The 144,179-nt window shown below is 33.6% G+C and overlaps 1 non-coding gene across 1 annotated transcript; it reads right to left on the bottom strand.

The window, feature by feature from the left end:
• Positions 1–82,871: 82,871 nt before the first annotated feature.
• Positions 82,872–82,978, bottom strand: LOC115934374 (U6 spliceosomal RNA). The gene has a single exon (XR_004070187.1). It is a non-coding gene; the product is annotated as a U6 spliceosomal RNA (small nuclear RNA).
• Positions 82,979–144,179: the final 61,201 nt, after the last annotated feature.

The following is a 144,179-nucleotide window of genomic DNA, read 5'->3' as shown; positions in this document are numbered from 1 at the left end:
GATAGTTGTAGATATGTGGCGTTATTTCTGAGGGCTCTGTTATGTTCCATTGATCTATGTCTCTGTTTTGGTACCAGTACCATACTGTTTTGGGTACTGTAGCCTTGTAGTATAGTTTGAAGTCAGGTAGTGTGATGCCTCCAGCTTTGTTCTTTTGGCTTAGGATTGACTTGGCAATGCGGGCTCTTTTTTGGTTCCACATGAACTTTCAAGTAGTTTTTTCCAATTCTGTGAAGAGTCATTGGTAGCTTGATGGGGATGGCACTGAATCTGTAAATTACCTTGGGAAGTATGGCCATTTTCACGATATTGATTCTTCCTACCCATGAGCATGGAATGTTCTTCCATTTGTTTGTATCCTCTTTTATTGAACATATCAATGTTCATCAAGGATATTGGTCTAAAATTCTCTTTTTTGGTTGTGTCTCTGCCCGGCTTTGGTATCAGGATGATGCTGGCCTCATAAAATGAGTTAGGGAGGATTCCCTCTTTTTCTATTGATTGGAATAGTTTCAGAAGGAATGGTACCAGTTCCTCCTTGTACCTCTGGTAGAATTTGGCTGTGAATCCATCTGGTTCTGGACTCTTTTTGGTTGGTAAGCTATTGATTATTGCCACAATTTCAGCTCCTGTTATTGGTCTATTCAGAGATTCAACTTCTTCCTGGTTTAGTCTTGGGAGAGTGTATGTGTCGAGGAATTTATCCATTTCTTCTGGATTTTCTAGTTTATTTGCATAGAGGTGTTTGTAGTATTCTCTGATGGTAGTTTGTATTTCTGTGGGATCGGTGGTGATATCCCCTTTATCATTTTTTATTGCGTCTATTTGATTCTTCTCTCTTTTTTTCTTTGTTAGTCTTGTTAGCAGTCTATCAATTTTGTTGATCCTTTCAAAAAACCAGCTCCTGGATTCATTAATTTTTTGAAGTGTTTTTTGTGTCTCGATTTCCTTCAGTTCTGCTCTGATTTTAGTTGTTTCTTGCCTTCTGCTAGCTTTTGAATGTGTTTGCTCTTGCTTTTCTAGTTCTTTTAATTGTGATGTTAGGGTGTCAATTTTGGATCTTTCCTGCTTTCTCTTGTGGGCATTTAGTGCTATAAATGTCCATTTACACACTGCTTTGAATGCGTCCCAGAGATTCTGGTATGTTGTGTCTTTGTTCTTGTTGGTTTCAAAGAACATCTTTATTTCTGCCTTCATTTCGTTATGTACCCAGTAGTCATTCAGGAGCAGGTTGTTCAGTTTCCATGTAGTTGAGCGGTTTTGAGTGAGATTCTTAATCCTGAGTTCTAGTTTGATTGCACTGTGGTCTGAGAGATAGTTTGTTATAATTTCTGTTCTTTTACATTTGCTGAGGAGAGCTTTACTTCCAACTATGTGGTCAATTTTGAAATAGGTGTGGTGTGGTGCTGAAAAAAAGGTATATTCTGTTGATTTGGGGTGGAGAGTTCTGTAGATGTCTATTAGGTCTGCATGGTGCAGAGCTGAGTTCAATTCCTGGGTGTCCTTGTTGACTTTCTGTCTCATTGATCTGTCCAATGTTGACAGTGGGGTGTTGAAGTCTCCCATTATTAATGTGTGGAAGTCTAAGTCTCTTTGTAGGTCACTCAGGACTTGCTTTATGAATCTGGGTGCTCCTGTATTGGATGCATATATATTTAGCATAGTTAGCTCTTCTTGTTGAATTGATCCCTTTACCATTATGTAATGGCCTTGTTTGTCTCTTTTGATCTTTGTTGGTTTAAAGTCTGTTTTATCAGAGACTAGGATTGCAACCCCTGCCTTTTTTTGTTTTCCATTTGCTTGGTAGATCTTCCTCCATCCTTTTATTTTGAGCCTATATGTGTCTCTGCACGTGAGATGGGTTTCCTGAATACAGCACACTGATGGGTCTTGACTCCTTATCCAATTTGCCAGTCTGTGTCTTTTAATTGGAGCATTCAGTCCATTTACATTTTAAGTTAATATTGTTATGTGTGAATTTGATCCTGTCATTATGATGTTAGCTGGTTATTTTGCTCGTTAGTTGATGCAGTTTCTCCCTAGTCTCGATGATCTTTACATTTTGGCATGATTTTGCAGCAGCTGGTATCGGTTGTTCCTTTCCATGTTTAGCGCTTCCTTCAGGAGCTCTTTTAGGGCGGGCCTGGTGGTGCAAAATCTCTCAGCATTTGCTTGTAAAGGATTTTATTTCTCCTTCACTTATGAAGCTTAGTGTGGCTGGATATGAAATTCTGAGTTGAAAATTCTTTTCTTTAAGAATGTTGAATATTGGCCCCCACTCTCTTCTGGCTTGTAGAGTTTCTGCCGAGAGATCCGCTGTTAGTCTGATGGGCTTCCCTTTGTGGGTAACCTGACCTTTCTCTCTGGCTGCCCTTAACATTTTTTCCTTCATTTCAGCTTTGGTGAATCTGACAATTATGTGTCTTGGAGTTGCTCTTCTCGAGGAGTATCTTTGTGGCGTTCTCTGTATTTCCTGAATCTGAATGTTGGCCTGCCTTGCTAGACTGGGGAAGTTCTCCTGGATAATATCCTTCAGAGTGTTTTCCAACTTGGTTCCATTCTCCCCGTCACTTTCAGGTACACCAATCAGACGTAGATTTGGTCTTTTCACATAGTCCCATATTTCTTGGATGCTTTGCTCATTTCTTTTTATTCTTTTTTCTCTAAACTTCCCTTCTCAGTTCATTTCATTCACTTCATCTTCCATCGCTGATACCCTTTTTTCCAGTTGATCACATTGGCTCCTGAGTCTTCTGCATTCTTCACGTAGTTCTCGAGCCTTGGTTTTCAGCTCCATCAGCTCCTTTAAGCACTTTTCTGTATTGGTTATTCTAGTTATACATTCTTCTAAGCTTTTTTCAAAGTTTTCAACTTCTTTGCCTTTGGTTTGAATTTCCTCCCGTAGCCCGGAGTAATTTGATCGCCTGAAGCCTTCTTCTCTAATCTCATCAAAGTCATTCTCCGTCCAGCTTTGTTCCATTGCTGGTGAGGAACTGCATTCCTTTGGAGGAGGAGAGGTGCTCTGCTTTTTAGAGTTTTCAGTTTTTCTGCTCTTTTTTTCCCCCATCTTTGTGGTTTTATCTACTTTTGGTCTTTGATGATGGTGATGTACAGATGGGTTTTTGGTGTGGATGTCCTGTTTGTTAGTTTTCCTTCTAACAGACAGGACCCTCAGCTGCAGGTCTGTTGGAGTACCTGGCCGTGTGAGGTGTCAGTCTGCCGCTGCTGGGGGGTGCCTCCCAGTTAGGCTGCTCGGGGGTCAGGGGTCAGGGACCCACTTGAGGAGGCAGTCTGCCCATTCTCAGATCTCCAGCTGCGTGCTGGGAGAACCACTGCTCTCTTCAAAGCTGTCAGACAGGGACATTTAAGTCTGCAGAGGTTACTGCTGTCTTGTTGTTTGTCTGTGCCCTGCCCCCAGATGTGGAGCCTACAGAGGCATGCAGGCCTCCTTGAGCTGTGGTGGGCTCCACCCAGTTGGAGCTTCTCCGCTGCTTTGTTTACCTAAGCAAGCCTGGGCAATGGCGGGCGCCACTCCTCCAGCCTCACTGCCACCTTGCAGTTTGATCTCAGACTGCTGTGCTAGCAATCAGCGAGTCTCCATGGGCGTAGGACCCTCCGAGCCATGTGCGGGATATAATCTCCTGGTGTGCCGATTTTTAAGCCCGTCGGAAAAGCGCGGTATTCGGGTGGGAGTGACCTGATTTTCCAGGTGCCGTCTGTCACCCCTTTCTTTGACTAGGAAAGGGAACTCCCTGACCCCTTGACGCTTCCCATATGAGGCAATGCCTTGCCCTGCTTCGGCTCATGCACGGTGTGCGCACCCACTGACCTGCGCCCACTGTCTGGCACTCCCTAGTGAGATGAACCCGGTACCTCAGATGGAAATGCAAAAATCACCCGTCTTCTGCGTCGCTCATGCTGGGAGCTGTAGACCAGAGCTGTTCCTATTCGGCCCTCTTGGCTCCCTCTTACCTAGAGTTTCTTAGAAATGCAGATTTTATGCTTCATGCTAGGACTACTAAATCAAATTTTCAAATTAAGAAGAACTCAGGTGTTTTATATGCACAATAAATTTTGAATAGAACTGCTCTGTAAGGCTAAGATAATAAAGATGATCCAGACTGTGCTTATATAATTTAAATTGTTTTTCAAATAAAATTTCAACAACTGACAATACCTCTAAAGAATTCAAGCATATATTCATTTAAGAAACATGACCCCCAAATTTATACCGTTACTATTGCCTACAGACTGAAATAAAGCTGCTTTAAATTCTAGCAACTGGGCCGCTTTCTCTCTGCTTCAGAAAACAGTGATCTTCCTTTGGTTAGGTAGTTTAAACTTTTTGGTGGGGGCATAGTAAATTTCAGTTTTTATTTCTTAGTTAGTACTCTTTATTCATTTATAAAAACATTCTAGCTATATAAGAATTCTTGAAAATTATTCACTTTGTAAGTGGCCATTAAAGGAGTTGTGTTGTTTAGTTTTTGTTTTTGTTTTATCTGAACACTTAAGCTTCTAGGCCTTTATAGTGAAGATTAATTTGTGAAAAAGAGGTTTAAGAGAAGCTGGGAGACACCAAATAGATTGACATAAACAAAAAAGGAGATCTACATAGAAGAGAAAATATATGAACTATGGAAGTTGGAGGAAAAGAGAAGCAGCGGAGGAAAATGAGAGAGAGCTAGCACTGGGAGTACAGTTAACAATGAGCAAAGGGGTTTGGAGGTAAGGTTGCTGGAGAAATGGGACTTAGAGATAGTCCCATATCTGAAACACTTTTATGAGAAATGTTGCTCTGTGTTGTGTGAAAATAGTTCATTTCCACCTAATCTCCTTTGCAGGCATTCCATTTTTAAAAATTGATTTTTTTCCAAATTTTTAATTTAGATTTGTTTTTTCTTAATAAAAAATTAGTAAGAAAAAAAAATCCAGTATGTAATGGTCAACAAAACAGGAAGATATGGATAATTAACAATCTTCACAGAAACTCTTCAAAATAAGCTTTAATAACCTCATTTTACAGAGAAAGGATCTGATATTTTAAAAAAGTTAAATAGCAGCATGATCCACACCTGTGTTTAATGAGCAAAAGCCCAGGTTTTTCAGCCCCAAAACTAGCGTGAGTTTCACCATTGGGTTTCAACCATGGCAGCATTTTAGCCTCTCATGGGACGCTTATACAAATAGCAGTGTCTGGGCTCTAACCAAGTAATTGAAGCACAATCTCCGGAGGTGATGCCAGGGTTACGAATCTTCACGCTATGCTGCTGAAAAGCGGCATTTGGCATTAATCTACTGTCTATCAGTTAAAATCAAATTAATATTACCCAAAATTAAGATTTCCAAAGTAATACTTTTCCTAGTGCCCAAAACTCAGAAAAAAAAACAACGTTCATTTATTAGCCTCAATCATACAATGCTCAAAACTTTCTTTAGAACTGTGTAAATATAATCTTGCAGCAAAATATGTAAAGAGGTCAGTGAAAATATGAATCTTTTTTTATTTTCTCTATGGCTACCCCGACCACATCCTATAACCCACTCCAACAACCAACCTTAACAAAGATTTTTTTAAGGAGGTAAATTAAGATCCTCAAATGATAGTAATCAGCCAACCAAATCAAAAAAGGTCTTTGGGAAACATATCTTCACCAGTTATATTTGTGTAGAAATTAAAAATCAGCAAACCCAGTATTTTAGAACTGGGAGAAATAAAACAAAAATGTGTGCTTTACTTTGGGCATCTGTGCTAGAATAAAATATATTGTACAAGCAGTATGGTTTAAAGTTTTGAAGTATATATGTATGGTATGGTTTCTGGTTTTACTTTACCAATAGTGTAACAAAGGTCAAGTCACTGAGCTTTTATTATTATTTATTTTAAAATGGAAATAAGAAAATTTGCAGTCTATCTTACAGAGTGTTTGGAGAAAAGAATATTTATAATACTCAAAATATTTTCTAAGCCATAATATGTGACCTATTATATTTAATCCACCACTATAAGAAAATAAAGCAAATATATATCATAATGTGTTCTACACTACAGTTTTCTAATGTGACCTTAAAGAATAGGCATCATTTCTGAACTTTTTGTAAATAATATCTTCAGAAAGGTTTTTGAGTGGTATTCACACTGAAAACTTTAAATATATGAATTATGTAATTGGGTTTTATATCACATTGCATATTTTAATAAGTTAGTGATCTCAAAATTATACAAACATAAAGAAAATAGAATATGGTAAATCTGAATAATATTAGGTACATACTAATAAAATGTAATTTACACCACTTAATCAGAATTTAACCAATAATAGTCATACCTAGAGGCCAATTAAAATTTCCTGTCTTTAATTTTGCTCTTGCAAGTATCTGCAACTTCTTTCTCTGCTTTCCACCTGGTTGGAAATCCATTGCCGAAAGACAATCTAACCTTTAACTTGTTACCAAGAGAATTTACTGAGCATGTTTATGTTGAATTCAAATGCGACTAGAGAGAAGGGTAAATTATCTGAGGTGGGCTTGAAGGTAAACAGCTGTCAGTGAACTGTGAATCATCTCAAAGGCACATTAGCTAAACTCATTTATAAAAGGAAAATTGTTTTGCATGTTGAAAGAAATAACCACAAGGACCCTGCGCTTGCTCTTAATTTTCTGTCTATAAGTCAAAACTTCCTTGGGGAATCAATATGATGAGCTGTTTTAGTTTTAGTGTATTTTTTTTAAAAAGAATTTTTTCCAGTTCCTGAAATGAATATGAAGAGGAAAATCAAAATGCCCTTCTTTCACAGAAAGGTAGTAAAACGTGTGCACTACTATTCTGGGCTGAAGTCTGACCTGGATTTAATTGCTTAAAACTGCTCTACTGGTACTCAATTTGGCTTTTTGTTTGTTTGTTTTCAAAATAAAACTTTTCAGTAAATTCTGATCAAAATAAATGATGCTTTATTTTATACTTAAACAATTAATATTATAATGTTTATTTTAATGTGAACATTGAATCAGGTTTCTCTTTCTTTAAATTCATAAACTATGAAATAATCTTGATTCACTCAGATGAATGGTTCAAAATATAAATTTTTTTTTAACATTATGCCTTCTACTTTAAAAGATGCAATTGATTTAAACAGAAATGGCAGGAGAAACTTTATCCTGATGTCTGAAACAAAAATAAAAATAAAAATAAACAGGGCCAGGTGCAGTGGCTCACACCTGTAATCCAAGCACTCTGGGAGGCCAAGACGGGCAGATCACGAGGTCAGGAGATCGAGACCATCCAGGCTAACACGGTGAAACCCCGTCTCTACTAAAAATACAAAAAATTAGCTGGTCATGGTGGTGGGTGCCTGTAGTCCCAGCTACGAGGGAGGCTGAGGCAGGAGAACAGCGTGAACCCGGGAGGTGGAGCTTACAGTGAGCCCAGATAGTGCCACTGCACTCCAGCCTGGGTGACAGAGTGAGACTCTGTCTCAAAATAAATAAATAAATAAAAATAAACAGTTAATCCAGCAGCTAAGATCACAATGGGTTACAGACTTCTACATAATATTTTTGAGCATTTGTGTTTTTTATTGATGTTTTAAAATATTTAAAATTAAATTGAATTAGAATTAAACACTATACCTGTTAAATTATGTTTGGCCTAAAGCTGCCTCCTTTACTTAAGTTTGGCCTGAAGGTTTCTTCATACATAATGAACTGTAACTCAACTTGATGTGTAAATGGACTAACCTATGCTTGTAACAAGTAGCTGAGTCTCAGGCAATAACAGCAGCCAAACTTTAGTCAACTATAGGCAGCTAAGTGTGTAAAGCAGGTTCAAATAAGGCAAATGCTGAGCTGCAACCAATCTGGGTGTTTCTGTATCTCACTTCTATTTTCTGTTTGCATCACTTTTCACTTTCTGTCCTTAAATGTTATCTGACCATGTGGCAGCCCTGTAGTTGCTCTGAAATTATTCTGGTCTGGGGGCTGCTCAATTTGCAAATCACTCTTTGCTCAATTAAAATTTTCTACATTTAATTTGTCTAAAGATTTATTTTAACAGAGCATTGAGGCATTTCTGGGGAAACCTGAATTTTCACAATATACAATTTACAAATGCTGCTTTAAAGATTTTCTAGTTAGGCAATTTGAAAAACTGTGAAAAGAGGGTAATTAGATCATTCATTTATAAAAACCCAGTGTGAAATTCTACTAAAATGCATTGTTTAATTAAAAATACATGTTAAGAGCAATGTGCTTTGACTGATAACTTAGAACTTACTAATTACCTTTCCATCTTTCTCATAGTCCTTGGTTACTCTTTTACTTTCTCTTCGGTATCTGCATATTGACTTCTTTCATAATCTTTGCTTTCTTTGACACTGTTTCTACTATTGTACTTCTCTTTGTAGTTTATCACCATCTACTCATTTATTCTCAACCTATATTTTCTTACACCTCCCTCTTTTCTGATTTCTCTTGTCATTTATCTTATCTAATGTTTACTTTTCCTAAAATATAGCAGTAAATCATAAACATATTGCTCACGTATTACATGCATATTTAACTAACATAATTTTAAATAATTGAGTTCACATCCATATTTAATTTTGCATAGTTGGGGCACAAAGAATGATACTAAAGTATGATGCTTTGGCATGCTGAGCACTTTTGAGTGAAAGAAAATCGGAAGGTTTTAGAAGTTCAGAACCAAGGACTTTCTAATCTTCTCTTGCCCCTCTCCCAAAAGTAGGAAGGGGTCTTTCTGGGAGTTCCTTTACCTGACTGAGGAAAAGTTCCTCCCCGCCGCCAAAAAAAAAAAAATGTAGCTTGGGAAACTTGAATTTCCACAAAATGCAATTTGCTGAATACTGCTATAAAGATTTACAAGTCAGGCAATTTGAAGAATTGCAAAGAGATTAGATTAGATAATTGAATTAAATAATTCATTTACAATCATTCATTCTTCCAAAAGAAATGCAATTGTCTTAAAAACTTCTCCACAGGAATCTTATCAAATGAGCATGTTGGACTGACCACCAGAGAAAAGAAGAGACTAAAAGTTGTCATCATGCCCAGACAGACTTTTAATCTATTCTTCTGAGAGAAGCCCAGAGATACTAAAAGACTTTATCCGCATATCAAGACAACCTTTGTTTAAATTGCAGTTTTACCTCTCACCTTCCATAATTTGATCACATTCAGTGTCCAAAGAGAATCATTTACAAACTATTGTCTGTTGTTTAGATCCATTCAATGTCTCTAAAAACTATTTACAACCTCTAAAAATTACTTACATTTTCCCCATCTCCCTTTCCCCTGTGAAGCTCCCCTATAAACTTCAACCATCTGTTGTTTGTTTCTCATATTTTGTATGGCTCTCATGACTATGCGCATCAATGACTTTGTATGTCTTTTCTCCTGTTTATCCATCTATTGTCAGTTTATTTCAGTAGACTCAAACCTTTGAGGGTTGGGAGAAGAATTCTCCCCATCCCTAGAGTTTTGCAAATCAATATTCTATTTCAAGAAATGAATTACAGAATTGAAGGCTTGGTTTTCAGTTGCCAAAGTGAATCAGTGCTTCACAGATGCATTTTATTTAAAATCTTAAAGAGGTCCACAGCCTGTTCAATTTGTAGGAAGTGCTATTAACAGGTTGTGCCTGGGACTTAGGCAGGTAGATGTGATCTAGGGATACACTGCTGCCAGTCAGCAAACATCAGAAGCAAAGACATATGAATAGTATGAGACCTTTAGGTCCTATTGTCAGAGTTCCTCACTGAAAGGAAAGAAACAAAAGTTTAGAGCTCAGTTTATCAAGCTTTGGTAAGTGACATTTGCATTAATAAATATTGATAATAAGAAATAGGCAGAAAACAGACAGGGCTACCCTCTAGAACTTCTCTGAAGACTTTTATGAAAAGAAGTATCAGTGCCTGATTTGAATTACCTTTACTTACAAAGTTGTGGTAGCATTATACCTCTCTTAAACTCAATTTATCTTTCTCTTTTTATACAAACATTGATACCATTAGTAATTAAAACAGTCGATACTCTCTATATAAGCTTTGCTTCATGGGTTGAGCTGTAGCCACATACTTGTAAAAATTTGGGATTAGTGGATGTTTAAGAAAAAATTAATTATTTGTGGGGTTTCGTTGCTTTCTGTTGTGTGTGTGTGTGTGTGTGTGTGTGTGTGTGTTGTGGCGGGATGAAAAAGTGGAATGGAACACAGTATTTTATATCTTATTAGGGCATTTGGTTTGTAAATTTTTAAATGTAAAGCTTAAGCATAAAAATAAACCTTTGGTGTATCTGTTTTTGAAATATTTTCAGTGTCCCTAAGTGATGACTCAAACTTTGGAGACATTTTTGTTTAAACAAAAGAAAAGCTTATAAAGATTTGTTTGAAAATCATTGAATGTAAAGAGATGAGGATGATTTAAGTTTCAAGACATATGATAACCTCAGTAGCAAAAATAAACCTGTTGTTTTGTCAGACTGTTAACATGAGTAGACTATATACTGATTCTAATATTTCAGACAATGAAGAAACCATTGGTAGGTTTTTCTTATTATTATGCCAATCATTTTATGAGTAACACAAGGGAAATTATAATAAAAATTCTGGGAGTGAATGACAGTAATTTTTTCTCTTTTTCCAAATTAAGTCTGTTTTTGGGTATGAAAATATGTCACCAGGATAAATGAGGTTCAAAGTTACTATGACTGTGTATCTTCTTTGCTTCCTATTTTTCTCTATTGCAGACAGTGCTGCAGTGAGAAAATCAATACACACGTAGCTGGTAGCATTTTTTAAAGTATGGATTATTAAAGTGCTCAAATTGCTAGGATTACATATGAAGGTGTTTTTCTTTTATAGTCAGTGTTCTCAACTGTGCAATGTTGAATCATCCCTATTATCATGAGCTTACTGATATCATGAGCATATCTTTTGTTTATTTTTTTTTAGCTAGCAATAATTAGTACATCCTAACTTAAAAATGTTAAGCTAATGCAAAGCTATTTTCCAAATACATGCTAGAGATACGTTGGGACCAAAAAGGTCAGTGTGTTCATGTGTACATACAGACAATCCCTGTCCAGGTTCCAACTCCTCTGGGGTTACTGAAGAAAAGTAGAATAGGGACTAATAAAAAAGGATAACTATGTTTTACCTAACTGAACTGAATTATAATTCTATTTTTATTGAGATATGAATAAGGACAAGCTGCCTGCCCTTATACTTTTTATGTAAATAGACTCTATTGTGGAAAACACATATTGATTTTTCAGAGACTCTGGTGCTTCTCCACCCTATAGTCCTCTTATGTGGGACATCAAGCTCTTTTTAAACCTCATTCTCCTCTCCTCTACTCCTGACACTGGCAGAACACTGTCTTCTTTCAAGTTAAATGGCATTAATTCAGCCACCTGCAGAGGTGGCGGATCCATTCTGCCTGGGATAAATTTGCATATTCTCAATGAACATGCACATCTTTCAAAAGCTATTTACCCTGTTGACTTTACCATCTTGTTCCATTTTACTCCCAACTGTAGAAGGTAGAAAGGAAGGTTGGCAAATTATCAAACCATGAAAATTATTCAGATAAAAATGCCTCTTTTAGGAAGCACTTCATATTCTCTTTACAATTGAATTATTTAGAATTTTGGTTTCATATTGGAGACTTATTTAAATTTCTGACAAGTAGTATGTTTTGTTCAACACCATATTGTATGCATTTAAACTACAAATATACAAAAATTGCTGTTTAGAAAATACTTACCAATTTACACTATTCTACAGGGTATTGTAGTGCTTGAATTTTCCTCATTGCCAACACTGATAAATTTTAATTCTTAAAAATCTTATAGATGACAATATTTTATTATTTGATTTGCATTTTTCCTCTTGAAAACCCATTTCATATACTTATAGGCCACTTACATATTTTTGTAATAAGATATTAGTTTGGGGTTTCATGATTTTTTTAAAAAAATGCTGTGTAAAATCTCTTTGTATATTAAGAAAGCTGAAGTTTTTATCTCAAAGATATTCCATTCTTTTATATCCCAGCTTGTCATATGTATTTTGGCTTTTTCCTTTTGAGTTTCTTTGTATTTGTTTCATCAAGCTGTTATCAAATAAAGGCTTTTTTTCCTGTAATGCTTATGAATTTTAGTATTACTTAGAAAGCCATTGGATTAGTGCTGTAACTACTATTTCTGAATTTCAGTGTTCATATCTGTAATATAACACATAAGATTTCTGTTGTTAAATTTAAACTAATCTTTAAAAAAGCACTTGATACATAAGAAAAGTTTAATAACTCTTAGTCCTTTTATTTTTGCCATAGGGCTATATGTTAAGTCTCTACATCAGCCTCTTCAAAAAACAGTATGTATTTAGTCATTATACTTTATCTCAAAGTCCTTTAACATTTGCTCAAATTTTGATATTTTGCCCATTCGTCAAGCTGCTTATTTCTAGATCGTGATAATATTTTCTTCATTGATGTGGAACCAAATTTTTCCTTAAAATTTTTTGTTGCTTTGGAAAAGGCATCCAGTGAGCTAAACTATGATGCATTCAGGAAATTGAATTAGAAGAACTTAGAGGTCTATTTGTTGCAGATAAGCTATACTGGTAAATTATACAACAAGATTAATAATACCTGAATTCATTTTCAAAAAGTGAATTACATCTCTCAAAGTTCTGTATCTCAGCTTGTTTGCCAAAAGTAGCTGTCTTCTCGTATTCACACCTGGATTAGTTATATATTACTATGTAACGAATTATCCCAAACCATAGCAGCTTAAAGCAACACACATTATGTCAAATGTTTCCTGAGCTTCTGCAGTCTGTGAAAAGCTTAATTGTATAAATCTGGCTCATGGCGTCTCACAAGATTGCAGTTGAAATATCAGCCAGAGCTGCCATTGCTGAATACTTGACTTGGTTGAGAATCTTCTTCTGAGCACTGTTGGCAGTACAACTCATTTCCTCACCACATCTGACTCCGAGCAAATAATCAGAGAGAGAGGGCAAGGCAATAGCTAGACCATCTTTTAAGATTTAGTCTCCAAAGTAACATATCATCACTTTTGCCATATGCCATTTGTCCTAGAGACTAACTCTGATACAATGTAGGAGAATAGATAAAGTCATATATACCAAGCGATGGAGTTAATGGAAGCTGATTGCTACAGTGCTTTTTTTTACAACATGTCTTTCAGCTTCTTGTATTAAGAAGTAGAGTTTATTTTTTTTAACCCTTTATTTATCAGTTCTGGTTTTACTTTGGTAGACCAAGACTATGTAGAGAAAGGGATTATTTGCCAGTGTCAAGCCTAATCATCATAAAATCATGAATGATTTGGTTCACTCACTTAGAAATAAACCACCACCATTTCTTGCCTGTTCTAGCTAGATAAACATTCATAGACTATGTGGAAGAAAGCCCAGTTTTCCCAGTGGCTCTAGATATGAGACCGAGCCAATATATTTAGAGCTACCTACCCAATCTGCAGTTCATCAAAAACAGGTAAGTCAGTCCAACTGAAGCTTAGAAACAAGCATAGCTTATCCATAAGCAATGATTTTACGCTATTAAATTTTGAGTAGTATGTTACCTATCAATTAATACCTAATATATTCTGCAAGAATGGTGCAAGAAAGTTGTTTGGATGCAAATATTTAAATATATAAAAATAAATTGTTTCTCAGTTATATAATTAAGGTTTATGCTATTAATTTCTCATTATGACAGAAATAGCTAGTTGCTTAGCATTGCTGGTTATGTTTTTATTGTATCTCCGTCCCTAGCCTATCTATCTATGTGCTGCTCTGTAAATCTGGAGCTGGGTGTATGCAAATTGGGTTTCTGAAGCTCCTTGGCAACCTACCCTGGCTGTTAATTTTTGCCAGTGGAAGGCAGTACAAGGAGGTTAGAAGATAGAAAAAGAGATACTTTTCTTCTTCCCTCCTCACTTTTCCTCCTTTGGACTTTGACTAATATGTGGCATCATTTTCTTTAACCTATTATCAGCTATATTTAAATAAACCCATGGTCATTTTTTGAGATGACTGTGTGTAGAGGAAAGAGAAAATATTATTGTATTTCAAGAATTTACACTAAATCCTAGGTTCCAAAACTCCACTGCGATCCGAGATTATGATGTGATCCTCTGGAGGTCAAATGATATATGGAGTTTTACTGTGAGCTGTCTCACATCAAGTTCAGAGGGCCTACAAATATATTTTTGGGTTATTTTCCCAGTACCTAATTGTATAACTACCACAGGCCTGCTCAACAAATGGTGAAATCTCTGCATCATCCCCTTTACCCATGGAGTGATACTATTATTTGAGGAAGGGTCAATGTAAATTCCAGGAATTTCTCCCTACCAGAATAATGAGCTATTCATAATATATTATCTTCGTGGAATTTCAGAGATGATTGGCACAATCAAAGACTTGGAAATGTAAGGATGGCATCTCTCCTTTCCTGTTTTCTGCCTCTTTGGCTTGGACAAAAGTTTGCTGAATCATAGATAAGGATTATTAATTGTAATGAACTTAATTAGATGGTGACTTCAGTTGCAGGTGAAATGTATTATAGCACCGAACACCGGGACACATTTCTATGTAACTATTGCAAAGAACAGCAGAAACATTTTCTTTTTACTAGCTGAGACAAAAGTGCAACTTCACTCACTTTTGGGGCTGTGTCAATATTCTTGCTTCTTGCCATATTATAGTCAGGCTGACATTACATTAAACTATTATTCTGGTCCACTTTACTGAGGACATAAGTTGACCGAATTTGATGATAAGAAAGTAACAAGCTCAAAGATGCCTCTCTAAGATGTGTACACAGTAAGCTGAGTTAAACTCAGGAAGTTGCCAAAACCTGTAATGCCAATTAAGTTTCTCAGGTTCCAGTGGTGTCTGGCATGCCAGAATAATTACTCTAAAGTAAATATATACATATATATGTTTCTGAATCTTGTAATCCTTACAATCAAGAAATAGGCCAAATGTGTTGAGCATATTGAAAATTGAGATACCATATGCAACTTTTGTGTGTATTTGTCTGTCCTATTTACTGAAAAGCTCATAAGATTTCCAGTTTTCAGTGAGGCCTAAAGCAAGAAAATGCTCTGAAGGATATTTAGACAACTCTTCCTATTAGTTTTTATAATTAAGTACATCCAGTGGTACTTGAAGCATTTATGGTAAAACAGGATACTCTACAGAGTGACTACCAAGCCACGTTCAGAATATCATGGTGCAAGTGCTTAGGGTTTTAGGGTAAAGCCATGTTCCCTTCTGTGGATAATTACTCTTTTCTGAGAAAAGCTTCCTGTCCCTCTATCTTTCCCACTTGTCAGAATCCTGAATTCCATCTAGTAAAACATTATTTGTGGTTATCATTGATTGGTGTAGAGTTCAGGGTTACCAAAAAGGGAATGTTTTTAATAGAGGAAATAATGGTTCCATTGAATGGGAACACAACACTAGAACTTTGCAGTTTGAAGCTACACATGCCACTGAATATTTAGTCAAAAGAGTAAATATCTGTACTGGCTGGGATGACAACTGATCACAATGGCCAGAGGGAACTTTTTGGGTTGCTGACACACAGTGAGAACAGGGAGAACAATATCTGAAACTTGGAAGTATTTTTAGGGATTTTATTAGTTGATGATCAACCACATAAGTTAATTAAAAAAAATACTGTAACCTTACAAAGGCAGAGGTACTTGGGAATGTAGAGTATTGGGGAATAAAGTTTTGATTACCTTATCAGATATAGAACCCTGACCAGCTGAGGTACTAGATGAGAATAAAGACAATATGGAATAACTGGTGGAAGAATAAAGTTATTATAACAAACTGTAGCTTTATTACCATGGACACAAACAAAACGGTATTACTATGTGTATTTTCTCCCTCTCTTGATGATCTGTCAATTTATCTATCTGTCTATCTATCTATCTATCTAATTTACCTACCATCTATTATCTGTCCATCTACTACATATTTACCTTCTTTTTTATTTCTCTGTTTTCAGATTAGTAGTGGTGGTTAATTTCAAATGTTAGTCTTCAAATTATGGAATATACAAGAGTGGGATTGTATTAAAAATCAGATTTAATAAAAACTGGAAATGGATATAGTAGCTATTGTTTCTCTTATTTTTGGAAAGAGAATAAGGTAGTTTTTGCCTTCAGAATATGCTAGTCAGAATCAGCCCACTCTTCAGTAATATACTGTAGGATTCTGCATTCCAAAGTTCTTTTGCAATTGTTTTCTTATTAGGAGGACAGGAGAAATTGTATTATTTTCCTTTTGCATTCCAGCTGTCTTCCTACTTCTTCCTATTTCTCTAAGCTAATGGTGCTTCAAGCTTCTAGCTCTATCCTAAATGATCTCTTCTCCAATAGTCACAGTCTGTTCTCCAAAGTGTGAATTCTTCAAGTGGACACATCTCCTGGGTAGGAGGCCCTTCAACAATGCTCCTAGATTTTAGAAACTGCACCTCTTCTGTTTTTGTTCCCTCAGTTATAAAAATGATAGCTGCTTGCTAAAATTTCTATTCTTTACATCTCTGTCTCTCATACCTTTTTAGATCACTGATGCCTATCAATTTTTTATTAAACTATATTAATATGTAACACCTAATGTAGCTTATGTAGCATTTTTGTTTGTTTTTGACAGGTGATAGGATTGTTATAACCTCAATTACCATGATAATAAGCATTGTAATTTTTACTGTTACTTATTCTTACTCAAAATAAAGTTCTCAAACCTCAGCCCTCTTAAAGCTATGTTTAATTATTCTGGTCAAATGGAGCTGAGTCTAAGTGATATGGTGTCCTTAAAAAGAGAATGGAGACCCTTTTCTTCTCACTTCCCTCTTCACTTAAACTGGAATATAAACATGAGTTTAAGCTATTCTGCACCTCACACAGAAAGTGAAACATCTTATGAATATGAATATGAAGGTGATATGAAGAAGGAAACAGGGTTACCTCATGGAGTAGAACTGCACTGCACGTGTGTACTTTTATGAGAGAGTGAAATACATTTCACCTTGCTTAAGCCAATGTTATTTTAGCAATTATATTATTTATATTATCACAGACTTAGTTAAAATTTGCATTATTGTTAATAGTATAGGAGAACTAAAATATAAGGTGTAAATGTATTTGTTGGTTATTCACTTGGATGTTTGTGGCGATCTCAGCTCACTGCAACCTCTGCCTCCTGGGTTCAACCAGTTCTCCTGCCTCAGCCCTCCCAGTAGCTGGGATTACAGACAGGCACCACCATGCCCAGCTAATTTTTAATATTTTTAGTAGGGATGGAATTTCACCATCTTGGCCAGGCTGATCTTGAACTCCTAGCCTCAGGTGATCCACAAGCCTCGGCTTCCCAAAATGCTGAGATTACAGGCATGAGCCACTGTGCCCAGCCATGCAGTATTTTTTTCTGTACCTTTTCTATGGTTAGATATGTTTAGATAGACAAATACTTACCACTCTGTTATAATTGCCTGTAGTATTCAGTGCCCGAACATGCTGTAACAGGTTTGTAGTCTAGGAGCAATATGCTATGCCATATAGCCTACCTGTGTAGTGGGCTGCACTATCTAGGTTTGTGTCAGTACATTTATTCTGTGATGTTCACACAAGAATGCAATCACCTAAGAATGCATTTCTCAGAAAGTTTTCCCATCATTAAGTGACACATGGCTGTATTTAAAAATTTCTAAATTACAGCAAGTATATTTCAAATATAACTTTGGTGCTATATGCCCATTTTACTATGTGTGCACTGTTAAAACACATTAAAGGGTGAAGCAGTTATCTCCTAGACTTGTTTAAAGGGAGGTATAATCAGATCTTTTGTGGCAATTCTTTGAGTAAGGCTGTATTAGTTCGTTCTCACACTGCTATGAAGAAATACCTGAGACTGGGTAATTTATAAAAGAAAGAGGTTTAATTAATTCAGTTCTGCATTTCTGGGGAGGCCTCAGAAAACTTACAATCATGGCAGAAGGCAAAGGAGAAGCAGGCACCTTCTTCCCAGGGCGGCAGGACAGAGTGAGTGCAAGTAGGGGAAATGCCAGATACTTATAAAACCATCAGATATCATGAGACTCGTTCATTATCATGAGAACAGCATGAGGGAAAACGCCCCCATGATCCAATTACCTCCATCTGTTCCCGCCCTTGACATGTGGAAATTATGGGGATTACAATTCAAGGTGAGATTTGGGTGGAGACACAGCTAAACCATATCAAAGACACAACATGAAATTAATATGCCTGTGGACAAAGAAACCATGTAGTGACTGCTTATGTGAATCCAAAACAAGATGAATCAAAGATTTAATATTCTATATTCCTGGCATTGTTTTACCAGAAAAAAATGTACCTCATTAGAAGACATCAAAATGTAACTAGTAGCAGAGATGTGTTTTTTTCTTTTTCATTGTAACAGTTCTGCTAAGCAACATTGAAGAGGTCACTTAGTAAGTAGTTTAAAACACACTCCTGCTAAGATACTTGGTTTTATGTTTCTGCTTTTGTTATTTTTTTTAAGTTTCAAGAGCTCAATAGTTTTGTGAAAGAGAAAATCCTGGTTTTTGCTTTTATGTTACTTTATAATATTTCTTAATGTGCATTTAAACTAAAAGTACAAATCATTGAAACAAATTTGAGTTATTATTGTGTGAAAGATTTTGAGAGATTTGAACAAAATTTATCATTTTTAGCAACATTTTTTGAGCAAAGATGTCTATTTCTCTGAAGGTACATCCTGCTGTTAAATGCCATATCAGTCAGGAAAACATATATCCCATATGAAAGTACAATTTCTTTGATTTACAAAATATTTTTTCTCTGGTCTTTAACTCTGTTGAATATTACTGCTAAATATATAATTATTTTTCCAAGCATTTCTTTTTGTAGGACATAGTAATCATTACTAACCATTAAGAAATTCTGTTTTCCTTACAAAGTTGAAATGATTTGCTAATAAGAACTCAGAACTAAACTATATTTTTAGCATCTACAAAGAAGAAATAAGCATAGGTAGGCAAAAAAAGATCTCAGAGTATTACAAAATTCTTACAAATGAACTTTATAACTCTACTGCATCAAGAAATATTGTTTTCATTGGCCAGAGGTATGCAACAAACCCAGAATTCACAAATTCTCCATTCTTAAACGAAAAAAAATTCTTTTTTTGTTGTTTTTTGTTTTGTTTTGTTTTGACAGAGTCTCGCTCTGTCACCCAGGCTGGAGTGCAGTGGCATAATCTTGGCTCACTGAAATAGCCACCTGCTGGGTTTAAACAATTCTCTGCCTCAGCCTCCCGAAGAGCTGGGATTACAGGCAGATGCCACCACACCTGGCTAATTTTTGTATTTTTAGTAGAGATGGGGTTTCACCATCTTGGCCAGGTTGGTCTTGAACTCCTGACCTTGTGGTCCACCCGCCTCAGCCTCCCAAAGTGCTGGGATTATAGGCATGAGCCACCATGCCCAGCCAAAATCCTCAATTTTAACATCCGATTTAGTTCATAGCTATACATTTGATCCACAATAACTGTTTGGTTTTCAGATTACTACTAACTATGGTAAGATATTATGATAAGCCAAAGACTATGAAATATCTCTTCAGTTATTCTAGCTGGTTCTAAATATTTCAGATTGTATAAATTTTTAACATATCTTCATATATGAATCCAAAGAGAGTAGACACTCAAATAAATACATTTCCAACACAAAATTTTATTTAAATATCAAATTTCTGTATACACACATATACCTCCCACATAAATAGTACCAAATTGTTCAACTTCTTCAAATCCAAAACTTGATAAATTGGCAGCAATCCATGTCAAAATACTTTTTTCCCAAATATAGGTCAAACTAAGCTTTTATTATACAATACATCATATATAATCTATATATGAAGTATTTAAAAATGTTTGTGGCCATTGGGTAAAGTATACTTATGATAATTAGTTGACTCAGCCTGATTCTCTAAACTTAGTATTTATCTTTGTAATTTTAATTTTCATTGAATTATTTATATTTTTCAAATATAATCATAAATGAAATGGTACCTATTCCACTAATGTCATGTTGGGTAGATCTATTACTAGATTTGATGAATACAACATCCTTTTCCTCAGTCAAGAGTAATTCAGTTCTTCAAAATAAATATTAATACAAAAATTTTTAAAAGAATGAACCATGCTACTTTAATTCACTACCATAAAATGAAATCTAAGCCAAATCTTAAGTTTCTGAAATGATATTAATTTATATTTAAATTTTTCTTTCTATAAAATAAATTTTCTTCAAAACCATTAGATGCTGATGCACACTCTCTAATCTTAGGAATATAACTTATACCAAAATTTTCTTCATAGGGAGAAAGAATGTTATCAATTACTGAACATCTTAGATCCAACATTGTGTTGATGAAATATTTGTCTCCATGATACGTGTGTCAATGAAAGTTTGGAACCTAATTGTTCTATAGAATGAAAAATTGTATAATTAAAATGAAACACTATTTTTGAGTGTCAAAATACTTAAATATTACAAGCTTTATATATGTTTTTATATATTTTTGCAAGATTATGAGCAAAGTTTCCAGGACAACAAAATTCTGAAGAATTTTGAGAATATATCAGTCACTATCACAATTATTAACCTGGACAGACTATTTAAAAACATAAAGACTTAACGTGTATTTTTTTTCTAAACATAAATGGTATTTTTCTATTTTGTTTCATCTTGTTGTCATATATGTAGTCACTTGTAGTTGAAAAATAGTTTTTCTTCCAGTATAGCATAGATGACAAACGTAAACCCTCGCGGAGAGCAGTAAGTGACAGCTGAAATCTTGAAGCACTTAATTTTTTAATCTGGGCCCAGGTATTAAAAAATGTATATTACCGTTTATATCTCTTTATCTAAAGTCATATTGGAAATTGATTTCATGTCTGATTTCCATAAGAGGAGAAGCGTTTTAAAAGATCAAAAATACATACACACACATTTATAATTTGATATCATCAGTTTCTATTATATTTTCCATATTCAGTCAACAAAAGGCTTATGTTTACATGGATATTTTTTCAAATATTATTTTGTTTGCCACATTGAAAAAAGGTCAGCTTTCACTTAAAATATTTATGATACATAACTCTTTCAATTTAATGTTAAATCATAGAGAAATGTCAAATAAATTTAAAAGCAAACTATGTATTAAGCAAGATGACAGTTTTTATATCTTTTATTTATTTCAGAAATACATTAGGTCCAAAGTAATAAAGCTCCTTTTTTACAGGAACTTGATAATACTCTGATATGTTTTTGCCTACATATGGCTATTTCTTCTTAGTGTACTATAATTTCAGGTTTTATTAACAATGTTGACGAAAATTCTAACACACTAGTTTCCATTTGTTTTATTATACAATTGACAAAGTTTTTTTATGCATGTGAGATAATTTGACCTATACCACATGAAGAGAAATGCTGATTATTCTTGTTCCCTGAAATTTCATGGTGGAAGATACAGACTCAAAATGATAAATAATGTGTCTAAAATATTTCTTTCTGACTCCAAGTCAGATGATAATATAAATAAACTAGATTTCCGATTTTTGGTTAGTCTATAATGGTGGCTGCATGACAACTTTCTACCAAGAAGTGTCATCATGTTATCTAGCAACTATGACAGACCCACTCTGACCTGAGTCCCCATTTCTAGATTAGGTAAAGATCCCCACTTCAAAGTTGGTTTACAAATCCAAGTCAACTAGAAAATGACTTACAAAACTACTGTGCTAGCATGGGAAGTAGCTATCATTCATTAAGCAAATATAAATGTTGTTAATCAAATGTTTGAACCAAAGCAAGACTGTCAAAACAGAAAATGAAAAAGCCGCAGAAGGATAAGTAAGAATTATTTAATGTCACGTGCAAGATTGAACAGAAATTTTTTAAGGTGTAATTTAATGTTGATGAATACCTATATATTACTGTTCAGATCTCTTTATCTAAAGTTGGGAATCAATCTATAAATGTTAATTGAATTGTCTGTGGCCACTGAACTGTTATAAGGAAAAAATATCAGGAAATGAACTCATGTTCATGAGATTCCAGCAACTATGTTCTTTCTACTACAACACAGATGCAACTCATTCAATTCTCATTTAAATAACATAATATACATAAACATAATATTGAACATGTCCAGATTTCTGGTAAACACAAACTGGGTACAACACCTATGCAACTCTAAGCAACTGTTCATTTAATACACATGTAGTATGAATGGACTATAGAGAAAAAATGGACAATCCCAAAGATAACAGCTCTTTTTAAGGGTATATGCAGTTTGAAATATATGTGATAAATAAGGGTAGATAGCACTGATAAGTTCTATATTCAGGCAGCAGAATGAGACTTAGTGGATTAGAAACCTGGCCCATTCAATTAATAACTGTGCAGTCTTGTGCATTTTACCTAAAGCTAGTGAAATTAACTTTCCTCATTTTAACATGAAGATTAAAATAATATCCTTTTCATGGAAATGTGGTTGAAATTGAGGAGAATTTATAAAGCACATGGCATACAGACTTACTACACTGTGACAATTGTAATTGGCAGTTATTAGCAAAAGGCAGTAATCTCCATGGGGGCAATGACCATGTCAATTTTGCTGTTTAGTATATTATATCCTCAGTTTCTAGTAGAGAGCTTTGCTCATAATAGACACTCAGAAATGTTTTATTGTATGGACTACTTAATGTAAGTTAACCATATAGTTTTCTAAGGGTTTAATAGCACTAATAGCACTGATGATTTGAGGAAATCGAAGCCTATCACTGGCTCCAAAGATGAACTCTGATTATGTTGCAGGTTTTTCACTCCTGTTGTGCCGAGTGGGAGGGAGTGTTACAGCTTTTTTACTGCCACTGCTGGTGAGCCCGGGGGTTCTCGTTCCACGACCAAGAAGAATAAGGCATGTGGACACCAGATAGTGAGTCAGGCAGAGTCAGATTTCTTAAGTGAGAGAAAAGTTTTCAGCAAGGAGAGGGGACCAGAATGAGGGCTGCTGCTGTGGGGCCAAGTGCCCAAGGTTTAGTGGTCTGGGGAGTGGGAGGAATGTGCTTACTGGTCTCTATGCCATCTTGGAAAAAACACCACTCAGAAAAAGACATGATAGTGAAAAGAACCAGTTGGAGGCAGAGGTGAAGGCTTGGCCTGGAACGTTGGCCCTGGACCTTGGCCCAGGACCAATCACAGGAAGAGAGGTATTAAATATATACAAAATCAATGAAAAGTAAGGACCAATCGGGAGGAAGCACATGAAGCAAGACAAAGGCTGGCCAAAGAGAGAAAAATGTGTCCAAAAGAGAAGTGGCATTTGTTCATCTAGGTTCACAGAATAGGCGTTGCAATTCAAGGACATGGGCTCTTTCTTATCTGGGGACTGCAGCTTGATTTTCAGGCCGCTTGTGTTGAAGTTGTACTGACGACTCACCCTGCCTGCCTGCTTGACGAGTTTCTTCCTTGTTCCTCCCTCAATTATTTTAAACTAATCATGATAATCCTACCATTCCTGCCATGTGATCTAAGAACGCTGGTTAAGTAAAACAGCTCAAAGCTGTGTGGAGACACCCCCTGTCCCCACCACAGACACACACACAAGGGTATTAACCTAAGTTGGCACAACAATATTGATGGGTGAACTTATATTCAAGATTAACAATGAAAGAATGTGCCACTGGCCATGAGCAAAGACAATGACTACACTGATTTGGTCAACTAATGTTAAACACATACCACCTCTGTATTTTGTAATACATATGATAATGTTAATTTATTATTTTAAATAATCTTAGTTGTAAATTTTGTTATTGCAGCTAAATGTATCTTAACCTTGATCACCAGCTGTTTAACAAATTAGAAAAATTAAGCCAACTTCTGGCAAATAGATGAAAGAATTAGCTTTTTAGTACACCACATAAATGTTTTATTGAAACTCATTGAGTTTTGATTCAGCATATTATGAAAAAGATGATTATGGAACAGGATTTTCCCAATATCTGTTAACTGTACATAGAAAGCAACATCATAGCCACCAGAGAAATATGCCTCTGTTTAGTAGCTCTATGTATAAGGTTTAAAGCACAATTCTAAATGTACTTGTAAAATCTGTTTTAAAATCATACTGGCCGGGCGCGATGGCTCACGCCTGTAATCCCAGCACTTTGGGAGGCCGAGGCGGGCGGATCACGAGGTCAGGAGATCGAGACCATCCTGGCTAACATGGTGAAACCCCGTCTCTACTAAAAATACAAAAAATTAGCCGGGCGTGGTGGCGGGCGCCTGTAGTCCCAGCTACTCGGGAGGCTGAGGCAGGAGAATGGCGTGAACCCGGGAAGGCGGAGCTTGCAGTGAGCTGAGATTGCGCCACTGCACTCCAGCCTGGGCGACAGAGCCAGACTCCGTCTCAAAAAAAAAAAAAATCATACTGATGCTCACAGGCTATATAAATTTGTATAAAGTTATACAATTCCTTTAGCTCTATTCCTTGATATGTAAAATGATAATAAGAGTAATGGAGTCTTAGATTTACTGTAAAGATGAAATACAATAACACACATAGCGTGTTTTCTTTGTCCTCAGTAATTTAGGTGTTTCCACTTTCTCAACATTTCACAAGGAACATTTGCTTATTATAGCAATCAGACAGTAGTTTTGTCTTAACATCACACTCTATTTATATTTTTTAAATAAATGCAATTCTTGGACATTCTAATTACACTCTATATACATAAATAATACACTTAAAATAGCTAGGAAGTAAATTTCAGCTATTTATTATAAACTTTACTTTTTAACACTGATTTTTAGATTTGAAACATACATCTTTTATGAATTATCAGGTACCATGAGTTTATATATCATATACTTTAAAAAATAGCATGGGGATGAACTATGTACAGGGAACATAATCTTGCTCTCTGAAAACAATAACTTTGTGGAAGAGAAAAGCTTTATATGAGAAGATTTGGATACTGCATTATATCAGTATAGCTAGGATATAGTGTCCTAATAAATTCTAAATTCTCAGTGGTTTTAAATACAAGGACTTTTTTTTTATTCATGCTATGTATTTATCTTTTGGCATAAATAAACTGTAGCCACTTAGACATTCAGTGGAGTGGGGAGTGGAAGTTCCACCATATTGTGATGCTGCCACATAAGTACAAGGTTTTACCATGTACTTATGTTACCATAATAGAGGACAACAAGGATAGAACATCAAGATCCAACAATGAGAGACTTTGGACCAAAAGTGAAAAATTTCCTTGGCTAAAGCCTATCACATGGTCACAGAATACTTTAATATTGGGTGGAGAATAATCCATCACTTAGCTGGAAGGAGACAAGAACCAAATATTAGTAAAAATTAGTAATGTCAACCACAGATACGATTTCTAGCTCTAAAAGCTAGTAGCTGTGTAACAGGTGAATGGCTTAATTTTTGAGCTCTAATGTTTTAAGCTATAAAATAATTATACTTTTTAAACTTTTTTTAACACTAAATTAGAAAAAATATATATGTTAGATAGAAGGCACATAACACATACAAATATTTCCTGATCACAACACATTGACCAGGCCAAGTAGCAACAACATAGATGAGATAATATTCTAAAATGTTCTGATTGATATTTCCATACTGAATCCTAAGTTTAAAATGTAATATATAATTTAAATGTATTTAACATTCTTTTCCCCATGTGCTAGGTTCTAGACTTGAAACAGAAATTTTTTAAAACATTGAATTAGGCTGGCTAGAAAAAAAATGTCCTACAGCAACGTACGATCCCCAAATCTTTGTGATTTAGCACAATAAGTGTACATTTCATGTTCACATAAGACACTTATGAGCTTGAGGCACCTCTCCAGGCTAAAATTCTTCCACGGTAGGACTCAATTTAATTTTTTGATCTTACAATCTCAACACTTGGCCTCTTACATGACAGATAGAATTATCAGTAGTATCTGTAACTGAGCAAGTCTGAAAAAACTAACCAGTCTGAGATAGTAAAAAAAAAAATTCACAATTACTCTGTTGTAGGAAATGCTAACAAATATAATACAAAATGTATTTGAACTAGAAATAAAATCTTACAACTATGATGTTGTAAAATATAAGATTAAAAATCTGGAAATCAGAATTGCACTTCTTGCTATATAGCATTAAAAGCATATGATGTGACTGTTGTGAATATTAATCTGCTCATCTGAAAAAGGAGAAGACTATTCTGTTTTTTAAGTGATTCATAGGGTTTAAAATCTATAATTCAATAAAATGTTGATTTATGTTGCTTGAAGTAGTAAAGTTTGTAAGATATTTGCAAGACATCATCAAAATGAATGGAAATCTCAAATTGAAGAATTTAACTCAAAGATGAATTGTCTTTAAATTAAAGTCTGTTTTTTTTTATTCTAACATATGAAGCACCAGGAAAAATTAGCCCATCATACCTTGTAGGGTCTACTATTTTTTCCTGTCTGATTTACTTATATAATGAAACATTAACAAATATAAGCCATCAACACCATTTAATTAACAGCTAAATTAAATGTTGTAAGAATTTATATATAATTGGCCACCTGCTATTAATTATGCATGCATTTTATAGAAAATATTGAACTCTGTGAAATGATTAAATCTTAACATATTAATGATATCTGTAATTACATGATTTACAACCAAGAGAAAAAATTTAAAATATCTACCGGCAATCTAGATATTGTATTGATCAGACAAAGGCTTTAAAAGATCAAGAAACTGATGAAAATACATACAGAATAGATTAAAAGTTGTTCAATTTACAAAGAATTTGAAAGAATTTTCCAAGAATTTGTCCCGGAATGCAAAATATAAAATATGCAATTAACACACAATCAATAGATGGAATTGGCTGCAGAATAGAATAAAAATTGGAGAACTATAAGGTAAATCAATAGAAATATCCAAATTAAAGTACACAGAGTACACAATGCAACAAGAGCAACACATGAGCATTAAAAACATGGAAGACACATTCAGGAAGATATTTGAAGAGTTAATGGCTGGTATTTTTTCAAAAATGGATGAAATATAACACCAAACAGATAAATAACATCAGAGGACCCAAAATAGAATTAATATATAGGCTTCTCAATAAAAATCAATCAAAGTAAAAAAATACACTTTTAGACAAATGTAACGAAAAGACATGTCATCATCAAGCCTGCATTAAAATTATGATAGTTGGAAAAACATGCAGGAGTAAATCTTAGAAATATAAATAATTAGATCCAGAAATATACATCATATATTTAATAATTTAATGTATTATATATGATGAACTCCTGTACACTATATTAGACCTGTTCAGTGTTAAGAAAAAAAGCTTTTGGAGAACACAATATCGAAGGCAGATTGTTATGCAAAAGACAGTTTGGGAGGTCCCTGTATTTTTCTCTGTACATTTGGAAATAAATGGACCTTGTCTTAAAATTGCAATATTAGTTATTTCCTCCTTAGTGCAGGCAGGGAATTCAAAGATGGAACTTTGGCAATAATTATTTTATAATATAACTGAAACTGTTAATACTTCAAATGATTCAATTTTTAAGGAGACTATATAGCACTTTTTTACTTACATGTCCAACATCTAAATGTGCAAATTTGGCAGTAGTTGTTAGTGATAAATTCAAACTGTTTTAATGTAGTTTTCTATATATTTCAATCTTTTCAATCTCAGGACAATTATCTTCTATAAAAGAAAAGCTTTGAAATTTGTTTTTCCAAAGATCATGCTATAGCATATACTAACTTAAAAATGGAGAATGTTACTTTCAGTGGCATTTATGGCCCTAATTAAAACAAAATGAAAACATTTGCACTAATATTAATGTAATTAACAGTTAATATATGTCAAATATATATAACTTACAGTAGACAATTTTGACAAAAAATTTCAATTGACTATGAGAATGTTTTTAAATATGAAAATATTTGAAATTCTACTTGCATGCTCTTTAAACATTGATTTTTTTAAAACTCTGATTGCACATTTTTTTCTAAATTATCAAGTGTCAAAACGTTTGTTCATATGTCATCATTAATAACATCTAGGAAATGTAATTTTTGTTTCACAGATAAAAAATAGCTGAAAGGATGCTAATATGTAAAGGATAAAATGAAAGATACTCAGGAGTAATAAAACGAATGATTTATTAATACATGAACCGCTATACTGTTCTGCTTTTTTTCATGTATTTCTAAGAGTAAATATAAGATATAATCAAATATAATTTGTTTACTAGGCTAATCATAAATGATGCTGATTTAGCTGTTCAAATGAGAATTATAAGCCTTTGTTGATTAGGTCATTGAATTAAGTCTCCTCGGTATCGTTACAACTCATTCATTGTATGCAGATTAATAGATTACGGATTTTTATATTTTTATTTTTATAGAGTAGAGTTTCTAATTGAGAATGGAGCTACTTTTACTTTACATACTTTAATTCAATTTTCCCCTCTGTTAACCTACAACGACAAAAAATATACAGTGAAATTTAATATAATTTAGTAAGAAAAGTAGAGAAAGCCTGAGATATGTAAACCCAGCATTAAATGATCAACTTTAAACAATGGCCACGTAGGTGAATATGACAGGATTCTGACTAATTTGTGTAAGAAAAAAAGTCAGTGTTCATAAATGTGAAAAAGAGAATATATTAAAGGAATCCATTTGCATCTGCATGTTAGGATTCAAAATATAAAATCTTGATATGAAATACTAGGTTATAGGTAAAAAATTTGAAGATAGCTAAGCAAAAATCAGAGGAGAGGTCTCAAGTCAGAATGATAGCCTTCCTAAAGAAGCAGATGCACACAGGTCAAACAGTGGCAGTGTGCTAACAGCCAACTGGCGCCCTCATACTTTTTCTTCGTTTAGCAGTATTCTCACTAATAACCCAGATAATTTTTTCAGTTGGCTAGTTAAACATCATGCAAATATTTTAGTCTCCAGAGAAAACATTGCAAGGCAGAAACTCAGAAAAGTGAAGGGAAGAGCACACTAAAAGCCATACATACCTGGAGATTAAGTTAATTCACTCCTACATTTAAAAAAAAGACCTTCCAAAAATTAAAATGTGTGTTTGATATTCTAATAATTCTCATATTTTCCTAAGCCGTTCTTTACGTCTATGACCCAAAAGGTTTGTACACTAAACACTTTGAGTAATGGATAAGAGATTTTTCTCTCTTACATTGTCTTTTCAATTAAGTAATCATTTTCTAATTGTACAATCTCAAATCAAAAACTTAAACTTAGTTGTTTAATAACATAGTTTATTTCAAACATGCAATTGCTCATACCTTTATTGAAGCATTATTATATAATAGGTAGCCTACTAATCTACCTCTTCTGTATTCTGATAAATATCTTTTTAGAAAATGAGCATCTATTATTTCAGGTACTATGAATAAAGGTGTGGTTTATAATTTTCAACTAACTGTAACAGGCTTGAGGACCATCATGTAAGAACAATTGCTTTTGTCTTTGTTAAGCATGAGTTGTTTTTTTTGTGGGGGAATTTACTTTAAAATGTACATTTGGTACACAAAATTAGGGCATCAGAGTTTGTCTTCTACCTTGTAAAGTGTATATGTCATTTTTAAGGCTTCTAATGTGCTTTGGACTTTTTTAAAAATCATTTCATCCTATTAAGATGAAAGGCTAGGGTGGAGAAAAACTGACATAGCCCTGGAGCAAGGTTATAAATAAATACTGTTGTACATTCCCTATGAACCTAAACAGTGTCTTAACCTTCACCTGATAGTAATAGAAAACATTATATTATTCTGTAATCTTCTCTAGCAAAGATAGCATAAATTTCAGGGCAGATGCAATGAGATTACTTTCTTTTTGAGTTTGTGCCTTTCCACAATAATCTACCAAGATAATGGAAATATTGCCAGAAGAAAACAAAATAAAAACAAAAGCAGAATGATAGTCTTGAAGGCATTGCATGAAAACAAGGTTTGAGAAAAGATGACAAACAACAACAACATCTTCCAAAGCATAGAAGAGTAACAGTTAATACGGTGTAGCTGAGAATGGAAAGAGTCTTTGGTCGAGGACATGAGAGGATACAAGTACCTAATTTCAAGGTGCATAAAAGAGCCATAACATAAAAGAGCTTCTAATTAAACATAAAGGTCTTTAGTAACTTTTGTATAGCAAGCCAGAAAGTATTCTAAATATGTAACCAAGTGGGTGGAACTATTGGAATTGTATTTTAGAAACACTGGTATGGTAACTATAAAAAATGTGACAAGGGGAAGGTAGCAAAACCTGATTTTGAAAAATGCAGTAGCCCAGGTAACAGATGGCTACATTTTACCTTAAAGCAATGTAAAACATACTTAATTTTCACTAACATTTTGGAAATTCATAAGCTATTAAAGGAGAGGGGAGGTCCTATGACTTGACTTACAGCTTGATGAAAGAAATAATCATAATCAGAAGAAAGGGCAAAAATTCCTTGGTAGCCAGAAGAAATGGAGAATGGTGAAAATGGGAAATTATATTCTACTGCTTACAGATTGGTTGACTGATTGATTCATCATGATATGAGAACTAAACACAAAAGTTGAAAAAGAAGGTGCTTCAATTTTTCCTTACATATATTTATTTTTTGAATTGATAGTTAAAATTGCATGTATTTGCCATTTACAACAGATTGTTTTGAAGTATGTGTAAATTATGAAATGACTACCTCTATCTAACATCTCTATTACTTTATAGTTATTTGTGATAATACTTCACATTTACTCTTTCATCAGTTTTCAAGAATAAAATATATTGTTAAATATAGTAATCATGTTGTGCAATAGCTCCCTTGAACTTATTCCTCCTATCTGAAATGTTGTATCCTATGACCATCAACCCAAACACTCCCATGCAGCACTCAACCTTTTGATAACCACCATTCTATTATCTACCCATAAGGTGTAATTTTTAGATTCTAGATGAGTAAGATCATGTGGCATTTGTCTTTCTGTTTCTAGGTTATTTCACTTAACATAGTGTCTCCCAGGTTAAGCATTTTTTTTCCTCAAATGACAGAATATTTTTAGTGTGTGAAGATTACTTGTGTAATTATATATAATTATATATTAATTATTTAAGCTACATTTTCTTTATTTACCCATTGATGAACACTTAAGCTGATTTCATAATTTGATTATTGTGAATAATGCAACAATCAACATGGGAGTGCAGATATCTCTTCGACGTACTGATTTCATTTGCTTTGAATATGCATTAGTCCACTTTCATGCTGCTGATAAAAACATACCCAAGACTGGGCAATTTACAAAAGAAAGAGGTTTAGTGGACTCACACTTCCACGTGGCTGGGGAGGCTTCACCATCATGGTAGAAGGGAAAAAACACATATCACATGGAGGCAGACAAGAGGAAAAAATGAGAGCCAAGTCAAAGGGGTTTCCCCTTATGAAACCATCAGATCTCATGAGACCTATTTACTACCACGAGACCAATATGGGGGAAACTGCCCCCCATAATTCAGTTATCTCCCACCGTGTCCCTCTCACAACATGTGGAAATTGTGGAGGTACAATTCAAAATGAGATTTGGGTGGGGACACAGCCAAACCATATTATTTCACCCCTGCACCCTCTCAAATCTCACGTCCTTACATTTCAAAACCAATCGTGCCTTCACAACAGTTCCCCTGAAGTCTTAACTCATTTCAGCATTTGCTCAAAAGTCCACAGTCCAAAGTCCCGTTGAGACACGGCAAGTCCCTTCTGCCTATGAGCCTGTAAAATCAAATGCAAGTTAGTTACTTCCTAAATACAATACAAGGCATTGGGTAAATACGGCCTTTCCAAATGGGAGAAATTGGCCAAAACAAAAGGGCTGCAGGCCCCAGGTAAGTCCAAAATCCAGAAAAGCAGTCAAATCTTAAAGCTCTAAAATGATCTCCTCTGACTCTGTTTCATACCCGGGTCACACTGATGCAAGAGGAGGGTTCCCATGGTCTTGGGCTGTTCTGCCCCATGGCTTTGTGGGGTACAGCCTCCCTCCTGACTGCTTTCCTGTGCTGGAGTTGAGTGCCTACAGCTTCTCCAGGTGCACGGTGCAAGCTGTCAGTGGATCTACTATTCTTGGGTCTGGAAGATGGTGACCCTCTTCTCACAGCTCCACTAGGCAGTGTCCCAGTGGGGACTCTGTGTGGGGGTTCCAACCCTATATTTGCCTTCCACACTGCCCTAGCAGAGGTTCTCCATGAGGGCCCCGCATCTGCAGCAAACAATTGCCTGGACATCCAGGCATTTCCATACATCTTCTGAAATCTAGGCAGAGATTCCCAAACCTCAATTCTTGACTTCTGTATACCCACAGGCTCAAGATGACATGGATGCTGCCAAGGCTTGGGGCTTGCACACTCAGGCTATGGCCCAATCTGTACCTTGGCCCCTTTTAGCCATGGCTAGAGTGGCTGGGATGCAGGACACCAAGTCCCTAGGCTGCACACAACAAGAGGGCCCTGGGCCCAGCCCAAGGAACCATTTTTTCCTCCTAGGCCTCTGACTTGTGATGGGAGGGGCCACCTCAAATGTCTCTGACATTCATCATAGACATTTTCCCCATTGTCTTGGTGATTAACATTCAAGTCTTCATTACTTATGCAGATTTCTGCAGCCGCTTGAATTTCTCCTCAGAAAATGGTTTTTCTTGTCTATCGCATTTTCAGGCTGCAAATTTTCCAAACTTTTATGCCGTTTCTCTTTTAATGCTGACTGCCTTTAACAGCACCCAAGTCACCTCTTTGATGCTTAGCTGCATAGAAATTTCTTCTGTTAGAAACCATAAATAATCTCTCTCAAGTTCAAAATTCCACAAATCTCTAGGAAAGGGACAAAATGCTGCCAGTTTATTTGCTAAAACCTAACAAGAGTCACCTTTGCTCCAGTTCCCAACAAGTTTTTCATCTCCATCTGAGACCATGTCAGCCTTGATTTCATTGTCCATATCATCAGCATTTTGGTCAAAGCCATTCAAGAAGTCTCTATGGAGTTCCAAACTTCCCACATTTTTCTGTCTTCTACTGAGCCCTCCAAACTGTTCCAATCTCTGACTGTTACCCAGTTCCAAAGTCACTTCTACATTTTTGGATATCTTTTCAGCAGTGCCTCACTCAACTGGGACCAGTTTACTGTATTAGTTAGTTTTCATGCTGCTGTTCAACACATACCTAAGTCTGGACAATTTACAAAAGAAAAAGGTTTAATGGACTCACAGTTTCTAGGCTGGGGAGGCCTCACAATCATGGAAGGAGGAGAAAGGCACATCTCACATGGCAGCAGACAGGAGAAGAGAATGAAAGCCAAGCAAAAGGGGTTTCCCCTTATAAAACCACCAGATCTCATGATGCTTATTCACTACCATGAGAACAGTATGGGGGGACTGCCTCATGATTAAATTATCTTCCACCAGGTCCCTCCCATAACCCATGGAAATTGTGGAAGCTACAACTCAAGATGAGATTTGGGTGGGGACACAACCAAACCATATCAGAATATATACCCAGTAGCAGGATTTCTGGATTATATGGTAGTTCTATTTTTAATTTTGTGAGAAACCACAATATTGTTATTCATAATGGCTGTGCTATTTTATATTCTCACCAACAGTGTGCCGTGGTTCCTTTTTCTCCACGTCATCATTAACACTAATCTTTTGTCCTCTTGATGATAGCCATTCTAACAGGGTTGAAGTAATATCTCATTGTGGTTATAATTTGCATTTCCCTGGTGATTATTGATGTTGAACATTTTGTTTCATATACCTATGGCCACTTGTATGATTTTCTTTGAAAAATATTTATTCAGATTCTTTGCACTTCTAAAAATTGTGTTCTTTGTTTTTTTGATATTGAATTGTTTGGGTTTTTAATATATTTTTGATATTAACCTCCTATTAGATGTATAGTTTGCAAATACTTTCTCCCGTAATGTAGGTTGATTCTTCACTATGTTGATTGTTTCCATCGCTGTGCAGAATCTTTTTAGTTTAATGCAATCCCACTTGTCTATGTTTGCTTTTGCTGCCTGTGCTTTTGGGTCATATCTAAAACAATCATTTCCTAGACCAATGTCCTTGAGCTTTTCCTATATGTTTTCTTCTAGTAGCTTCATTGTTTTGGGTCTTACACTTAAGTCTTTATTTTAAGCTGATTTTCAGCTTAAAGTGTAACATAAGGGTCTAATTTTTTTTTCTTCTGCATGTGTACATGTAGTTGTCCCAAAATATTTATTAAAGAGACTCATTTTGTCATTATATGTTCTTGTTAACTTTGTTGAAAATCAGTTTGCTCTATATGCATAGATTTACTTCTGGGATGTCTATTTCATTTTGTTGGTCTACGTATCTGTTTTTTGTCAGTACAATGCTCTTTGGTTAGTATACTTGGTAGTATATTTTTAAGTCAGGTAGTGTAATGCCTCTAGCTTTATTATTTTTGCTCAAGATTCTTATGGCTTTTTGAAGTCATTTGTGTTTCTATACAAATTGTAAGATTTTTTTTTTTCCTTCTGTGAAGAATCCTATTGGTATTTTGATAGGGACTGCATTGAATCTAGATAATTTGGGGTAGTATGGAAATTTTTAAAATATTAATTCATCCAATTCATGAACATGGGAGTTTTTTTATTTGTGTCTTCTTCATTGTCTTTTATTACCATTTTATACTTTTCAGTGCAGAGATCTTTTACCTTCTTGGTGAAATTTATTGCTAAATAAATGTTTTATACCTGTTTTAAATAAAATTGTTTTCCTAATTTCTTTTTCAGAGAGTTCACTACTAGCACCAAAAAAAAAAAAAAAAAAAAAAAACAAAACAAAAAAACCTACTGATTTGGGTATGTGGATTTTGTAAACTTTAACTTTACTAATCTTTTAGTTAGTTGTAATTAACAGTTTTTTTGGTGTAGTATTGTGGGTCTTCTATATTAAGATCATGCTGTCTACAAACAGGGAGGAAAAATTTAACTTTTTATGTCAAATATAGATGTCTCTTGCTTGCTCTGGCTAGGACTTCTAGTGCCATGTTGAATATAAGTGTCACGAGTAAACATGCTTGTTTTATTCTAGATCTTAGAGAAAAAGCTTTCAGCACTTTCCCATTTAGTATGAAGTTAGCTATGTGTTTGTCATATATGGTTTTTATTGTGTTGAAATACAGTCCTTGTGTATCGAATTTGTTGAGAACTCAAGAAAAAAATTAATTTTGTCAAATACATTTTGTTGCATCTATTGAAATCCTGATATGGTTTTTAACCCTTATTCTGTTAATGTGATGTGTATTTTTTATTGATTTGCATATGTTGAACAATCCTTGCATTTTGGGAATAAATTCCAATGGATCTTGGTGAATAATCTTCTTAAGATACTGTTGCATTCAGTTCTCTAGCCTTTTATTGAGGATTTATGCATCTGGGAGATACATCTGTAATTCTCTTTTCTCTATTGTCCTTGTCTGGCTTCAGTATCAGTGTGATGCTGAAAACATAAAATGTGTTATTACATTGTCTTCAATTTTTTGGTAGCATTTGCAAATAATTGGTATTAGTTATTCTTTAAATGTTTGATAGAATTCAGCAGGGAAACCGTCAGTTCCTGGTATTTTCTTTGATAGATTTTTTATTACTGATTCAATCGTCTTATTTAATATTAGTCTGTTCAGATTTTCTGTTTCTTCATGACTCAATCTTGGTAGATGGTATTTGTTGAAGAATGCATTTCTAAGCTACACTACCAAACAAAATTACATTACAGTAAGCAACATCTGAGAAAGCCACTGCATGAACCTATCTGCCATGAAGGAAAAATTGCAGAGACTTGGCAACCTGAAAGCACCAAGAAACAAAGCCAATCAATCACACAATATATACTACAGTCATACCTTCAAGGGAAAAGAGAATGAAAAATCAACAAGCCCTATCCAAGAAATAGCAATTCAAAAAAACACAAAAAAACAAAAAACACAACAGGAAACATCAGCTCTCTCTGATGAAAAGAAACCAGCACAAAAACAACTCTAGCAATACAAAAAAATAGAGTGTTTGGTCACCTCCACTAGCTCCCAAGCAATGAATTCTAACCAGAGTAAAATCTCTGAAATGACAGTTATAGAATTTAAAATATAAATGCCAAAGAAACTCAATAAAATACAGAAGTTGAAACCCAATCCAAAGAAAACACTAAAATAATCCAAGAGTTGAAAGACAACATAGCCACCTTAAAATAACCAAAATAACTTCTGGAATTTAAAAAATTCACTACATAAATTTCAAAATACAGTTGGAAGCCATAACAACAGATTTGACCAAGCAGAAGAAAGACATTCAGAGCTAGAAGACAGGCCCTTTAAATCAACCCAATCAGGTAAAGTGATAATAATTATTATTATTATAAAAACCCAAAGCCTTCAAGAAATGTGGGATTATGGAAAACAACCAAATATAAAACTTATTAGCATTTCTAAGAGAGAAGATAAAGTAAGCAACTTGGAAAACATGTTTGAGGATATAATTCAATACAATTTCTCCAATTTTGCTGGAGAGGTCAACATGCAGATACAAGCAATGCAGAGAACCCTTGTGAAATACTATACAAGATAACCATCTCCAAGGCACGTAGTAATCACACTATTCAAGTCAATGTATAAAAAAATAAGATAGCTAAAGAAAAGGGTCATATTATCTATAAAGAGAAGCCCATTACATTAACAGCAGTCTTCTCAGCAGACACTATACAATCCAGAAGAAGTTGGGGGCTCATTTTTAGTATTCTTAAAGAAGAAAAAAAATGCCGGCTAAGAATTTCATATCCTGCCAAACCCAAGCTTAAGAAATAGATTTGTCACAACCAGATCAGCCCTACAAGTGATGCTAAAGGGAGTTCTAAACATGAAAACAAAAGAATGATACTTGCTATCACAGAAACATACACAAGCACATTGCTAACAGATCCTATAAAGCAACTGCACAATTGTGACTGCAAGGAAACTAGCTATCAATTCTATCATGAGAATAAAACCTCATATATCAGAATGAATCTTGAACATTAATGGACTAAATGCTCAAAGAAAAGAGAGAAAAATCTATCACACAAATAGAAAACAAAAAAAGAGCAGGGGCCACAATTCTTGGATCAGATAAAATAGACTGTAAACAATAGTACAAAAAATAAGGATATTACATTATAATAAAATATTCAATTCAAAAGAAGATTTTGGTATCCTACATATAATGCCTCTAACATTGGAGCACTCAGATTTATAAAACCATTACTTATAGACATAAGAAAATAATTTGATAGTCACTTAATAACCGTGGGAGACTTGAACACCCCACTGACAGCATTAGACATATTATCAAGGCGGAAAGCTAAAAAAGAAATTCTGTACTTAAACTTGACATTTGGCCAATTAGATGAAATAGAAATCTACCTAATAGTCCACTCTACAACCGCAGAATATACATTTTTCTCATCTGAACATGGAACAAACTCAAAGATTGACTACATACTTAATTCTAAAGTAAGTTTTGACAAATTTTTTAAAAGTTAAAATCATACCGAGCATCTTCTCTGCCCACAGTGGAATAAAAGTAGAACAAAAAATAGTACAAACAAAACTAGAGACAAAACATACCAATACCTTTGGGATATGGCAAAATAAGTGTTAAGAGGAAAGTTTATAACACCAAACGCCCATATCAAGAAGATAGAAAGATTTCAAATTAACAAACTTTGTACCTAAAGGAACTTGAAAAACAGCAACAAACTAAATCCAAAGCTAGAAGATGAAAACTACAGGCCTATATACATGATGAACATAGAAACAAAATTCCTCAACAAAATACTAACAAACTGAATGGAGCAGCACAAAAAAAAAAGGTTATTACACCACGATCCACTGGGATCTAATCCTGGGAGGGAAGGATGTTTCAACATATGTAAATCAATAAATGTGATTCACCATATAAACAAAAAAATAAAAACAAAAAAATGATCTTCTCATAGATTTGGAAAAAAAACATTTGATAAATTCAACATTCTTTTAATGGTAAAAACTCTCAACATAATAGGTATTAAAAGAACATACCTCAAAATATTAATAATAAGAGCCATCTATGACAAACCCACCGCCAACATCATACTAAAGAGGCAAAAGCCAGAAATATTCCCCTTAAGAATGGAACAAGACAGGGATGTCAATTCTCACCACTTTTATTCAACATAGTACTGGAAGTCCTAGCCAAGGCAATCAGACAGGAGAAAAAAATTAAAGGCATCCAAATAAGAAAAGAAGAATTCCAATCATTTCTCTTTGTTTACAATATGATTCTATAACTAGAAAACCCTTAAGAGTCTGCCAAAAGACTTCTAGGCTTGATAAATGACTTTGGCAAAGTCTTAGAATATAAAATCAATGAACAAAAATAAATAGCATCTTAATATACATGTAAAGTTCAAGCTGAAAACCAAATCTAGAATGCAATATGCTTGACAACAGCCACAAAGGTAAAATACCTAGGAATGCACCTAAGGAGGTTAAGTATCTCTATGAAGAGAACTACAAAATACTTCTAAAAGAAATAACAGTTGACATAAACAAATGGAAAAGCATTCCATGCTTGTAAATAGGAAGAATCAATATTGTGAAAATGGCCATACTGCCCAAAGTAATCTACAGATTCAACACTATTCCTATTAAACTACCGATGTCATTTTTTACAGAATTAGAAAAAAAAACTATTCTAAAATTTATATGGAACCACAAAAGAGCCTGAATAGACAAGGCACTCCTTAGCAAAAATAAAAATGGCAGAGGTATCATACCACCCAGCTTCAAACTATACTACAAGGCCACAGTAACCAAAACAGCATGGTACTGGTACAAAAACAGGCACATAGATCAATAGAACATAATAGAGACCCTTAAAATAAAACTGCTCACCTATAGTCCATTCATCTTAAACAAAGTTGCCAAAAATAATCAGTGAGAAAGGGACTCCCTATTTAATAAACGGTGTGGGCAAACTGGCTAACCACATGCAGAAGAATGAAAATAGACTCCTACTTATCACCATATGCAAAGATTAACTGAAGATGCATTAAAAACTTAAGTGCAAGATTCAAGATTTCAAATCTTAAAAAATTTAGAATGAAACCTAGGAAATACTCTTCTAGACATTGCCCCATGCAAAGAATTTATGATGAGGACTCTAAAAGCATATGCAACAAAATAAAATGTCAATAAATATGATGCCATTAAACTAAAGAGTTTCTGCACAGCTAAAGAAGCTCTCAACAGAGAAAACAGACAACCTAAAGAATGGGAGAAAATATTTGCAAACTATGTATCTGACAATAGACTAATATCCAAAATCTACAAGAAACTTAAGTGAATCAACAAGGAAAAAACAACCCCATTAAAGTCGGAAAAGGTCATGAAAAGACACTGCTCAAAAGAAGTAAGACATACTGCAACAAACGTATGAAACTATCCTCAGCATTATGAATCATCATAGAAATACAAGTCAAAACCACAGTGAGGCATAATCTCACACTAGGTCAGAATGGTTATTATTAAAAAGTCAAAAAAAAACATGTTATTTAGGTTGTGGAGACATGAGAATGCTTATACGCTGTTGGAAATGCAAATGAGTTCAGCCCCTGTGGAAAGCAGTTTGGAGATTTCTCAAAGAACTAAAGCTAAAGAAAGAAAAATAGAACTACTATTTGACCTAGAAACTTTATTACTGGAAATAACTGAAGGAAAATAAATTGTTCCATCCAAAAGACACATGTACTTATATGTTCATTGCAGTACTATTCATGATAGCAAAGATATGGAATTTACCTAGGTACCCATCAATGGTGGATTGAATAAAGAAAATGGGGCACATACATGCAATGGAATACTACCCACATAAAACAAAGAATAAAATAATGTTCTTTGTAGCAACATCAGTGCAACAGGAGGCTGGTGTCCAAAGCAAACTAACAAAAAACAGAAAGCCAAATATCGAATGTTCTCACTTACAAGTTGCAGGTAAATCTTGGGTTTATATGGACATAAAGATGTGAACAACAGACACTGGGAACTCTATATGCAGCAAGTGAGGGAGCAGAGCAATAGCTGAAAACTTTCTATTGGTTATTATGTTTACTATCTGAGTGACAGAATCAATAGAAGCCCAAACTTCAGCACCACACAATATACTTTTGTAACAAACCTGCACTTGTACTACCTGAATCTAAAATAAAAATGAAAATTTAAGAAATAAAATAAATTTAAGTGAAATACAAAATAACACCAAAAAGCAAAATTTTTGTCATATTAAAGTGAGAAAATATGTTTATAATTAATACTAGTTTCTGCTACCATATTAATCCACAATAGTCAGAAGTTAGATGTGTCTTTTATAATAAAATATATTCAGGGCCGGGCGCAGCGGCCCATGCCTGTAATCCCAGCACTTTGGGAGGCCGAGGTGGGCGGATCACGAGGTCAGGAGATGGAGACCATCCTGGCTAACACAGTGTAGCCCTGTGTCTACTAAAAAATACAAAAAATTAGCCGGGCGTGGTGGCGGGCGCCTGTAGCCCCAGCTGAGGGAGGCTGAGGCAGGAGAATAGCGTGAACCTGGGAGGCAGAGCTTGCAGTGAGCCAAGCTCAAGCCACTGCGCTCCAGCCTGGGCTACAGAGCAAGACTCTGTCTCAAAAAAAATACATATATGTATATAATATATATATAATAAAATAAAATATAAATACAATAAAATATAAAAAATATATATATATTCAGAAAATGTAATAAAAAGATAATTGGTCTTAGAAAGCTCCCTAGAGTTGTCTGTCCAATATGGTGGTCTGTAGCTATTTCTGGCTATTGAGCAATTGGAATGTAGAGTCCTCAAATTGAGATATACTATAGGTATATAATGTATACCAGATTTCAAAGATGTCATAGGAAAAAAAAGTAAAATATCTCATCATAATGCATGGTAATTGAATGTTGAAACAATATTCTGGATATAACTAAATTAAATAAAATGTATCAAAATTATTTTCTGTTTCTAGTCACTTGTTTTCAGTACAGATACTAGAAAAGCTAATAAGGTCTTTTGGAAATATATTTAAGTGTGTGTTTCTAAATTTTCTCTATTTGACCAGTATTTCTCTTTACTCCATTTCCCATTATTAAGACTATTAAGCTTTTTAACATGGTATGTTTTCCATTTCTATTTAACAGGCACATTTGTTAAGAGCTTGCATTCCATTTTGTTTTCTGCTTTCACGTTCACTTGGTAGATTATATAATGTTTGTGGTATGTTGAATTAATCTCATCTAATGATGATGGTAATATTAAGGTATACAAGAAAATATCAACATGTAAAAATAACTTCCATTGATCTAGGATTATTTTAGAAGTTATGGGTGGTTAAAGGCGCCACAGTAGTTTAATACATTTATGAGTATAAGAATAACCTAAGTGCAGATAGATGATGTGACTTTACCATTTGTCCTAAAATTTGGAATATTAAAATATTAGTTAATAAGATTATTAAATTTGGAAGTGCTAAAGTTTTGATAATCATACATAAGAAATATCTACTCTCACTCCTTCCAGGTAGCTCACGGAATATCATGGTGTTCCCATACTATGAGCAATCATTTTGAGATTCTGGAAGCCATGAAAATCTCTCTCATGCCATACATTTTCTGAGAATTTCAGAAACATTAGGTTCTATAAATTTAACAGTCATTAACAATACCTGCTGCATATTTCTTGTTGTTAATTAGTTTTCTTGTTTTCAAATCAAGACTTCTTCAGATTATTATTTCATTTTGTTTTTCTAATTTGTAGGTCTAATTCAATTTGTAGTTCTTATTATTCTTCAGTTACTAGTTCAGTGTTTTGCCAAATAATTTTATCCGTTTTATTTAAAGTTTACAAACCAGTATTGTTTTACTCTAATTATTTGATATTTCCTATTGGTATTCTAAATATAATATGTGTGTTTTCTTCAGGGTTTTTCAATGAAACAGTACTAATAGGATGTGTATATATTTGCATATCCATTTGTTTATGATATATCTTTTTATATCTATACTTGTATATAATAGATTACACAAACACACATCAAAAGAGAGAGGAAGAGAGAGAGATTTATGATGAGAAGCTTGATTATACAATTATGAAGGATGTGAAGTACAGACCCAGGAGATCCAATGGTATATTGAATTATATTCCAATTATATGCCAAGTCTGAAGACAGGAAAAGGCCCATATCCCAGTTGGAAGACTTCAGGCAGCAAGAAAGAAATCTTTTTTACTCAGTCTTTTATTCTATTCAGGCCTTCACTAGATTGGATGGGGCCCACCCACTTTGAGGAGGGCAATCTGTTTAATATATCTACTCAAATACTAATCTCACTCAGAAACACTCTCACAGGCACATTCAGAATAATATTTACCCAAATATCTAGGTACTATATGGCCCAGTTGACATATTAGCCATCAAAGTGTGATAAACTAAAGATTGAAATAGTCAATCTTTCCAAACACTGAAGGGTTTTTATTTTATTTTATTGCCAAGAGGCAATATGGAAATGCAAATACAATATGAAAAATATTTTAATGTGTAGAATACAAACATAAGATATGGCTCCTCAGCAGTATATATGTGCTGACAAATAGAAATGCATGCTTGTAAGACACTGTGACTAGTAGTAGCCATCTCAGTATGCTTTATAAATAGAGGAAATGAGACTACTTTTTTGTAGTTTTCATTTAAAGCAAACATATTTTCAAATATTAGCACCTTGGAACAAGATCTTTAGAAAAGTACATAAGTCAGTTTGCATGCTTGTTTGTCTCACAGTAGAATAAAACTTGTCCCATTCCTTTTCTCAATGTTTTTTAATTTCATTAATTTCTCCATAAGTATCTGATAAGAATTCATGGTGCATCACCAATTATTGCTCAAATTTTTGTTAAACGTGATTGAATTTATTATGTTGGCCCAAATTAGAGATGACGAAAGTGTAAACTGAGACAGTAGAAAAGTAGAGCAAAGAGCAAGTTATTGTAACTCTGAAACCGTCTCAACACTCTCGTTTCCCAATATATCTTGTTTTATTAATATTTTTAATTGAATTGCTAAGGTAGAAAAAATGCAATATTTTTCAAGAAAAGACTAAATATCCACAAGTAGCCAGAATGTAATCCCATGGGGTATACCAGACACACATGATGTAAAGTTGTTACTAATACAAGCTGAGCCGGTCTTAAATTGTATATAATGGTGTTTTATATAGTCACAATAAGGTTTCCTTGAAGTATATTATTTTATCCTGTGATCCAATCTTGTGAATATTTTATTATAAAAACATAAATATGTAAAAGTTACTTTAAAACACAACTGTCTTCTGGGCACATAGTTTTATCATCTGAATGTCTTATTCTAATTGTTACAAATAATTCGAAATTATTTCCACAAAACTTATTTTAATTTTTAATTTTGAAATTACTTTTCAAACAAAAATTTATGAAAATCAATACAGACAGTGTTTTAATACTTTTAAGTTTCCTTTGATATATTGTTTTGATTTGGATTTACCCAGAAAAAGACCCTGAGAATAAGAATCAAAGACAAGTAACTTATTTTGCAGTTGATCTCAGAAAGCACTGGTAAGAGAGAGAAAATAAAAGAAGTCTGTCAAAGGAGTATCATTGAGAAGGTTACAGTTCTGAACAACTGACCACCTGTTAAAGAATTCCAGGAGACATCGTAGAACATGCCTAAGAGTCTTTTCACATCAGCGTCAAGAAAGTAAGGAGACGTATCTTCCAATTCACAATTATTAGTAGACAAACAGTTCTTGTCTAATAATGAATATGAATTGGAAGATGCATCCCCCTACTTTCCAAAAGCCTAGTACTTCCTGTCTGCCCCACATAGGAGTAAAGAGAAAGCCATCATAAGAGAAATATCATTTGCTGTAGCATGCTATCAGCATGTATTTGAATCAAACTCATTAACTAGTCTCTATAGAGGGTCAAACCTAACAAAATAAAGGTAATAGCTAGACAGAGCAAGAATCACATTTTGTAATATTTGCCAGTGTGTTTTCAAGCAGAAAGCCATTTTACTTTCTACATTTGAAAATAAAGGTAAGAATAGGAAAGAAGGACATGACAATCAAATTAAGAATATTTCAATTTCATTTGAACAGAGCTGGGAAAACTTCTATTCCTTATTACTAAGTGCATCATGAAAAGGTGCATACTCAATGCAGCATGATGAAGTTCCGTGTATCAAGGTTACTTGAGAATTGCTTTCTGATGACCAGAATATTTGCATGCTCAAGTAAGATGAATAGGAAAATATTGTAAAAGGTAGTAAACAGTGAAAAGATGAATTCTGAAGAATTTGAAGAATGGCAGAATATGCCACCCCATCTGACAAAGGGCTAATATCCAGAATCTACAAAGAACTTAAACAAATTTACAAGAAAAAAACAACCCCATCAAAAAGTGTTCAAAGGATATGAACAGACACTTTTTTTTTTTTTTTTTTTTTTGGTGAGACGGAGTCTTGCTCTGTCGCCCAGGCTGGAGTGCAGTGGCGTGATCTCAGCTCACTGCAAACTCTGCCTCCCAGGTTCACGCTATTCTCCTGCCACAGCCTCCTGAGTAGCTGGGACTACAGGTGCCTGCCACCACGCCCAGATAATTTTTTTTGTATTTTTAGTAGAGACAGGGTTTCACTGTGTTAGCCAGGATGGTCTCGATCTCCTAAAGTGCTGGGACGAGGATGGTCTCGATCTCCTGACCTCGTGATCCACGAGGCCTCGGCCTCCCAAAGTGCTGGGATTACAGGCATGAGCCATGGCGCCCAGCCGAACAGACACTTCTCAAAAGAAGACATTTATGCAACCAACAAACTTATGAAAAAAAAAGCTCATCATCCCTGGTCATTAGAGGAATGTAAATCAAAACCACAATGAGATACCACCTCACGCCAGTTAGAATGGCAATCATTAAAAAGTCAGGAAACAACAGATGCTGGAGAGGATGTGGAGAAATGGGAATGCTTTCACACTGTTGGAAAAAATGTCCTTTTTATAGCAGGAGGTTATTCCTATCACCAGAGACAAGGAGTTAAAACTGAAAAATATGAAAAATATCTGTATGAATAAATCTTGTTAAATTACATTTTATCTTTCTGGTTACTTTTCAGAATTACCTGCTCTAGCTCAAGCCCTTTTGTGTTGTCATGTTTTCACAATTTAGTACTTTTTGTCTAATTTAGTATATAAGTGTGCAGTGCTAACTGCTTCCTTGGGTCTTCATCTCCTTATGAGTTATTCCATGTGATATAACACTTTTTTAAAAAAGAAAATATTGTATGCTTTTCTTCTGTTAATGTGTCTCATATAAGTTTAATTCTTTTGTACAGTCAGAGACCCTAAAAGGGTTGAGGAGAAATTTTTTCTGCCCTACAGTTCCAACAAACAGAGAAAATGGAAAGACAATTATATAGACATGTGGTCAAAAAGCATGCATAGTGGAATGAAGGTATAATGTGCTTTGAATAAGAAAGTGTGGAAAGAATATGTAAATGTTCAAGATTTTTACTGAAGCAATTATTAACAACAAGTTACAGATATGCTTCTAGAAAATGGTGACTGAAAAGGAGTCTATCTATTCCTGATAAGGAGGTTCAGAAACTGGCAAGGCTGTTGAATTTTTTTTAAAGGTATGATTTAATTATTTAGTAAAATTTGAGAACCCTGGGAAAATTTAAAGAAAGTAAAGTGGTCTAAGTCTCAGAATGGGAAGTATTAAGTGGAGGTGATTGAGATTTCTGAAAATGAGAGCCAGATGAAAGTACTCAGTTTCAAGTTGACAGAAGACAGTAGAAATTCTTGACTCCCATCTCCCCAACCCCCACTGAGCTTGAAAAATGTAGTATATGAGCCAGTGAGTGGTTTGCATTGGAAAACATAAACTGAAACCATGTTTTGAGTCAGAAGGAGATTTTAATTATGTTTCAGATACAGAAAAGGTATTCTGTGAATAATGAGGGACACAACTTTTCCCCTCTTTAGTTGGAAAGAAGGCTTCAGAAATCATAAAGGCATAAAGCTCTTTGCTATTCAGAGACATCTAATGTGAATTATTTTTCACTATTTCTTAGCCTCATAACTTTTATTAATTCACTTTGTACTATTGAAGCTTCAGATATTTTGAATGTACTTCCTAACTGGCTTTAAATTGGAATATGCCCACGAGAACCTTGGTTCATTAGAAGGCAGAATAAAAACACAATTCTGCTCTTGTCCATGGAGGCAGGTGCTGGTAGTTGCTGGTGGTTACTGTAGTGACAGTAGAGTTTGTTGATTGTTGATGCCAACAGTCTTTTTTGTTTGTTTGTTTGTTTGTTTTTGTTTTTTGTTTTTGAGATGGAGTCTCGCTCTGTTGCCCAGGCTGGAGTGCAGTGGCACAATCTTGGCTGATCGCAACCTCCACCTGCTGGCTCAAGAAATTCTCCTGCCTCAGCCTCCCAAGTAGCTGGGACTACAAGCTAATTTTTTTGTATTTTTAATAGAGAAGGGGTTTCACCACGCTGGGAAGACTGGTCTCAAACTCCTGACCTCATGATCCGTCTGCCTCGACCTCCCAAAGTGCTGGGATTACAGGCATGAGCCACCATGCCCGGCCGACTCCAACAGTCTTTGGTGTGACTAGGCTTCTTAGAATTTCCCTGCTTTACTTCTCTTAGCTCCCTTTTGCTCATCGATATTTTTCAACACTTTATGAGCAATTTCTTATATCTCTCTGTTTGAAATAACAACTTTTATGTTAAAATTTTATTTCAATGTTAGAATAACGATGAGGGACTAGATGACTTCATTAAGAATAAAGTTATTTTTCTGCATTAATTTCTTTAATATGGACTTTTTCTTAGTATTGTTTTAAATTGGCAAATTATACTTGTATACATTTATGGGGCACAATGTAATGTGTTGAAATATGTATACAATATGGAATAATCAAACCAAGCTAATTAACATCACCTCACTTACCTATAATGAATACAGCACCTCACTTACCTACAATTTTCTGCAGTGAGAGGTCTGAGATGTACTTTCTTAGTTATTTTGAAATATAAAATACACTATTATTGACTGTAGTCACACTGGTGTGAAATAGACGTGAAAGCTTATTTCTCTTGTCTGTGTGAAACACTGTGCCCTTGACCAAGAACTCTGTGTTTCCTCCCTCTCTCCAGTGAAGATTTTTTAAAAGGAACCTTAAATGTATGTCAATAGAAGCACATTCAGTGTTTGCTTATATCTGTACATCTGTTCTTTTTCTAGATATTGCTGTGACTTCTACTTCAGTGCTTCTGAAATTTGTTCAAACAAATCACCCGTGTATTTTGTTAAAATGCAGATTCTGGTACAGCAGGTCTGGGGTGAAGCCCAAGAACCTACATTTTTAGTAAGCTCCAAGGTGATGTTGCTTGATATGATTTGGCTCTGCGTCCCCACCCAGATCTCATGTTGAATTGCAGTCTCAAGTGTGGTAGGCGGGGCCTGGTGGGAAGTAATAGGATCATGGGAGTCCTTTCTAATGGTTTAGCATCATCCCCCTAGTTTTGTCTCGTGATAGAGTTGTGACAAGTTCTGGTCGTTTACAAGTGTGTAGCATTTCACCATTATCTCTCTCCCTCTCCTGCCCCCATGTGAAAACATGCTTGCTTCTCTTTCACCCTTTGACCATAATTGTAAGTTTCCTGAGGCCTCCAAGCCATGCTTTCTGTACAGCCTGTGGAACGGTGAGTCAATTAAAACTCTTTTCTTCATAAATAACCCAGTCTCACCGCTGAGCATGGGTGGCTCATGCCTGTAATCCCAACACTTTGTGAGGCCAAGGTGGACGGATCACCTGAGGTCAGCACTTTGAGACCAGCCTGACAAATATGATGAAACCCCATCTCTACTAAAAATACAAAAATTAGCCGGGCATGGTGGCACGCACCTGTAATCCCAGCTACACGGGAGGTTGAGACAGGAGAATCACTTGAACCCAGGAGGCGGAGGTTGCAGTGAGCCGAGATCACACCATTGCACTCTGGCCTGGGCAATAAGAGTGAAACTCTGTCTCAATAAATAAATAAATAAATAAATAAATAAATAAATAAATAAATAAATAACCCAGTAGTTCTTTATAGCAGGGTGAGAATGGATTAATACAGTGCTGCTGGTGGTTACTACCTTATTTTATTTTTTAAATTGTTTTTATTTTATTTTATTTGTATACATTTATGAGGTACAAGCATAATTTTGTTACATGCACGATTGCGCAGTTGTGAAGTTAGAGGTTTGAGGTAGCCATCATCCAAATAACATATTCTATTCATTAAATAATCTCTCATCACCCACCTTCCTTCCACTCTCCAATCCTTCTGAGTCTTCACTGTCTATCATGCCACACTCTATGTCCATGTTTACACATTACATAGCTACCACTTATAAGTGAAAACATTCAGTATTTGTTTTTCTGTGTCTGACTTATTTACTGAAGATATTTACCTTCAATTGCATCCATGTTGCTGCAAAAGACATAATTTCATTTTTTTCTTATAGCTGAATGGTATTTCATGGGGTATATATACCACATTTTCTTTATACAGTCTTCCACTTATGGATATGTATGTTGATTCCATGTAATTGCTACAGTGAATGGTGCTGTGGTAAATACATGGGGGCAGGTGTCTTTTCAATATAACGAATCCTTTTTCTTTGTGTACATATGCAGTAGTGGGATTGCTAGATTGAATGGTAGTTCTATATTTAGTTACTTGAGAAATCTCCATACTGTTTTCAATACAGGTTGTACTAATTCACATTCCTATTAACAGTGTATAAGAGTTCTTTTTTTTTTCTATATCCTTGCCAATATCTGTTATTTTTTGTCTCTTTAGTAGTAGCCATTCTGACTGGTAAAAGATGATATCTCATAGTTTTAATTTCAATTTCTCTGATGATTAGTGATGAATATTTTTTATATGCCTATTGGCTATTTGTATGCCTTCTTTTGAAAAATGTCTATTAATGATTTTGCCCATTTTTTTAACGGGGTTATTTTGTTGTTATGTCGAGGTAATTGTAAATGCTGGATATTAATCCCCTGAGGTATGCATTGTTTGAAAATATTTTCTGCAAGTGGTCTGTTTATTTTGACCATTATTTATTTTGCTATATATAAGCTTCTTATTTTAATATAGTTCCATTCATCTATTTTTGGTTTTGTTGCCTGTGCTTTTGAGGTCTTAGTCATAATTTGTTTGCCTGGACCAATGTCCTGAAAGTTTTCCCTAGGTTTTTTTTTCCAGTAGTTTTATAGTTTCAGGTATTACATTTAAATCCTTAGCCCATCTAAGTTGATTTTTGTGTATAGTAAGAGATATGGGCTGGGTGCGGTGGCTTATGCCTGTAATCCTAGCACTTTGGGAGTCTGAGGCAGGTGGATCACTTAAGGTTAGGAGTTCAAGACCAGCCTAGCCAACATGGAGAAACCCTATCTCTACTAAAAATACAAAAATTAGCTGGGCATCATGGTGCATTCCTGTAATCCCATCTACTTGGGAAGCTGAGGCAGGAGAATCACTTGAACCCAGGAGGCGGAGTTTGCAGTGAGCCAAGATTGTGCCACTACACTCCAGCCTGGGCAAGAGGGGTACTCCATCCCCCCAACCAAAAAAACAAACAGAGAGAGATATGAGTACGGTGTCATTCTTCAGCATATGGCAATCCCATTTTCCCAGCACCATTTATGTAAAATGTTGTGCATTCCCCAGTGTATATTCTTGCCAATTTTCTCAAAGATCATTTGGCTGTAAATAATGTGGCTTTATTTCCGGGCTCTTTATTCTGTTCTACTGATCTATGTGTCCATTTTTATACCAGTATTATGCTATTTTGGTTATTATAGCCTTGTAGTGTAATTGTAAGTCAGGTAATGTAATGACACCAGCTTTATTATTTTTGCTTAGAATTTCTTCGGCTAGTTGGCCTTTTTTTTTCTTTTGGTTCGATGTGAATTACGGAAGAGTTTTTCTCTAATTCTGTGAAAATTACATTGGTATTTTGATAGGGATTGCATTGAATCTGTAAATAACTTTGAGTAGTATGGTCACTTTAACAATATTAATTCTTCCAATCCATGATTATGATATGCTTTTCCATTTGTTTGTGTTATGTATGATTTTTTTCATCAGTGTTTTACAGTTTTCTTTATAGAGATCTTTCACCTTCTTGATTAAATAGATTCTTAAGTATTTTTCTTTTTTTTGGTAGCTATTGCAAATAATATTGCCTTCTTGATTTGGTTTTCTGCTGGAGAATTATTATTGTATAAAAACACTACTGACTTTTGTATGTTGATTTGTATCCTGAAATTTTACTGAATTTATTTATTAAATCTCAGAGCTTTTTGGAGTCATTTTTATATTTTTCTAGATATAAGATTATATCATCAGTAAACAGGAAAAAATCTGCTTCCTGTCTTCCAATTTAGAATCCTTTTATTTCTTTCTCTTGCCTGATTGCTCTGCCTAGGGCTTTCAGTACTATATCAAATAGAGGTAGTGAAACTGTGCATGCATTATGTTGTTCCAGTTCTTAGAGGAATAGCCTTCTTCAAGTTTTCCCCATTCAGTGTGATGTTGGCAATGGGTTTGTCATACATGGACTTTATTATTTTAAGGTATGTTTTTCTGATGCCTAGTTTATTGAGGGTTTTTATAACGAAAAGATGCTGAATTTTATCTAATGCTTTTCTGCGTCTATTGAGATGATCATATTTTTTTAAATTCTGTTTATGTGATGTATCACATTTGTTGATTTCAATATGTTGAGTCATCCTTGCATTCCTGCGATATAACTCACTTCATTATGGTGTGTTATCTTTTTGATGTCCTAATATATTCGGTTTAATAATGTTGTGGTGGGAAATTTTGCCTCTATGTTCATCAGGAATATTGGCTTATAGTTTTTGTTGTTGTTGTTGTGTCCTTGTCTGGTTTTGGTATCAGGGTGGTATTGGCCTCTTAGAATGACTTAGGGAGAATTTTCTCTTCCTTGATTTTCTGGAATAGTTTCAGGAGGACTGATATTAGTTGTTATTTGTATGTTTGATAGAATTCAGCCATGAATACATCTGGTCCTGGGCTCTTCTTTGCTGAGAGATTTTTTTTTTGCTACTACTTCAATCTCACTACTTGTTATTGGTCAGTTTAGGTTTTCTGTTTTTTCCTTGTTTACACTTGGGAGGTTGTACATTTCCAGAAATGTATTTATTTACTCTCAGTTTTCTCATCTGTGAGCATACTGCTATTCATAATAGTCTTCAAGATCTTTTGTATTTCTCTGGTATCAGTAGTAATTTCTAACATTTCATTTCTGATTTTGCATTTAGTGCTATAATCTTCTCCATTAGCATCATTTTTGCTCTATCTCAGAGGTCTTATTTTGTTGTGTTTCTATTTATCTGTTTCAGTTTTTAAAAAAATCTGCCTTAATATCTTTATTGACCCAATTTCTGTATTTGATAATTTCTTCTGTATGCATTTCTTCTGTCTTAATTTATTTTTTCTAATTTTTCTAATGTCATGATTTCTTCACTGACCCATTGTCCTGGAGATTGTTGGGTTTCCTGTAACTGAATGTCTAACTCTTGCTAGACTTGGGAAGTTCTCATCAATTTATCCTTAAATAGATTTTAAATTTTAAATCTTTCTTCCCCTTTGGGAATACTGACAATTTATAGGTCCAGTCACTTTATGTAGCCCCTGACATCTCAAAGACTTTGTTTATTCCTATTTATTGTTTTTTATTTATGTTTGCTTTACTAGATTATTTCAAAAGACCTGTCTTCAAGTTCTGATATTCTTTTCTTCTGCTTGCTCTAGTCTATTAGTGAAGCTTTCATACGTATTTTGTATTTCATTTAATACGTTTTTTACTTCCAGAATTTCTTTTTTGCTTTTTTTAAGATATCTATCTCCTTGGTAAATTTTCCGTTGATATCCTGTATTTTCTGATTTTTTTATTGGTTCTCATATTTCTCTTACATCTTATTGAGCTTCTTTAAATCAATATTTTCAATTTTTATTGGCAATGTGACATTTTTACTTTCTTTGTTTTTATATTGATATATGCACATCTATTGTTAGAGTCACTTCTTCCAGTTTTTTGAAGTTGCTGTTGTAGGAGAAATTTTTTCTTGAAGGTGTGTATATGTTGTTGGTTGAGTACAGCATAATTTATTTTGCAATACATAAGGGTCAGTGGTGTCTGAGTCTCTTGGTCGTTTAAGGTATGGTTATTAGTTGAGGCTATGGTGAAATTTTTCTGGGAACCAGAACATCAGGTGGGTCGGTCCTTGGACCCCAGTAGTGGTAGTGGTGGGCTGAATAATTGGCCCTCCTTGTGTCTTGCTCAGATTCCAGTTGTGGCAGCAGTGGGCTAGGCATAGGGGTTGGTTATCAGGCCTCTGGGCAGCTGGAGTGATGTAGGTGATGTGAGTAATAGAGGTAGAGTAAACCACCTGAAACCAAGAAGTCCATGCTAGTGTCGTTGGTGGCAAAAATGCTTTGTGCAGGATAGTCTTCTGGGCCACTGGTAGTGCATGCAGGTGGAGTTAGCTGTGGTGATATCCATCAGTTGTGCCGGCCCAACCTCAGACCCCAACAGGTGTCAACAGTGATGGATTGGGGCTGGGAAATTTCAGGGCCCCTGGGTGCATCCTAAGTACTATGGGAATGGGTCCAGGCTAGCAGACTTTCCCTCAGGCCTCCTGGTAGTGCCTTGATATGTTTGCTGACAGATGGTGGTCAGGGCAAGTGGTAATCATCAGGACACCACCAGAATTCTCAGGTAAGGGCTTTGTGACTGTTCTCTGGGCCTGCCAACAGGGTTGGCAGAATTCTTAGCTGGAGCAGCATGGGAATGTAACTGTAGAGAGTGCAACCTGTTCATTCCTTAGTTTCATTGCAGCCCATAATAGGGTAGTGGGATTTGTACTAAGGACGCATGGAAGTGCCTGGTATCTCTTTTCCTCCTTGGCATGGTAGCTGCAACATCAACTCAAGCCTTGCCTGAAGGCAGGATGCATATTCCCTGTGGCTGAATTCTCAGAATAGTACCAGCTGTGGGCCCTCTACAGTGAGTTCTGTGGGTAAGAAGCTATAGGAAATGCAGTCTTCTAACACCTTGGGCTCACAGCAGCCTGTAGCAGGGTGTTGAAAATTGTCCTAGAGCTGTATCTGAGTGCCTGGTCTCCCTTCTCCCTCCTTGGCCGGGTGGCAGCTGCAGCTATGTAATTCCAATCTTGACCTGAGGATGAGGCACAGCTCAGTGTTCAACTCAAGATGGCATCACAAGCCCACAAACAGAGAGAACAGGATTCTTCTTGGGTGAGCAGCGAGGGTAAGAATTTGTAGGAAGTGCAGTCTTCTGATGTCTTGGTCTCACAGCAGCCTACAGCAGAGTGATGGGTATTGTCTTAGGGGTGTGTGGGAGCACTCAGTCTGTCCTATTCCTTTTGGCCCAGAGGTGGCAGCTGCAACAACTGCCTCAGTGCAGGGCATTGACACTGATAACCAGGCTCTCAGAATGGCGCCAAGCTGTAGCTGCCCTGGGCTGCGATGCCTGTAGAATTCTGCGTGAGCTCTCTTTCTGGAGCAATGTCTCTGTATAATCTCTAGGCAACACCCTATGTTAAGCCACATGGGCTAAGGTGTTCTCCCATAAGGAAGGTGACAAAAATCCCATTGCAGAAATGTAGAGTCCCAGGGGTTTCTCTCTTACTCTTCCCCTGCATTCAGGAGCTTCTCCCTGCTACCAGCCAGTTTCTAACTGGGCAAGCTACCTCAAACCCTCTCTTGCTTTTGGTGCTGTCTGACACTTCTCTGTTGAATCCTAGGATTCTCTCTTAGGAAATCTGTTTGAAGAGTAAATATCTACTTGCTGTCCTGGTTCCTCTCTGTGAAGGAGATGCATACAAGTTGTGTATACTCAGATATCTTGACCCTCTTGAAATAACTATTAATGGTTTTGTTTCCCTTACTAGACTCTGATTGAAATCTGTAAGATTTGTCAGAAGCATTGTATTTGCATGTCAAAAGCTACTTTCTGGAGAGATGCTGCTTTATTGTGTTAAGAGTAGCTGTAAATGGTTTTTAATCTAATGAAACAGACTGAGTATACTAAATGCTCACATAAAATTGGGAACATCAGTTAGGCAGTTTTGGCAGTAAAACGGACTGCTTTTCTTCATTAGGCAATAATGGAGTAGCCCTTTTATGAATGGGAGTTGATTCACAGAGTTTAGAGCAGCACGTAGGGTCCATGTAGAGAGGAGGAAACGTGTTAGATTTCATGCACTTAAATTTTTTTTCACAAGAAGAGAGATACAATAAGCCAATAAAATATGAAGCCAATAAAATATGCTACTATGTTATGATGAATTTATTATGATTAGCCCATGGGTTCTTATTGAATTCTTTGTTAATAAATTTATAAGTAATTTATGTCTAAAAAGTTTAAATACAACGATACATTTCCAGGTATTTGTTGGCCTCAGCTAAAGTAGTAACAATATTAGTGTGTCTGTTTTCAAGGGATTCACTTATTTTATTTTTTTATTGAAATCTATAATAGTCTAGGAACAGAAACATTTTTAAGTTTCTTAAACTCAGGTGTCCACTGGAGAATAACACTGTTTTAGAAAGATGACTTTAAGAAAACATTTTCATAGCCAACTCTTTAAATAAGTTATTCACAGATTTTCAAAAAATAACACATAGTAACTACACTTTATCATGTAGTTCCCCTTAGCAGCATTAAAAATCTATTGTTATTATTTGCTTAATACTCTCAAGTACTAATAGCATATTAGAATTTTGAAAATCAAATGCTACTTCTTTTTAACAGATGCAACTATGGGAATGCAAGTGAAGAAATCAAACGCTACAAACCAGCTTTAAAGTAAAGGAAACCTTAGGAATCTTACTTCTTTTTTCTTGCTCTATTTCCTACACAACATATTTAGTTATTAAAATGATTTTGAACAGAATATAAAATTAGCAAATCTACTGCAAGCCTAAACATTTTATGCTCACAGATGATTAAAGCAAATATAAAAGATTCCATTCTCAATCTAAAGAACCTATTTTTTAATATCTCAGGTTATTATGTAATTACCTAGCTATGTAAATTGTCCTTAATGCTTCATTAAACACAGAAAAGGGAATGTCCTCTTTTCACATGTCCTCACATTTCTAGAAGAAAAATAATGATATGAAATAATGCTTCTTTGTTTCTTCTTCCCTCTCTTTTATTTCATATATAAAATCTCTATATAAGCATATATAATGACACACATACACATAGCTACCCACAAACGTGTAAAATGTATTTTAAAAAATTTACTGTTAAGGAAATGGATAATTCTGGGACAGTGATTCTTGAGAGAAGATTATGCACTTCATTCAAATGCCACCTTTATTTGCCACAAAAGTTAAGGAGTGAGACCTGCATATAGAAAAATCTCTGAGAAAATGGACATGAGGAACAATGCTGAAGCCACAGTGTCTGTAGAAATCTATAAACTGGCCAGAAATTAGAAACTCCTTTCCTTTCCAAAACTCTTCACTACAATCTCCATTCTGTCATTCTTACAGTATTTTCACAGACCCTATAGTCAGCCTTATAGACATAACATCTCAAAATATCTCTTTAATCCCATAGACTTGGCATAAAAGTAGTCACTTTCATCTATGGACATTTGTAGAGAATAAGTTTTTTGTGTGTGGTAATTTTTATTTATTTATTTCTTGCTTTTCTTTCTTTTTTTTTTTAAATTATACTTTAAATTCTAGGGTACATGTGCACAACGTGCAGGTTACATAGGTATACATGTGCCAGAGAGCTAGAGGTTCTCCTCATTGTGTGGTCCATTATAATGACATATAGTTAAAATGATAAAGAAAAGTTGTTGCTTTTTTTTTCCCTTAAGACAGTGGTCACAAATTTATGAGACTGTGAAAAATAAGTATTGTCTGTATTTACAGGTTATTTCACTCACTTCAAAAAGAATACTTTGGACAGAGGGCTACTATGATGGCTGGTCATGTTAGTTATGGTTTAAAAAAGGATATATAAAAGATAAATGAATATGGAGAGTATTAAATTAAGGTAAATGGTGGCAGCATTAATATGAAACATGCAATTAGAATGAAATAAATGATAGAATTGTTTTTGTAATGGTTAAATAGGACAAAATTATTTAAATGCATTAAAAACTAAAGCTTCTTTAAACAAACCCCACAATCAAAATGACTTATTTTTTATGAGAAATGAATTTCCAAACACAAATGTGTACTAATTTTATTATGCTTTATATTTTCTTGATTCATTTATAGTTATTTTTTTCTGCTAAATATTACATAGTTCTGAGATAATAACCCTGACTGTGACTCACATTCAGTAAATGATTAAGAGTGAGCTTTCCAGAATCACATTTTTTAAGTCTTCCTTATTAATATTTTCATATTCTATACCATCATTTTATGTTCTCCTGAAAATTTTTCTCATAAGGATTTCAAGCCTGGCTAAAAATATAGAAAAAAAAGGGAAGGGTTTGAGGGGAGGGATACAATGTGCATTACAAAGAATGAACAATGAGAAGATAATTAGAATCCATGATGCCCTTGAGGTCTAAGAATTCTGAACTCTGTAAGCCCAGGTACTGTGATACTATACCTGCATATCTCTAATTATAGTTTTGCCTCCAGTTGGAGATTATCAGAAATCTCAGGCATTAGTTTTCTATAAAAATAGCATATTGCATTTTTGGAAAAGAAATAAAATATAAGATATTTTCAATGAACAATAAATACAATGATGATTTGTTAAGAAACATTTTCAGAACATGAATGCAATGAGGCAATTTCTATGCAATTATTAAATATGCCCTCATTTTCTGATCTTTCCTATTATAATCAGTAATTACATTTCTTTCAGTAAAAATCCCCTAGGAGATGCATTTTTAGCATTAAATCAAAGAGTTAAGTAAATTAATTCCATCTAGTAGGGCACTTTTTTTTCTATATTCACTTACTCTTATCATTATGAGTTGCACATGCATTAATATTAGAATATGTAATAAAATTAAAAATGAATACTAATTTTCTAGGAAGTATTTCCATCTCTAAGCAAGGAGAAATAATCCACAAAAGCTTACTAATCAAGAGACATCATTTATCTTTTAAAATGTAGCATGATTTTATGCATAACTATGTTGGGCTTGCTGTGTACTTTGCTTTATTGATACAATACTAACTAGGACATTCTTCCAAAGTTATTGTAGCCTATACTAGAAAATAGGCATATCAACATTTAAGTGTAATAACATGTTTTATTAACTAAAAATAGATGTATGCTGTATTAGTCAGGGTTCTCTAGAAGGACAGGGCTAATAAGATAGATGCATATATGAAAGGGAGTTTATTAAGGAGTATTGACTCACACGATCACAAAGTGAAATCCCGCAATCGGCAGTCTGCGAGCTGAGGTGTAGGGAAGTCAGTCCGAGTCCCAAATCTTCAAAAGTAAGAAAGCCGACAGTGCAGCCTTCGGTCTGTGGCTGAAGGGCTCAAGAGCCCCGGGCAAACCAGTGGTGTAGGTCCAAAAGTCCAAAAGCTGAAAAACTTGGAGACTGATGTTCGAGGGCAGGAAGCATCCAGAGTGGGAAAAAGATAGAGGCCAGAAGTCTTAGCCAGTCTAGTCCTTCCATGTTTCTCTGCCTGATTTTATCCTATCAGCACTGGCAGCTGATTAGATGGTGTCCACCCAAATTGAGGGTGGGTATGCCACTCCTAGTCCTCTGACTCAAATGTTAATCTCCTTCTGCATCACCCTCACAGACATACAAGGGACCAATACTTTGCATCCTTCAATCCAATCAAGTTAACACTCAATATTAACCATCACATATGCAGATGATGAATAGTAAACAAAGAAGAAAATGGTCCCTTTTACTTACGAATGGCAGTAAGGATTTTATTGGAGAAATTGAAATGGCATTGAGTTTACAAAAGTGAATAAGTGTTAATGGAAAAGAGTATTCGGGATTGTGTGAAAAATATAGTTCAGAATGATGGAAACTACAAAATTAACATTAAGTATAATCTGCCATTTTTCAGAACTCCATGAAATTTTGTTTATGTAAAGAGTGAGCTCTATCAGTGAGTATTAGAGAAAGGGTGACTATAGAAAATCCTGGAGAGGGACGGGCATGGCAGTTCACGCCTGTAATCCCAGCACAGGCCGAGGCGGGCAGGTCACCTGAGGTCGGGAGTTTGAGACCAGACTGACCAACATGGAGAAAACTTCTCTCTACTGAAAATACAAAATTAGCCAGGCATGGTGGTGCATATCTGTAATCCCAGCTACTCGGGAGGCTGAGGCAGAAGAATCGCTTGAACCCAGGAGGCAGAGGTTGAGGTGAGCCAAGATTGCACCATTGCACTCTAGCTTGGGCAACAAGAATGAAACTCCATCTCAAAAAAATAAATAAATAAATAAAATTCTGAAGAGATAAGCAAGAACCAGGTTAAGTTTAAGGAATTTTAACACAAGTTATGATATGTATATTGCCTTTTATAGGTACAGATAAACCAATGTTAATTATTATGCAATGAGATTATATGATCATAATTTTTATCCATGATATTTGGATAATTAGCGATATATTTATTATTTAAACTAATTTATTTTTATCTGTACTTTTTTATTAGTTTATTTATAGGGTTCTGAGCTTCAAAATTAGACCTTGAGTCTGTCTTATTGTCCCAGGGGAAAGAAGACACACATTAACTACAGAAGATGAAGAAGCCAATTAAGTATCTACATATATTTCTTTTGAACTCATAATAAAACCATTGCCAAAGTTTTGCATTTAAAAAACTAGCTTTTTGAAAAAGGAAAGATTTTTCTGAAATCTAAAATATTAATTTTCAGAGTACTTTGCATAGTGTTTATGTCATATGTAACTTGGTAGAGAAAAATACATAATAATTTAAGAGCCATGGTTTTTAAAATATAAATTATTCTCCATGTTCTTTTCAGGAAAGATAACTCAGAAGGCTGTGACAAGAAAATCTTTAGAGGGGGAAAAATGAACAATAGAATACATTATTGATGTAGATGCTAAGAGTCAGAATGTTAAAAGAGAGAATTTAGAAAACCTATGTAAGTTTAGAGTGCTCTCAGAGCACTCGAACACATGTGGCTCACTTCTCAACAGTAATCTGAGAACACTCTAAGCCTCATTGAGAAGTTGGGCACTCATGATGGTATTTTAGAAGTTAAGTAGTAATAATTAACTAAAGTTAGACTGAAAAACTTGAGGAGACTCCAGAAAGTCCTACTAAACTCTGTGTTGCAGAATGCGGGGAAAGTTGCCAAGAGTTCCTGAACATAATAAAGACCTTAAGAATGCATTCATTTTTTAAAAAAATAGATATTTGTGAAGTACTTTTATCATTCTTTTTTATTTTCTTGATTTATATACGCTACCTATATATGGTACACATATATTTTATATGTTGCGTATTTATTTATTACATATATATCACATATATGCGTATGCTACAAATATATGTATGTTATATATTATATAGATAGATATATTACTGCATATGTTACACAGATAACATATATTTATCTAATTATCAGTCTAAGCTAACAAGATAAAAAATCTCTTCTGGAAGATAATTTCTTTTGTATTTTGTTAGTTTATTGATTTTATAGACATTTATCTTGTACCACTTATATTTTAATCTACTCCAAACTTGTTCAGGGTATGAGGAATTACAATATCAAAATTAGAATCAAACCCTAAAACTGGGAACACCAAAGTGTGAGCAAAGTAAACATGAGCATCCTAGATCATGCTGGCATCCTTGAAGGTGGATTTAGTGGACCTATATTGATAAGGTGTAGATAATTTTTAGGAGAAACAAAGTTAATATATCTATGGACATAAGAATTTACAAAGTTATGTTCTTGGTATTTATAATTATTAAGTTATAAATAAATATTAAACTATTATTTATGTTTAAATAAATTAACACTATTGATGTCAACAAAAACAACAAATATATCAAATATATTACATTTCAACCCTTAAATTATGAAATGTAGAGTTCAAAATTTTAAAAAATATTTAAAGTATTGAAAAAACAAAGATAAATCTTGTAGTAAAAAATGAGTCAGTAATTAAAGCTTACTTAAAATAACGGGTTGTTTCGAAAAAAATCAAGTAATGTTTTAAAACTCATAAGCTATGCTATTGGAATTAAAAACTCAGTAAATGAATTAAACAGAAATTTTGACAGTGCTGGAAACAGAATAAATAAATTAGAAATTAGATCTGAAGAAATTACCAGAATATAACTAGCACATGGAAGCAATAAAAGGAAGGTTAAGAGACATAGCAGATAAAAATAAGCAGATCCAGTATACGTTAAGCTGAGAAAATAGAGGAAAAATGTTTTAAAAAAGAAAAAATATTCCAAAAAATCACTGCATTTTTTAAAGAATTGTTGAAAGATATACATCCACAGGCAGAGACAGATTTTTTAAAAGAAGCGTAAAAGGAGCAATTCAGAACTTTACTGCAGCAAAACTAAAAAACATCAAAGAAAAATAAAAGATCAGATAAAAATCAGCTAGAGGAAGAAATATTGAATTTACCAAAGTTTGTTTATTTTTGGTAAACAATTGTTATGGAAGGAAGCCAGACATGAATAGAATAATATCTTGAATTTGCTTACAGAATATAACAGTGAAACAAAGTAGTGTACACAATAGAGATTATGTTATGAAAGTGTTAAATAAAAATGTATGCATGGTCAGATAAACATTATCATGTAAATAAAATGTTGTATATTTAGGTAAATATATTTTAGAGTCTTTGTAGAATTTGGGATAAGATTTAAAAATAAACATTTTGAAGTTTTTAAATATGCATGGAAAACTTAGAAAAAATAAGTAGATTCAAATAACAAGCTAAAAGTGAGAAGATGAGTAATAATAAAACAAATAATCTAAGGTTTAATTGTTCAAAGAAACCAACAGAAGAATGAAGACAGGATGGTAAATGAAATTTTGCAAGAATCTAACAGTATACCATTCAATATATAATGTTATATAGAAATTCTGTAAAAAAAAATCACTTACTGGGAAAATTAAGAAATCCATTTTTATAAGAAGATATGTAGAATATACAGGGAATATATTTAAACATAAGAATACATCTAGAAGAACAAAATATCCAAATATGTAAGAGATTTGGAAGATGGCTGATGACATAGAGCCAGGAAGAGCTACTCCTGTTGAGAGACAAGACCATCAAGATGACCAGCACATTCCAAGCAGATCTTCTGAAAAAGGCATTGAGAGTGGAAGGAGGGTGTATGCTGATGCTGGACTGAAAGTGGAGGAAGGTGGGAACCCTGCATGGGGTTGCAGACAACCAGGACTCATGGCTGGCCCTCAGCAGCTCCTAGAAAAGGGGTGAGTTAAGCAGGTGTAGAGTGGCCCATTCTTGCCGTTAACCTCTGGAATCCTAGCTGCAGGAGACTCCGTGACCCCATCGACATGTGTGATCTGGCAAGGATAGCTGCTTGGAGAGTTGGCAGGGACAGGACTCCAGCACCTACAGAGCTCAGAGGGTTTGCCACAGGAAAAACTGCATTTGAGCATGGCCAGGGACGCCTAATCACCACACCTCCCTATGCTCCCTTAGGTGCCTTTGGCTTTTGTTGACTCTTGGAACTGGACAGAACAGGGCTATCTTGCCCATGGGACAATGTAAGTCTGATCTGAGCAGCCACTGTATGCTGGCCTTTTTCAGGGTTTCTGTCTGGCCTTACCTCCTTGGAGAACAGCCTCAGATGCTCAACTGGGTTGCTTCCCAGTGTCCACCACAAGAGCTTCTTCACTGGTAGACCTTGTTTAAGCATTGTAGAGATTCAGCAGATGGGCCCCCACAAGCACACTGGTGCCTGAAGCCTCCCTCTACCACTTGGCCAGTTCATATGTGAGCATAGAACTTGCTGCCACTGCTTAAAAAGAAGCACTTTTGCAAGCAACCCCCATAGGAGTGTTGCTGCCAGTGGACTGAAAACACCTCAGCCCTTCCAGTGCAGCAAGTGTTTAACCTTGAGGGCCCAGAGAAGAAAGCCATGAGGCAGGCCCCAGCCCCTCAGTGTTAGAGCACACAGCCTAGCAGTGTTAAGCTGAGCACTGGCCCCCTGAAATCATCCAGAAATGAAGCCAGACAACTGAATTCAACTTATACCGCAGTCAAACCCTCAAGGGCAACAAAAAATATAAAAGCAAAAACCCCATTCAAAAGACAGTAATGTCAAAGATTAAAGAGACATCAGCCCACACAGATGAGAAAGAACCAGTGCAAGAACTCTGGCAACTCAAAAAGCCAGAGTGTCTTCTTACTTCCATATAACTGAACTAGCTCCCCAGCAATGGTTCTTAACATGGTGAAATGGCTGAAATTACACAGAATTCAGAATTTGGATGGCAAAGAAAATAATTGACATTCAGGAGAAAGATGAAACCCAATCCAAGGAATTTAAGGAATCCAGTAAAATAATACAAGAAATGAAAGTTGAAATAGCTGTTTTAAGAAAAAATTAAACTGACCCGATAGAACTGAAAAATTGCAAGAATTCATAATATAATACAAATTGTTAATAGCAAAATAGACCAAGCCAAGGATAGAATCTCAGAGCTCAAAGACCAGTTCTTTGAATAAACTCAGTCAAACACAAAGAAAAAAGCATGAACAAAACCTCTGAGAGATATGTAATTATGTAAAGAGACCAAACCTATGACACGTTGGCATCTTTTTTTTTTTTCTTTTTTGAGACAGAGTCTTACTCTGTCACCCAGGCTGGAGTGCAGTGATGCAATCTCAACTCACCGCAACCTCCGCCTTCCGGGTTCAAGCGATTATCCTGCCTCAGCCTCCTGAGTAGCTGGGACTATCGGCGCATGCCACCACAACTGGTTAATTTTTGTGTTCTTAGTAGAGACAGGGTTTTGCCATTTTGGCCAGGCTGGTTTCAAACTCCTGACCTCAGGTGATCCACCTGTCTTGGCCTCCCAAAGTGTTGGAATTACAGGTGTGAGCCACTGCACCCAGCCTCATTGGCATCTTTGAAAGAGGAAGAGAGAGAGAGAGCAAACACTTTGGAAAATATATTTGAAAATATTGCCTATGAAAATTTGCCCCACCTCACTAGAGAGGTTGAAAGTCAAATTCAAAACAATTCAGAGAAGCCCTGAGAGATGCTATACAAGAAGACCATCCCCAAGACGTAAAGTCCTCAGATCCTCTAAGATCAATGCAAAAGAAGAAGAAAAAAAAATAGGGGTATCAAGAGGGAAGGGGCAGGCTACCTACAAAGAAAATGCCATCAGGCTAACAGCAGACCTTTCAGCCGAAACCCTACAAGCCAGAAGAGATTGGGGGCCTATATTTACCATTTTTAAAGAAAAGAAATTCCAGTGAAGAATTTCACATCCAGCCAGTTTAAGCTTCTTAAATGAAGGAGAAATAAAATTCTTATAAAAGATGGAAGTGCTAAAGGATTTCATTACCACCAGACCAGCCTCATAAGAGGCCCTTAAACGAGTGCTAAACCTAGAAACAAAAGACTGTTACTGGCCACCACAAAAACACCCTTAAGTTTATAGATTATTGACACTATAAAGCAACTGCACAATCAAGTCTTCATAACAATCAGATAACAGCACAATGACAAGATCAAATATACACATATCAATATTAATCTTGAATATAAACAGGCTAAATGCCCTCTGTAAAAGATAGAGTGACAAGGGTAAAGAAGCAAGACCTGTGTGTAGAGCCTTCAAGAGACCCATCTCACATGCAGTGAAACCCATAGGCTCAAAGTAAAGGGATGGAGAAAAATCTATGAAGCAATTTAAAAAAAAAGCAGGGGGCTGCTATTTTTATTCAGACAAAACAGTTTTTAAAAATACAATAAGTAGACTGATTTGAGTAATAATAAATCTCCGGCCTCCTGCACAGCTAGCTCTGTGTGAATTACTTTCTCTATTATAATTCCCCTATCTTGAGAAATCAGTTATATCTAGGCAAGAGGCAAGGTGAACCCATTGGTCAGTTACAAATTTGGGGGATTGCCCTTGTGCCTACCTGCCTGCTGTTTGGTAGCCCTCCTCTGGCGATGGATCTAGAAGCCAGCCCAAGTGGCCGCCTAGTTCTCTTGGACTAGAGACTGATTCTGATACTCTCTCCACTGGTGGGGTGCTGCTGACCCAAGGTGCATGGATTTAATTGCAATAGAGAAACAGTCCGGAAGAGACATCCCTTAAATGTAGCTCTTTCACAGGGTGTCTGTCTGTAGCCCCATTTCAGAGTGTCTGGGTTGGTGAGTATCCTAGGCACTGCCAACACCTCCTTGCTTCTCCCAGCTGGTTCCGTAGCCCCATGGTGGGGTGTCTGTTTGTAGCTCGACCACGGGTGTCTGTCTTGGTTTGGGTCCCTTGAGGGTCTTGGTTTGTCTGTAGCCCCATTGCAGGGTGTTGGTCTCAGTTCAGCTCCTGGGGGGGGTCAGGTCTCAGTTGGCTCTCCTTAACTAGTAGGAAGAGTCTTGGTTTGGGAGATTTCTTTCCAATCAGGAAGATTTTGGGGAGATTTCTTAGATGGAAAATAGGAGGATAGTTTGGAAGGGATACTTTTGGAGTTTTTGGTTAGAAATCTGATTTGGAAGGCCTTCTGTCCGTCTCATCTTAGTGTGTGTTTGTATATGTGGAAGGAATCTCAGAAGAAATTGCTGATGAAAGTCCAGCAGACCTAACTCAGAGAACCCTCCCTATTTATCCAGTAACATTTGGTAAGCCCTGAAGAAAGCTCAACAGGCCTGTCTCTGGGTGACTATCCACTCTTTGCCTTGGCTAGAGACTGCCCCCCTCCCCGCCCCACCGCAATTGTGAATTACAGTCTGGTGGTCATTTTTCCCCACCTGGAGTGGATCAAAGAAAACAGGGACCAACCAGAGAAAGTTTGAGCTATGCCAGCTTGATATTAGGTGCTGAACAAGGTGACTCGTGTCTGTTTTATTATGTATATTTTGCTGAGATGGAAAATGTTAATCTGGTTTCCAATGAAGCCCATTGGGCAACATCTTGCAAAATTGAAAATCTTTTGCCTATGGTTCCATAAAACAGAAAAGGTTGATTTTTCTTTTGTAAAGTGGTTTGAACTCCTCAGCTATGGCACAGTGATCAGGGTCATCAAAGCCACTCCATTCTTCTGGAAGCTGCAGAGAAAGGGAACTCAGAAACCTGGCATGCCAGCCAAAAGGGTAAGAAATTCTTACCAGTCAAGTTTCTGATCTCTCTCTCTCTCTGTGTGTATGTTTGTGTGAATGCTAAATGTCTCTATTTGTCTTCTCTGCAAGGGTTTGATTAATATAAAAAGATTTGTGAGATTAGTCTTAGGCTGTAGCAAATCTGATGTACTTTGTACTAAGAATTTGTCTTTCTGTGTTGTTCTGTAATGGAGAGAGGGGTGTCACAGGATAGAACGTGGGTTTTGGATCCCTATAATTCTGCTTTTCAAGCCAGACCATCAGGCTAGTCAGTTACAAACTTTGCTACTGGTCCCTGAAACTTCTATTTATTTGAGTTAAAGTCTGTCTTGTTTTGTGTTCTTAAGAGCTTAATCTTGTGACCACATGGGGATACTTTCTGTTGGTTTCCACCATCCAGAGGACAAGAATTTGGAGGTTCATGTCATAGTTAGCATTAAAAATTATCTTGAGCAGTTAAGAGCCTTTGCAAGCTTGAAATTGACTGCTCTAGACTTCTTCTGGGAAGAGCAATTGAAACTGCTCAGTGCTGTATAGCTCGGAAGCTAAGGCTTTGTCTTTTGACATGATGGCTGGGGTTCAATTCTTGGCTTCCAGACTGATTCCTTTCTGCTTTGTTATTTGTGTAACTTTGCCATTTATTAAGTTTTTTTTTTTTTTTCATTTTTCTCCCCATGGATAGCTTCTGATTTCCTGTCTTGGATTTTCATTTCTCTAAACTACCCTTGGGGAGATTCTAAATCTTGTTAAAAATAAATAAATAAAGATAAAGAAACTGCTTACCATCTCTTTGAGACACATTATGTGTCAATGATTAAGTTATAACCCTAGTTAAAACTTATTAAGTTCATGCAGGAAATTACCTGTGGTAGAATTCAAAAGCCAGAAATATTGGCTGCCCTGACTAGAGTCTGTAATAAGATATTTAAAATTTTTTTTTTTTAAGAAAAAAGGAGCTCTATGGTTAAAATCAGCTCAGTTAAAAAATGGATAATCAAGCTAAATGTATTTCAGAGGGCTTTATCTTTTTCCTTTTGCAGAATTTTGTTTTTCTTAAAAAAGCTTTTTTTTTCCTTCTCAGTAGACTGAATTGCTCTTCTCCATTGTGTCTTCTTGCCACTCTTGATGCCCACATGAGAGAACTTAAGATAAATTTTAACATCCTGGGACTCCTGGAGAAAAGCAGAGGAGGCACCTCAAACCCCATTATGGGAAAACTCTGTTTTCCTCACAGAAGCCTAGGAATTGAAAGATAATAGATTCTTCTCAAATTGTAAGGCTCTGTTCTGTTTTTCATTCTGTTTCCTGACATTTTTGACTTTTCTGGGTATCAGAAATTACTTCATCTTATGAGAGAAACTTGGTGTGTAATAACTAACTAGGGAATATACTTCTTGGGATGTTTAGTGGTAGTTATGAGGGGATACTCAGTTCTTTGATGTTTCTATTAGAGAATCATGCTCCTGGCCACCTGGAAGATATGAAAACATCCCCAACCTCCACTGAGAGATGAGAGTTCTCTGGGGGATAGTCTTGATTACAAAATGGGCTGATTGGCTTTGGGTAGCCTTGCAACAAGATGCACAGTAGAAGCACTGCACTATCTTCTCCTGTAGTATTTCCCTCTTTTAGGGGGATCCAGGGCCCAGTATAAAATGTCACCCTTAATTTTGAGGATCTGTCTTTGCCTTCCAGCTGTGCCTACTTATTAGGCCCTACAAACTCCATGCTTTCCTGGTCCTGTTCCTCCAAGGGCTCCATCCTGAAGCAGTAATTTAATTAAAAGACTGCCAAATGAAAAATCTTATAAGTGCTGGATCTTCCATTTGTCTGTGTATTTATATGTGCTGTGTGTGGGATGTTTATATAAAAAGAGCTCTGATTAATTGGCTTAGAAAAATAAGTGCTTAAATCAAATATTTTGTCAGAAAAATAGAAACTTTAGTGCCATTGTGTCCATATGACTGTAGTAAACTTTTGGAAATAAAGACAGTTTTAAAGAGTATTAATAAAATAAAATGTTTTCAAAATGTAGACATTTGGTCTAAATTAAGGTGAGATATCTGATTTTCTAAATGCTTTAAAGTCATAATCTCATTTCTTGACTTGAAAATGGTTCAATTTACCTACTTTGGGACATTGTATTCTAGATAAGCCCTGATAACTTGTGGAGTTAGCCATCCCCCACCTAGTTATGCTGCAAGGAGCAGATCTTATCTTCACTTCTGTCTTATGTCCTAGGCTCCACACCTAATACATAATTGAAATTGCTTACTTATCAGGTTTTTTAACAAAAATAAAAGTTGTTGAGGTACATTGTAACATATAATTGAGACTACTGGAGAAATAGTTTTACATACAATGTTTGTATGGAAAGTAGAATGCATTTTTGATCACAGATTATAAGAAAGCATGGAAATATGGCTTTTGTTAAAGGGAGTGCAATATTGTCTAGTACAGAGGGTTTTAAAGATTGTCTTAACCTGAAAAAAGAATGGAACAAAACTGAAGGTTTCAGCAAGATGAAAAGGATTTGTGAAGGGTTAGTCTTGTAAAGAAAGTTCTGTGGGCATAAGCAAGTTGGCTAAGATTTGAAGGGAATTATTTAATCATTTTCCTTATATTGAATCTTAAAATGAAAGCACACTAATGCAGGGCCAGAATCTGGGCCCACATGTTCAAACAACAGGGTTTTCTTAGAAAATTCATCTGCTGTTTAAAAAAAAAATTGTAAAAGGTTTTAAGTTTATGAAAATCTTACCTCATGGTCAAACTGACTAAAACTGGATAGATTTATAAAATATAATTTGAAAACTAGCTTAAGCATTAAAGATGCAGCAATGCAAACATGAAATTTGGTTTTCTCTTTTAAAAAAGGTTTGTATATAATATTAAAAGATAATGAAAAGGTTTTGTTTGCCCTTTTGGTAAACAGCAGGGGAAAAAAAGGAGGAGAGAAAAGAGATGTATTCAGTTGGCCTCATGCTAACCTCATTGGGTCTTATTTGGAAAGCTAATTCTCTTCAAGAGTAAATATTTTTACCTTTAAAAATTTTGAGTTACCACTTTGGATAAATGAATAACCTGTGATTCTATTTGGTGATATCCAGTGTTTTAAGCCTTTGATATTTGACAAACTTTCCAAAATCAAATTATAAAGTATGTCATTTTCTGACCTAACTGATCCTTTAGACATTAGGTCCCTTGAAGTCCAAAAATGATGTGTTTGGTTTTTTGGTATAAAAATTATGTAAGAAGCATTATCAAATATGAAATGATGTTTGGCTTTCTTTGGGCTATATTTGTGTAAACGTGCTGGTATATGTCCCAAAATTATGTAAAACTCCTATAATTCTGATATAACCTAGTATATGTTATCAGTAGTAATTATAATTGCTATATTAAATTATTGTGTGCTACAGAGGTTACAAATTTCATTGTCAATTGTGTCTACATATGGATATTCAAAAATAAAAAAAAGCTTCCCTGTTTAGATGCTTAAAGTCATGTTTTTAAATAATGAGGGTGTCAAATAAGAAATTGTTTTGGAAATTTTTAAAGAATTATAACTGACCACTATTTAAAATGATACATATCAAAACCAAATAATAATTCAAATGCAAAAGTTTATTGAAAATTTAAACACATTTACAGATATTAGAGAAAAGCTAGAAATCAAAGACCTGTGTTTAATATAAGAAGTTAGAAAAGAAAGAAATATCATTTCAACGTATTTTAGAAGTGTGGGTAAAAATGAGCCAGAAAATTATGAAATTGACAATAAAGAGAGCATCAAATGAAGTGAAACATCATTCTCTAAAAAGTATAATATAATACATTTTTCACCCAAAGTACATTAAAAAGAGAGGAGGACCTATAAGTAATACTAGAATTGAAACAGGGGCATATCTATAGAGTCAGTACAGTTTTAAAAGTAAGTTCGATGATTAAATTTTCAACTGTTTGAGAACAATATAAACAAACATGAAATAAACACAAGTTCTCAAACAAATTTATTACCTAAATTAACCCAAAGAGAAAAAAGTTTGAATAGCCTTTTATAGGCTTATAGTTATATAGTTAGAAATATATTTACAAAGTTTATGGATATCAAGTTTTATAGGAACCTATTGTAAAAATGTATATCTTTACAATTGTTCCTAGTTCCTGGTAAGTTTTCAAAATACTTGTAATACCTGGGTGATAAAAATGCCTTTATTATGTTAATTAGGTACCTTAAGATGAACTCTTCGATACCTTCATCATCAGGGATGAACACAAGAAAGACCAATCATGTTATTACATGGTTGGAACTTTGGGCCATCCCAACCTTCAGGGCTGAAGCTTTGATTCAATCATGTGGTCAATAATTATGTTAAGCATACCTATCTAGTGAAAATTTCATAAAAACTCTGAACACTGAGGCTCAGTAGACCCTTCTGGTTGGCAAACACACTGATGTGCTGGGTGATGACTTACCTGGATTTTATGAGGCTAGGACATAGAAGCTCCACTTCCACCTTCTGAAAGCCTTCCCCGTATGTCTCTTCATGTGGTGTTCCTAGTATGTATCCTTTATAATAAAACTACAGTTATAAGTATGTGCTTTTGTCAGATTCCACAAGTCATTCTATCAAATTGCCAAACCTAAGCAGATTGTGATAAGCTCCAAATTTATGGTTGGTCAGTCAGTAGTACAGATGATCTCCAAGACTTGTGACTGGTGTTTGAAGTAATGGCAGTCTTATGAAGAACTTTACTCTTAACTTGGTAGGGTCTGCAGTAGCTCTGTACAGTTAGTGTCAAAATTGAGTTTAATTGTAATATACCCAATTGTCTTATTAATGTTAATAGGACTATTCAACATCAATCCTCTGATATCAGAGGATTCTATAGTTCATAAAATTGTTCAGAGAATTAACAAAAAAATCCATATCTCAACTTTCTTCTATGGCTTAAGAAATTGTGATTTTAAAATTTAAGTGACTTGCCTCAAATCAAATTCTTAGTAGGGCATGAGCTTGAAATAGTATCAGGCTCTTGAAGTTCTAAACTCAAGTGCAAAACCTTTTTACTACACTCAGCTAATAACATCAAAGTATAAATTAGTAAGTTACAAAGAATTTAAAACGTTAGTAAATGCAAGTAAAGTCTTTGAAAACTTTTATTTAACAATATCATAAGACTTGGAATTATTAAACTAATGTTGGCTATGGTGAGATTTACATAGAACATTCATATTATATCTACATGTGAGTAGATAACTATTGAAATAATTGCTACAAAATTGTTCCAATTATAATTTTTAGTTTAATGTATTATTTACTATTCCTATGTAGCCATCTTTGCAGTAATCCAAAACCAAATATGATATCAGTAAGGCCTTATTTATCCATAAGGAAAAGAGATGAACTTGACTTCAATTTTTGAGATTTTATGAATAACCGAGGACAAAATGAAATTATATGATCTCAGAGAAGAGGCATCGAACATATTCTTCCATAAAGGATTGGAAAAGGAAGATAATAATTTATGACTACATGTAAGTTATATTGAGGCAAGGGAAGAAAAATTTCCAAAGCAAATTCATTGCAGTAGAACATTTATATGCAAGAAGAAATGTATATTCTGATTTAAATATTTTTAACTTTGGTGTTTCTGTACTTTTTAAACCTATTTGTGTTTTTAACAGTTAAATGATAATCTGGTTTCTTTACTTCTTCCTGCTACTTTCATTTTGTAAAAAAGATTAGAGATGGAGCTGGATTCAAAATTAAAATGGTCAGTGTATTATATACTTATTAAAATACAGCTTTTGATTTAAATCCTGACTACTATTGATTATTCAATATCATTATATTGGAATAAAAATGAAATGGACAGTGAGAATGGAAAATGCACATACTTAATATAATGGAAAACGTAAAAACAGGTTGAATGAATTATTGTTTGTCTTGTGATGGGACATAATATTTAATCTATAATGCAACACAGATAATCAGACGGTGCACTTAAACAGAAGCTTTTTGCTAAAAAAGATGACATAATATAATTATAGTTTCAGTTAAAAAAAGAGGCTGATGTTTATTCCTGGATGTGTTTATCTGAAATATTAGGGACAGTAAGTCAGTAAAATGAAGATAGTTTAGGTTCTTAGAGCAATATATATACGTATATGTGTGTGTGTGTGTGTGTGTCACGTATATATACACACACACATATACGTATATATACACGTATATATACGTGTCATGTATGTAAACGTGACACACACACACATATACATATATACACGTTTATATACACGTGTATATACACGTGTACATGTATACGTGTATATATACGTGTATATATGTCTGTATATATATCTATACACACACGTACATTATACACACACAAACACACACACACACACAGGCACACACACACACCCTTATACCAGAAAAACCGTTAGGGGAAAATAAATGTCTAAACTAAGCAAATTTAGCTCATTTAATATTTTGTTGTATTATTGAACAGTCATTAGTATTTAACTTGTAAGTGATTGAAATTATTAAAAATCTTTGATATTTCGTAGAATTTACAGAGTTTCTTGGTTTTCTATAACACGTATTCTAGTTTTACATTTAACAAATTAATTTTATCAATTAATTCTAAGACAGTCTTTAGTGAACTGAGCCTTTTGGATAAATAATAAATAAATAATAATATAATTCATTATCTGTCATACTGTCTATAATAGTTAGGGATGCATCCTTTTTCTGAAAGCTTGACTGGCCGCAAGCCCCTCTTGTGAGTATATACAGTAAAAATAAGAGTTTAAAAAGTGAGATAATTCTAAAATCACTGTAAAGTTGGACTCCACCAAAAAGATAAATCTTTCACAAAAATAAAAAAAAAACACATAGATTATAGTTTGAGGATTGTTCACTCCAAGAGTAAAAACATATTTTTGTATATCTTCAGGAAATGGCCAATTTAAAATTTAATCTCCAAAAAAGTATTTTAAAAAATTGGAAATTTTCACCCCCTTTTAAAAGTATCTTAAGTATGAATTGAGCAAGTATCATAAAATAACAAATATAATATTGTAATGAATTCTGGAAAACAATATAACAAAATATAGTGGCAGTATTTTTATATATTCAAATTCTAAAAATGTATTTATTTATTAATTCATTCACCTAAAAAAATATTTGAGGAGCCTGACCTATCTCCCTGATTCTTTTAAGAGATAAGAATAATGTCTTAGTCCATTTGTGCTGCTACAACAAAATATCTGAGACTAGGAAACTTATAAAGAACATACATTTATTTTTTCACAGTTCTAGAGGCTGGGAAGTTCAGGATTAAACCATGGGCAGGTTTGGTGTCCTATCCTCCAAATGGGAGAAATGCTGTGTCCTCACTTGGCCAAAGGCAGAAGAGGGAGAGAGCAAGCTTCCAGAATGCTGCAGGAAGCTTCTTTTTTTAGGACCTTTATCCATTTTAGGAAAGGAGGAGTCCACATTGCCTAATAACCTCTCAAAAACACTACCTCCTAATACTATCACATTGGCAACACCTGAATTCAGGAGGGGACACATTCAAATCATGGCAGAGAGATAAGTACAATCAGTCTCTACTGGGAAATTCAGACAAGAAAATCAAAAATTAAAGCACAGTGTATTAGTACTCTGATTATATTTATCTATAGGGTTCTACAAAAGCCTGGTGTTGGGTACAACATTCAGTCTCAATAAGTCAGGGAAGGCCAGGATTCAAAAGCAATAGGAAATGTTTGTATTATCCCAGGTAGAAAGAAAGTGGTTTTTCAGATATGTTAAAAGCAAGAAAACATTTAAAATAATGATAAGTAACTACTGTAAGTTACTAATGTTAAGTAGTTAGACAAGGCTAATGATGTAAAAAATATGTTAGATGGTTAAGGCATAGTTCAAGGTCTAGTGTGCCATGCTAAAAAAATTCAATAGACAATAAATAGCAATCAAATGATTTGAATAGAGTAATACATGCATGATTGAATTTTTATTACAAGTACAGTTTGAAAACAGTGTGGATAATAAAATTAAGAAGACAAATCACAAATTCTGGACAGAGATGAGAAAGAAAAAAATATTTAAGAGGCGATTTCTACTAGGATGCTTAATTTACTGTGTGAGAAAATGCACTAAGACAAAGCTAAGAGCAGAAATTGGTAAAATAGAAAACTTATGCAATATAATGTATAAATTTATAAAGTTTAACTTTTTGAAAACTAATAAAATTGATTAAAGACGCAACGAATATACTATATATAAAAAGAAAGAACAGATAATTAGTATCATGAGTAAAAGGGGAGATTTTTCATATATTAAAAAGAATACAGTACAGTATATCTGCTGACAAACTTCACACTTGATAAACAACATATTTATCAAATCTTGGATAAACATGATCTGTCACAAGTGTCACAAGAACATACAGAAAATGTGATATGTAGGTAGTATCCTATAACTTAAAAAGAAGTTGAAATTGAAGTCTATAGGATACCAGTGGAGTTATTGTCTTTCCTTAAAAAGTTAAGCAAGGAAAAAAACAGTATTCTTATCTACTTATCCAGAAAAATAAAGAAAATATTTCTGAAAATGTTTTATGAGGCCAGTATAACATAGTTTCTAAAATATGGCAGACAGCACAAAATATAATGTAACATCACAAATCTCAATGGAAATTCTCATAAAAGAGTATCAAAACATCTAACAATAATCTAGTAATGTAGAAAAGAATAATGCATTGTAACCAACTTGAGTTTATTCCAGAAATGTGTGTTGTATTTTATTTAAAATAATTTAATTCAACAAATTAGAAGAACAAGGTAAACAGTAATGTTCAATTTGCTTTATAAAGAAAATTAATTTATAACATTCAACATCCATTTGATAAAGGATACCTACCGAAAATCTTACACTAAAAAACATATTCATGTCAAAAATTGTAAAAGCTTTTCCAGTGGACTAGGATGGCCAGTGTCAACATTTCTATTCAATTTTGACCTGGAGGTCATAGATAGTGTAAAAAGGCAAGGAAAAAGTATATGCTGATTGGTAGGAAGAATTAAAACTGTCATTATTTCCAGACTACATTTTCTTACATGTAGAAAATCTCAGTGCCTCTATGGGTAATTAAAATATTTCAAAAGGAAAGTGAGCACATTGCAGGATACAAGACCAACACAGACAATTCAATTACAGATGCTCCTGAAATTATGATGGCATTTCGTCCTGAAAAAGCCATTGTTAAGTAAAAAAGTCTTAAGTTAAAAATGCATTAAATACACCTAACCTGCAGAAGATTAGACTGTCCTCCCTTAATCAAGCTCAGAACACTTACGTTAGCCTATGTTGGAACAAAGCCTGTTTTATAATATAATGTTGCATATCTCATGTAATTTATTGAATACTCTACTGAAAGTGAAAAACAGAATGGTTATATGGGTACTCAAAGTACAGTGTTGACTATGTATTGCTTCTGTACCATTATAAAGTTGAAAAATTGTAAGTCAAACTTTCATAAGTTGGGGACCACCTGTACATGTATACATATCAGTAACAAATTCAAACTTAAAAATAGATATGACCTTAAAATCAGAAAACATCAACTATCCCAGAAAAACTTAGCAAAATATGTGAGTTGTCTATGCAGAAGTCCACCGACCATCAGTGTGATAAATTAAATTATTTTATTCCAAATAAATTAAAGTATTAAGTTGAATTATATAAAATATTTTAATGCATCATAAAATGTTGAATATCAATAATTTATTTTAATATTCAATGTTGTAAAGGCATCAAATCTTTCCAAATTGATCTATTAATTGAAAATAATTCAATAAAAATATCAATAATATGGTTGCATAAATTGATAAGTCTATTATTTTTAAATAGAAACAACCAAAGACAAAAAGAGAAATGTAAAACAAAACATTGATGTGCTTACATTACTAGAGCTCAAGACATATTATAAATTATTGTTATTAAAATATTATAATATTGACATAAACAACTAGATCATAGGAAGTTCCAAAATAAAAATAATTTACACAAGCATATTTGTTTTATAACAATCATTACATCGAAGAGAAAAGAAGATATTTTCAATAATGTTGCTGAGTCTTTTGAGTTTCCATGAGCGTGAAAACAGAAAACAAATTACACTTTCTCTTTTTTATGGTATAATAAACACAAACCAATTTCATATAGTCCGAAGACCTGAATGTGAAAATTAAAATTATAAAGGTTCTGGAAGATAACATGTGAGAATATTTTTATGACTTTAACGAAATAAAATATTTCTTTAAAACAAAACTCTAAAGGCAAGCTATAAACAAAAAATGATAAATTGACCTACATTAAAATGAAGAATTTTTGTTCATTTGTAAATATTAATGCAAGAATGAAAAGGGAAGGGTAAGCCATGGAGAGTGAGTCCATAATTGTAATACTTATACTCAAGAAAGGGCTACATGTTTACACAAAAATAACTACAAGAAAATAAGAAGACAAAAATTTCAATAGAAAAGTGGTTGACAGACTTGAAATAGCACTTCATAAATGATATGTAATATATGAAGACATGAAAAGGGGCACAATTGCATTAGTTATCAGAGAATTGTAAATTAAAATGAGTGTGAGACACTAATACCTGTTCCCCTGAGAATTAGGGAAATTATGAATACAAAGTAACATGAAACAATAACAGCTATCATCAGCTTATGTGAGTGACAATTGTTTAAAAACTCACTTGGGAAAATGTGTAGCAAGTTTACTACTCAAGGTGATATAGTATAGCAACCTTATTGTCTGGTCTATATCACAAATATGCACATATGTACCAAAATTTTATGTATAATAATGTGCTTAGTAGAATTATTTTTAGTTGCCCCAAATAAAAACAACCAAATCATGCATCACTATTATAACTAAATTTTAGCAAATTCTTAAAATACAATACTGCATGAGAAAGATTAAACTTTATCTACATGTAACCAGAGTGTTTTATAAGACCTAAGATTATTTTGATGGTAAGATGTAACACAGTAACACTGGTATAGATGAAAGGCAGATCTTTTGTTAATTACAACTCTGAATTTGAGAAGGCTACAGGGCAGAGCCTCTCAGAGGTTGCACTGGGGGTCAGAGTGACAGTAAACTGGAGCTGAGCTGTAGGAACAGCTCATGTACCTCAAATGGCTAGGGCTAGCTGGGTTTGGTGGGGTCCCTGTGGATTATCTAATAGAAATAATTTCATTGGGCTCTGGGGCTTTGGTTTGTCCTTAGTTGTCTGCAACCTGGCCCTGGGATGATTACAGTGCATGCATTCCCAGAGTTAGAGAATCTAATACAGGAAGCAGTTAGAGTGTGGACTTCATCAGGGGCTCAAGAAGGGGAAAGGGCTGCTCTCTAGCCAGGGGTTCAAATCAGGGTCAAGACAGCTTAATTACAAAACAAACTATATTGCACATATGAATTACCAAGATATAATGTTTAGTTTAATTAAAAAAAAAGCTGAAGGAAATATACTGTACAATTTAATTTACATAAAAATAAATTTTAAGGCAACGTTTTATGTATCTGTTTAGAAGTCAAAATAGTAATTTCCATTGGAGAGTAGTGATACTGATAGGGAATGAGTATGAGCTGGATTTGGGGGATCTGGTACAACGTACAACTCTTTGTTCATCTGTGTAATGGTTCACTTTTCACAATTTATTAAGCTGTACAGTTACACACTTCTGTGTGTTAGGCTTTTCCCTACAGAAAACTTATATGTATATGCATTTGTATAGTCAGTCAAACAAGTTAAATAAACTGTTTAAAAGGCTGACTTTAACTCAAATAAATATGTTATGCCATCAAATAAAGAATATACAGGGAAATCCAATTCATTCATTTTATGAGAAGTGATTTCTTCAGGAGAGCTGCTAATTTGTTATCTCTCCAAAATAGAATTTATTATAATTAATTAGACAAAGAGCATAACAAAAAGGGCAATCCACAGAAGAATTTGTTTTTCCCATCAGTTTTGTATTAGATAAAATGCATTTATGTTTCTTGTAAAATGGCCACAATAATTATTGCAGAAAACAGTACTAGAAGAGAGAATTAGCTAGAAACCAGAAACAGAGAGCAAATTAACTGAAGAAGTCATAATAACACTCGGAAAAAAATACTTTAATGACTCACAACTAAATGGCAATACTCAATAATAAGCATCCTTTTGTCTAAATGCTATATTAACGGTAACATTAATCTCATTTCATCCTGAAAGTGGCTCAGGAAAAAATTTTTAAAGATGGGATCAAACTGTAATCTCTATGGATGACTACATGAGGTAATTCTTGAAGATACGGAGAACAGTGATTCATGAGGTGTCTTGTTGAGCACTCCTCCAGTAGAAAGTAAGACGTTATATTCTATTTGACCTTGGACTATACAGACTGCCTGTTTTCCATCACAAGAATTAATAATAATCCTTTTCCCTCTCAAAAGTATTCCTGTGTGGACTAAAATTATATGATTACTCCCCAAACAACAAATTACCTATGAATTTCTCTGTTCTTCGAGTATTAGCAATAAAGTGCTTTTAATATTCAAGAGTCCTTACTATTAATTTCATCTGGGTATCAACCCATAAAACTCTAACTGGTTAGAATACGCCAGATTTCATGACTTACCACTATTACTAGAAATCTATGGCAACTAAAAGATCAGTTGATGTTCCAAATTTCCTAGTGGTAATTTTCAAATTTATTTTCTACTCATACAATGTTCAGAACTTAACACATTGAGTAACTAATTATGTTGAGTTTGAAGTTATGACAAATTGTTTACTGCTTGGTATTATTCAGAAAATGAATACATATAAATTTTTATGTTCTTTAGAACTCCTAAACTGCAAATCCTTGTTTCCGAGTTAACATTTTATTGGGAGGCAGTAGTTATATCCCTGTAAGTCGTGAGTATTATTTTCTAGTTTTATATAAAGTAAATATGTATCTAATAATCTTCCAATCAGGTTTGTGGCTAGACAAGAAAAAGTCTTTGAATTTGTAATTTGCCAGATGGTTTGGAACGAATATTAATTTTAGTATCTAATGTAGATATTATAATTTGCAAAGACATCTCAGAATACAATTAAAAATAATTACTTTCTCATTTACAAAACGATCATAAAATATTTTAGTGTATGTATAATTGAATGCCTAGTTATAACTCTATATTAGGAGATAAGCCTTTTGCAGCTTTGTGTTTTAGCTATATTTTCCAGCAATTTACATATTTGATATTACTTATAATAGAAACATTTCTTATGGAAGCATTAAAATTTTTAATCTTAATGTGTAATTAGTAAGTAGAACATATTTTTAAAAGTCTTATGATTTAAATATTTTGGGAGAAACTGCTATGGATATTTTTTAATTGAAGTAGAGAATACACTAAAGAAAAAGTGACTTTATTACCTTTATCCATTTGATTACAAAAATAATCAAATAGCACTTTCTTTAGTTGACCATTTCTTTACATGTCATGTCATTGAGTATTCTTTGTTCCTGTGTCCTCAAATAAAATCTTTAATTATATAGTGATATGTATGAGTAGACTTTGACTTTCATACACATTAAAACATTGCAGTAACTATTTGGTTAGATAGTAAGAAGAAATAAAAAAGATATGTAGCATTATGTATTTCTTAAGAAAAATTCACAATTCTGCAGTTCAAATTTAAGGTGTCTGCAAAGTCTCTCTCATATATACAGTTCCCTTTTCATAGTGATTAACATATATACATGTGGTATATGCTACATATATTTTTATATATACTATATATATACACATCTATAGCTATACTAATATGGTATACTATATATGTATATATACATATATACACCTATAGAGAGAGAGAGATATAGGTATATATAATAATATATTTATACATATTATATATTATGTATCATATTATATATGTATAAATATATACATATTTATACATCATAACATTATATGTTATGTATTATGTATATGTATATGTACACATTATATATTATTATGTATCATTAAATATTATGTATGTATTATATATTATGATATATGATAAGTGATGTATTATATATAATTTGTTTCCTTTTTTCACACTCATGGAAACTCAAATGACTCAGCAACATTGAAAATATCTTCTTTTCTATGCAATGCCATGTTTGTCATAAACAGATATGCTCGAGTAAATTATTTTTATTTTTGCACTACCTATTGATCTAGTTGTTCATGTAAACTAGTTATATTTCATAGTGTTTACCATATATATGTATGGTATATATGTGGTATATACTATGTATGGTATATACTATATATGGTATATACTATGTATGGTATATACTATATATGGTATATACTATGTATGGTATATACTATATATGGTATATACTATGTATGGTATATACTATATATGGTATATACTATGTATGGTATATACTATATATGATATATATACTATATGTATGGTATATACTATATATGATATATATACTATATGTATGGTATATACTATATATGATATATATACTATGTGTATGGTATATACTATTTATGGCATATACTATATATGGTATATATAGGTATGGTATATACTATATACTATATATGGTATGTATACTATATATGGTATATACTATATATGGTATATATATATTGTATATACTATATATGGTATATATATTATATATACTATACTATGTATGCACCATATATACACTATATATATGGTAATATATATGTACATACTATATATAACATGGTAATATATATACACTATATATGTGTAAAATATATATACTATATATGTTATATATGCATGTATATACCATATGGTAATATGTATACCATGGTAATATATATGATAATATATACTGTACATATGATAATATATATTATATGTATGGTTATATATATATGGTAATCACTATGAAGAGGTAAATGTGATGCAGAGCATGAAACCTAGGTAAATTGAACAGTTGTCTTGAAAAAGGCTCGGTGTCTAATAAGTACCAACTGATTCTTCAAGCCTTTTAGTCTACAAAGAAAATTCATTAATGTTGTTTTTAATGCAAAAGATAACTTTCAAAAGAAAGGCTCTAAGTCAAGTGGAACTTGGATTAGTTTGTCTTCCAAATACTCATTTTTATTTGTAATAACTCAGAGTGAGAACTGATCTAAGCTAGCAGACATATTTTTATTAAAATGAGTAACTTTGATTCTTTTTTTAAAAAAATTCTTTCTTTTTATTTTATGTTCTGGGGTACATATGCAAGACATGCAAGTTTGTTACATAGGTAAACGTGTGCCATGGTGGATTGCTGCACCTATAAACCCATCTCTGAGGTATTGAGCTCTGCACATGCATTAGCTATTTATCCTGATGCTCTCCTTCGCCCTGCCTGCCCTCACCACTGACAGGACCCAGTGTGTGATGTTCCCCTTCCTGTGTCCATGTGTTCTCATTGCTCAGCTCCCACTTATAAGTGAGAAAAATGTTGGTTTGGTTTTCTGTTTCTGTGTTAGTTTGCTGAGGATAATGGCTTCCAGCTCCATTCATGTGCCTGCAAAAGACATTCATTTTTATGCTGCATAACATTCCATAGGTGTATATAAACCACATTTTCTATCATTGATGGGCATCATTGATGGGCATTTGGGTTGATTCTGTGTCTTTGCTATTGTGAATTGTGCTGCGATGAACATATGCATGCATGTTTGTTTATAATAAAATAATTTACATTTCTTTGGGTATTTACCCAGTAATGGGATTGCTGGGTCAAATGGTATTTCTGGTTCTAGGTCTTTGAGAAATCACCACACTGTCTTACACAATGGTTGAACTAATTTACATTCCCATTGACAATGTAAATGTGTTCATGTTTCTTCACAGCCTTGCCAGCATCTGTTGTTTCTTGACTTTTTAGTAATCACTATTCTGAATGGCATGACATGGTATGTCATTGTGGTTTTGATTTGCATTTCTCTAATCATCAGTGATGTTGAGCTTTTTTTCATATGTTTTTGGCCGCATAAACGTCCAACATTTGTAAAGTGCCTGTTCATGTCTTTTGCCCACTTCTTAATGGGATTTTTTTTCTTTTAAATTTGTTTAAGTTCCTTGTAGATTCTAGATAATAGACCTTGGTTAGATGGATAGATTGCAAAAATTTTCTTCCATTCTGTAGGTTGCCTGTTCACTCTGATGATAATTTCTTTTGCTGTGCTGAACCTCTTAAGTTTAATTAGATCCCATATGTCAATTTGTGCTTTTGTTACAATTGCTTTTGGTGTTTTCTTCATGAAATCTTTGCCTGTACTTATGTCCTGAATGGTATTGCCTCAATTTTTGTATATGGTTTTTATAGTTTTGGGTTTTATATTGAAGTCTTTAATCCATCTTGAGTTAATTTTTGTATAAGGTGTGAGGAAGGGGGTCTACTTTCAGTTTTCTGCATATAGCTAGCCAGTTTTCCCAACACCATTTATTAAATGAGGAATCCTTTTCCCATTGCTTGTTTTTGTCAGGTTTGTTGAAGATCAGATGGTTGTAGACGTGTGGTCTCATTTCTGAGTTCTCTTTTATTTCCATTGGTCTATGTGTCAGTTTTTGTACCAGTACTGTGTTGTTTTGGTTACTGTAGCTTTTTAGCATAGTTTGAAGTTGGGTAGCATGATGTCTCCAGCTTTGTTCTTTCTGCTTAGGATTTTCTTGGCTATACGGACCTTTTTTGGTTTCATATTAATATTAAATTAGATTTTTCTTATTCTGTGAAGAATGCCAATGGTAGTTTAATGGGAATAACATTGTATCTAATAGTTACATTGGGCAGTATGGCCATTTTCACTATATTGATTCTTCCTATCCATGAGCATGGAATGTTTTTCCATTTGTTTATGTCCTCTTTTATTTCCTTGAGCAGCGGTTTGTAGTTCTCTTTAAACAGGCCCTTCACTTCCCTTGTTGGCTATATTCCTAGGTATATTATTCTCTTTTTAGCAATTGTGAATGGGATTTCATTACAATTTAGCTCTCTGCTTCTCTATTGGTGTAAAAATATGGAATGCTTCATGAATTTGTGTGTCATCCTTGTGCAGGAACCATGCTAGTCTTCTCTGTATTGTTCTAATATTATTATATGTGCTGCCAAAGTGAGCACAACTTTGATTCTTTGTTCATCATTTCAATCTCTAAATTCGATTTGGGAAGAACAAATGTGAGGCTAATATTGGGGATAGGAGAAATTTTTCTAAGCATTCTAGGAATTTATTTGCACCAAATTGTGTAACAGAGGGCACAATATGGACAAGGGTTTTTTTTTTTAAACAAACTTTATGAGTTTTGCAAAAATGCTGGTACAGTGTATTTTTATGTAAATATAATTTTGTAAATAAATGTTTATTTTTGTAGCAAATAAAATATATAATTTTGAATAAATCACATAACTCTGTAATTACCATTCTACCAAATAAACCTTTTCAAATAGATGTAGAGAAATAATAAATAATATGTGATCATAGAGAAAAATCAATGAAACTGGAATATAATAGATTTATTTTGTTTAGCCATGAAAATTGTGATCTTACAGACTAGGTCCTCTCAAAGACTTGCTATTAGGGCTTTGTAAATTCTCATTCTTTTTCATTTTGGGCAAAGGGATTTATTCTGCTTAGGAGACTATTTAACTGCTGGATAGTATGGAAGTAAAGAATTTGGGTAAGGTAATCTAGGACATCATGCCTTGGAATTTGTTCCAGACTGTAGGCTTAAGAAGAAAGATGTTCATGTATGTATGATGTATCATAGTTTACTAGCATAAACAAAGAAAGAAAAGATTGAGAAATGACCTCCATGTATATTAAGCTCTGCTGTAACACTTGCTTATAAATACAAATTTATTCTGAGGCAATTGATACACTAATGAACAATTTTAGATTAATGCAAATTTCACATTTTCTTATGCATTATTTCATGTGTGGGAAACTGAATGTGGAAAATTGCTCACAACCAAATCAATTCACAGACACACATAGACACAAATACACACATCATACCTCTTACACACCTACCACTACCATTGTGTCACATGATCTTATAGTATAACATTCCATCACATTTCAGATTATCATCCATCCATCACTTCAGAATAACTCACAAGCTGCAATCCTTCCACAAGTAAACTTCAGGTATTTTCTATGTATTATGGATTTATTAAAAAATGGTCATATGTAAAATTCTGTGACTCTTAATTAGGATTCTGCATTTTAAAAATGTGTGTTACCAAGTTTTTAGCATCATTCCATAAGCCCTCTAGTTTTCTCTGTGCAGTCTTGCATAATAACACATATTTTGTGCTGTAGCAAAACTGACTGACTATAGCAAAACTGACTATAGCAAAGTACATACATGTGCTTTGCGTATAAAATAGCAAGAGATTCCAAACATTTTCACAACTCAACTCAAATGGAAGAATATTAATAAAATAAATTCAGGTTTCCAAAGTGGCAGCATAGAAGAAAACGCTCTTCTTTCTCCACAAAGAAAACCAAAACCAAATATACAGCATTGAGTTTATTACCAGAAATAGCCAAGGGCTCAAATATGAAGAAAGGGTAGTTTGTGGGGTCACAGAGAAGTGAAAATCTCTGAGCAGATGGTAAGCGAATTGGACTTGCACATCCATGATGCTTGTGCCCTCATTCTGCCCAGCACCAAGAGTGCAGAAAATTTCCCACCAACTCACTGTTTCTACACCGTAAAAGGTTAGATGAAGGTGAACAACCAGCTTCCCCATCATGTTCAGTTCCCTTGTAGGATATCTATATCTGCCTTAATCCACAGGAAGCAGTGTGAGTGCCTGAAGAGAGTTGTATCACTGAAGACAAGCAGAGAAAATGGTTGAAGATGGGACTACCATCCTCAGCCCTGGAAACAAAAATAAGAAAGTAAGCACATACATACATACATACATACCTACATACATACATACATACATAAAATAAAATAAATTCAGAAATTAAAGTCTTAACTAAAAATTCCCAGCAGAAACATGAAAATATTCATATCTATCTGTCTATGAATGATATGTGATATGTGACATTTGATATATAGGTATAAATATATAAGCTTATACATTTATATATGTATATGCTATTAACTTGGTTACATTCATCCATGCTTATAAGACTAGAAAGAAGCACTGATCTTTTTATACTAATCGCACACATACACACACAAAAAAACCTTAAAAAAATCTATGAACTTGTGATAACATACATGCTAATTAACAGTGATATTTTGAGCCAAATGTTGTAAGTAATAAAAACAATCATGCTTATAGACCAATGTAATAATTGAAGGTTTTAAAAATAGGACATAAGGCGCTGTTGTTTTAATGACATTTATAAGTCCAGCAGTCTTGATGACAAAAACTAAAACATTTATATAATTAATAGCATAATCAGAGGTTAATAAATTAATTCATAATCAGCCAGAGAATAAATATTTTCAGTTTTGCAAGCTGCATGGTCTGTGCCATAACTACTCAGTTCTGCTTTTGTAGCAAGAAAGCAATCATAGACAATATGTAAACAATTTGTCATGACAGTGTTCCAATTAAATTTTATTGATAGAAACAAGCAGCCTGACTGGACTTCAATTCATTGATGCCTGGTGCAAACCATAATCATTTAATTTATTACAAATATGATAATTACTAACATTTGAATTGATATTTGAAATTTAGAGAGTTGTATCACATAGTGTTTTAAATTTAAAACTTACGAAGTCTTCAGCAGATGTATACTATTATTAATTCTAGATGAAACATGGTATCTTGATCGGGTTGAATAATTTGATTAAATAACAAAAAATTATGTAGTTATGAATTAGAAACAAAAAAAATGATCATTTTAACTCACTCTTTATTATTCTAAATACTATGCTTAAAAAGCTATGTAGTTTACTGGAAAAGAAGACCTATTAGTACTTAGGGAAAATTATTCTAAATTTATGTTCTAAATCATATTTCTTAAATGGTGATTTAAGTAGAGGATATCGAATAACAAGTTAGATAAACAGCTAGTTAATATTATACTCACCTTTCATGGTTCAGGCATAAGATAGAAAGATTTATCTGATAAACTGTATAAGGTCATGGCAAGAATCACAATACAAAGCCAGGTATTTGAACAGCAAACATTTTTAAGCCCTATTAAAAAATATTTAAGAATAAAATACTCAAGGAAAGAATTGACTTAAACTTTTGACACAACGCTTGGGATATAATCCAACTAATAGAACCTAATGACTATAATCACTAAGTATAATAATGTGTAACTTTTTTGAAAATATATACTTGCAATACTGTTACAAATTATCAGAAAATGTAAGGTAGCTTTTTATTTTCTTGATGAAGCTAAATTTTAAATAAAAATAAAAGAATACCACATTATTGGATTGTTTGCTCTGACATTTCAATTGTGTTTGCTACATCATATTCAGAATATTGATGACTGGGGCTGTTGTCAAATGAATTACTCACCCGTAATCCATTACTATAAAAATGGCATGTAATAGATTTTTACTCAGGTACCTTTACCAGCCGATATTCTTTTAGAATCTCAAAAGTACATTGTAATATACAATTGAAATATATTTCATTATTAAGCTTGATTTTGAGATATATTCCATAAATTTTGGATCTCATATTGATATATTGAATAAACTGATACTTTCTTTCATAAATCTTATAACCATTTATATAATATAAAATTATTCCCCAGAATAAAAATAATCTTGTTGCTATTCAAATCTGTTTTCTTATAATTATGTTGAACATATTTTAAATTTCAAAATTGTGATATTTTATTCTTATAAAAAGATGTTATTGTTATGATTTTCTTTATAAACTTTGCTGCAGATTAAATATATAGGATGTTTCAAAATATATAAGAATATTACTCAATAAAAGATAGTTTCATTAACCTAAAGGTAATAAGATATATTTGCAAATATAAAAAATATAATATTTTATTTAATGTAGAACATTTCATCACATTGCCACTTCTATTAGATTTTGAAATTATTTCATTGAATTTTCATTTCCAAGTGTGACACTTTTAAGTTATAGGTAAATGTAAAAATACCGAAAATAAGAACATTTTTAAAACCCTTTAGAAATCTAATAATAAAGACGTTGTCTAGGATGCATCACAATATAATTTATTAATACATTTATTAATAGATCTATGCCTCTTAAAAATTATTGTCAGGTTTTTTTGTTTGTTTTTCCTCTTAAAGCAAGCCATCCAACAAGTGGACCACATGTAGCCCAGGGGAGCTTTGAATGCAGCCCAACACAAATTTGTAAACTTTCTAAAAACGTTATGAGATTTTTTTGATGTTTTCTTTTCTTTTCTTTTCTTTTTTTTTTTTTTTAGCTTATCAGCTATTGTTAGTGTTAGTGTATTTCATTTGTGACCCAAGACAATTTTTCTTCTTCCAACGTGGCCCAGGGAGGCCAAAAGATTGGACCCCTCTGTCTTAAAGAATTATTCTGCTCCATTTTATCAATTATTGAAGGCTATGTACATCATGTTGCCCTAGTATATTTTGGTTTCAGGAAGCATAGAACTATCTTGAACAGAGTAATGTGAGAAAATTTTCTGTTCTTGTTTCAGAGGTAGGAAAAGTTGGAGGACAAGAGTTCCATGTGAAGAGATATGAGGGTGGACTAGAGAGTGCACCATTCTCTCTTCCAATCAGTGATGGTGTCCTGCTCTAGCTAAGCAGGGAATGCGTGCAGGATTTTAGAATTTGAACCACCAGTGGCAAGTTAGGTTATCCTCAGAATTGTACATCTGGTATCCTCCCAGCTTTTATTATTTCTTTGTTAAGTACTAGCCTGATTTACATGGACTTTTGACAGTTTTGAAAGATATTTGCTTCTTCCCTGAAATCAAATTACCACTGCGTGAAAATATGACTTACAGAATGGAATTATGATGAGCAAGAAGGGCAGAAGAGAACTTAAAAACACAGAAGCAGCCAGAGGTGCTGTGCTCAAATAGTAGAGAAAGATGGCATAAAATTGGTAGAATGGGATTTTTTGGACTACAAATATTACTAGTGGGAAATTCCTGAAAATATTAAGGGAGGAATCCAAGGATAATATGTGAGTTTGCTATTTATCTGTGCTTAAAGAACCCAGAATTAGTGTGATTTTAACATTAAGGAGACTCTGACATTAATTTATAACTCAAAATTTTAATGTTGCTCAATTACTTATATTCCAAATTTCCACTGAAATATATAGTTAAATTTTATATTATTTTTATATATCTATTTTCTTAAAACCAAACATTTTTCTAAAATAGCTGTAACTGGAAATGCTCTTGCTCCTCACCAATATGCCTTTTCTTTTCTTCATGGGCACACAAGTTAGTACATGTTCCAGCTTCCATTGCTGTTGGATAGTCATATAACTCTGTGTTAGCTAGTGAGATGTTGATAGAAATAATTCATACCTTTTCCATGCACAAGCCATAAAATCATCTTTGGAATATCTGTCCTCTCCCTCGCCTACTGGCAGCCTTGTAGGTCAAGTGTTCTAGAGTGCTTAACTATACAGTAGAGGAGAGAGAGTGGCAGAACAAAAAATTAACGACTATCTTATTAACGTGATGATATTTTAGAAATTATTTGTCATTCAGGACTAGCCTTTCCCATATTATTGCCCATACAATAATAAATCATGTTTCTAAATTTTTTCAAACTTTTAAGCTTTTTCTATGTTGCAGTCCTAATCACAGAACACTTAATTCCAGTGTATAGTGAATTTGTCATTTTCCATGTACTTCAGTCAATCAGAAATAAAAAGGGCCTCCATATATTTAAAAAGAATCAAGGCAAGGAAATAAAGTGTGTGGTAATACCAAACAATGACCATTCTTATAGTTCAGTCTCATTTCATAATTTATTTTCTCTGGCAACAATATATTTTAAGGTCAGTGCTTAATGGGATAATATTACTTGGTCTCTTCATTTTAATACATGGACCCTAAAATATAAGATTGTGCTATATCCTCATCTCTGTTTATTGTTCCCTAATATTGCCTTGTCTTTGACTTTCTAAATGTGCTTTGCTCTCCCTCCAAAAAAAGATAACAAAAAACATAGGCATAGAACTCTCAAATCATTTATTGAGAAGGTGATTTTCAAGTGAGGGTTCTTCCTTCTCTTATGACTGGCTCAGGTTTTCTCACTCAGCAACACAGCCCATCCACAGTCTATGAAGAAACCATGTCCTGTGTGGATCGTGTCACTTCCCACTCCCTTTTCCTGAACCTGGTTCCCTTTAAGTCCTTTCTGTGCCCCTCTGGATGACTATCTCTCTTTTCATTCTCTTTTGTCTCATACTGATGGCCAGTGGAATTGGGTTTAGAAGTAGAGGGAAGGTGGGAAGAGACATTTGGGAAGACATTCCCAAATATCTCTTCCCAAATGAACATATGCACAGTGTTTAGCCCTTTCACTATATCCAAATTAATCAACTTCTGGGCACCAACTCTAAACTCTTATTCTGAATGTATCTCCCTAACTTTCTTATTGTGGGCTGCTGTCAGCCAAGCCCTGTGGGGGGCGGTGGGGAAACAAGAAAAATAAAATAAAATTTTCACATTATCCCCCCATGGATTCATTGATCCCTTGCAAAGAGCAGGACTGTTTTCTTCTTTCTTGGTGGTAATATGAGGATTGCATTACTAATCAGTGTTCTCTTATGTCGGGAATTGCCGAGGATATTTCTTCCAGGCATCTTCACCAGTCTTTTTCCAAGATGCATCTGCTAAACCTGCCCAAATGGTGAACCTCTGGATTGAACTCTTTGGAAGTGTGCTTACTTCTTTCTACAGATGTGGTTGTGATTCAGCCTTACCTGAAATAAAATAAATTTTTTGGTGGGGGGGACTACTGAGGAATTTCTGACTGCATATAATTCTTTATATGTCTCTTTCATTTCTTGATGAAGACAAGAGCCTGTTACTATTGGCACTGGAGAAATTGTTGCCAGAGAAATGACTTAATCTCTAGCTACTGACCCTTTCATAGTTTAGATGTTATTAAATACACTTTAACAACTCTAGTTCAATATTTAATTGCTCTAAAACTATAGCCTATCAAAAGAGCCTCCTTTTTAGTAATCAGACATTTTTTTTCCATATGAATTCTCTAACATGGTCCATTCTCTGCACTACAGTTTGCATAAATACACCTGTTGTCTGTTTTTTTAATTTTTTATTTATTTATTTATTTTTTGCTGTACTAGCTTGACTGTTTTCTATTAAGTTGCATTATGGTGAGCAATTACAGTGCCCAGATGGCTTTCAATCCAAATTGTATTATTTAGTTGAGTTTCCTGTCAGTTGGCAGTGTCTTTCATATCTCTTTGTAAAATATACTTAAACGTCATTGAGCAGCCATAACTCACCAGCATATAAAAAAAATTTGTGGAGTGTGTAATAAAATTACTGGCAGGTGTCTCCTGGTGGTGATATATACACATATTCAGAAACCCACATATTTATTTAATTTTCTTTTTTCTTCCCTGGGCATAGACAACTGAACATGTTTAATAAATTTATATTCAAACTCAGATTATGACAAAATATTCTCTGTAATAAGCAAGTTGATATCATTTTCCTTCATCTGAAGAAATCTATCAAGATAACTTTAACAAATTGTTTTCTACAACATGGGAAGACAAGGACAAATAAAAGACAAGGACAATTTCAGTTTTTAAAATAAGAAAAATTTTGTATCTACTGTGGCAGTAAGTACAATATGTCCCTATGAAGCAATAAAATGGTTTGACAAAATGAGTGTTTTGTCCAGTTTCTGGCTTTCTGCTTGGAAAGAGGGAAACATGCAATGCCTACGTTGTATGTGATGGTCTTAATATTCTTTAGAAAAACTATGTTAAAGTAAGAATATTTTCTGCTGAGTTAATTAGACAAAAACTTCTTATTTTTTTAGAACCTTTTCTACCTTGGATGAGAGGAATCAGGCCACAATAAACTCTGACATTTGTTTTACCTTCAGTTATCTACAGCCAATATACATTAACCTCAGAACCATAGTGAGTCATTTATAAGATATAGCAAATTTCTCTCATGATCCTTCTAAGGAAAATTGAATTACCATATACAATACTTCTATAGAACTATATCTGTAATTTTAAACAAATTTATTTTGCTCCTGAATAAAAGATCTGTGCTTTCCTCTGGAATGGTCATGTTTTTACTGCCCATTGGATGCAGTTTCAAGACTCACCAGCTCTTCACCTTCCATGTGTAATAGCAATAAGAAGGCTAATAATTCATAATTTAGCACTGCTTTTATGTCTCCTATATGTTGTATACTATATGGATAATCACAGGCTATGACCGCAATGCCATCCTCCATGGACATTGTCATTTTTTAGACCTCATACTCTTATTAATGATGATTTCAGTACTTTTTAACAGTTTTATTGATGGATGATTTACAAAACATAAAGTTCATCCATCATAAGTTTAAAATTTAATGATTTAATACATTTGTAGAGTTGTGCAACTAACAACAAAATTCAGGTTTGGAATATTTCCTTATCCCAAAAGTTCCCTTGTATTAATTTCACTTAACTCCTGCTTCTCTTATTAGCTCAAGGCAAGAGCTTTACTGTTTTCTTTTTCTTTTAATTTATCTTTTCTAAAGCTTTCATATAAATGGAACATACAATGTGTACTATTTTGGATCTGAGTCCCTTTACTCATAATAATATTTTTAAGATTCATCTAAGTTGTGCTATATATATCAGTAGTTATTCCTTTTAATTTGCTTAATATTTTATTGTATTGATATACCACATTTTGTTTATCCCTCCACAAGTTGAAGAGCATTTGAATTGTTTCCACTTTTATGGCTATTGTCAGTAACACATTCTAAACACTTGTGTACTTGTCTTTTCTTGGATATATATTTGGTTGTAGGGTAAATTTATATTTAACATTTGAAGAAACTAACAAACTGTTCCTGAAATGGATGTACAATTTTACATTAACCTCAGAATAATAGAATGATTTGAGTTTCTTTACATCCTTACTTTGTTTGTTTGTTTGTATAACAATTCTAATAATACACAGAAATATCTCCTTGGAGATTTTGTATTTTCCTAATTAATAATGACGTTGAACATCTTTTCACATACTTATTAACCACTAATAAATAAAATAAGAAAAAATTGGATTTCAAAGTTAGTTTTCTCTTTTTTTCAATCTTCTGGGACTCCATTTGCAATTATGCTAAAATATTTGATGTTTTATTACAGGTCTGTGAGGTTCTGTTTATTTTTTAGGCTCAAACTTGCTTTTTCTCTCTGTATTTTATGATTTTAAAGTCAATTTATATTTAAGTTTATCAATTCTTTTCTGACATTACGAATCTAAAGCTGGTTTACCTTAGTTGATTTTTAAGTTTTACTTATTGTATTCTTAAATTCCACACTTTCCCTTTCTTTTTATAATTTCTGTGCCTTCATTAGAAGTTCAATTTGTTGATTTATTGTTGCCATACTTCTATTTCTTTTCAGACATTTTTCTTTTTCATTTATCAATTTTACATAAATTTATCTGTGATACTCTATTTGAGAACTAAGTACACTAATCAATGGATAAACATCAGCTCTTGTTGCTGCATTTGCTTCAATTATTAAGTTGAATGGAATAGAAATTTTTTTCTGCAAGAATAATACACTTTCTCCTTCAACTTGGTATCCCAAGTTTCTTTATTATTTACCTAAACACATATGTAGCCTATAGATTATGCAACATTGCCAGAGTTGCTGAATGAATCATTAACTTATTCAATTCTTTACTAACTTTATCACACACTTTCTAAAAATAATTTCCTTCTGGGAGAATTGCTAAACTACTTCCCGCAATGCAAATAACCATGTCTGCAAGCCAAGTTTTTTATTGTATTGCATTAAATGGCTCAATTTTCCTACCAAGAATTATTCATAATTGTACTAAGCTGTCCTTTTAGTATTATGCCAGAATTCTTGTATTGTACTCATTCTCATACAATTTACCATTTTGCAATCCTGAAATGTTCATTATCTTACCTATTAAGCATATAAGATTACAAAATGATATTGTGATAATATGTAAAAAAGTATCCCTCCTTTCAAATGGCTTGTTATCTGATATACGTGTAAGACAGTTACGTGTTATGGGACAGAATCCATAACCTGGGTACAATAATGCCACAAAAGAATACAAGGACAAGTCGCTATGTAACCTCATTCATTTTAAACTGTTTACATTACATTTTGCAGTTAGGGAAAGAGTAAAAGACAGTGAGTTAAGCTGCAAATATAATATGTCTAGGTTTTACCATAAAAGAAGCAAGAAACACAAAATTGGTAACATGCTCACTTTTCTTCCTGAATTTCTAATACTATTTGTCCTAATTTAGTGGGGTGGATATTCTACATAGCATTCCCAGAATATAATGGGCTATAATGCTTTGCCATCCATTAGACCCCCTTTTTTCCCCCCCGTGGAATTTAGATCTTTCAATAAACTTTGCTGTCTCTCTGAGTCCTGGCTTTGGGTGTGCAAATTATTACAGCAGTTGAACTCATATAATTATATAATATGTTTTCTTCCAGAGGTATGGCATACAAACATGCCCACTAGGATACTTAGCATCTATACCACAGTTAGTAAAAAGCATTTAAAAACTCAAGCAAATAAACGAAGGCAATAACAGTTTCAAGGCCCCCAATTATTGCATGAAGCAAGGGCCAGTAATATCTCTTGTTCTTTGCTAAAAAGTTTGCAAAAAGTTGTTTTTCTTTTAATACTATGTAGCCTAACTACAAAGAGTATAAACCAATTATACAACCTCAAATGCAATCTTTTCACTTTAAAGTAAGAATTGTATTCTGAAGAGACTGATAAAAATAATTGTGAACAAACCATCAAAGATTAAATACAATGACCACAACCACTGTGATATATACCTTGTTTTGTTTCATAGCAGTGAGATACTTTTATTCTCCTGTAAGTGGGTGTAACAATATTATGTGCCACATCTTTTTAATCTAGTGTTATAATATTGAAATGTTGATGATATTATACCTTATATTTAGTGAAAACTTATTCTGAAATTTCTATCTAAATAGTTCTTAATAAGAGTCATACTAACACTAATAATAATAGCAAACACTTATATAGCACTAGCATGCCCCTTGGTACTACTGCAAGAGCTTTACATATGTTAAAAATTGTAAAGTCACTTAAAAACATTTCTTAATTTTAAAAATGTATTATTTTTTTCAAAAGACACACTGGCTTTTATACCTAGAACAAAATATAAATAGTTTAAATAGTAAAAATTAAGAGAAAAAAATTTTAAGGTTTAGGCTTTACATATGAAAAAGTTGAATTCTGAAAGAATATCTGTTTTATCTTCAATGTATGTTATTCCATAAGCCATAGTTGTAACAAATGTTTTGGCACATAGACAGCAATTAATAGAAAACAAATACCTCTTTTGTATTATATTTGATTCCAAAAGGGACACAGACACTATTAATAAGTATTGTATATATAATGTATTTATATACATTGCATATATATGTATATACATATATACATTGCACAAAAATATTTTAATCAAGTCACATTGTTTAAAATGAGCAGCAGTAGTCTGTAAAATATGCTATTGAAGAGCAAAATATCAGATAATTTCTATTAAGCCTCTAACAGTTTATTTATAAATCTCTGTGTCTCTTCAAGGCTTATAAATTCAAGAAACCCACAAAAAATATTTCAGAGAAGAAATAATAAGTAAAATTTTTGCAGTAAAATCCCTAGTTATGGAAAAGAAAAACAAGAATAGATGACTCCCTACTTCACAAATGTTAGCACGTAACAATGGCATAGAAAAAGATGTCTGACCTATCTCTATTTCTGTATTAAACTCAAAGTCAACATCCTCATATACAACGCAAAGAGTTTCACAAAGAATTTTTCCCTGTTAGGGAGAGCTATTATATATTAGAGTGACTTTCAGCCATGAAATCTGTTCCTTCAGAAGTCCTTAAAATGCAAGAAGTTCACACCTCTTCTTAGTGCCTAACTTATGATTTTGCCCTAAGTATGGCCTAGATAACTTTTCATGGATCATTGTCAGTCAAATTTAGTTATCTGTTGCTTATGGTGAGTGGTGCCCTAGCTTGACTAGTTGTGAAACAATGAAGATTCTGGGGTAAGTTATTTCATGTAGTCTACAATTAAGATATTCTGGAGAAAGATTCCATAAACTGTACTGTTTTTCGTAGATATCCACAATAAATAATTTAACACTAAAGAGTAAAAGAAAGTTTTACAAATCATGATACCATTACAACAATTTAGGAGAGACATTTAATTACAAGAATGTATAATTGCAGTGAAGTCTGATTGGATGGGAGGAAAGACTTATTCTGAATATCTAAGAAGGTGATATGCTATTGAAAATGCCCATCCCATTTTCTATTGGCATAACTTTCACCTATTGTTTTTTAGATCTGCAAAACTACATTTAAAATTAGATTTTCTGAAGCAAGAAAAACTTTACTGTGTTTTTAAATATGTCTTGATAATATGTTGTGGAAATAAATGAAGACTACCCACATGGGAAAAGAAGCAAAGCTTATTTATTCATTCAGTTTGCAAGGGAGTCAGCATCATCATTTTGATTTGGCAAAAACTCAAATGTAGACAGAGAATTGAGAAAGCTTTATAGTGTAAACAAGGGAAGCCATCAGGTATACTCTGATTGGAGGTTGCTGTCTTGGGGAAGGTGGAGATGATTTATGTCTAGAAGCTAAGAGTAGAAAAAGGTCGTTTCACGTGATCAGTTAGTGCAGTATATTTGGCTTTCTCTTGTTGGTCCTAAAGTGAAAACTGGAGGCGGGGAGCAAAAATACACTCAAATTAGTTAGACCAAGTGTAGACCCTCTGGAGCTGATTGCTGCATAGGTTGTGGATTGGATTCCTGGGCTGGTTGTTGAGGTTGTCAGTCAGAGTTCTCTTTGTATATATGGTCTCACCATTGCACATTTATATATTTATTTCCTAATCATAATGCTGTTACTTTAATTTTGTATACTTTAAAATATATGTGAACTTTTTATTTTTTTAATTTGTATGGGTTCATAATAGGTGTATATATTCACGGCACTTTAAAAACCTCATTTTAGACCTATGACAAGTGTGTCTGAAAAAATAATATAACCACATATATGTGCATATAACACAAATGACAGAAGAATCAAATATCCTTGCTGTACTGTCACTCAACATCACCACAACCATCTCTTTATTTTTATCCATGAGGATTATTTCTCCGAAATCTAATTTAAACATCACACACTGGTTCCTTGTGAGCAAAGCCTCTAATTTCTCCATCTGCCACCGTCCCCTAAATATCTACATTACTATATTGCATATCAATTCATATCCTATTTTGCTCACTTCCAGGGAAAATGCCATATAAGTTTTCAGTGCTATGCCTTTTATGCAAGGCTCAACGATTTAAATTACTTTGGCTGTGAAAAAATGGTGAAAGTGATGGTGTGCCCATATCTAGCAAAGGCTCAAAATACAAACGATTTGAGGAATTTTTGCTTGTCACTTGGTGATTCTACCACTGCCATGGGAAGGACTTGCCTATACTAAACTTCTGGCTTCAGGAGGAGTTAGAGAATACATAAAAAACCAGTCAAAATGCAGATACATAATTAAATTCAACAAATATTAGCCAAAATCAATGTAGATCGGTCAAGCCAAGACATGACATAGCAAACATGACATTGTGTGCTATGTTTTGGGTGTATTTTTACAAAAAAAAAGTCTGATGTACAGATTGAAAATTGCACTGAAGCTATATGAGTTTGTGTCTATATCAGGAAATACATTTCCCTGGATTCCTCTCTGCTACTGCAAAAGATTTTAGTCTCCTGAGACTTCACATACCATGAGAATTAGATCTTTAGACATGTGTCTAATAGATTCCATTGATTTGAAGTGATAAACATTTTTTTCTCTTACTTTCCAGACAGAGCCAAATGGTTACAGCCTGTACTAGGTCCCTAGGTTAAGCCCTTGAGAGAAAGAGCCTAGAGAGTTATTTCTCTATGTATTTGTATGTCAAAAGGAATAAAGCCACAGAAAGTGAAGATGTCTTTATGCCCTAAAAAACTCAGACACCTTCAGCTTTCTGGCTACTACAGAAAATCTTTTTACATACTATAGGTTTGGAATAAAGACTCAGGTCCGTTACTTTTACAAGGAGATCTTTTCGGGTGCAGTTTGGGAAAACTGTCTCCTTCCCCTTGTAAGCAGAGCATACTTTTATCCTGTAGAGTACCTGGCTTGCCTATAGAGTACCTGGCTACTTTTGTAGGGAGAATTACGTAGAATTCTCATTGCATCATCCCAGCAGTAAGCATGAGAACAATGGGGGAGACAATGCACTCATTATTTACTGTGAGTAATAAACAACAAATCTGTCTCTGTCTCAGGCACAATGTGTGTGCATTTGGGATAAAATTATGAAAAATGAATATTCAAAAGCCAATAGCCTAACTTAATTACTTGAAATAAGATAGAATTTAACCCTTAAAAATACAACAGTCTTCAGTTTTCAGATCTGAGCCAGTTCTATATGCTATATGCTATGAGAGTTTTAGGGAAAAAAATATGTATTTCTGTGCAGTAGCAGACAAAAAGAAGTAATCCTTAAACCAACCATTTAACCAATTGAATTAGAATTAGGCTATGGTAGACTGATGCTCACAAAAACAACACTGTTTTTGAATGTTGAGAATGGACAACAGTATACTAACAAATACATTCCAATACTGATAAGCCATATGGTAAGATTCAATTTAATAAAATTTAAACTAAAATATGTCGGTCAAAATTTCCCTATGCAATACATACATGAATGTAAGGAAAATATAACAACATGAGAAATAATACTACCTAACAGGGTCCAGAATAATGCTAAAGGCCTTTTATACAAATAAATGAAGAAATGAATGAATAAATAAATATAAGAGCTCCTGAGTATAGAAATAATAATGTAGGAGAACAACTAATCAAAGAATGATGAATAAACAGTGACTAAGATATTAGCTAATTTGATTGACATTTTTCACATGGAGAAAACCATGACTCCTGAAACTGAAGTCACAAATTAATCACAAACGACAAATGAGAAGTTGTCATTAACAACCACTGACTCAAGATTTAATGTTTTAAAATGCAAGCTAAGATAAACAATGTGTAAATATGAGGGCTTACTTTTTTTGGAAATAAAAAGCCGTGTTTTTGGTACCCACTTGTTCCTGGCAAATTCTTTTAGGAAATGAGAAGTAACAGATGGGCTTAATAAAACAGTACAGAATCTCCTTCAGGAAACCAAGGAGGGTAAACCCATTGTAGAAATTAAGCAAAAATAAAGACATAGGAGATAATGAGCAACACAGTCAATTCAGGAACTTCTTAAAAGGGAAAATAATTGGCACAGGAGAATTGTGAGAAAGCAGCATTGAGAGACGTGCAGCAAATTGGGACATGAGTTTGGGTTTTTTATTTTATCTGACTCCGAAAAGTCTTGCTCATGATCACAAGTGGTTTTGGGTTTTCAAGGTAAGCTGTGGGTTGTCTGATTGATTGCCTTCAGAAAGTCAACAGAAATGCATCTTTCCTTCTAACAGTATTTATATTATCTCATTTATTTTCTATTATAGAAGGTGAGATTATAAAATCATGGGAGAAGGTTTTGTTTTTTTGTTTGTTTGTTTTGCTTTTTTTTTTTTTTTTGAGACAGTCTCACTCTTGTTGCCCAAGCTGGAGTGCAGTGGTGTGACCTCTGCTCACTGCAACCTCCACCTCCCGGGTTCAAGCAATTCTCCCGCTTCAGCCTCCCAAATATCTGAGATTACAGGTGTCCACCACCATGCCCAGCTAATTTTTTGTATTTTTAATAGAGATGGGGTTTCACCATGTTGGCCAGGCTGGTCTTGAACTCCTGACTTCAGGTGATCCACCTGCCTCAGCCTCCCAAAGTCCCGGGATTACAGGTGTGAGCCACCACACCCGGCCCCGGAGTAGTTTTATACCAAGATTCATGAAATTAATGTTATGTATATGTGTATATTTAGATAATTGATAGATAAAGTTAATATTTCCGGTTCTGGGAGGTGCAGAGACAATGTATTCTGAAGTATACCCAGGTAGGAATTGAATTTGCTAATAAAAGGCCCTAATAACATATAGATTGAATCATTATAAAGCCTAAAAGGAAAAAGTTGTTTCTAAGGTTAATGAGTCCAGTGATTACATTTTCTCTTTCTCTCATTCTTCTGCTCTGCCTCTCTACTTAGTCTTTTCAATTCAAAATGTTTTTTCAGAATAATAAAGACATTTGGGGAAATTCATAGTAAATACAAACCGTGGGGATCACATACATTAAAATACATAATTACATATTCTTATTTTACTATAGATATGTTAATTGGCTCTTACTTGATGCCCAATATTCAATTCTGGCTTGTTAATTTGCTTAAAGATTCACTCTTAAAATTATGTTATCATTCTGATTCATTTCTCACAGAAATCATAAGGGCTGTTAGCCGGGAAAGAGCTCCATCAACTTAACTGCTTATATAGCCTGAGAATTTTAAGATCCCTATTCCCAATGTTGTAGATACACTACCACTACAACCCCAAAGAAAAACATTCAAAAATACATTTTCTGATCACTGTATACTATAATGATTCAAAATCCATAAAAGATAATGCAAAATAAATTTCCTAATTATATGATGCTATAACTATATTCAAGTCTTTATGCTCATCCAATTTATCTATGAACACATCAGCTACCTTAATTTTGTTTTCCATAACCACAGGCTCAACTAGACATGGAAATGAGTGTGGCCATCTAAACTCTTAAGACACTCTTAAGTGAGGCTAAGGACACCTTAGTAATACAAAGTCAAAAGTGCGTAATAATTAAAACAATGAATGAAAACTTTACAAAAAGCTCTGCTACAGGTCTGTTGACTTTCCTTGTTTAGGAAATTGCATAAAAGTGCAAATCATACTTAGAATATAAAACACTAGTCATCGCTATGCACACTAACATTTTCCCTCTTGGATCTTAGGTAATTTGAGGAATAAATTGGTGTCATTTGCATCCTCTTCCAGAAGACAAACCTGCTGCTATTTTATCCAGTATTTTATTCTAAGATTTGTTTTGCTTTCTACCTTATTTTTCTCACCCCAAATTTTTATTAGATTTAATTGATTTTGCCCTATTTGCAAGTTTATTTGGAAAACACTAAAAGGGATATTAGTTTAGAAAATGGACTTTTCTCAGCTGTAGCATTAGTATGTGTTTTGAAAGAGATTAGTAAATATTTTTTTCTTTGCTATTTAAATACAGAGGTTTAACATATTTCCAAAAGTCTTAGAACTATAGTACTATTTGTGTCCCCATATTTGATAGTTTTACAGGGTATTAATCTATCAGAAAAAAATAAAAACTTTACAAAATCTGATTCAATTCTTCAAAATGGGAAAGGATAAAAATCACACCTTAATGAGTAGAATTTAGTTTTATTTTTTACTATAATTATACAAGTGTATTCTTTAAGCTCAGATTCTTAAATCACCACATGGTCTATAATGTGCTTGTCTTCCTGTTACCAACAACATGCATTCATTCAGTGAATGTCAAGTGAGCAATATATGTCAGGCATCACACTTATATAAAAACATGAAAAAAGGAACTCTTTAAAAATAAACTCACAGCAATCAATGGGTTTTTATATGAAAATTAACTCTTTGGTATAAACCTCCTACTACTGAAGTAATCATTAATTTGATGGTCACTTTGTGGGCGAACTGTACAATTTATCTTAAAATTATATGAAAATGTTAATGCAGAGGTAAAGTTAAATGTATCTGAATATATTTAAAAATTCTAATTTCTGAGGTATAGTTAGACAAATTATAAATCTAGTCACTGAATCCGTCTTGAAAAGAAATAGAAACACCTATAGCAATGCTGGCTTGGAAACCATGTGAAATTAATATTGCCTTTGGATTGCAAGTGATTTAAATACTGTGATAAATGTTTCAATAAGTATTGTTAGTATCTGCTGATGGGTGGTGCTGAAGAGTGAAATAAGTTATTTTATTTAAAGCATTTAATTTTTTTTCTCTTTTTCTGATTTCTGTAAAAATTTGTTACTGCAACTTATATCTTTAATATATATTAAATAATCTTGTAATCACTACTACACAATAGTGAGAAGAGGCATTGCTAGGAGATCATTATGAGATTATGTAACAAATATATGAGTTTCTAATTTTTTTCCCCAGAGAGGAAATAAATTGTTTATAAACTGCTTAAAATCCATATTAGGAGAAAGTGGTGAGATAACAGACCAGAAAAGTTCATTTATTCATCCACATAGCTTGGGAAAACACTCCAACTAGAAGCTCCCAATGATGATCAGACAGAGCATATGGCACAACTTGAACTCTAACCTCCAACCTCACTAGTTTTCCCCAGTTTCTTGTATTAAACAAGGCATAGTGCCTCTGATTCTTCTCACATTCTATTATTAATATTCAATACATTCTTCCTCCTTTTTAAATATAACTTAATCTGTTCAGTCTTTCCTAAATTATACTTTATTACGATAAACAGTTCAATATCCCTGATCTAAAATTTTTACTTCTAAAAATTTCTAAAAGCTGAAAACTTTTTTTTCTAACACATTTGGCGGGGGAAAATAGAAGGCAAAATTAACAGGTGTGTCTATATTGTGTTATCTAACATCCTCTGGAGGTGTTAGGAGATATATTAAGCATTTTGTGGATTTTCAGAAGTCCAGCAAAATATTAATTTCGATAATTTCCTGGCCCAATTATTTCAGATATGTCAGAGTTGAATTATTCCGATTATATTTTCTAGAGAAAAAGAAAGTTTCTAATGGTGGCCCCCAGTCCAATAATTTTTTTTGTCATGCACGAATTCCTGAACCATTAAAGAAAAGGCTGTTGTTCAGCCAATCTTGGACTCACATCAATCTACATACAGCATGATTATATGCTTAGCAATTTAATGATATCTTTTTAAAAAAGATAAACATTAATCAACAACAAAAGCATTAATAATAAACTGATAAATACCTACATATTGAGAATGACTCATTCACCAGCTAACCTGAAGAGGTAGGAATATTTACACCACATTTGAGAAAGAAATAAGAAGTTCAAATATAAAAGTGTTTATTTTTTTAAATATAATGGGGACATGTAATCTAAAATTAACTACAGATGATATACATCTTGTAGAGGAATGAATATTAATATACACTTTTTGGATTAAATCTCTACTTATACAAGCTTTATTCATCATATTGAAGCCCAAATATGTCTTCAAAGAGAGAAATACATATTTCGCTTAGACTTGAATCAAGTTTTGGCAACATGTTTCTCTGTGTAGTTTAATGAGTTCAAAGAAAATGTAAACGCTAAAATCAACATTCAGGATTTTAACTTTCTGTGTATTCCCTCTCCACTTTTAAGTGTGTATATTCCTTTCTGTTTGTGTAAATTAAGGTGTATATGTATGTGTATAAAGTATGTGTGTATACATATATGTGTGTATATATAGTATACACACATATATACTTTACATGTGTGTATGTGTATACACAATAATTTAACTATATATATGTGTATGTATGTGTATAAACTATTGTATGTGTATAAAGTATGTGTATATAAACTTTATATACATACATATACAGATATATATATACACAAAAAGTATGTGTGTATATATGTGTATAGGAGACGAATGTTTTAGAAATAAGCACATAGAGAAAAATAATTTAAGTACAACAGGTGTTATTACAAATTCAGTATAAATAAGCTATAATAATATATTACTTATTTCACAGCATAATTTTTAGGACTGAATTTTATAAATGTTTTTCTAAAACATGATAACATAAAAGGAGAAACAAAATTCTTATATCTTAAAATGATAAACATCTTTTCTCTGCCACAGCTTATATGTGACATTAAGCACATTGAAGTTTTAATTAATTTTAAGATTTGTGACCAAAATATGCAACTTCATTTAGTGGAAACTCTTTCTGAATTATTTTATATGACTGAATCATAAAAAAGAAAATAATGCATAAAGAAACTCATATCAAATGATGTATACACTAATTAGATTACAGATAAGAATAAAAATGATATTAATATTTCATGAAAGCAAAGATCATATATTATATCAAATTAGTATAAATAGCCTAAGCAGAAAGTTTTAGAGAATGTGTTTATTGCATACTTCTCTGTTGCTCAAATATGTAGGAATATAAACTAATTGAGTCAAGTTGAGTTGCAATATTAGTTTTATCCACCTGATTATGTGTAGCATGCATAAACAGGAAAGATGGGAATTGAAGTGAAAATGTGAGATATCTATAATAGATGTTATGCATAAATTTGCAGGCTTTTTAAAATGCCTAGCTTCTTAAAACTAATTTTGTAAAGTTTCATTCAAAAATATTTACTCAGAAGAGTCTGTTGTTCTGTCTCTACCAGTTTTGTGTGGAGTTAAAAAGAGATGTAAGGCATGTCTGATTTTTTTCTCCCTAATACATCTTAATTTTACTTCATTTTTACATGTGAAAGTATTAGAAGTGAAAAGTAGTAAATGTTCTTGAGTGAAATGGTACAATTCAAAAATGTATTCAGGGAAGTGAGAAATGATTAGAAATTGGTTCAACTAGTCAAATATATTTGTATGGTGAAAGTTGAGCCTTAAATTTGCAAACACAGTTCAAGGCGTAACATGGATGGGTGGAAATTAGGAACAGGAGGATTACAAGGGCAGATAAACTGCATAATTGAGGTGGAGATACAGGAAAAGGCAAAGATTAACATAGTCTGGAATGAAGTAAATTCGTAGGTAAAGCCATAGAAAGTAAGCGGACATAATGTGGAAACATTCACTCTGCAGCAACTGACCTGTGCCAAATACTGACTGTCCAGGTTAATTCAATGTATCAACTTGGCTGGGCCACAGTGCCTAGATATTTCCTCAAACATTATTCTGGATGTTTCTGTGAGGCTATTTTTGGATGAGATTAACATTTAAATCAGTGGATTTTAAGTAAAGCAACTGCCTACATAACGCAAGTGGAGGTCCTCCAATCACCCCAAGAAAACAGAGATTGGCTTCCCCTGAGCAAGAGGAAACTCTGCAGAAGACTGCATTCAGACTTGAACTGCAATATAAGTATTTTTTTTTCTGGGTCTCCAACTTGATGACTTTTGGACTTGAACTGCAACATTGGCTCTTTCCGGAGTCTTAACCTGATGCCCTTTGTACTTGAACTATAGTATTTGCACTTCTCTGGGTTGCCAGCCTGCCAGCCTACCCTGAGATTTTGGACTTGCCAGTTTTCATAATTGTGTCAGTCAAGTCCTTAAATGTCTTTCTGTGTACACATACATATATTGGCCAAGGTCCATGTGTTTCTCTGGAGAACCCTAATTCAGGGATCTTGGACTTTTCTATTTCTGAAAAAACATATGTAAACCCTGTAACTTTTCCCTGAAAATTAGCCTGAAACCATAAAAATGTATTCTCACAATAAAATGCTTTAGAGTACTGTGAATTTTTAATAGAATTCTAAAGTAGCATGTATTAATATTTTGCACTTTTCTCTCAATGACGGCAGTACATTTAGGTAAGACCATCCACGTAAGTTAGATTTTTTAAATACATGGTATTTGCTATGGTTTTCAATTAGTTCAATAGTACATAGCATAAGTAGATATATAGAGAGTTGTAAAACAAAATTGCTTAATAATTTTGATTGATTGTAATTTTTTTCTAATTTCTCACTCTTATTTAGTACACCATCATTGCTGTTTTAAAATGATTTCTGCCTAATTGAAATGACTCTATATTTCTTCTAGTAACTTTCAATAAAAATGTCCTGAGATTTAGCAATTAGTACAAGATCTATTGAAAGACCTAGAAATAAAACTATGAACGATTTTCTACAATTGAAAAATCAAGATTCAAATCAAATTTAGTTCCTTATAGATTCTGAATATCAAACCTTTGTCAGACGCATAGTTTGTGAATATTTTCTCCCATTCTGTAGGTTAGCTGTTTACTCTCTTGATAGTTTCTCTTGCTATGCAGAAGCTCTTCAGCTTAATTAGGTCCCACATCAATTTCTGTTTTTGTCGCAACTGCTTTTGAGGACATAGCCATAAATTACTTGCCAAGGCCAATAAGGAAGAGAATTTTGTTGGAAAAGCTGTGGAGAAAAGGGGCCTTTACTCACTGTTGGTGGGAATGTAAATTAGTCCAGCCACTGTGGAGAGCAGTTTGGAGATTGCCCAAAAAATGAACTAACGTTCAATCCAGCAATCCCATTACCCAGGGAAAATAAATTGTTCCACCAAAAGGGTACATACACCCATATGTTCATTTCAGTGCTATTCACAATAGCAAAAACATGGAATCAATACAGGTGCTCATCAACAGTCAATCTGATAAAGAAAATGTGGTACACATATACCATGAATAGTACGCAGCCATAATAAAGAATGAAATAATGTTCTTCCAACATCATGGATGCCGCTAGAGGCCATTATCTTAAATAGACTAAGGCAGAAACAGAAAATCAAATATCGCATGTTTTCACTTATAAGTGGAAGCTAAAGATTGGGTACTCACGGATATAAAGAAGTGAACAAAAAACGTTGAGGACTATTAGGAGAGAGAGAGGGGAAAAGGGCTAAGAAAACTACCTATAGGGTATTATGCTCACTACCTGGGTGTCAGATTCAATCATACCCCAAACCTCAGCATCACCCAATATACCCTTGTAACAAACCTCGACGTGTACCCCACCTGATTCTAAAATAAAAGGTAGAAAAAAAAGAATTTAGTGATTAAATTTTTAATTTCTGTGACTGCGTTGTTTATATATATGAAAATATGAGCTGTTTAATATTATCTTAAAATCGTAATTGAATTCACCTTTGACACTTTTTTATTGTTCTTTTTTTAACTTTTATTTTAGGTTTGGGGGTACGAGTGAAGGTTTGTTAGGTAGGTAAATAAGTGTCATGGGGGTTTATTGTACACCTTATTTCCTCACCCAGGTATGAAGCTCAGTACCCAATAGTTACCTTTTTGCTCCTACACACTTAATTTTTAAAATAATTCTGACTTCAGTATTATCTCTGAAAAGATGTGCAAATTATTTTCTCTTAAAAATTACAATAGCAAATTAATTACACATCTAAAACTCTAATTAATAGCATTTTACAGCAAGAAAAAGGAAAGAAAACCAATGAAATATATATGATTCATTCAAGTTATTGTCTTAGAGAAAGACCATGTACTTGTCTTAGTCTAAGAGGAGTTATCTAAGAGGAGTCTTAGATAATTGGAATTTTGGAGTGAAAGAGAAGGGAGAACTCTGGAAAAGGTTCATTTCAAACTGAATTAAATAAAATATTTTGTGAAAATACTTGGTTCTTTTGTCTTGAGATAAGACTTTTAGCTCTCTACTATAATTATAATTTATATAACCAAATGTGTCTGAAATTTGAAAAAAAATAAAGTACAGCATTTAGAGAGATACTTTAAAAATAAACTTAGAGAAGTAAACTAACCATTAAGGCATTACCATGAATATTATTTTGTTATTAAGCAACTTTTTTTTATTCTACTTTGTGATTATAGAAAAGCAAGGATAAAGATAACTGAAGTGGAAAATGTATTTACCTGAACCAATTAGTTTTAAAAAGGGGTAAAATATTACATTGTTTAGGTAGAAAATTATCTGGAATACATACAAAATACAAAAATACAAATACATATGTGGACAGGTTGTTTAAAATACAATGAACTTTTGATAAGTTATAAATGTCATGGAGATTAGGCAGGCAATGGGTAAAAACTTGGTACATGTAAAATTTGGAAAGATAAGAATCTTCACTCAACTAAGCTAGAAAGCACATACTGACTGTAAGATAATTTGACTGAAACAAAATTATTTGAGCTTTGAAGTTTAATTGAAAAAGGCCAAACACTTGGGGGATGACATAAAAGAATTTCCTAAATTATAGAAAAAATTATTAGCTGTGCTAATAGGAGATGAGAAGTATGTAATGTCTCTTAGTGTTATGCTATATAAAATTTCAGTATCTAATGTAAAATAAATTCAACATATTCCAAAGGAAAGAATCTGTCTTTCATCAGGCATTTTTTCCACTTACTTCTTACTTGGAAGTGACTGTTTGAAAAAGATATATTGTAGTTAGAGCATAAACCTTTATCTAGAAAAATTTTAAGTAAACCTCATTGAGAACAAATGTTCAAAGTATTGGGAGTGGAAAAATGGCAGTGTTTGCTGAACCTAAACAATGATGAGGTTAAAAACTGCTGGACTTTTAGTGTAAGTGGGCAAAGCCTAAAGATAGTAATGCATAAAAATAGTAATGCATGAAACAAAAGGATGTGGTTAGAAGCATGTTATGTGGAGCATAGTTAAGAAATGCAGAGACAGCTTAGTGTTATGATTAAATCAGGGGGCTCTAGAGCATCTACCTGTGTTGTCATTCTGGCTCTGATGCTTATTACACAAGTAACTCATTGGAAAAGCTCTGTGCCTCAATTTCCCCATCAATAAAACGAAGATAATAATAATACTTACCTCTACAGATGTTTCAGTTTTAAATAAATTCTGTTATCCAAAACACTTACAAAGGACCTTTGAAAATATTTACACTTAGTAGATACTATTTATAAATATATGTACATTTATCTACTTTAATATTACAAGCAATAATATTAGACTGTAAATTGAATACCATGGCTACCAGATAACAGTATATTAGACAACGGGGCTCAACAATATAGTTACAAATGCTTTAAGACCTTTCTGTAATGTGCATAAATATATTTTTTCTTGAGTTTTATGTATTATATCAATATCAGACAAAGGCTTCTCTTTTCCAAACTTAACAACTGTCCTGATTAGAGCAAATAAAAAACTACTTATGCAAACATTCTCATGCCACAAAATTGACACAAGTTGTTTCTGAGGAAAGCATAACCTTAGAGATGACAAACTTGACTTGCAAATAATTATTGCAATACAGAAATATAATGAAGCAAGTAAATATATAAGTGTGCAGCAGAAGGAATGTAACTTGACCTCCAGAGAGGTTTCCCCCCAACACACAAAGTTTAATCATAGATTACTATTATAGATGTTGTGAATGAATTCTTTATCTCCCCACCACCAAACTCATATATTAAATTTGTGCTCCCAGGACCTCAGAATGTGATTTTATTAGAAAACAGGGTCTTCAAAGATGTAGTTGGTTAAGATGAGGTCATTAGTGTAGATCCTAATCCAATGACTGACATCCTTATAAAAAGAGAAATTTGGACACAGGGAAACATATGTGAAGGTGAAGGCGGAGCGTGGAGTGACACATCTACAAGCCAAGGAATGCCAGAGTCCCAGGAAGCCATCACAAGTTTGGCAAAAACATGGAGTACATTTTTCTCACTGCTCTTAGAAGGACACAGCCCTACTGACACTTTGATTTTGGACTTCTGGCCTTTGGAACTATGTGACAACAAATTTTCCAAAATTTAAGCCACCCAGGGTGTGGTATTTTGTTATAGGAGCCCTAGCAAATTAATACACTAGAAATTAAGGAGACATCAGTCTTGAATAGTTATTTTAACAGAATGTTATAATTTTTTTTTTTTTGCTTTCAGGTAGTTAAATGTACTAGGTAATTATTAGATGTTTATTCCTGACAAAATATTGATGAGGTCAGGTTTTTTGGAAAGTCTAATAGACTATTTTTAATTATTTTAACATATGAACTAGCCCAAATAAGATATATCCGTATGTATATTTTACATAGTGGATTTCACTAAAATTTGTCTGATCAGCTTCTTCATGTTAATGAACTGTAGTTAATTATAAATGCTATTAAATCTTCATCTTATAATAAAATAGACAGTTATAATTATGGATTGCATGCTCCATTTTATTTGATTGACAGCACTGAAGAAGTTTCATTTAGTGAATTATATTAAAAGCATACCACATACTTTCTTTAACTCAAATTACTTATATTTCTGAAGAAATTTTGTTTTCATAGATACTTAGGCAGTTTAGGGATTATCAATTTTGAATTTCTGAAGTAAAATATTATCTAGAGTCCCTTGGTTTTATAGGAAAGTATAAGAAGAACAATTTGAAAAAGTTTTCAAGCGCCTATCTTATTTTGCCAAAAAGTAGCAAGATTTGTCTTTTTAATTGCAAAGAAATGCAGCCTTACAGAATATGCTATTTTATCATTTCCTGTAAAAGGATAACTTTCACTGTGCCCTTCCTAGAACAGAACAAGGGGAAACATAAAAGATATGATGATCCAAAGTGTTAAATAGACTCACTTCCCTAATGAAATAAGCTTTTGTATTTTTTTTTAACTGAGTCTATAGGTTTTCACTAGAAGTTTCAATGGCACTTTTGTTACGATCTCCATCAATGTCTTCCAGAGCAGGATATGTGACCAGGGGATAGCATTATGGGAGGAAAATATTATAGCATTTAGTTATATATATTTTATCTTCAAAATAATGCCTACTATGAAAATAATAAGTTTTACTAATATTTCATATGTGGATTGACCCTGGAGCCTTCAATAGTGATTCTTATCAGACAAGTATGTATATCACATAAAACTGGCAAGGTTTTCTAAGCATGGAAGGTCGTCTAAAACATTGGAACAAATACTAAAAACATCTTTCTATTTTATTCACGTTTAGCTTGTGGTAGTGTGCTACAATTTTTATGCACCAGGTTAATATAGCTAATAGTTTATCTAAACAATTTTTTTGCTTAAAATGAGTCTGGAAAAAAATACTATGAAATAAAATATCAATAATGCTACAAAAAATAAGCAAACACTCACCACCCACCAAGAAAAAAAATATATTTTACTCAAAATTTTCCAAATTGTATGTACTTTTGTCAGTAACACTATAATATAAAAATGATAATGAATTTTTAGATGCTTAGATTGAAAATCCTAGACTGAAAAGCATCTAAAAATTTATCATTGTTTTTATGTTATAATATTACCAACAAAAGTACATACAATAAACATAGAGTCTTTTCAAAATAATGTGTGTGCTTTTTTAAAACAAAAAAGTGTGAAAATATAGTAAAAATTGCAGAAATATAAAAATAGCTGAGAAAATTAAATAAATAATAACTTCCCTATATACCTCACTCTAACAACATGTTCCCTGATATCTCTGTTCTTCCTTTGATGTTTATCATTTCCATGAAGATTTTTATACTTTTTATTTTAAAAAGCACATGGAAGGAGGAGGGTTAAATAAGCAGATCACAGAAGATATTTAGAGCAGTGAAAATACTTTGTATGACACTATAATAAAGGATATATATTGCACATTGTCCAAACCTATAGACTGTTCAACACCAAGAGTGAGTCCTAATGTAATCTGTGGACTTGAGGTGATACTAATGTGTCAATGCAGGTTGTTCAATTATAACAAATATACTACTTTTGTTGGGGATGTTAATAATGGGGGAAGCTATGCACATGTGGAGACTAGGGTTACATGGGCCATCTCTGTGCCTCTCTTAATTTTGCTGTGAACTAAAACTTCTCTACAAAAATACTTTAAAAATACATATAAGCTATTATATTAATGGTGTAATATCATATGTTTCCCTTATCAAGTAGCTTCAAAGGTAATGTGGTTGTTCATATTAGACTTATCACAGTTTTTATAATATAACATGGTGAAAAATCTAAAAATAATTATCATTTCCTTTTATAGTCACATAATATACCATTTTAAGAATGTGTGACAGTTTACTTTTTTTCTCTGTTGATGGACACATTTTTTGGCAATTTTTTTCTGTCAGCCATAATGAGAATAAATTTTTATACATGCCTTCTTGCCAAAATTACAATATTTTCTCAAGTTTATTAACTTAATTCTACATATTTACATGTCTATTACATGTCTATAAAATAATAATAGTGGTATATATATACATAAACTAATGATCATTCTAACTATTTTGCAGATGTATGTGCAAATATTTTTATTGGGAGATATATGATGATAATATATAGCCTAGATTAAGGGCTGAAAAGAACCATTAAGTAGAAGTCTCCAAACCCTCTTGGTTTCAATGTCCTTAGTATCTCAGTAATCTTATCAAGGTGGAGTTAGAAGAAAAAAAAGTCTACCTAGCAGTTTCATTTATTAAATGATTAGTTAAGCCCAAACAAATTAATAAGTATTTACAGATTATCAAAATTACTGACTATGTTGGGCACACAAAATTCTTAGAACTTTGGAATCAGATTGGGCACTGCTACTCTCATTTCCTGTTCTACATAGATTTTCACATAGTCCTTGCTTTTTATTACAACAATCATTAGAAACTCAGATTTGCAAAAATTTAACTTAATATTGAAACTGTGAATGACTTTGAGCTGTAGCCCATAAGGTGCCCATGAAATGTCACTGTATTTTCTTAAAAATTTAAAACACTCTACTTTCCCCTGTAAACTTTCAGGATTGGCCAGATGTTTCAAGACACTGGGTACCTTTACATTATCGAGCTCTTAAGTTTCTGTGGTTGTACAAGAAGATATCGATAATAGTTGTTCTTCACTGAGGGTCTACTAGCTAACAATTCTTTAGTACATTAATTTGAACTCTCACATCACCACTGCAAGACAGGAACTTTTGTTCTCACCCTTCAACAGAAAAAGAAATCAATGTGTTACCTAGCTAGTTACTACAGGATCTGGGTATTCAAAACAATAAATATCTGTCTTAAAGATGCTGCATTTCCTATGATACTATACCACATTTTAGAAAAACAGGGCTCTTCCAAGAGTATTTTGAGAAGACACAAGCAGCAAGAATTGCTGATGAGAACTTTTAACAAATACTAACCTATAATTAAAGGCCACATTTGAAGAATATAACTAACTGTTCTTTGGAGCTACCAGTTTCTTACCACTGTACCCATATGGCATCTTAAAGTGAGTGAGTACCAAATTCCGTTGCCTGCCTAATGGCTGATGAAGGTATAGAACAGATACTGGCATCTTTTTATGATCTCCTTCAATGAAATATAAAATAATTTGTCACTAGAAAGCTTTTTGCATTTAGGAATACGGGGTAAGATTTTAAGGCAAAGTAAATGATCTCCTGAAACTCCTTATTTATCATATTACTACTTTCTGTTGCTTATCATATTGCTTACAATATGATATATTGAGGATCACATAAGGAGGGTCCAATGGATTACAGTAATAATAATGCCATTTTACTTTACTGAATACTAAATGCCTACTATGAAAATAAACTTTAATAATATTTTATATGCAGATTTATTCTGGATCCCTCAGTAAGTCTTCCTATCAGATAGGCACGCATCACATAGCATGGCAAGGTTTTCTAAGGGGATCATGGCTGAACATCCAAAATGTAAAAAAGAGTACCAAAAGCATCCTTGTATCTAATGACTATGACAAGCAGTAAACTTGCATTATCCTATTACAAACCAGCACATGCAGAATAAAATGGTATAGGCAATGTGATATACAAGGTCATGAAGCAAATAAATGGTAGACCCAAAACTCATAGCCATATTTTTCCATACCAAGCTTTATGACATTAAATATGCCACTACTCCTACATTGAATGTGCCAATACTCTCTGGTATTTTATGTTTTACCACCTCCTTTAATATACATTTATTTCCTCAGTAGATCTTAGATTGATATTTTATTGAATAAATTATATATAAAGTGGGATAAATATTTTAATTGCTTTATGTACTTTGGTGATAATATCAACCACAAATATTTATTCAAATATATTCTTACTGCATGTAGGAGGATGCTTATAAGACATGCCAAGCTTGTAATTAAAAAATTAAAAAATATTTCATACTATTTTGATGATGTACAGACATAATTCCAGATATGTATATGTAGTTAAAACCTATGCTTATCATTGATATTATATTAATCCAGTCAGCCAAAAGAAGTAGTCACATTTATATCCAGGTAGAGAATGCTATGTAACTTTATAGCAATAAAATACTTTTTAAGCTTTATCTCTACTCTCTATTTTCATCATTTTTTAGAATAAACGGGTCTTGTTTCCCAATTCCTGACCAGCAATAACCCCTTTAAAAGTCTTCATTGGAGGTTCCTCAAGAATCTAGAACTAGAAATACCATTTGACCCAGCAACCCCATTACTGGTCATATAACCAAAGGATTATAAATCATGCTGCTATAAAGACACATGCACACGTATGTTTATTGCAGCACTATTCACAATAGCAAAGACTTGGAACCAACCCAAATGTCCATCAATGATAGACTGTATTAAGAAAATATGGCACATATACACCGTGGAAAACTATGCAGCCATAAAAAAGGATGAGTTCATGTCCTTTGCAGGGGCATGGATGAAGCTGGAAACCATCATTCTCAGCAAACTACCATAAAATCAGAAAACCAAACACCACATGTTCTCACTCATAAGTGAGAGGTGAACAATGAGAACACATGGACACAGGGAGGGGAACATTACAGACTGGGGCCTGTTGCGGGGGTGGGGGGCTAGGGGAGGGATAACATTAGGAGAAATGCCTAATGTAGGCCACGGGTTGGTGGGTTCAGCAAACCACCATGGCACGTCTATACCTATGTAACAAAACTGCAAGTTCTGGCCAGTCACGGCGGCTCACGCCTGTAATACCAGCACTTTGGGAGGCCGAGGCGGGCGGATCAAGAGGTCAGGAGATTGAGACCATCTTGGCTAACACGGTGAAATCCCGTCTCTACTAAAAATACAAAAAATTAGCCAGGTGCGGTGGCGGGTGCCTGTAGTCCCAGCTACTCGGGAGGCTGAGGCAGGAGAATGGCATGAACCCGGGAGGCGAGCTTTCAGTGAGCTGAGATCACACGCCACTGCAGTCCGGCCTGGGCGAAAGAGCGAGACTCCATCTAAAGAAACAAACAAACAAAACAACAACAACAACAAAAAACTGCAAGTTCTGCACGTGTAACCCAGAACTTAAAGTATAAAAATAAAAAATAAAAAAATAAAGAAATAAAAAGTCTTCAGTGGCCGGAAGCGGTGGCTCACGCTTGTAATCCCAGAACTTTGGGAGGCCGAGGCGGACGGATCACAAGGACAAGAGATCAACACCATCCTGGCTAATATGGTGAAACCCCGTCTCTACTAAAAATACAAACAAAAATTAGCAGGGTGCAGTGGCGCGTGCCTGTAATTCCAGATATTCAGGAAGCTGAAGCAGGAGAATGGCTTGAACCCCGGAGGCGGAGCTTGCAGTGTGCGGAGATAGTGCCACTGCACTCCAGCCTGGCGACAGAGCGAGACTCAGTCTCAAAAACAAAAACAAAAACAAATAAACAAAAAGGCTTCAGTGACTTTATAAAATAAAATTAATAATATTCATTTAGCCTTTGATACTCTTGACATAGTTTCAATTATAGATCTTCTCACTGTTCCATACATTTGTTTCCTAACCTCTAACCTCAAAACCAAGCATCAGAAAGTATAGGTAGCAACATTCTCTCCTGTATAATATACAAACATTTATCATAGGAAGAATGATTCTTTAGTTCATTTACTTGTAGATTTGCCTACTTTTTATCTATTAGATCTAAAATAAAGACTGAAGACTTTATCTTGTTTTTATTTACCATCCCAAAAGTAACAATAATAATGCAATAAAATGTTTGCTGAACTAAATAATTAAGAAAAACATTTCTGAAAAATTTGACATTATTATACACATCACCTCGTAATTCTACCCTTCATTTATCCTGGGCCACTCCATTGTCTTGATTTCTTGACTAGCATGTTTATTATTCCTTTAGTAAACTCATTATCTTTTTCTATTCTTTTGATCAGATTGTCTTTAAAATTTCTGATTTATTTCATCACTCTATAGATTCCTCTTTTTAGTAATCCTATCTGTATTTATTCATATAGCTTGATATACAATTTTAAGCTGAGTCCTTTTGTTTCTTTCCAGTAATCACAGTTTTCTTATTTTCTGAGGATTGCCATTGAAAAGAATCTCAGATTCTATTTCATCTCATTAATGTGATGAAAGACTAGGTTTTTCTAAGCCTATCATCAGGGAATAAAATGCTAAATACACACACACACACACACACACACACACAATTGTCTTGAAAGAAGTAAGCAGTGAAAAAATGTGGGCAGGGAAAAAGAAGGGCAACCAGGCAAAACTGAAAAGAGATCCTAGACCTAGAATGACATGAAAAATCTGAAAACAAAAGCCACTCTTACATGAGATAACTTTCTGATACTGCACACTTAGATTTTATTTTCCTGGTTTTGTCAAGCTTGGGTTAGGAGACCAGTTAAGATGAGGAATCTTAAAAGATTTTTTTTTTCTTTTTTTCCTCTACATCAACCCACATTTAGTAGGACTAAAACCGTGTTGTGAGCAGGTCTAGAACTTAATCTTCATCCTACTGTCAGGGGTTGGAGAAATGTAGAGAAGAGTGGCTTGGACCCAAACAGAAAATGAGAAAAATTAAAGAAAAGGAAAACAACAACAGCAAAACTGTGAGAAATTTCAGCCACAGAATAAATATTCACAAAATTGGAAAAACAAAATAAAAATTCCACTGAACTAACAAAACTATGTTTAGACACAACTGGAATACAATGTGGATGAAGTCAAGTGGTGAATCCTCTCCAATTCAAACACTATTGTAGCTACATTAAGGAGAAAAAAAAGAATACTACCTGTACTGTCTGTGTTAGTCCATTTTCACACTGCTATAAATAACTACCTGAGACTGGGTAATTTATATAGAAAAGAGGTTTAATTGATGCACACTTCCTCCCGGCTGGGGAAGCCTCAGGAAATTTAAAATCAAGGCACAAGTTGAAAGGGAACCAAGGAATGTTTTACATAGAGGCAGGAGAGAGAGAGAGTGAAGGGGGCAGCACCACACACTTTTAAACCATCGGATCTCATGAGAACTTACTATCACAAGAACAGCACACGGGAAGTCTGCCCCCTTAATTCAATCACCTCCGACCAGACCCCTCCTCTGACACTTGGAGATTACAATTTGAGACAAGATTTGGGTGGGGAGACAGAGCCAAACCATATCACTACCCTAGAAGAACTACAGATTCAGTGCAATCCCTATCAAAATACTAATGACATTCCTCACAGAAATAGAAAAAATAAAAACTGAAATTTGTATAGAAGTACAAAAGATCTCCAATAGCTAAAGCAATCCTCAGTAAAAAAAAAAATAAAACTGGAGGTATTACATTACCTGGCTTCAAAATATACTACAAAGCTGTAGTAATCAATACAGTATGGTACAGGTCTAAAAACAGAGACATAAACCAATGATACAGAATAAAGAACCCAGAAATAAATCCAACTGATTTTCGACAAATATGCCCAGAATTTACATTAGAAAAAGGACAGCCTCTTCAATAAATTGTTTTTGAAAAACCTGTTCCTATATGTAAAACAATGAATCTAGACCCCTATCTCTCACCATATACAAAAGTCAACTCAACATTAATGAAAGACTTAAATGTGAGACCTGAAACTATAAAACTACTAGAAAAAAACATAAAGAAAACTTTCCAGCACATTTGCCTTATGTCATGAGTGGAAGCTTCCTGAGGCCCTCACCAGGAGCAGATGCCAGTACCGTGCTTCCTGTACAGCTTGCGGAAGTTGTGAGCCAAAATAAACCTTTTTTCTTTGTAAATTACCCAGTGTCAGGTATTCCTTTATAGCAATGCAAACAGACTACAACAACATCTTTATTAATTTTATTCTGCATATGCACAAGGAAGTGTTCTGTACCTGAAATAGGTTTATGATTAATTACTTCACAGTTAATAAGTATCCTGGTACCCCCTGCCCCATTGCCTACTATTGGAATGGTGCACAATGAACCATGTCAAATATTATATATGAGCTGTAGAGCACTTCATATGTAAGGGTTGAAAGAAAATTATTTTTATTTTCAGTCTATAAAGGGGAGGGAGGCTGTTATTTCTTCCACATCTAAAGAATCTCCTTGGAAACAGAAAACACTTAGTCCTTTTTGTCTGTAAATTCAATCCGTCCAGGAGACAGACTGCCTGTGTCCTGTTTAATATCTAGAGATATCTCCAGATGCTGGGATTTTATTTTATTTTTTGACATGTAAATACCTGAGGAAGCTCTCTAGTCTCCCTCATCCCCTGGGTCTTAACTTATCAAGACCTATTCAGAGCTGTAACCATTTGGTTTTCTCAGAGGGTGAGGGACATTTTATTATCCCTTTAAATCAGTAGAGCAATTAACTAGGCAAATAGCTACAGATATAATTCTCCTAGTATCTGAAGAGTTTTAGAAGGCAAAGGCTTTGGCAGGAGCACTGAAAAATCTAGGGGAGGTTTATTTCCCCATGTTATGGAATTAAAAATTCAATAACCTTACAATCAAGTGTTGCTAAAGAATTAAACCATAGGTATACTTGGAAGGGTACTTTACAGTATATCTACAAGTATGACATTATGCTATTGGTTGTAATAGCAAAACTAGAATTAAAAATTTCAAAAACATATGAAGAGGAAATACATAATTGAGTGTCCTTAAAAGTTTATTTTTTTAGGCCAGGTGTGATGAATGGTGAATCATCCCTATAATCCCAGCACTTTGGGAGGCTGAGGCAGGATGACTGCTTGAGAACAGGAGTTCAAGACCAGCCTGGGCAACATAGTGAAACCTAGTCTTTACATAAAGTAAAAACAAAAATAAAAAATGAACTGGGCACAGTGGCACATGACTGTAGTCTCAGTCACTCGGGAAGCTGAGGTAGGAGGATTGCTTGAGCCAGGGAGGTATAGGCTGCAGTGAGCATGGTCACACCATTACACTCCAGTCTGGGTGACAAAGTGAGACTCTGCCTCCAAAATAAATAAATAAACATTAAAATAAACTTGTAAAAGTTTTTTTTTCTCTCTCTGTCTTTCTCTGTTCTACCCATTTGTTGTCTTGCCTTTAATAAGGAGAGAATAGTCTTTACTCTCCTTCTTTCTGCAAAAATGAGATAATCTTTGCTCTTCTTTTCACCAGGCACCCCTTTGCACAATGTTTCCCTTATCTAATTGTGCGTTTGTTTAGAAGCTACAGAGACTAAATCTTAAAACAATTAAGGCCACTACAGGATTCTCCCCCACTTGAACATTACTTCAAGCCTGCAGTCACTTTGCAACCCAGCTGTACCCAAGATGGTGACAGCCCATTCATCCATGAGACAGCCCAAGGTAGCTGCTGAAACAAGTCACATAGACTGGCACCTCTTTATCACTCCTGCATGCCTATCATAGCAACCTCCCCTTACCCTTGACCCAAAAAGCTGAAATAATTTATTTAAGGCCAGAACCTGGGCCATTTCTTCACTTCTAGCTATGGAATTGAAGTCACTTTTCTTTCATCACACTTTGTCCTGGTTTTTTGGTTTTGTAAGTGGTGAGTAGTTGAGCCTGCGATCTGTAACAAATGCATTTTTCTATATTTGACAGTTAATACGTTACTAACTACAGATCTTCAAGGATGATACTAATTGTATTCTCCTCTAACAACTTGTCACCAGTAGAAGGTTTTGACCACAGCTTGTCCAGGTTTTTGGTGTTTTGAACAAAGAATTGGATAAAACACGCAAAGCAACCAAAGAATGAAGCAACGAAAACATAGATTTATTGAAAAAAAAAATACACTCCAAAGATTGGGATTGGGCTGGTACAAGCAGCTCAAGATCACTGGCAAAATCTTCTGTGATTTAAGTACCCTCTACAGGTTTCCAATTAGATACTTGGTTATAATCTATGTATTAATAAATGGAGACTTGTCCTGCAACAAATCTGATTGGTTGTCAGAGTGGACGAATCAGATATATTTTGCATTTTTCATCTGCCATGCAGTGGAAAGGTGGGGGTTACAAAGAGAGTAGCCTCTGATCCTTTTGTTGCTTGGGCATGGAGGGGTGGGTCTTCCTTTTGATTCAGTTCGAGGAAGTCAGTGCAAAGCAGCCTTAGGTTCCCTGTCTGCCTCCAGGCTCTGTTCTCCTGCCTCAAGTTTTCTAGATCTTCATGCCCCTTAATACCCACTCATTCTGACCTAAGACGAATAACCTTTCTTCTGAATTCTCACAAACTGTATCTCCTTTTGTGTTGTTTTTAAAGTATACTCATCATATGTGAGTTGATTTAGCTTTACTCTTGATTTCTGATATTGAGATGTTTCCTGATTTTATAAGTGCACCTCCTTTATATACATAATTCAGAGTTGAATTTTAAAATATAGCTAATGAGAAAACTGAACTGCTTCATCATCTTATTCCTTTAATCTTTTTCAATAAGATTTTTACCCTTTCTAACAGCAACTTCTATTTTATTCAATATCTTCAAAACTCAAATTAGTAACAGAAAACTTTGATGTTAGATTTCTTTTGACAGAAGTTGCCTTAGTATGAACTTATCTGAATACTTCTCATTGCATGCTGAAACACCATTTCATTTGCACTTTATTGTTATATATGACCTAAACAAGTTTCCCTGCAAGGACAACACCCTGAGAGTGGCATTGATCTTTTATTTAATCCCAGCTTTTTAATTTTTGTCATTTTATACATGACAAACCTTTTTTTTTAGCTTAGGAATGTTTCTTTGGTTCTTTTCATTGTGTATATGTTTGTCTGCTAAGATCTGACAGTTCCTTACTGAGACCTGAGATTTTTATCTGTTGAAACCGTGTTTCATTGAGAATAATTACAAGTTTATTAAGATGTTTGTTAGTGTCATCAACTTGTTTTTAATTTTGGATTCAATTAACATTCTTTGCACTTGAGATGCACACTTTTTCTTTCTTCATATTACAGTTAATTTTTTATTGTATTCATGATACTAAAATGTTACATTATGGGAATTCTGGGTTCTGTTATTTTTCTTTGGTGAGCATTTTTTCTTAATTTTAGCAAGAAATATTTGCCTGGGTTTAAATTACAGCTGAAATTCTCCAACGCTGCAACTGCTAAACATTAACAAACAATAAATTATGGACTCATGTACTAAGCCAGCCACCTTCATCAATGATAATTCTTTCAAACCAATTTGTTTAGTGTATCCTTTGAGAAGTCCCCACTCCTCTTTCTCTCTTCTGAACCCTAGCTTCTAGTGGAATCTTTCTTCTGTATTGCAATTTCTGAGATCAGAGTAAATGCATAGTCATACTGCTTTGCAGGGTGGTTTTTTGCCTTTTCTTAGTCGACACCTCAAAGTGTGTATGCATACTCAGAGTCTCTTAGCTTCTGTTAATTCTCCAGAATGTTCAGGTAGTTACTTTTTACATTATCTGAATGTTTTAAAGCTGCTTTTGGGTTTTGTTTTTGTTTTTACAGTAGATTTCATACCATCATCTTTTTGGTTCACTATATAATGAATCAGAAACAACTCCTGCTCTTCAGAAATCCAAAATGTTAGCTTTCAAAAATGAAATGCACTTTGCTAATGTATTTATAAATTGACAAAAATTTCTGAATCATTTTGTTATTCTTAAAATTATAGGTGATGATTGCTTACTACCAAGGATAATTATTATTGCAAGATTTTTTATTTAGTTGAAACAATACTTGTGCCCCAAAATACAATATAATTTGTGATCAACTATTTATACAACTTTGAGGAAACAAGGATCCGAGTCTAATATTAGGATAAGATTATTTTCAATAGAAGGGTAATCAACCTTTTGTATAATTCTTTATCTTGAAAAATGAGGGTAACATTTTCTAATAGATTTATTTTAAATGAAATAACATCTGCAAATTACATAATACAGTTTCTGAAAAACATTAGGTATTTAAAAAGTAGATATTATTATTTCTTATTTCAGGGACTACCATTTGCTTCCAGAAAATAAAGCATATTTTTATTTAAATAATCATATAATATATATAAAATAAATACCTACCAACTTACTGTAGAGGTATTGAAAAGTGCCCTGTAGCTACTTTACATACTTAAAACAAAACACATTTTTTTGAATTATTAATAAGGGGAATATAAAATTCCACAATCCTAGTACATAAATGTATATTATAGAATATGTGAATATAGAATGCAGTGTCAAGAATCAAAGAATTATTGATTTTTAAATGAGACAGTTCCCTTAACCCCTTTGCAGGCCTCACAACATGGATGTGGCTCATTTGTTGGGCCACCACACTCTCAAACCCTTACAGGAGAGGGAGCACGCAGATGGACAGGTATAGAAGTGGGGCAAGAGCTTCTGGGATCTAGCCCCATGGTAGCATCCAGTGGTGGGCTTCTGCAACTCCTGAAGCCCCGGTAGGCATGTTACAGTGCTCCTTTAGCTCTGTCATCTGCAGACAGCTTAAGTGTTAACCAGCTCAGTGCATTGTTGATACCTGGGACCTTGTCCTGCATCTAGGAAGAATCAGGTCACACACAGACTTAAAGGATGGTGAATGTGTAGATTTTATTGAGTGGTGGAGGTGGCTCTCAGTAGGATGGTTAAGGAGCTGGAAAAGGGATGGTGTGGAAAGATAATCTTCCCCTGGAGTTTGGCCATCCTGTGGCCAATCTCTTCTCCAACAATCCCCAGCTGAACTCCTCTCGACATTCAGATGCCCCTTCTCTTCTCTCCTTCTCTGCCGTGCCACTCTTCTTTTTCTCTGCTCTTCTGCTCATCTGCTCATGTAGCCTGGGTTTTGGGGTGTATATGGGTACAGAATAGAGGGGCGTGGAAGGCCAAAAGGCAAAATTTAGGAGCAAAAACAGGAATTCCTGTTCTCATTTAGGGCTGTGGGTTTCCAGGCTTGAGGGTGGTGCCTTTGCCAGGAAACCACCCTCTTCCACCCAGTATTTTCTTGCTTCCTGCCTGTATCAATTTGCAACAATAAATGGATATAGATGGGACTAATTAAGACAGAAGAAAATTATTTAAGTCTGTTTCCTAACCCCCAAGAGATTGATATTCTATTTAATGTTTTGGGAGAGGTCCATTGAAGTGGAGATAGAATTAGTGGGAAGGAGCTTGAGGAATTTATATAATTTGCGATCTTACGTATTTTATAGACATTTTTTTCCCTATACCTTTCTTTCTGACCCAAAGTAATACAACTTTTATATTTGATACTTTGTTGGAAGAAGAGAACAGATGCTTTCCATTCTAACAGAATAGTGTTCTACAAAAACAAACAAACCAAAATATAAGTATGCACATACTTTTCAACCTAACTACTAAGACATAAAATTCATTCTTATATTATGGATTTTGTAATGATTTCTGTAAAAACTGAAAATGAATTGAGTATTTGTATAAAGATCAATACTAATACACAGCACTAGTTCATGACTATGCACAAAATCAATGCTAATGATGTATCACATCCTAAATATGTGAAAAATAATCTGTTTCTCTTGTCAGTAATCCCTAGCAAAAATGGGAGAGATTTCCTGATGATAAAATGAAGTGTCTTTGCTGGATGAGTTCAAGCGTTCTTTTGAATCTACAAATTCTCATATTGTTTTTGACTCTAAGTGCAAGTCGTCATTGTTACTGGCACCAACCACAATATCTGACACAGTTTGTGCTTAATAAAATATTTACTAGAAGAATAATGATCAAATATACACATATGTGTTTAAATTATATATTTAAATTAAAGCACGAAGGTCAGAAAAATTATGAGAAGTTTTTTTTTTCAAAAACAATGTATTTAAAACAAAAAAGAGTCAAATTTTGCCAGAATTTATTCTAATAAAATTAGGGAAGGAATGACTAGAACATGCTTTCCAGAAACTGGTAAAATAATTTAAGGTTTCCTCCAAATCTGTGATCTCAATGATATTTCATTGGTAATCACAAGTCCTGATTTCATATAGTCTGTAGAATTCCCTATAACCCCTGATTTCCTGAAGATACAACAGAGCATTCAATTATTGATTTGCTGCTATGCAGAACACAGATTCCAAGTATACTACTAGCCCAGAGTGGGCAAGACTGAGGTCAGGGGTGAAGCTGGATAAAGATAATTGCTATTTGACTTAAAAGATTTTGTGATATTCTCAAATCCATGAGTCAACAAGTCTCTCTTCCTACCCCACCATTAAACTAGGCACATCTTTCTGGTGTTAAGAGATACTCCATTATTAGAGAAAAATGTAAAAATATATTTGAAGCCAGAAACTTTAAACAAGATGATAGGTAAAGCATTAGTGACAGCTTTTCCTTCAGGGTAAATGGTTCACTTGATATCATTTGCTTACACATTTTCACTTGAATGATTTTGCTAAATGAATAATTTTGCATTAATACTCCGGGTTCACATTTGCAACCTGCCCTTTAGCAAAATGCATTAACAGTAGGGCTTAAAAATAAATAGAGCTTGAGTCTACAGTATCACCTCCCTGTTTTCTTTCAAATCCTTCTATTAAGAGGGAAGATAAAATATGGTAAGCCATTAAAAACAATTTTGTGGAGACTAAATTGTAGCGCTTCACATAATAGGAGATGTGATGATTTTAAATTTTGAAGAAAAATTTAAAAATGTCATCTACTATTCAATATCAGTGGACATTTTTGTAATTGGAATAAAATAAAATTAAGTGTTTTGAGATAATAATAAGAAAAGGTTTTCTCTGAAGGTGTTTTTCAGACAAAAGTTTCTGTTTATACCCCATATATCTATTAACTTATAAAATGACTTTTTGTAAGTACAAAGAGAAATGGTATTGATCTGTTATTATTTGCATTAGCCATCACCATTGTCAGTTCTTTCTACAAAAATGTTCAGGAGAGTTAACTTAATTTTAGAATGCAGTGGATAATGACTACATTACAAAATACACATAATACATAATCATATTTATAGAGAAATTATCAAGGCTTATTTTTGGTAATATTGTATTCCTGTAATTTGTATTTCTCACTGCCTTAGAAATTTCTTTCCTTACAGTATAGAGTGAAGTAAATCTAAACCAAAATTGGAATTTTATATATTTATGTGTGTGTGTGTGTGTGTGTGTGTGTGTATGTGTGTGTGTATGAGGGTGAGAGAAGGAAAGAGGGCAGCAGACTTTATTCTTTGTAAGGAAAATAATATCCTTCAGTAGAGGAAGGATATTGGCACTGCTAAAGGAGTGATGATATTTTGTTCCTTTCCTCCATATGCTTTTCTTTGTATTCTTGTACCTATATTTGTATGTATAGGACTATTTTTCTATGTGAGGCACATGGTATTTAAGCTTTTTATCAGATAAATGCTTGCTCACATCTATTTAAACAAACAGATACTAATTTTTAGGTTTGTTTATCACAATGATAAATACATATGGTAACCTAGGGAGTGACTGATGTAATCTATTTAGCTAAACTGTGGTTGATACAAAAAAAAAAGAAGCTTTCTTTTGAATGTATTTTAGATTTAAAAGACAGAAAGCTTGAAAAATGCAGAGAAAGCATAAAAATCTAAGCAGTAAGATTAAATAAAATCTCATTTATCAACCTACACATACTAGCTTCTCTTTCCTAGAAAAATGAATTTTGTTATTTATTTTCCAAATCGTATGTCTGTCTGAACGATTTAAATATTCCTATTATCTTTTAGCAATAATAAAGACAAAGACCATTAATACAAAAAAGTCCTTTGGTAAACATTTCACAAAAGTTTATAAGGTGGTGAAAGTACCATAGTAAAAAGGAAATATCTGATATCATGAAAATATCAGCCTCATCAAGTATATGTATATTTTTCCAAGTTCCTTTTCCCTTTCCTATTTATCAGTTTCCCTCATATTACCATAGAATGGGCAAGCAGAAAGCAATTAAATTTATTTTTTAATTGCCTTTGTATCCTCTAAAGGAACTAATGTAAACATTTACACAAAATAGATTCCCAATAAATATAACATTAAACCACAGGTGTGCACCACCATGCCCTGCTATTTTTTTGTATTTTTAATAGAGACAGGGTTTTGCCATGTTTGCCAGGCTGGTCTCAAACTGGTGAATTCAAGTGATCTACCTGCCACAGCCTCCCAAATTGCTGGGATTATAGGCATGAGCCACTGCACCCAGCCCCTTACTTCATTTCTTAAACTACTCTCTTCCTCAAAGGTTTGTTTTCTGCTCTTTATGCATGTTGAGCATTCTCCTAATTTAGGACTTCGATCTGGCTTTTCCTTCTGTCTGATACACTTTTTCCTCTCCATTCTGCATAAAGCCGACATCTTATTAAAGTGTATGAACATTTTTTTCCTAATGGTAATTGCCTTAAATAACATTTTTTAAATTGCAGCCTTGAAAAAATAAGTTGCAATCCCTTTAATTTTTTTAAATTTGATTTTTTAGAACACATAATTGTAAAACATACCAAATGACTGGTTACGTTTAACCTTTATTGTCTTATGTGACTCACTGTCTTAGAATGTAAGCTCTGTGAGAACAGATATATTTTTTCTTGTGTTTGCTGTTATTATTATATGTTAAAAATAGTTTTAGCTATTACCCAAGGAGCCAAAACTATCTTTAACATATAATAATAATTGCTCAGTAAATATTTATTTAATGAATAATACCCCCAAGTGATGCAGATAAATTATATCAATGAGCAAATATTAGTTTTTTTAATGTATTCAGTTTGTGTATATGTATGGTTATTATCCCTGACAGAGAATGCTACACAAGGCAGTAGACATATTCTTGTGTATATAACATACAAAGAAAAAATCAAAAGAGCTTTTATTTCTCACAGTAATATATATAAATTTAACATAAAATAATTATACCAGATATTATAAATAAATTACAGGATTAGATTACATCTTTATACAATTTAAGAACACAAAAAAAAGGTTTACTTTCTAAAACATAGTTAATGGTTTTTACCTAGTTTAAGTTAAATGACCTTACTTTTCAAAGAAAGGTGCTGTGTTCTGAATTTCATTAAAAATGCAGTTAAGCAATTTTAGCCATGTGTTAATGATGCATCTCCAGCATCAGTTGTTAGGAAATCATTCTTCCGAGATGAGGGTAGAAAACATATGCTGCTTCTTGTTGCAGCAAGGCTCTAACTTCACTGCAGTGATAGAATGTTAAAACCTTGTAGAATTATTAGACACATTTCTTGTGAACGCACAGTAAAGACCATACTGTGGTATACAATGAAATAAAATAAAATGTTCCCAGGTGGGAGTCCAGTGTTTTATGTTAAATAGTGCTAATGAGTTTGAAGAGATATAATGAAAATATATTCAAGAAAAACAAAACTAAAGGCTAATTAGGCAAGAGTAACTATATGGCTAAAGAAAAAATGTCTTTTAGCAAAGTTAGTCTTCAATTGAAATAAAACTCTTAAAACTCAAGTATTTATTGTGTTTTTTAAGTTTTTGAATTCATGAAATAGAATAAAAATAAAATCTACCACAAAATTAAATTTTTAAAATACTTTCAATTGGAGATTGGAGAAAAAGCATAAGAAGCTGAAAACTGATTCATAGCTTTGAGATATTTTTGAAATGTTAGATTTTAGTTCTGTGAATTTTACAAAGCAGCCATCCTTGATTCTAACTCAAAGCAACCCAAAAAAATCCTGTTTTTTTCCCCAACAGTATTCTATCTGAATTATAAATTCCTTAGGGTTAAGTTTTTTTTTATTAATACAAAATCACTATTATACATTTCACATAGACACAAGTAACTCATACATATAATCATCAATGGTGGTAAGAGAAAAGCAGCTCCTGTAAGGTCTCTAACATACCCTAAGGATATGTTTTCTTACCAATTTTGATCTCCCAATTTAAAAATCAAATCTGAAGTTTAGAGAGAATAACATTAAAACTACGGTTAATATGTGGTACAACATTTAAATATAAGGCTTGAGGTGAAGTGTCTCAACAAATTAAGACCTTTTCAGACACAGAAGTAATTTACAAGAATCAATTCTGACTATGTAATAGGGAGTTAAAGGCCTCTGAAGCTTTTAGATTGATAGGGAAAGTTTATGGTGGTGTCTCTCTAATATTCTGTTTTAGAGAAATATAGTATTTCCATTTGTGATAGGAAAAGAAAGGTTCTTGAGGTTTTTCTCTAATATTCTATTTTTTTTCAAATGGGACTGCATTTCTGGTTTTTTGCTTTTTAGAGATTTAAACAGTAAAAACCTTTGAACATCACAAAATAATGGAATGACTTTTAATTACACAGAAAACTATATTATCCACAGAGCCCAATACTTAAATAATTTAGGTGTTTTAATTCATTTTAAGAGCTATATGGGGTAGAGAAAAATTAAGTAGTAATAAGAAAGCATAAGGTCTCATCCATATTTAATGCTCTTTCTTTAAGATAACTAAGGTTATCTTAAAAAATGATAAAACAAAGAGAATGCCTTACCAATATCTCAAATAAAATGCCTGTAATACTTAATACCCCATTCAGAACTGAACATAGTGAGCATTCCAGGCACATTCAGAACACAACTTGCCTTCGACAGCTGGACAGCCCTCTCCAATCTACTGTGAATCCTAATTCTGGACTCTAAAGTTCTAAACTTTACTTGATATATACATACACACACACACACACACACACACACACACACAATCTGCTTTCAGGTTTTCCAAAATATATACATTAACAATATACTCATTCAAATACATGTATGTGAATATTTGATAATATGTATTCTTTAAGAGGGCATCTATTCCTTACCCCCGAAAAGCTCTATTCAGAATTCCATGAAAATATATATTTATTAAAAAAACAAATAAAATTACATTGATTATCTGGATAACTATCAAAGAAGAATTATCAAACCTTTACAGTAGTTAGAGGTTTACAGCATTAAAAATTTGAAAAGAGAAATATGTAGGCTCTCACTATCTTTGCTGCCTGTAACAGAGTATTACTCAATCTTATTAAGCAGGTAGGAAGACTATTCAGCTTTTTCTGGGGGCCATTCCCAATTCGAAGATGTTAATTTTATACCCAAGAAAAAGAAGTACATCTACTACATACTGCTAGGTAGTCCAGGCTATGTTTTCCATGGCTACATGAAATGTAATTATCCTTACCTCGTTTTTCTCCTTAACCAATTGTATCGATAGCGACATTTTTTTGTCCATTCAACTTGAAATGAAAATATAAAAGCATAGAATACATTTGATTAGGGCAACGAGAAGGATTATATGAAAAACAAGTTAATAACATCAGATAAGTAATTTTAAGAAACTAACTAAATAAAATGGCATACACATATTTCCCATTGGAGGCAGGACAAACAAATTGAGGTTGTAGAAAACTCAAATGAATAAAATAGTAAAAATCTCAAATGAGTGAAATAAAGACTAATTTGAGAAAAGTTTTCTCCAAATTAAACAGGGAAAAACACTGATAGATAGGAAAGATTAGGAAAACAACAAAAAAGACCAAATGTAAGATACAGCTTTTCTCATGCAATTTATTGAAAAAAAAAAAAAAGCTTTCTTTCCATACTCCACTTTGCTAAAATTTTAAGTTAAAAAATAAAGTAGAAAAGATTTTAAGCATTCAAGATTTAAAAATATTAAAGATTTCCCATAAATGAACACAAAGTAGGTAGGCTTTTGCAGATTTTACTTTAAAATTGAGATCTGAAATAATGACACCATTACTCAAGAATTTTTAAATTTCTATTCGGGTGATAAAAGAATTATACTGTTTGTTAAAAATATAAAAATAAACACTACAATAGATGTAAGTAAACACTTTAATTTTCTATTTATTCCATCTTTCTGGACTATTTCCTCAATTATTATTCTGTTTTTTGCATTAGAAAATAGAATTGCTTTTTTAAAATTTTAATTTTTTTTTAGTTTTCTTCTCCACATTTTGAATTTTTAGAAGCATTATTCTATCAATTCCACCAGTATTTCTTTGGTAAGCCATCAAATAGAAAATCTCAATTTCGTTCACCATGTAAATGATTTGGTTTTCTGTAATAGCTACTCTATATTTGACTATTGCTAGTGTATATATATTTTAATCTGGTATAAAATTCTTTGTTCTTCATATTCTTTTTCTCAGGCAGATTACTTAAAAAATAAAATTTAAGACTAATATAAGTTTATATGTTTTCAACTCTTTGCATAGGAAGACATTAAACACATTCAAAATTAGAGAAGATACTAAAATGAATTTGTGCATACTATTTATCTAGTGTCAACAAATATCTATTCATGGTTAATCACGTTTCTTATGTGATTCTACCTAAATTCTCCAACTCCAAATTATTTTAACATGAATCCCAGACATCTTATTATATAGCTTTAAATATTTCCACAGTTTTCTCTGAATGATAGATACTCTTATTTACCATATCATTACAATATCATTAAACATCTAATATAAATTAACAATTTATTAATATCATCTCCACTTGATTTTAAATATCCATGATTGTGTCTTTATTTTGTGCATAATTTAATCATATGTTTCTTTTTTAAACAAATTTACTAAGATAAATGCCCCTTGTCAATGGTCAATAATCCTTTCTTACATGTTGCCATATTTAGTTTGCTAGTATTTTTTTGATGACTTAAAGTTTATAAATGACATTGGTCTGTTCTCCCTTTTCTTCTAATGACCTTGATGTTGGTATTTTGATAATATTTGCCTTATAAAATAAACTGGGATGTACTTCTCTTTTCAAAAATTTTCTGGATGAGTTTGTGAAAAATTGGTAGTAATTTTTAAAATTTTTGAGGAATTCACCAGCAAAGCCATCTTGGTCTGGGATTTTACTTGTATAAGTTTTTAAATGGATAATTTAATCTTTTTACTTGTTATAGGTCTATTGATACTTTCTAATATTCAATTGTTTATAATATTCCTTTACAGTCTTTTTTATTTCTGTTTGGTCAGTTTTGATGTATCCTCTTTCATTCTTACTGTTAGTAATCTGTCTTCTCTTTTCTCTTCTTTGGTCAATGTAGATATTTGTCAAATTTTCTTACTTTTTAAAAATAATCAGTGTGTTTGTTGATTCTTCTTTATAGTTTTTTTATTCTATATTTCAATAATCCACTCTAATCTTTATTATTATGTTTTCTTTTGTTTGCTTTGTGTTAGTTTGCTCTTCTCTTTCCAGTGTGTTAAAGTTGTAGGTTAGGTTGACTTGGGATTTGTCATAGACTTAAAATTTAGGTGTTTACAACTACAAATTAGACTCTAAGGAATGCTTTAGCTGCATCCCATAATTTTTGGTATGTGTATCTTCATTTTCATTTTCTATTTTCCCATTTGGTTTCTTCTTTAACCTATTAATTATTTAGAAGCAGGCTGATTAATTTTTATGTATTTGTCAATTTTCCAAATCTCTTTATATTGTTGATTTCTAAGTCTATGTCATTATGTCTGGAGAGCTTTGTATGATTTCAATCATTTTAAATTTGTTGAGACTTGTTTAATAGCCTAGCATGTGGTCTAATCCGTTAAATGCTCCATGTGCACTTGAGAAGAACATGTTTTCTGATGTTGTTTAGTGGCATGTTATACATATGTTTGTTAAGTCTAGTTGGTTCACAGTATTAAGTCTTCTATAAATTTTCTTATTTAACTTCTGCCTTGTTTTTCTTGTTCTATTCATTATTAAAAGTTGGTTAGTAAATTTTTTAATCCTATTGTTGAACTTCTCCATAACTAATCATTTATATTTACATGCATCACTCACATATAGTTTATCTACATTTATCCATTGATTATATCTATATCTATATCATCTACCTTGGTTTATTTGAATCTAGATTCAACAATGTCCATACATTGCAATTCACTAGTATATTTTCAGAATTCGATTTAATGCATAGGTGTTCCAACACCTCTTTTTGCAATTTATTTGTTAGAGAAACTGATCACTAGCTCTGTAAAGTTCACAGAATCTAGAGTTTTGAACATTGCATCCTACGATGTCTTTAATTGTTTTCCATTCACCATTTTTTTTTGTAAACTTAGTAACTCCTCTACAAGTTTTAATAGTTTTAGTTATAAATATTTCCTACATAATTTTTCAAATTTCTGATAATTGAATCTTTCTGTAATGTTAGCAATTTGTGATATTTATTGCCTGGATTCATTAATTATTATGGGTTGCAAGTTGAGGGATATTTTATTTATTATTTCTATGAATTAGTTGAAATATTTCTACAAAAAGAAGCTTCCAATAATAAATATTTGGTTACCCCAAGAAACAATGTTAATGAAGAAGGCAAAATAGCCATTTGATTTTGTCACTTTATCAGTTCTTATAATTGACTTCATTCCCTAGTTTTCTCAAAGATTTTTGCCCTTCTCCCCCTAAATTAGGTTCATTATTAAAAAGGTACTAAATGAATTTTATATATTTCAGTCCACTGTGGTTATTATCCTTTATTGATGCTTAAATTATCAAATCATTGATTAGTGGGAACCCCTGAATTATTTTGACATGACCATAGTATATTTTGTTAGCTTCTCTGATTTCCAAAATGCCAAAATTGTCCATGCATATTTTCTATATGTATCTCCCCAAAGTTAAAATCACCCAATTTCTTAAAGGATTAAGGTTATTTTCATTATATTTTATATAAGGACATCATTGTTTATACTAACTTATATTGAGCTATTTATTTTCTAAGACATTTCAGTTGACAAAGCTAGGACTCACACACGTATATGTCTAAATATATGTGTGTTTAGATATATGTCTATGTATATAAACACACACATGTGTATGTATAGTTAGTTAATTTTTTAATTAGAAGAAATTTCATACTGATACTTTCAGGGGTTTTGCTTCAATGCATGGATCTAGATCTTTTGCCTACATATTTTTTTTTCCATGCTTGAAATTCAAGCTCTCAGTGACACCAACATTATTCAACATTTACTTACACAATAATATGTCCAAAGTCTCAGAATAACTTTGCCAACACTATGAATAATAAGATTAATAATTTACTAAAAAGGGTTTAAGATTTTATGCTTTGTTGTTATTTGTCATATTCCATTAGGAATGTAAGTAATAACACTAAGTTATAAGTCATTTGATTCAATTTGTCTAAAAAATATTCTCTTTAGCTATTTTAATTTTACTGGCCAAGATCTAATGTAGAATTCTATACAGTGTTGTCAATGCTAATAAGTCTTTTATTCTGAAACAATTGCATACCCTTCCTTAGTAACGTTTGACCTTGAACATTTCGTCAGTTAGAAGCCATTTCATTTTAAAGAATGTTCTTATTTTGCATGATATGATGTTTCCTTATGATTAAATTCTGAGTTTGCATTTTGGTAAGAATAACACAAAAATTATATGGTTTTCTTTTCAGCATTTTTTTTTTAGCATGCAGCACTGGTGATGATTTGTTGAATATTATTGATATCAAGTTTAATCATCTAGTTAAAATACTGCCTGCCAAAATTCCACATATGAAAATGCCGTCCGGGCATGGTGGCTCACACCTGTAATCCCAGCATTTTGGGAAGTGGAGAGGGGGGTGGATCACTTGAGGCCAGGAGTTCGAGACCAGCCTGGCTAATGTGGCAAAACCCCATCTCTACTAAAAATACAGAAAAATTAGCTGGACATAGTGGCACTTGCCTGTAATCCCAGCTACTGGGGAGGATGAGACAGGAGAATTGCTTGAACCTGGGAGGCTGAGGTTTCAGTGAGCCGAGATCACACCACTGTACTACAGCCTGAGTGACAGAGCAAGACCCGGTCTCACAAAAAATTTTTTAAAAAGCCATTTTTTCTCTTAATTTCTCCTTTATTCATTTATTCATATCTGTGTCCACTTAAGTATTTTCCTTTATTCATAGTATTCTAATCCATATTATCATGATTTATATTTATATATAATGTATAGTGTATATATGCCATAATATACACATATATATGTATGTTTATACTTTAGGTGAGAAGAATCTACTTCCAATTGACTCTTGTGTCTTTTTGATAAGACTCATCACTCTTCAAAAACTTTCTTTTTTTTTTAGAATAAAATTCAGTCTCATCTTGCGTATTTCCTACTTCTAGCCTGAAAGCAGACTTTACTGAAAAAAAAAGCTGGATGTTTTCAGCTTTGGATTCTAGATCTGGGAGGTACATGCTTATTGTTACTGGTGTCATCCCTCATAAGCTTTCTGGCCTCTGATTAAAATGTGACCTACATGTACATACTCATATAACTGTCTGTATATATTTATCTAACTCTGTTATCTATTCTTTATCCTTTCATCTATCTATAATTATCTAACTTTAATTGAAGTCCATCCCTAATGGGTGCATTCTAGTCTTTCACCTTTGATATTGGGCATTCCTTTCTCCATCAGTGAGAAACTAAGTTCTCCTTATCATAAATATCTTTACTTATTTGTTGATGCCTATAATACATAGTAGTTTTGACTTCCTCTTTACGTATTTGAATGCCTTTTATTTCTTTCTCTTGCCTCATTGCTCTGGATAGGACTTCCAGTACTGAAAATGGAGTGATGAGAGTGGGCATCCTTGTCTTGTTTCAATTCTTCAGGGGAATGCTTTCAGCTTTTGCCATTCAATATGATGTTGGCTGTGGGTTTGTCGTAGATAATTCTTATTTTGAAGGCATGTTTCTTTGATGCCTAGTTTGTTGAGTGTTTTTATGATGAAAGGATGTTGAATTTTATCAAAAATGTTTTCTACATCTACTGAGATGATCATTTGACTTATTTCTAACTATGTTTTCATGGTGAATCACATTTACTGATGTGTATGCTGAACCAACCTTGCATCCCAGGAATAAAGCCCACTTGATCATGGTGAATTAACTTTTTGATGTGTTGATGGATCAATACCTATAAAACCCTAAAGAGTTTTCCAAAAAGCTCTTAGACCTGAAAAATAATGTCGGTAATAATTCAGGACACAAAATCAATGTACAAACTTTAGTAGCATTTCTATACACAAAAAACATTCAAGCTGAGAGCCAAATCAAGAGGCTAATTCTGTTTACAATAGCCACACACACTCACACACACACAAGTACCTGGGAACATACATAAAGAGATAAAAAAGCCCTACAAGGAGAACTACAAAACACTGTTGAAAGAAATCATAGATGACACAAATGGAAAAACATTCCATGTTCATGAATTGGGAGATCCAACATTGTTAAAATAGACCTATGGTCCAAAGCAATCTAGAGATTCAGTTTCATTCCTATCAAATTACCAACATCATTTTAACAGAATTAGGAAAAAAAAACTATTCTAAAATTGACACGAAACCAAAACAAGAGCCCAAATAGCCAAAGCAACTCTAAGCAAAAAGAACAAGACCATACATTGCCCAAATTCAAACTATACCACATCACATTACTCAACTTCAAACTATACTGCAAGGCTACAATAAGTAAAACAGCTAGATAATGGTACAAAAATAAGCACATAGACCAAAGGAACAGAATAGAGAACCCAGAAATAAAGCAGCATACCTACAATCAAGTGATATTTGACAAAGTTGACAAAAATAAGCAATGGAGAAAGGACTCCCTATTCAATAATTGATGCTGGGATAACTGGCTAGCCATATGCCAAAGAAAGAAACTGGACCTATCACCATATATAAAAATTAACCCAAGATAAAATAAATACTTAAATATGAGACCTCAAACTATAAAAACCCTGATAGAAAACCCAAGAAACACCCTTCTGAACATCAGCCTTTGCAATAAATTTCTAACCAAGTCCTCAAAAGCAATTTCAACAAAACCAAAAATTGACAAGTGGGACCTAATTAAACTAAACAACCTGCACAGCAAAAGAAACTATCAATGGAGTAAACAGACAGCCTACAGAATGAGAGAAAATATTCATACACCATTTTTCTGACAAAGGACTAATATCAAGAATCTAGGCTGAGTGAGGTGGTTCACACCTGTAATCCCAGCACTTTTGGAGGCTGAGGCAGGCAGATCATGAGGTCAGGAGATCAAGACCATCCTGGCTAACATGGTGAAACCCCATCATTACTAAAAATAAAAAAAAAAAAATTAGCCTGGGGTGGTGGCATGCACCTGTAGTCACAGCTACTCAGGAGGCTGAGGCAGGAGAATTGCTTCAACCAAGGAGGCAGAGGTTGCAGTGAGCCAAGATTGTGCCACTGTACTCCAGTCTGGGTGACAGAGCAAGACTCCATGTCAAAAAAAAAAAAAAGAAAAATATAAAACCCTAAATACGGAAAGGAAAAACTGGTACCAGCCACCGCAAACACAAATAAAAATGTAAAGACCATTGACACTGTGAAGAAACTGCATCAACAAATGGAAAAAACAATCAGCTAGCATCATAATGACAGGATCAAATTCAAACAAGACAATATTAACCTTAAATTTAAATGGGCTAAATGCCCCAATTAAAAGGCACAGACTGACAAATTGGATAAAGAGTTAAGACCCATCAGTGTGCTGTATTCAGGAGACCCATCTCATGTGCAAAGACACACATAGCCTCAAATTAAAGGGATGGAAGAATATTTACCAAGCAAATGGAAAGCAAAAAAAAAAAAAAAAAAGCAGGAGTTGCAATCCTAGTCTCTGATAAAACAGACCTTAAGCCAACAAAGATCAAAAAAGACAAAGAAGAGCATTATATATGGCAAAGAAATCAATGCAACAAGAAGAGCTAACTATCCTAAATATATATGCACCCAATACAGGAGCACCCAGATTCATAAAGCAAGTTTTTAGAAACCTACAAAGAGACTTAGACTCCCACACAATAATAGTGGGAGATTTTAACACCCCACTGTCGATATTAGACAGAACAACGAGACAGAAAATTAACAAGAATGTTCAAGACTTGAACTCAGCTCTGGACCAAGTGAACGTAATAGACACCTACAGAACTCTCCACCCCAAATCAACAGAATATACATTGTTCTCAGCACCACATCACACTTGTTCTAAACACAAAAACATAATTGGAAGTAAAACACTCTTCAGCAAATGCAAAAGAACAGAAATCATAACAAACAGTTTCTAAGACCACAGGGCAACAAAATTGGAACTCAGGATTAAGAAACTCACTCAAAATCACACAACTACATGGAAACTGAACAACTTGCTCCTGAATGACTACTGGTTAATAACGAAATTAAGGCAGAAATAAATAAGTTCTTTGAAACCAATGAGAACAAAGACACAACATACCAGAATTTCTGGAACACAGCTACAGCAGTGTGTAGAGGGAAATTTATAGCACTAAATGACCACAGGAGAAAGCAGGAAAGATCTAAAATCAACACCCTAACATCACATTTAAGAGAACTAGAGGAGTAAGAGCAAACAAATTCAAAAGCTAAAAGAAGACAAGAAATAACTAAGATTAGGGCAGAACTGAAGGAGATAGACACACAAAAAACCCTTCAAAAAATCAACAAATCCAGGAGCTGTTTTTTTTTAAAGATTAACAAAATAGATAGACTGCTAGCCAGACTAAAAAGAAGAAAAGACAGAAGAATCAAATAGACAATAAAAAATGATAAAGTTGGATATCAACACTGATCCCACAGAAATACAAACTACCATCAGAGAATACTATAAACACCTATATGCAAATAAACTAGAAAATTTAGAAGAAATGGATAAATTCCTGGAAGCGTACACTCTCCCAAGACTAAACCAGGAAAAACTTGAATCCCTGAACAGACCAATAACAAGTTCTTAAATTAAGGCCGTAATTAATAGCCTACCAACCAAAAAAATGTCCAGGACCAAACAGATTCACAGCCAAATTCTACCAGAGGGACAAAGAGGATCTGGTACCATTCCTACTAAAACTATTCTTAAAAACAGAAAAAGAGGGCCTCCTCCCTAATAAATTCTATGAGGTCAGCATGATCCTGATACAAAAACCTGGCAGAGATACAACAAGAAAAGAAAATTTCAGGCCAACATCTCTGATGAACATCAATGCAAAGATCCTCAATAAAATACTGCCAAAAGGAGTCCAGCAGCATATTAAAAAGCTTCTCCACCACGATCAAGTCGGCTTCATCCCTGGGATGCAAAGCTGTTTCAACATATGCAAATAAATAAACATAATCCATCACATAAACAGAACCAATGACAAAAACCACATGATTATCTCAATAGATGCAGAAAAGGCCTTCAGTAAAATTCAACACCCTTCATACTAAAATCTCTCAACAAACTAGGTATTGATGGAACATATCTCAAAATGATAAGAGCTATTTATAACAAACCCACAGCCAATATCATACTGAATGGGCAAAAGCTGGAAGCATTCCCTTTGAAAACCTGCACAAGACAAGAATGCCCTCTCTCCCCACTCCTATTCAACATAGTATTGGAAGTTCTGGCCAGGGTAATCAGGCAAGAGAAAAAAATAAACCATATTCAAATAGAAAGAAGGGAAGTCAAATTATCTCTGTTTGCAGATGACATGATTGTATATTAATAATACCCCATCGGCTCAGCCCAAAAACTCCGTAAGCTGATAAGCAACTTCAGCAAATTCTCAGGATACAAAATCAATGTGCAAAAATCACAAATGTTCGTATACACCAATGATAGACAAACAGAGAGCCAAATCATGAGCAAACTCCCATTCACAATTGCTTCAAAGAGAATAAAATACCTGGGAATACAACTTACAAGGGATGTGAAGCACCTCTTCAAGGAGAACTACAAACCACTGCTCAAGGAAATAAGACAAGACATAAACAAATGGAAAAACATTCCATGCTCATGGATAGGTACAATCAATATGGTGAAAATGGTCATACTGCCCAAAGTTATTTGTAGACTCAATGCTATCCCCATCGAACTACCATTTACTTTCTTCACAGAATTAGAAAAAAAAAACTACTTTAAATTTAATATGGAACCAAAAAAGAGACTGTATGAGCAAGACAATACTAAGCCAACAGAACAAAGCTGGGGGCATCACGCTACCTGACTTCAACTATAGTACAAGGCTACAGCAACCGAAAAAGCATGGCAGATATATAGATCAATACAGATCTATACCAAAACAGATATATAGATCAATGGAACAGAACAGAGACCTCAGAAATAACACCACACATCTAGAACCATCTGATCTTTGATGAACCTGACTAAAACAAGCAATGAGGAAAGGATTCCCTATTTAACAAATAGTGTTGAGAAAATTGGCTAGCCATATGCAGAAAACGCAAACTGGACCCGTTCCTTACACCTTATACAAAAATCAACGCAAGATGAATTAGAGATTTAAATGTAAGACCTAAAACCATAAAAACCCTAGGAGAAAACCAAGGCCATACCATTCAGGACACAGGCATGGGCAAAGACTTCATGACTAAAACATGAAAAGCAATGCCAACAAAGGCCAAAATTGACAAATGGGATCAATTTAAACTAATTAGCTACTACACAGCAAAAGAAACTGTCATCAGAGTTAACGGCAACCTACAGAATGGGAGAAAATTTTTGCAATCTATCCATCCGACAAAGGGCTAATATCCAGAATCTATAAGAAACTTAAACAAATTTACAAAAAAAAAAAACATCAAAAAGTGAGCAAAGGATAGAAACAGACAATTCTCAAAAGAAAACATTTACACAGCCAAAAAACATTTGAAAAAAAGCTCATCATCACTGGTCGTTAGAGAAATGCAAGTGAAAACTACAATGAGATACCATCTTTTGCCAGTTAGAATGGCGATCATTATAAAGTCAGGAAACAACAGATGCTGGAGAGGATGTGGAGAAATAGGAATGCTTTTCCACTGCTGGTGGGAGTGTAAATTAGTTCAACCATTGTGGAAGACAGTGTAGCCATTCCTCAAGGATCTAGAACCAGAAATGCCATTTGATCCAGCAATCCCATTGCTGTGTATATACCCAAAGGATTATAAATAATTCTACTACAAAGACACATGCACACGTATGTTTATTGCAGCACTATTCACAATAGCAAAGACTTGAAACCAACCCAAATGCCCCTCAATGTTAGCCTGGATAAACAAAATGTGACACATATACACCATGGAATACTATGCAGCCATGATAAAGAATGAATTCATGTCCTTTGCAAGGACATGGATGAAGCTGGAAAACATCATTCTTAGCAAACTAACACAGGAACAGAAAAACAAACACCACATGTTCTCATTCATAAGTGGGAGTTGAACAATGAGAACACATGGGCACAGGGAAGGGAACATCACACATGAGGGCCTGTTGGGGGTGGGGGACAAGGGGAGGGATAGCATTAGGAGAAATACCTAATGTAGATGATGGGTTGATGGGTGCAGCAAACCACCATGGCACGTGTATACCTATGTAACAAGCCTGTATGTTCTGTACAGTGTCTCAGAACTTAAAGTATAATACAAAATTAATTTTTAAAAATTATGTTTTTTTTTTGTTTTAAGATCTTGCTTCACCCTGGACTATAATTTTTATGACAAGGATTTAGTTTCAATATTATTAGTATACTTGCAAAACTAAATAAATTTCCTGAAATAGTATTCCTTCAATAAAATTTGATTAAAGAGACAATTACTCAAAAATAATTTTGTTTATTCTATCAGTAATAGAAAGTGCACATTTTATTTTAAGAAACATCAATTGTGTTACATGTGGCCAGCAATTTTAGTATTTAGAACTATAAAAGCTTATATAAAATTGAATGTTTCTTACACGGAATACAATTTAAATGCTAAATAACTGTTAAAATGCATAGATTATTGATATTTTCTTGGTACATATTGCCAGTTGCCAATATAATTATTTTCTAGAATAAATTATTATTTTAATATTGCCGTTAATGAAAAAATCATAAACATTTACTTTCTTTATTATTTAATTATGTTCTCTAATTTCAAAAATATGACATTCTGCAAGAGATGTCTTGCAAATAAATTCTTTCAGTCCAGGACATCACTAAAGGACTAAGATTTTAAAAATACAAACAAACAAAAACACTATAATACACCGAGTTTCTAATTCCTGAGTATATGAATTTACAATAACATTAAGAAAAAAAGAGGCTTTTGAAATCTGTCATAGAGGGGAGGCTATGCATATGTAAGGACAAACAGTTTGGGGAAAATCCCTGTACCTTGTGTTCAATATTGTTATGAACCTAAAACTGCTTTTAAAAATAAAGTCTAAAATAATTATTGGGGAATTATTTAAAAAGGTAATCAATAAGCAATCTGTAGTTAAAAAGTAACTATCAGAAACTTAGGCGAGACAAACCATAAGATGGCATTCATTATGTTTCTTTAGAAGTGCCCTTCTTTGATTTGGCCTCAGTAGGCCTAGTCTATTCAACAACTTTCTATTACACGATATTTTTACAGATACACTGCAGGTGTATAATATCTGTTAGGAGTGATGGTTACAGAGGAAATCTCTCTTAATTGAAGTTCTTGTCTGTTTTGTTTAACCTAATTTAACAAAATAGGTACCAAACAAATGTTAACATAACAAAAAATGTGTATTTTGGATGTCGACTTGGACATTTTTATGGGGCAATACTCTTTTTATGGAAATACTCTATTATTTAAGAATTTTGAAATTAGTTGTTAGCCAGTAAGCATAGCATAGGCCACAACATTTAGGGCAAATAAAATTAAATTGCAGAAAATTATAATTTTTAATATTTGAATGTATACGAATATTAAAAATATATACACACGTATATATACACATATGTGTGTGCATATATATTTATATATGTGTGTATATACACACATGTATAAACACATGTGTGTATATACACATATGTATAAACACATGTGTGTATATACACATATGTATAAACACATGTGTGTATATACACATATGTATAAACACATGTGTGTATATACACATATGTATAAACACATGTGTGTATATACACATATGTATAAACACGTGTGTGTATATACACATATGTATAAACATGTGTGTATAGACATATGTGTGTACGTGTGTGTATTTATGTGTAAATATATGTGTATATTTATATATCATATATAACACATTATATAAAATATATTTATATATACCTAAATTATATAATATAATATAAATATATATATAAAAATATATAAAATTAGCCAGGTGTGGTAGTGCACACCTATGTCGTAGCTGCTTAGGAAGCTGAGGTGGGAGCCTCCCTTGAGCTCCAGAGTTCGAGGCTGCAGTGAGCCACAGTTGGATCACTTCACTTCAACCTTGGTGACAGAGCAGGACTCTGTCTCAAAAAGAAAAACAAAAAAAAACTGTTAAAATATGAACACTAGAAACTTCACCTTATTAACATTTAAATATGAGTTATGTATTTCAATTACAATAGTATCTAACTGAAATTAGAAAACCTCAGATTCTCACTGGAAGAAGATAAAACATTAAATTAGCTATGGTACCAAATGAAGCCTGAAAGCCTGAATGACATTAATTTCAGCACACTGTATACTAAATGTCTGTACTTCCTAGAAAAGCAAATAAATTGACCCACATATAGCAAATATGAATAAAAATTAATTTATATTCAAAAACAATCAACCATCATATGAACATGTCAATAAAATGTAACAGTTGAACTGCATTGTCAGGGAATAACATCCTCCAGACAGAGAGTAGAAGAGAAGTAAAAATAGTGAAGCCTTTTGAAATTATGAAAATCTTTGAAAATACTTGCCAGTTAAACTCAGAGGTTTATTATAATTTGATTCTATATATTCATAAAGTATAATTCATAATTGTATAATTTCAAACTTGAGTGGCTAGAAAACAATTATAATGAAAAGCAATAGACAGTTCAAACAGAAGAGTGGAAGGATTTTCTTTGAGGTGAAAATGAGTTTTCTTTTAGATATACAGAACTGGAAAAGTTGTGAAAAAATATTATAAAGACAGCTTAAAGAGTCAGTTAGATAGAAACCAAAATATTACCTTTTTAATTGGTAAAGATTTTTGGAGAAGGTCAAAGCTAGATAGATGTGTGAATAAGTGTGCTGCAAATATTTCACCCTAAAACTAGACATGCTTGCTCGGCCATTGGAGAATAAATGTGAAGAAGCAAAGCTGTTATCCATTTTTATCATGTTGTTTTTTGTTTTTTGTTTGTTTTTTTTTTTGAGGTGGACTCTCACTCTGTCGCCCAGGCTGGAGTGCAGTGGCGCCATCTCGGCTCACTCCAACCTCCCCTTCCCGGGTTCAAGCGATTCTCCTGCCTCAGCCTCCCGAGTAGCTGAGACTAAAGGGGCCACCACGCCCGGCTAATCTTTTGTATTTTTAGTAGAGATGGAGCTTCACCATGTTAGCCAGGATAACCTGGATCTCCTGACCTCGTGATCCGCCTGCCTTGGCCTCCCAAAGTGCTGAGATTACAGGAGTGAGTCACCGCGGCCAGCTTTTATCGTGACTTTTAAGGCAATACCTCCTCGGGAGAGAAAGCAGCTGACCCAGTCTAATCCTGCTTATAGTTGAATAACCAGATACATAGGCTACAGTAATTATATTTGCTAGTTAGAAGGTTTTTATCTATGCACATCTCGTAGTAGGATTTCCCTGGTTTAATAGTACTAACAGAAACAAATCACAGTGTGTAGGTTTAGGACACATGGGTCTCTGGAAAATGTGACACAAGCACTGAAACAGTCTTGTTATAAAATGGCGGTTTTCTAACATAGATGATCACCATATGAGATGGCCCAAAACCTTATCTAGAATCTGTAACTCTTACTCTGTGACAGAGAACATGTGTCTTATATGAGAAGTGAGTACCTAAAGAATCAGACGGGATATCCCAGGTCTGGCTGTGCTTTACCTATGCTACTTAGTTGCTTATATCATTAAAATTATTAGTAAAGCTTAATACTGGCAAGATCTTTGATTTAGAGAGTGGATTTGGCAATCTGATTGACAGTAGTAGCTCAGATGTGCGCCATGAACAATAATTTCGTTCGGCCAGGATGCAGCTTCCTATTCATATTTGGTATAACGTGGCAAAAGTTTTGAGGCAAATTCTGGGGAATAAATCTCAGCAATGGATTTTGAAGTATATGGCATTATACCCAAGAGGTCTGGATAAATGTATAAGAGGGAGTATAAAGATAAAGAAATGTTCAAAAATTATTTTATTCTCTGGATGTTGCTAGCAGCTTTGGAAGAATCCAGTCCTTTGAAAGAGGATAAGATTGTAGAAGCAGGTAAAAGCTGCTAATTCTTATTTTTAAGAAATATATCAATGTATGGTCTGCTTATACATTTTTGATTACCTGGAGAGATGTCCAATTCTTTCACAGAATAACTCAAGTAAATCCACTACCTAAAAGGCTATATAGGTCACTGAAGCCCCAGGTCAAATTATTACTAAATGCAAAGGACGTCTTATTAAAGGACTCAAACATTTTAAAGAGAAATACTAACAGAAGTATTAGGCGAATTGTCAATGGAATGATTTCTTAGAATTAATAATTATGAGACCTCACTAACTTTAGATACTGCTGAGTAGAAGGGATAACTGAAACCTACTACTGATTAATCTTAGTTTTGGAAGTGAAAAATACCCATTTTTCATTTTATTATTGTTTAAGACACTTGTGATCTAAGTCTGTTACGTGGTAGAATTTCTCTAATTTTAAACTGGTCATGGGTCAGCTACACTGGGGTGGGGGGCTTCAGAAGACCCTAAAGAATTTTCAAATGTCCTTCTACATAGAAAACCAGAATTCTTGAAATATATTTAAAAGTACATTCATATGACACACTCACACCCACATACAAATATATTGAAGAATAAAATCAGAAAATCTTTTGCATAGCAAATTGAAAGATTTTTGTCATGTAAAAACATCTTATTTCAAAGCTATGATGAAGTAAATATTTCAGAACAAGGCTTTTTGATACTGCATTTAAAAAAGTCTTTCCAAAAATACTATAAAAGCAAATGATCTTTACAAGACTATAATAATCTAAAAA

Source organism: Gorilla gorilla, chromosome 3 (genome assembly GCF_029281585.2).
Source record: "Gorilla gorilla gorilla isolate KB3781 chromosome 3, NHGRI_mGorGor1-v2.1_pri, whole genome shotgun sequence".
In the NCBI taxonomy this organism is placed as follows: domain Eukaryota; kingdom Metazoa; phylum Chordata; class Mammalia; order Primates; family Hominidae; genus Gorilla; species Gorilla gorilla.
This window is presented reverse-complemented; position numbering and strand designations above follow the sequence as displayed.